General features: G+C 40.2%; 8 protein-coding genes and 1 long non-coding RNA gene across 19 annotated transcripts in view; 2 read left to right on the top strand and 7 right to left on the bottom strand.

The window, feature by feature from the left end:
- slmapb (sarcolemma associated protein b) overlaps positions 1-11,848 on the bottom strand; it is an 18,770-nt gene extending 6,922 nt beyond the window's left edge. For 2 of the 6 annotated variants that reach the window (XM_083894609.1, XM_083894610.1), the window contains exons 1-5: positions 11,743-11,848; positions 7,905-8,040; positions 3,956-4,007; positions 1,431-1,559; positions 698-1,126 (exon numbers count right to left, since the gene is read on the bottom strand). In XM_083894609.1, the coding sequence (XP_083750735.1) occupies positions 698-1,126; positions 1,431-1,559; positions 3,956-4,007; positions 7,905-8,027 (733 nt within the window). In that variant the 5' untranslated portion in view covers positions 8,028-8,040; positions 11,743-11,848. Of the gene's footprint in view, positions 1-697; positions 1,127-1,430; positions 1,560-3,955; positions 4,008-4,085; positions 4,154-4,302; positions 4,410-7,904; positions 8,041-11,742 lie in introns of those variants that run through there. The other 4 variants (XM_083894608.1, XM_083894607.1, XM_083894611.1 and 1 more) reach the window with 3 other exon arrangements.
- Positions 11,583-23,567, top strand: LOC310931455 (ceramide synthase 5-like). The gene is made up of 10 exons (XM_083894613.1): positions 11,583-11,979; positions 13,980-14,082; positions 14,284-14,414; positions 15,979-16,036; positions 17,342-17,392; positions 17,501-17,593; positions 17,966-18,094; positions 18,214-18,320; positions 19,789-19,945; positions 22,587-23,567. The coding sequence occupies exons 1-10, from the start codon at positions 11,804-11,806 to the stop codon at positions 22,716-22,718; spliced, it is 1,137 nt and encodes a 378-aa protein (XP_083750739.1). The 5' UTR covers positions 11,583-11,803; the 3' UTR covers positions 22,719-23,567.
- Positions 23,568-24,651: 1,084 nt separating this feature from the next.
- LOC310931448 (NACHT, LRR and PYD domains-containing protein 3-like) lies at positions 24,652-33,398 on the bottom strand. 3 transcript variants are annotated; one of them, XM_083894597.1, is made up of 10 exons: positions 33,202-33,398; positions 31,402-31,456; positions 29,656-31,262; positions 28,235-28,396; positions 27,982-28,155; positions 27,716-27,889; positions 26,410-26,583; positions 26,085-26,258; positions 24,969-25,136; positions 24,652-24,864 (listed from the first exon to the last, which is right to left on the bottom strand). In XM_083894597.1, the coding sequence occupies exons 3-10, from the start codon at positions 31,245-31,247 to the stop codon at positions 24,795-24,797; spliced, it is 2,688 nt and encodes an 895-aa protein (XP_083750723.1). In that variant the 5' UTR covers positions 31,248-31,262; positions 31,402-31,456; positions 33,202-33,398; the 3' UTR covers positions 24,652-24,794. The 3 variants fall into 3 exon arrangements, with proteins under 3 accessions (XP_083750723.1, XP_083750725.1, XP_083750724.1); XM_083894599.1 differs by lacking the exon at positions 31,402-31,456; XM_083894598.1 differs by lacking the exon at positions 33,202-33,398 and having other exon boundaries at positions 31,402-31,558.
- A 5,088-nt stretch (positions 33,399-38,486) lies between these two features.
- LOC310931450 (NACHT, LRR and PYD domains-containing protein 3-like) lies at positions 38,487-47,014 on the bottom strand. Of its 2 annotated transcripts, XM_083894601.1 has the most exons (10): positions 46,936-47,014; positions 45,146-45,200; positions 43,400-45,006; positions 41,979-42,140; positions 41,726-41,899; positions 41,460-41,633; positions 40,208-40,381; positions 39,893-40,066; positions 38,776-38,943; positions 38,487-38,671 (listed from the first exon to the last, which is right to left on the bottom strand). In XM_083894601.1, the coding sequence occupies exons 3-10, from the start codon at positions 44,989-44,991 to the stop codon at positions 38,602-38,604; spliced, it is 2,688 nt and encodes an 895-aa protein (XP_083750727.1). In that variant the 5' UTR covers positions 44,992-45,006; positions 45,146-45,200; positions 46,936-47,014; the 3' UTR covers positions 38,487-38,601. The 2 variants fall into 2 exon arrangements, with proteins under 2 accessions (XP_083750727.1, XP_083750728.1); XM_083894602.1 differs by lacking the exon at positions 45,146-45,200 and having other exon boundaries at positions 46,936-47,005.
- Positions 47,015-52,210: 5,196 nt separating this feature from the next.
- On the bottom strand, positions 52,211-61,399 carry LOC310931451 (NACHT, LRR and PYD domains-containing protein 3-like). Of its 2 annotated transcripts, none has more exons than XM_083894603.1 (10): positions 61,327-61,399; positions 59,536-59,594; positions 57,178-58,784; positions 55,766-55,927; positions 55,513-55,686; positions 55,247-55,420; positions 53,935-54,108; positions 53,616-53,789; positions 52,500-52,667; positions 52,211-52,395 (listed from the first exon to the last, which is right to left on the bottom strand). In XM_083894603.1, the coding sequence occupies exons 3-10, from the start codon at positions 58,767-58,769 to the stop codon at positions 52,326-52,328; spliced, it is 2,688 nt and encodes an 895-aa protein (XP_083750729.1). In that variant the 5' UTR covers positions 58,770-58,784; positions 59,536-59,594; positions 61,327-61,399; the 3' UTR covers positions 52,211-52,325. The 2 variants fall into 2 exon arrangements, with proteins under 2 accessions (XP_083750729.1, XP_083750730.1); XM_083894604.1 differs by lacking the exon at positions 61,327-61,399 and adding an exon at positions 58,920-58,934 and having other exon boundaries at positions 59,536-59,593.
- A 1,837-nt stretch (positions 61,400-63,236) lies between these two features.
- On the top strand, positions 63,237-64,950 carry LOC310931462. Its single transcript, XR_014592920.1, has 4 exons — positions 63,237-63,324; positions 64,484-64,588; positions 64,685-64,761; positions 64,868-64,950. It is a non-coding gene; the product is annotated as an uncharacterized lncRNA (long non-coding RNA).
- Positions 64,951-65,805: 855 nt separating this feature from the next.
- dennd2da (DENN/MADD domain containing 2Da) lies at positions 65,806-88,405 on the bottom strand. Its single transcript, XM_083894606.1, has 14 exons — positions 88,256-88,405; positions 81,164-81,211; positions 79,004-79,099; positions 77,129-77,304; positions 76,349-76,461; positions 75,591-75,660; positions 75,402-75,479; positions 74,628-74,768; positions 71,501-71,649; positions 71,197-71,368; positions 69,901-69,951; positions 69,704-69,785; positions 69,385-69,627; positions 65,806-66,144 (listed from the first exon to the last, which is right to left on the bottom strand). The coding sequence occupies exons 1-14, from the start codon at positions 88,308-88,310 to the stop codon at positions 66,077-66,079; spliced, it is 1,542 nt and encodes a 513-aa protein (XP_083750732.1). The 5' UTR covers positions 88,311-88,405; the 3' UTR covers positions 65,806-66,076.
- Positions 88,406-89,217: 812 nt separating this feature from the next.
- Positions 89,218-108,839, bottom strand: LOC310931770 (uncharacterized protein; the record flags this gene model as incomplete). Its single annotated transcript, XM_083894999.1, has 8 exons — positions 89,218-89,234; positions 90,309-90,371; positions 91,046-91,132; positions 91,211-91,277; positions 102,356-102,457; positions 103,463-103,821; positions 106,610-106,739; positions 108,810-108,839. 8 exons carry the CDS (start codon positions 108,837-108,839, stop codon positions 89,218-89,220), a joined length of 855 nt encoding a protein of 284 aa, XP_083751125.1.
- Positions 108,840-109,920: 1,081 nt separating this feature from the next.
- Positions 109,921-113,935, bottom strand: LOC310931459 (uncharacterized protein). 2 transcript variants are annotated; one of them, XM_083894617.1, is made up of 3 exons: positions 113,858-113,935; positions 111,313-111,861; positions 109,921-110,561 (listed from the first exon to the last, which is right to left on the bottom strand). In XM_083894617.1, the coding sequence occupies exons 2-3, from the start codon at positions 111,844-111,846 to the stop codon at positions 110,148-110,150; spliced, it is 948 nt and encodes a 315-aa protein (XP_083750743.1). In that variant the 5' UTR covers positions 111,847-111,861; positions 113,858-113,935; the 3' UTR covers positions 109,921-110,147. The 2 variants fall into 2 exon arrangements, with proteins under 2 accessions (XP_083750743.1, XP_083750744.1); XM_083894618.1 differs by having other exon boundaries at positions 109,921-110,558.
- Between the last annotated feature and the right edge of the window lie 6,600 nt (positions 113,936-120,535).

Here is a 120,535-nt window from a genome sequence, read left to right as displayed (position 1 = left end):
TATCTATCTTGCTAGTTAGCTTACTATCTATCCATCTATCTTGCTAGTTAGCTTACTATCTATCCATCTATCTATCTGGCAAGTTAGCTTACGATCTATCTTGCGAGTTAGCTTACTATCTATCCATCTATCTGGCTAGTTAGCTTACGATCTATCTGTCTATCTTGCTAGTTAGCTTACGATCCATCTTGCTAGTTAGCTTACTATCTATACATCTACCTAGCTAGTTAGCTTACTATCTATCTGTCCATCTTGCTAGTAAGCTTACTATCTATCTGTCTATCTGGCTAGTTAGCTTACAATCCATCTGTCTATCTTGCTAGTTTGCTTACGATCCATCTTGCTAGTTAGCTTACTATCTATACATCTATCTTGCTAGTTAGCTTACTATCTATCTGTCTATCTTGCTAGTTAGCTTACTATCTATCTGTCTATCTTGCTAGTTAGCTTACGATCTATCTATCCATCTATCTATCTATCTATCTATCTCGCGAGTTAGCTTACGATCTATCTATCGTCGTCAAGTAACTTTCAAAGAAAACGGAAAATTCAATACAAATATCACACAAATGCATCACTACGCACAGACCGTAAACATGAACAACATTTTAACTATAAAACATGTTAAAAATTAATTATATAATATGACATCATTATAATAATGATAAATATGGTGTTTTTTTTAACCCCGTCGTACCTTGTATCTGTGCAGTTTTCTGCCACTGCTCGCTCTGCTGCTGAAGGTCCTGCTGTAGCTTCTCAATCTCGTGCTCGTACTTGTGAGCAGCCTCGCGCCACTTGTCCAGCTCCTTTGAGACGGCGGCCAGGTTAGCCTGGGCCGCGCCAATGTCGCGGTCTCGCTGCGCGCCGCTCGCCTCCAGGTCATGTTTCAGCGACTTCACCTGGTCACGTGCACTCTGGAGCTCACCACGCACACTCTGCAGCTCGCCACGTGCACTCTGCAGCTCGCCACGTGCACTCTGCAGCTCGCCACGTGCACTCTGGAGCTCGCCATGCTTACTCTGCAGCTCGCCACGTGCACTCTGGAGCTCGTCGTGGACTCCGGCGGAGTCGTCGATCTGCTCCCTGAGATTGGTCACTTCGTCTTGGAGCTGCTGCAGCTGGCCTGTGTTATAAGCGTTTTTATACAGCGTATAAAAACATGTAAACTACCATTCAAAAGTTTGGGGTCACTTAGAAATGTCCTTATTTTTTGAAGGAAAAGCACTTTTTTTCCAATGAACATAACATTAAATGAATCAGAAATGATGTGGTGAATGACTATTCTAGCTGCAAACGTCTGGTTTTCAGCTATGTGTTGGTACCTCCCTCATACAACCACATACAGTATGAAAAAGCTGAACTGTCACTTGTGTGTAGTTACAGTCTAAAGCAGATATATGTATAGCTTTAAATATTTTTTTTTTTACCTTGTAGCTCCAAGCATTTGTCTTTCTCTGTGTTAGCAAGGTCTTGGGCGTCTCGAAGTTCATCGTTCAAGCGCTGGATGATTTTTTCCGAGTCGCCAGACGACCCTATGCTCGACCTGGTCACGTCATCTGAGGAAGAAAACACCAGACAATGACCCTGGACATAGTACCATGTACATTTCCCCCCTTTCTGAAGCTAACCTAGTTCCATGGTGTCCTAAAGAACACGTCTGTGCCCTGTTCAGAACGCTCTCTTTTGAGTGCCTGTCTCTTTAAACATGCAAATGAGACACAGGAAACTACGTCAGCGTCCCTGAGGCTAACGGCAGCTAACAGCAGTTAGCATTCGGAAAAGCCATCATTTGCCGACTTTAGCCGGCACATTGCCGTCGTATATAAAAATGTAAATCCTCTGAGGCTGGAAGTTTGTGTAGAACTCTGTGCAGCCAAGAATAGAACACCTGCCCTCACTTGCACTCTCATGTTTTTAGGGACAAAGTGGAGCCATGTGAGACAATTCCAGGAATTTAGCGCATTGTGACATAGCAATGAGTGCGGAAGTCGACATGGCGAGTTTTATCTCCTGTACTTAGACTGAGGAGGACCACAAAAACATGACCGAGTCATCTTTTTTCACACTTTGCCGACTCATAGGGAACTCCAGGGTCCCAAATATAAGTATTACAATGACTTTGCAGAATACGTCTCCTTTCACAAATAAAGTTTAAACTACTGTAACATATCAAGTAATAATGACGGCAATTCAACTTCATAAAAATAGAAGGACATCTCAGTCTCAAATATTCTAGCAGAACTGGCATACTGCATGATTTCCCATGATATTAAAAAAAGAAGCTATGACATGGACTAATTGCAAAACCCAGAAATAGACACCGTTACATGATCAGAATCTTTTTTTATCCCAGCTTTCACTCAAAAATCATTCACGTATACATCTACACTGCTGAGCAGTAAGTTGGCGCAACAATACACAAAGGGGAATAGAGAGGCCCGTGTTTAGCAGCGTTTACCAGCTGCGTTTCCAAGAGGAGGAAACAAACTCGCACAAATACCCTGTGGATTGATCCCCTAATCTACCGTGGCTAGGAAAAAAAAGGACATGATCTCATCCCATACCAAGCATTTGGCAGAGGCGAGGCAGAAGAGGTCAACCATAAAAGGGCACGCAGTCGGCTGCGAATTCCACTTTTTGAAAACCGTGATTTCATCAAAGTCTTATCACACTTTTATACAAACACACGCACACACTCTCATCTGACGCAAATACCACTCAAATGAATGGGTATGCAGGCAGGCAGGAAGGCAGCAGGGACTGCTGGAGGCTGGTGGCACCCTCAGACTCAGGCACATGACCACCACCATCACCCGGACAAAGGATGGGAGAGGGCAGTGCCGTGTCCTGCATGCGTGTATGAGGTTGTGTGTGTGTCCGTGCATGCATGCATATGCATGAGAGCGTCACATGAATGTGAGTGGGCTCCCCTGTGAGCTCACAAGGGATAAAGAGAATCTCGCACACACCCGGGAATTCAACTTGTTATCTTTAGCAACAGTTATCGTAGCCATTTTGTCGTCGTGTCACAGAACGACACCTGACGAAACGCAATAATGGGATTAGTCTCAGGGTAAAAATATCCCTTCTGTGACCGGCTGGCAACGGCCGACATCACGTCGCCTGAAGTGACGAGAGAGAGAAAAAAAAAAAAGAAGGGATTCTTTATTTAGCCCAACTGCTGCAGGCTAAAAGGCGTCCACTGCTGTCGGCCTCCTTTTCCCATGAATGCGATGGCATTCTTTCACCGAATCAGAGGGTTCAACGAGTTAGACATCTGCCGTATTCAATGAGAGTGTTCAGTGACTGTACACCCCAAAAACTGCCCAGAGGGGTGACCATTACTCAGAACTACGAAATGCATTCAACGTGACTGAAAAATGGTTAATAACACACACACACACACAGCTGCCCGTTGTTTTGCTCCGTACACCGAGCATTACAAATTCATCCATCATGCAAAATTGATTCATTCCCCCCTCTCTCGAACACGCCTGCAGATACGGTCCTACGCAATTTTAAAAAAAATAAGTCATTAGCGTGTTCTCTTTAGGTCACATTAGTCAGACGACGAGACTCCATCTTCTAAATGAGCTGTCGACACGGGAGAAATCAGCCTCTACAAAACAAGGACGTCTGCACCACTGCAGCCTCCAAAAAGGCCTCAAAACTGTCCTTGTGTGTTCAGCTACACACACATTACAACTGTGACACGTGCCTTTTTTATCTCCTAAAGCCTTCATAACCTTCACTGTGCAGACGAAATAACAAGGTACAGAAATAATATTCATCAAATATTCATCTGAAAAGAGCAATAAAGTAGAGAATGATAAAATATACATGAGGAAATTGACAGCCTTGTGAAGTAAGATTCAGGTGAGAGCAAAACATTTTGTCTGAACATATTTAAAAGAATAAATATTGAATATAATAAATGATAAAGCTGGGTTACCTTTAATCAGTGACACGTTATTCAGGGGATCACTCAACTCCATTTGCTTGAACTGTAAAAAACAAACAAACACATGTGAGAAACAAACATTTCAGGAGCTAAAGAACAGCCAGAGTCTGAGGTTTCATACGTAAACAAATCTTCAACAAAATGACAAATATGTAAAAGGAAGGATTTGAGAAGTTTTCTAAAAAAAAAAAAAAAAAAGGTAAACACAAAAGTGCACATTCATCTGCGAGGACATGACGAGTACTTCTGGAGGAGGCGTGAGTGCACGGCTGCATCTTCTGAACGGCCAAATATGAACGAAAACAGGTCGGGACGACACTCAGAGAGTCACTCATTACCTTCTGTGGTCCACGAGCTACAGGAGAAGCTTCAGCAGTCAGTGTCTGTCTGACATGAAACAACTCTCTCTCTCTCTCCACTAACTATCAGATTTTTTTCAGATGTGAAATGGAGCAGTCCAAACAGTGGGAGAGCGGGGGGTGGGCACAGAACACAGTGAACATGACCTCACTGCTGCTGCTGCTGAACCCAGACCAGTGAAAACAAAAGCACGGGAGGAAGTAAACACACAAATATTTAGAGTGTGGTTTGGGGGGAAGGAGGGGGGGTGGGGTAAATCAGAACATGTAACAGTGTAACTCCCCCCCCCCTCACACACACCCCTGCTCTGTGGCTGAAGTGCACTGGTCCTCCACCAGAGGTCATGCATCATCACAGTGTGAGTGTGAGTGCAGCATCACAGGAGCTGCAGCTGCACACGGACACAGAGGGGGTTTGTTCAGGGAGCTGAGCGTCGCTCAGTTGGTACTGATGTAAAAAAAAAAGAACACACAACAACACAACAACACAACAACTACAGTGCTGCTTCCCAGAGTTTGAGTCAAAGCCCACTAGTGGATCTAAGAGGTACTGCACTGTAAAAAAAAAAAAAAAAAAATAGTTGAGAAAACTCAAAATTTCAAGGCAACTTGATGCAAACAATTGTTGAGTTTACAGCCAACAAAAGATTTGAATTAAAACAAAAAAGTTCCATCAAGTATTATTATTTTGTTATACAAACTTGTCTCAAAATTCTCTTTTCAAACAGTTTGGCTAACTAATCGTGATCAGATCATGTAAAAAAAAAATATTAAAAAATACAATTTTGAATTTTGACAAAGTAATATTAGTTGATAGAACTTTAAAAAAAAAAACTGGCTGTAAACTCTAAAATTGATTGCTGTAAATTGCCTTGAAATGTTGAGTTTTCTTTTTTACAGTGTGCAGGTGGACCTATTGAAAAAAAATGTTGTAGTGGGAATTTTTTTTTGTTTTGTTGCAAATGTATAAAACAAAAATGTATAAATAATATATAATAAAGAACAGCGGCTACTCTTTAGTTATTGGCCTAAAAGACGATCACAATCACGCTCAGTTTCATTGTACTTGTGCTATGATGATGATGATGATGATGATTTACACTACCGTTCAAAAGTTTGGGCTCACTGAATGAAAAGCACTTTTTTCCCCCAATTAATCTATCATTAAATGAATCATAAATACACTCTATACATTGTCAATGTGGTAAACGACTATTCTAGCTGGTTTTTTAATGGAATATGTACATAGGTGTATAGAGGCCCATTTCAGTGTTCTAATAGTACATTGTGTTTGCTAATGGTGTTAGAAGACTATTGGATGATTAGAAAACCCTTGTGCAATGATGTTAGCACAGCTGAAAACAGTTTTGCTGGTTCTTTGACAAAAGGGCAAAATGATTATTTTTGAATAAAAGTCATTATTTCAAATCTTGTCAATGTCTTGACTATATTTTCTATTCATTTTGCAATTCTTTTGATGACTCAAAGTGTGACTTTGAATGGAAAACACAAAAAATGTGCATCCGTGAGCCCAAACTTTTGAACGGAAGATGAATGAATGAATGAATGAATGAATGAACGAATATTAAAAGGGCACCTGAACCTGTTCCCCTTGCATTTCTTATCCAAACAAAGTCTGGGTTTGACACTGCACACACACACACACACTGGTGTGCTCTTTTAACAAAAAATGTTCAAGTATGTCATTTATTACAATGGTTGCCGCGGTAACCCGCATACAGATCAAAGGAATGTAAGGGGTGGGGGGGTAGGGGTGCTCATCAGACTTCATTCATTTCTCCATGCAAGATGAGGTTAATGTGGCTCGCTTTGCAAATACAGTTAAATTCCATGATATCAGTTTGGAGGATGTAACGTGAACTTTACCATTTAGTTTTGTACTAACTTGTAACGTTAATATTGTGACGTGTCGGCTCACTGGGCTGCAATGCTCACATGATGTGAGGCAACATCAGGGCTGAGTGCCAACTCTCATAAAACCGACACACATCTCCCACTTACCCACACTCTTAAGTTTTTCATCAGGGTTACTCTGGTGCAACATTTATTATTTTATGATTTGATTAAAAAAAAAAAAAAAAAAACCCCGGCAGCCTACATTAAACATAGAGCATCACGGCTTTTGAGGCTGAGGAACTAAACCACTTATTGCGAAATAGCAAAACTTTTGAAGTTGCTTCCTTTGGATGAATCCATAGGAAATGAGTATATCTTAAGGAGTGTGGGTTTTTGCTGTGTGGCCACAACTGCCTGAGCGGCTGAATCCTGCCTGAGACTTTAACCTTGGTTAAGCAAGTTAGTGATGAGGTGCTGGTGTAAGATATTAAGCTGCAAATGATTGACATAGCGTCGGTCAATAAACAACCATTCTAACCTTCTACTTAATAAGTTCTTAACGAGCATTGTCTCTACTAAGTGTAACGGCCTGTAAACTGATTCAGACAGAATTTAAAGGTGCCATATGTAAGAATGTGGCCAAAAACGGTTACTACATTCAAATTCAAAATACAGAGGTCTTTTAGGTTTCGTTTTTTTTTAACGTAACTGGCAACCAGTGGTTGCTCGGCAGCCGAGACTCTACTGACTGCAATGATTGGTAGACGGCGGTAGGTGGCGCCACATGCCAAAACATGATTTCAAAACATAAACATGATTTGCAGTCTGCAAAATATTTCTTTTAATGCAAATATTTTGTCTGTACTGTTGTTGTTGGTGAGTTCAGTTTGTTATATGAACATTATTCCTGAGTCTGTGACATATTAGGAGGATTTTATGGCCAGTTGCTTTAGATTTATTACATAATGCACCTTTAAAAGTGGATAAAGTTGAATTATATAGATCACAATAAAAATTAATGCCATCTAATGTTGCAGTCCTGCATTACATTCTCATTTCATCAAGGTGATTACTTCCACCAAGCATTTGTCTGTGTGTGAACGTCGTAAATATAAAAGGATTCATTTGGATAACTTTGGATAAGGGTTCTCAAACTGTGGTACATGTACTACCAGTGTTACGCAAGCGCATATACCTCCTGTGAAAAGTCTGTCGTTATGCAGTTATTTTAACTACAATTCATACTAGTCACGGTTTATATTTCCTCAGGTGGTACTTGGTGTAATAAGGGTTTAGAACTATTGTTTTAAACTATTGTTAATCTTACAAGCTAGTTATATAGCGGGACGGGACGTCTACCAAAACAGAAATTCAGGCTTCAGACCCTAGCTCTGACAATCTAGAAGAACTTTTATCAACTCAAGTTAGCTAGTTAGCTTGTCCGAGTGGTCATTTTTATTCGGCTTGAATACTTATTGTGAACATATATTTGTTTAAAGTTCTTAAATAGTGTCTTAAAGTGTATTTCTATGTCAATAGAAGCGTAAGAAAAGCATCTCCTCTGCTGTAAGTTGTTATGCTAGCTATGCTAATGTTATGCTAGTCTCTTAAAGGGCACTTTTGTTTTTAGGAAGTTGTGTAAGTAAGTGGTTTGATAAGTTAAATTAGGTCTTATTCAGTTAACAAGAGGACGAGGACAAACACTCAGCGTTCGATAAGTGTACCTGTTTGTTTTTTCTTTGTCTTTTCCTATTTTTCTTCTGAGTTCCAGTGGTTTCTGCTACCTCAATGAAATCCTCTAATTGAGCCTGGTTTTGGAGCGAGAAGTTCTGGTCTCTTGAAAACATTTTATGGGCAAACCTGGAGTGGGGGAAATGGAGAGAGTTGTCATATTGAGAGTTTTACATCTTTGCCGGCATCATGTGAAAGCCGCCGTACGTACGTTCACTGACGTGCTTCGTAAAGGAAAGGGGTTTAAAGTCCTCGGTTTGTTGTAATATGCAGTGTTCATCAGTGTCACTGGTTTTTACACACTGGACCTTTAAACTGCTTTAGTTTCAGCTAAATGAAGCTCATTAAACTGGGCACAAAAATGAACATTGCGACCTGATTGTTTTACCTGTGTGCTCTGCTGAATCTTTGTATGTATTTTCCACTCGTGTTTGTTAGTTCTTGTTGTTTTCTGTTTTTCTTTTGGTCTTTTATTGTTTTTGCCGGGGGCAGGCCACTGTTGTTGTGGACTGGCTTTGTACAGTTTAAGATTACAGTGTTCAATACGTTAAACGCATGACACGTTTCGACCGACTGGAAAAAGACGCGAATAACGACATGTTCACGTGCCGCGACACCGGAGTCCAGGCACCGTTTACTCCATTAGCTCCGTTAGCTGCGTTAGCTCCTTTTAGCGCCAGGTTAGCGCGCCTACAGTGGAACTGGAGCAGTCTGTTTATTAAAGGAAAAGAGGGTTACAAATAACCAGCGTACCTGTGTACTGTGTATGTGTGCCTCTGTTTTTAAAGTTTAGCGCTACTTTAGAGACTCATTTTAACAATCGGGAGTCACGTAAACATGACGTCACGTGCAACTTTTTCCGGTCAGTCGTCACGGAAACGTGTCATACGTTAGCGCCGGTAAACGCGTCAATGGAGTTTATATATATATATATATATACATACCACCTGTGTCCATGTTGTACATGAAACCATAGTACAGGTAATTTGCCCACCCCATGCCCTCTTAGTACCCACTCAGTACCCACTTAGTACTCACATATTAGTACCCAGGTAGCCTGGAGAGGTCATGAAGTGGGATTGAAGTGGGTGAGGACACCATGGAAACCACAGACAAACCCACTTGGGAACAATATTGTCAGCCCTAATATAACACTGATGAGACTCAATTTCCCACAATGTCAATACGCTGACTAAAATCTTTTCCTTAGGCCAAAGTGCTCACAGACATGTCAGACAGATAGGATTTCCACGGTGTCAATACAGTCCCAGGGTATCTGGGTAAAGTCTTAAATCCAATAATTTGAATTTAAGGCCTTAAAATGTCTTAAATTCTCCTAAAATCTCATAAAAGGTCTTAAACACAGTTTTGAAAGGTCATAAAAATCTATTAACGTGACTTTTATTTTAAAAAAATGCATAAACTTCAGTCTCGTTTTGAAATGTTTCTATTTTTGAGGATGCGATAACATAACATGGAACTAAAGTAGTCCACCTGTGCTGCCCGGTGAGAATTTATCGCGCACCACTAGCTAGTGTGCCGTGTGCGCGCCGCGGTGTGTGACAGCTTAGCATAGCAGTGGAGAAAACTTAACGAAAGCCCACAGCTAAGCCCAATTGCAAGTTCAACATTTTGTGGCTCCAATTTCCCTTCATGTCTTTTGTACTTTTTTGCCAGTACGGATTTGAAATGGGTCTTAAAAAGGTCTTAGAAAGTCTTAAAATTTGACTTGTTGAAACCTGCAGACACCCTGACTCCTCTATCTCGAAAGGTTAGCGTGACTTTAAAGGTCCAATGTGTAGTAGTCGTAGTAGTTGTGGCATCAAAGAGTGAAACTGCAGAGTGTGGATGTTGTTGTTGTTGTTGTACATTTGCATAGGTTTGTTTCACTTCACATTATAAAGGTGCCAATTGGCAGTAAGGGCTAACTAGCCTTTGGTGTCAGTTAGCTCATGTTAGCTGCGCTTTCACCTTGCTATGTTGGCCTAAAACAACACAGATAATGTGTCAAACTGCTTTTAGGAAGCAGCAGTGTGTTAACACAGGAAACATAAAGTTGCCTAATCACTGTGGTCGGTGCAGAGAAGAGTCCGACTGTGGCCGTGTGGCACGGTTTTACCATTTAACCGGCGGACGGGATATTCACTACCATGTCATTCTTGCTAGTCAAAACGACAGTTCCAGATATTTACTAGTCAGGTTTGCCATTCATGTGTATTGGTTCATCCGTAACTGAACTGTAGATATCTGTAATTCCAGTTCCAGATATCTACAACGTCATTATGACAAATTCAAGATATCTTTAATTATCCTCATTTAAAGATATTTACATTGTCCTTTTTATGTGTCCTGAAGAAGGTATCTAAAACTTGAAATGTGAGGCGTCACAGTAATGTTGTAGATACACATAAATGGTAAAAGTGACGTCGTTCTGACTAGTAAAAAATGAATTGCCGATATCTGAAACTGTAGTTTTGGCGAGTAAGACTGACGTCACAGATATCTACAACTACAATCCTGTTGAATGCAGTTCAAAGTTCTTCATCACAGTTTGAAGGTACTCACCACAGTTTGAAGTTCTTGTTCCACAGTTCGAGGTTCTTGTTCTTGTTCTTCTTCCTACTCAGTTCACTTTGCCTTTTATAGTCGAATGTTATTGTCTTTGATCTGTCTGTCATCTAGCGTTCCCTCATTTGATGATGGCATTTTGTGTCATGTTGTTGTCTCTCAGGTGTCAGTATGTGTTCAATTTATGTATGAAATGTGCAACATACATAAAGTTGTATTAATTTGATAAAACTTAATTTTCTCGTACAGTATTTTTGTACTCATATTTTAATCTAAGAAATGTTTTGAACACCCCATTATATCAATATTTTTCTTTTGCAGATAAACACAAAAGTCCACAAAAATGTAATCGAAAAATATTAAATGAACGTCGGTCTTATGTATAATTATACACTGCACAGCATTTTTATACATTTGTGTAGCGATACAAATGTCTTAAATGAGTTTTATTTTGAGGGCTAAGAAAATAACTGGAAGTTGGGAGTGGCATTATGATATGGACCTTTATTTTGAAGGCTGAGAACTCGAGAAGGTTTGGCATGAAGTCCGAACATTGGTATAAGGGGATATATATATATATATATATAATTTTAATTTTTTACTTTTATGTGACAAATGAGTACGAAGAGAGTAATTCAACGCTGTGATCAAAGACACAAATGTCCTAAAAGTGAGTTGGGGCTGAAAAATAACGGGTAACGAGGAGCGGCGCGAGGGTGCAAACTTTTATTTTGAAGGCGAAATAAACGAGGAGGTGTGTTTTGTGCGGGTAGGCGTGTCGTGAGCGCGAGGGCACGAGAGGGGTGTAACCATTATATCAATGGGTGAAACGACAATTGGGCGAAACTTCCGTTTGTCCAGAATACACAAGAATCACATTAAGAAGCACAAATAAAACAAAAGCGGATAAGTAGTATCACGCGATACGAGTTATTTGGTCGCGGTTACGCAAACTGCTAACGCGAACTACAAGTGGGCGTGTCTCTGTTAAAGTTGTAGTCCTGCTCACGTACGGTTACGCCCTCCCCCACCGCTGCCTCGCGCTCTGTAAACACACACCGCTCTCGAATTGGCTCTTGTCAAGCTAGCGGTCTATCCTGTTAAGTTAGCTCAGAGAGAGGAGTTAACCAGAAGTGATGCTGTAATGTAGCGGAGCGGAGGAGGTGGGGACACACAGCTTTCACCGCTGTCAGGGCGAACACTTTAGTCAACTTAGTTAAACCCTCCTTCCTTTGTTTTTTTTTTGGTTTTTTTTGGATATACCTGTTGCTTTTTCGTCTTCTTCTGGGCCCCAGTTGTTGTCTTGTCCCGCTGCTCCCCTCAAATGACTTCCTCTATCTCGGCCTGGTTTTGGAGCGATAGGTTCTGGCTTCCCGAAAACGTTTCATGGGTGGACCTGGAGCATCCACCACCTGGTGTGGAGTACCCACGAATGGGACATGTTCTTTACGCGCTGCCCCTGTCTGTGGGAGTTTTTCTTCTGAGGCTGGTGTTTGAAAGGTAAAACTTCACTCTGTGTGTGTGTGTGTGTGTGTGTGTGTGTGTGTGTGTGTGTGTGTGTGTGTGTGTGTGTGTGTGTGTGTGTGTTTGTGTGAGCCATGGGAAAGAACCACGACCACAACACAAGCGTCAATATTTGCAGGAATCTTCTCATAATATGTGCATTTATGACGTCGCACTTGATAAACAAATAATCTGGTAATCTGGTTGGATTTGTTCAATCCTTGTTTTGCATCATGTTGTTCAAAGAAATATTCCCCCCCCCCCCCCATTTGCTATTTCTGGAGATGACAATTTAGTTAGTGAAATTAATTGTTGTAGTTCTTAACTCCTACTATCTATTTAGTGAGGGATGGGCCGATAAACGGTTTTATCATGATCAAAATAAACATCCTCATAATGACTTGATTGTGGGGAATTTCCACTCTTTGTCTGTCTAGCACACCAACATACAGTCCTGGTGATTAATTTTGAGAGCCACTAGGGGGAGCCTGTATTTTTTTATGGTCAGGACACTGGGATTTATAATAATCTTAACCCTTTAAGGTACGCACCAAGAAAAAATCTAAATAATTTTTTATTATTTTATTTTATTTACTTATGATAACAATAACGTGAAATTAGACCCTACACTATTTCAGATACAGGCCTCTACCAAACGGTTGAGACGTCTGTTCATAATAAACCTGTTTTGCATAATTCATAAAGTACAACATTCAGTCACATTAAGTGTTAGCGAGTTCAGCTCGACACATGTTTCAATGAGATATTGTGACTTAAAAGTGTGGTCGACCAAATGGTTGAGTAGTTCCTTAAAGGGTTAATTGTTTTTCACTTGTAAATGTTTGCGAAAAAAAGTATCTTTAGAAACAAGTTTTACGACGTTTCTTTAGCATTTTGAAAAGTTAGCCGTTTCCTCTGTATTGAGACCTTTTGACACTAAAATAATAAAGTACTGTGCAAAAAAAAAAAAGGCTCAGGCCACCACCTTTTTTAGATTTGTTGTTTTAACAATGCCATAATGAACACGCAGTATAATTATGTCTCAATCACATCATTGGAGCTCATCCAGGAAACACAGGAAACAGTAAAGAAAAAACAAAACAAGCTCATTTAAACAAAAACAGCTTCTACAGGTTTTAAGTGTCTAAAAGTATTTGGCGTGACCTAACCTGACACTTAGACAATAGCACAACCCTGGCTTTGTTAAACCTGAAGTGAAACCTGAATTAACACGACAGGTAAATCCTGTATTTGTCGACAGGATGCATCTTCGAGAGATTACATACACGTGATGTGGTTAAAGTCATTGACCGTTCACCGATGATCACAGAATTTGGACAGACATATTCAATATTTTCCCAATTATCTCGGTCGTGACGACCATAACAGGAAACTTTGATATAGTCCCGCGGCTACAACAACATTCCTATTAGGTGATGATATGGAAATGACCACTGGTTTAAGGCATGTGTTTACCCTCTTTGTCTGTGCTGGTTTTTTGTGGATATTTTAAGGGGGGGAAACATCATTATTGCACGTTGTCTTATTGCCATAATAAATCGACAAAGCACAGTTTCTAGTTTCCCATGTTGTATGTTTTTTGAGCTGTGAACACTGGTCAGCGCTCCCAGATGATCTTGTGACACACATCAGAGTTTTGGTTAGAGGCAGCAGTCTCTTCCCATACACTCACATGACAGTCCATCACGCTGTGTTTAGACTAGGTGCTACATTCCCCATGATTCCCTCGTTCTAACGCTGGCCTGTGTCTGTGCTGCAGCCTCTGCTCTCCCACACACACACACACACAAATCATGTCTGTTAAATGGCAAATCTTGGCTCATAGTCCATTTGTTGCTGTAGCCTGCACAAACTTTTTAACTTCTCTCTCTCTCTGTGTGTCTCTCCTTCTCTAAATATCTCTTCACCACACCATCTCGCTGTCCCCTCCCTCTTTTTTTTTCGCTGTTTTTTTGCCTCCGTCTGTGTGTTTACAGGCTGGTGGCCAAGCCCTGTGCCCACATACTTCAGATTCAGGCGGGAGTGCCTCGGCAAGCTCAGCCCAACGCTGTCCTGGAGAAGCTGTACCAGTCCAAAACGGTACATACACAAGGCCTCTGCTTGTTCTGTGTCGTCCATTAAATGTTCCCCCCTGCACAGTGGAATAATATGTCACCACAGGCATAATGACACGTTCAGTAAATCCCTCCTCGGAGTGTGCGACGACAGGATTACCTGCTTGGATTCTGGTTGAGCGAGTCACACCATGGTGTTTGTCATGTGTCGTCCTCCTCCTTTTAGAGTCCAGACACGAGGCAACTGGACGGACTCTCCAAACAGCTGGACTGGGATGTACGGAAAATACAGAGATGGTTTCGCGTCCGTCGGAACCAGGACAGGCCCAGTATGCAGACCAAGTTCTGTGAGAGCATGTAGGTCCTCGCTTCACTGCTGCCTGTTAAATACACTACCGTTCAAAAGTTTGGGCTCACCTTTACAATTCTTATTGTGTTTTCCATTAAAAATTCACACTTTTATTCATCAAAAGAGTCGCAAAATGAATAGAAAATATAGTCAAGACTAGTGCTGTCAAACGTTAACGCGCCATCGCGTTTCCATGACGACTGACCGGAAAAAGACGCGCATGATGTTTACGTGACTCCAGATTGTTAAAACGAGTCTGTAAAGTAAGGCTAAACTTTAAAAACAGAGGCACACATACGCAGTACACAGGTACGCTGGTTATTTGTAGTGCAGCTCTTTTCGTTTAATAAATAGACCGCTCCATTTCGACTGTAGGCACGCTAACGGCGCTAAAAGGAGCTAATGCAGCTAACGGAGTTAACTGGTAAACAGTGCCTGGACTCCGAGGTCGCGGCACGTAAACATGACGTCATACGGTCCACGATACGATGTGCAGTCTACGATACGATATAAGGTCCACAAATCGATGCAAGGTCCACAATGCGATGCGCGGTCTACGATACGATACAGGGTTCACAATGCGATACACGGTCCACGATCTTACAATTATTATTAGAGCTGAAACGATTAATCGATGACTAAATTAATCGTCAACTATTTTGATTAACGATTAATCTGTTTGAAGCTTTTTTTCATGATTAAAACAACATTTCTGATTGTTTTAGCTTATTAAATGTGAATATTGTCTTCGTTTCTTTGCTCCACATAACAAAGAAATCATTAAAACTAATTCAAGACATTGGAGAACATCGTCATTTCCAGGTTGTTGTTTTTTTGCATTTCCTGACATTTTATGGACCAAACGATTAATCGTGAAAATAATCGTCAGATTAATCGGTTGTGGAAAATAATCGTTAGTTGCAGCTCTAAACCAAACAGCTCCGAATCCATACTTACACATCTGGAAATGTACATCACGTGACCGTTCAACAAGCATACGCATGCCATCGTAAACAGGAAGTCGACTCCCTTTAGTTTTTTCACTTTGTTTCACAAAGTTAAGCGAGAAACAACAATGGTGAAAAGTATTTGTGATAATTTCTGTGATGAGACATGAGGAAGTGAAACTAAAACTGAGAGGAAGTGATGACTGAGTGATACAAGTCCGATTTTAGCCGGACTAAGACAACAATCTGGTTCTCTTAATGTCATGTAGACACGCTAGTCCGGCTAAAATCAAGCTAGTCTTAGTCAGACTAACATACCTGGATAATGCGATTCATAGTCCGATGACTCCTGTATGGGTACGCTCTGTCAGATTGGAGGCGAACACTAGCTTATAGAGGGATATAGATACAGCGCCACCTATGGAGGCGGAGTCAGACGTTTAAACTCGTCATGATTTATAGTGTATTGTACATTAAAAAAAAACGGAGACAGTTTGGGAAACGGTGCATGAGATGATGCTCGGTGGAGGGTGGTGAATGGTAACGGCAGCCACACACAGGAAGTGAAGTCAAATGAAGAATCTATTTCTGTTTGAACCAATTCTGTTTTCTTGTTTCGTTTCAGGTGGCGGTTTACGTTTTACTTGGGGATTTTTATCTATGCCATTCAACATCTGTGGGTGGTGAGTTTTCACACAAACACACACACACACACACACACACACACACACACACACACACACACGACGAACAGCATTACACTACCCTTCAGGAAAAGCAATTTTTTTTCAACAAATCTAACATTAAATGAATCATAAATACACTCTATACATTGTTTATGTGGTAAACGACTATTCTAGCTGCAAACGTCCGGTTTTTTAATGGAATATAATTTTGGAATGGAATACGGAAATGTATATACATATACAAAAAACATTTATGATGCAAAAATGAATCCATAACTATCAACAACAAACATTTAAGTGGTGGGCTGCATGACTGCGTCAATCCAAAGGTCTGTCCTCGAATCGTCACACGCAAAAAACTGGAATATTTAAGGCCTACAGTTCGCACACAAAGCTTAACTTAAGTCAACAGGTCGTGAGCGTGACATCGGTGCATTAAAATATGTAAACGACCTATTTTGCGGCATATTTTTACGAAACGGGTTCTAGCGTTTCCTGAAGTAGTTGGACGCAAATAATGGCAAATACTAAAATAAAAGCCTGATGGCGACACATGGAGAAGGAGTGTGACATCACGATATATAAACTGTATATATGTACATAGTGATGCAGGATGTCGCATGTTGCACCTTTTAAGCAAATATTGGGCTTCATCGAGACCCTGTGGTTCTCAAAGTGTGGTACGTGTACCACCAGTGGTACGCAAGCTTCCTCTAGTAGTACTTGGAGGTAAATCAGAACTACTGTTCTAGTTTAGGGTCCGTATTCTTGAATGAAAATAACTTTTTTTCAATTAATATAACATTAAATTAATCATAAATACACTCTATACATTGTTAATGTGGTAAACGACTATTCTAGGTGCAAACGTCTGGTTTTTAATGGAATGTGTACATAGGTGTATAGAGGCCCATTTCCACTGTTCTAATGGTACATTGTGTTTGCTAATGGTGTTAGAAGACTATTGGATGATTAGAAAACCCTTGTGCAATGATGTTAGCACAGCTGAAAACAGTTTTGCTGGTTCTTTGACGAATTTTTTTTGTTATTATTATATAATAATAATAATAATAAAAACATCATTTCTAATCTTGTCAATGTCTTGACTATATTTTCTAGTCATTTTGCAACTCTTTTGATGAATAAAAGTGTGACTTTTAATGGAAAACGCACACAAAAATTGTATAGGTGACCCCAAACTTTTGAACGCTAGTGTAGGCATATCTGTATATAACTAGAATGAATGAATGTTGTTACTTTTCACAGATTTACCCTCTAACGTACACATTTCTCCTCCCTCAGTCACCATGGACGTGGGACACCAGACAATGTTGGCACAAATATCCATTCCAGGTTTGTTTCTTTTTTCTTTTCTTTCTTTTTCAGTAAATAAATCCACGGTAAATCACCACTGGTTACACATTTGTCAAAGGTGTTTTTTCTTTCTCTTTCCTCACAAAGCCTCTGAGCCCTGGACAGTACAACCACTATGTGGCAGAGCTGGCTTTCTATTGGTCCCTGATGTTTTCCCAGTTCACAGACATTAAACGTAAGGTGAGTCAACATCACTTTTCAAATCCTCTTCCAGTCAGAGCTGTTGGGCCAGTTTTTTTATTGACTTTGTTTTAAATCCTCCCTTCTTTTCTTATCGTGTGTTTGTGTTCACGCGTTCTTACAGTGTGCTCTGGAAGTTCAGGTTAGACTGAAAACTGTCGCGGGGCGTTTTCCACTAAAAAATATACAGCACTCCTATAGCGTAACGCGTCTTTGTCGTGTCACTGTTGACACAGTGTCTTTGGCAGCAGGCGTCGCTGTGAGCGATCGTCTCGCTGAAATCACAAACGTTCATTTCCAGTGTCTGATCCTGAGTCACTTCAGTGTTCCTTTTCTTCTCCTGTCATTCCCTCCTCATTTCCCCGATGACAGGACTTCTTCATCATGCTCGTCCACCACCTGGCCACCATCATCCTCATCACATTCTCCTACGCCAACAACATGCTACGAGCCGGCACGTTGGTCATGTGTGTGCACGACGCCGCGGACATCTTCCTGGAGGTGAATCTACGATGTTTCAGTTCCAATCTGACAAGAGAACACTTTCACCCACTGACGTGACGCTGATACCGATCACTTTTATCACTGTCAATCATTAATATCTTATTTATTTCCCCCAGGCAGCCAAGCTGGCCAACTATGCCAAGTACCAGAGGCTGTGTGACACTCTGTTTGTGGTGTTCAGCATATGCTTCTTCATCACTCGACTCGTCATCTATCCTTTCTGGTGAGAAGATAATTTTTTTAAAATGCAAAATAAGTTTCTTCCCGTGTGTGTGTGTGTGTGTGTGTGTGGGTTTTCTCTGGTTTCCTCACACAGTCCAAAAACATGCAATATGGGTTAACGTGAAGCGCTTCCATGACGTCTGGCCAGAAAAAGACGTCGCTTGACGCCATGTTTATGTGCCGCGACGCCAGAGTCCAGGCACCGTTTACCAGTTAGCTTCTTTTTTTAAAAATCTGATTAATTCGAGGAATACTCGATTACAAAAACATTAGATCGCTGCAGCCCTAGCAAGCTACATTAAATCAGGTAACATCAATGTTTACGTTAGCGTGTGCCGCAAGTGCTAGCAACTGGATGCTTTGGGCTCAGATACTGAATCTCACCTCTAAGATGTGTGTAATTTCTAAGATTTTGAAAATGAAACCCTATGGTAGATAATGGATGGATGGATGGAAACCCTATTGTCCCACATTTCTTAAATTGAGTGTCGGCGCAGTCTTGGAGCAAAGTCAGGAGTACATTTCACTGCTTGTTGTACAGGTATAACAATAGTTTGGAAGCTAGCTCACTCCTTCAAATCGTCGGCCACAAGAATGAGTGGCGAACCCTTAACTACCAGGCAGGGGTCGACATGTGTCCACTGCACCTTGTTAGCTTCTTGTCTACGCATGAAACGGTCCCACACCTTTGGACATTTTCTGCCTTTTACGGACTGTTTCAGTTCCAGCTGAAATCCGTACGTGCGGGTGTGCGTCTGCTAAAACGATCCGTGTGCAACAACGATCCCTGCGCTGAACGGGCCGCGCGAGATAGGAATTACAGGAATACTCGAGGCAGAGTTTTTGCCTCGAGGAATTTTTGTCATCGAGTTACTTGTGTTTTTATCGTACAGGGACACGGGAGCTGCTGTTCAGGATTAGCAGGTTAATTGCAATTCTTTAAGGGCTAGCCCTCGTTGTTAATCACATTTGTCGGAGCTGCTCTGAGAGAGAGATTTTTAAGATTTGAAGACTGTCGTGTGACATGGTAAACTAAATGAACTGGAAGTACAAACAACACGTCACAGTGAACACGACTCACAGGCTATTGCACCGTGAATGCTCGGATCACGTAAACGGTCATCCGAGGTCGCAGAGGGGATTATCGCTGATACTGTGTGTGATTTGTGCACTCGCTTCCTACTCGATGTAACTAATAACTTTTTCTTGTTTTACCGAAACCGTAAATAAAGGCCACGTTATACCTTCAGCTAAGCTCTGACCGCGTTTAACGGGTTCAGTCGGTGTTATCTCAGCCTCCATCGCTTTTCAGACAGAAACATGAGGCTCTGACTCTAATCTTTGGACTGTGGGAGGAAGTAACTGCAGGAAACGCCATTTATGCCCTCCAGGTGGAACGGTGTGTTAGAATGACTTTGAAAGATTAATAATAAACATACACTGTCTGGTTTTTTTTTTCCCCTTCACAGGATTGTTTACAGTGTTTTGATCGAGAGCTGGGAGATCGTGGGGCCGTACCAGGCCTGGTGGCTGTTCAACGGGCTGCTGTTGGTCCTGCAGACTCTTCACATCATCTGGTTCTACCTCATCGCTCGTATCGCCATTAAAGCCATATTCAAGGGAAAGGTGAGTCTGCTCATTTCATCTGCACTACCGTTCAAAAGTTTGGGCTCACACAATGTACTGTATTAGAACACTAGACATGGGACCCTATACACCGATGTACATATTCCATTAAAGCTCCCATAGAACGGAAGTACCAATTAAGGCTGATTTTTTGGTGTTATCTCGTTTATGAAGCCCTGAAGGTTCTGCAGAGAACGCTGTGTTGTATTGTAATCTGGGGCTCTTCCGGTTACGTAAACAGCATTTCTCCTGAACAGCGGATCCTCCTGCGCCGGGCACTAGTCCGGGCACATCCGGTTGCGTACATTGAACCGCAGAAGAAGAATAATGTCCGTTGTGGAGGTGTTTCACTTGCGACAGTGTCTTCTGACTCCGGGTCAAAGGTCCTAAAAGTGACTGCGGCGGGGAGTCGTGACGAAGCTATTTTTAAACATCGTTAAAACAATGTTTTGATAATGAGTAGCAGTGCATCCACTGTTCCAGAGGGGGAGCTGTGCTTCTGAGAGCTGGCGTGCTGATTAAGTCACTTCCAGATATTGGCCAATCACAAGACAGTTGGGAAATCTCTCGTTGGTTGGCCAATCACAACACACTCTGTCTTCTGGGGGTGAGATTTCAGTCTGAAACAGCGCGGCTGACGAGAGCTTCAGTGAGGAGAGATTTCTATCGGCTCGTTTACAGCAACTAGGAGGTTTTTGACCATAAAAACAAGTTAATGTATGTAAGTAGACCTCCATAACACACGTGTGTGATAGGACCACTCTATGGGAGCTTTAAAAAACAGACATTTGCAGCTAGAATAGTCGTTTACCACATTAACAATGTATAGACTATAGAGTGTATTTCTGATTCACTTAATGTTAGATTTATTGAAAAACAAGTGCTTTTCCTGAGCCCAAACTTTTGAACGGTAGTGTAACTTCCTTGCTCACTTCCTGCTCTCCTTCTTCTTCATACATGACAAACCCCTGGCCTCTGTCTTTCTGATACAACATCAGGGCAGAAGAATCCAGACAATTCAAACTATGCCTTTTGTGTCTCTGAATTCTCGAGGATTCACGTCTCTCCTCTCTCGAGTCGACTCAGTGTGGACACAGCTTCAAGTTTCCTGACTCAGTGCTCTAACTTAGAGCTGACATTCAAATAACAGGGGACATATCTGCTCCTCCCTCCTCCTCCTCCTCCTCCCCTGAGTGCGTCAAGGAATGATGTTGGTCTTTGCATACCAGAGATGATGTAAACACTCATTCACAACGCTCTCTCGCTCCTCTTCTCTACTACTTCTATTTTCTCCCACGTTGGTTAAAGCCAAAGGTTTATATGGGCGGAGCCATTCTTCGTCATTCGAGGAGTAACCGGTTTGTCCTTTTGGGGCTGCCGTAGAAACACAGCGGCTACAAGATGGTCGCCCAGATAAAAGACTTTGTTTCCAGGCAATGAAAAAAAACAATTACCCAGGGGGAAAAGTCGAATAGATTCCTGCCAATAATTGAGCAAACTGAGCCTTTAATCCTCCTCTTCTCCTGAATCGACGGGCAAGAAAAAACGTACTAAACTGAACTGTGCACAGATGTTTTCAATTCCTGTCATGAAACAGACACCGTAGCTATTTTTAGACACGCTGGTTAACATTATCGCTGCACCCTGCTGGAGCTAAAACACCACACTGAGATGACTGTGATAAATATTACCTGCATGCACTAGTGACAACCTCCCGAGGACAGTCGTACAAGCTGAAACAGTTATTAATCAATGACTAAATGAATCAGCAACTATTTTGATAATCGGTTTGGAGCTTTTTCCATGATTAAAACAAGATTTCTGTTTTTTTTAGCTTCTTAAATGTGAATATTTTCTTCGTTTCTTTGCTCCACATAACAAAGAAATCATTAAAACAAAACAAAGACATTCAAGAACATCGTCATTTCCAGGTTTAACAAACACTGATCAACGTTCTTTTAACATTTTCTGACATTTTATGGACCAAATCGAGAAAATAATCGACAGATTTATCGATTGCGAAAAATAATCGCTAGCTGCATTATTATTATTAATCAATTACTAAATGATAGAGCTGCAACTAACGATTATTTTTGCAATCGATTAATCTGTTAATTAATTTCTCGATGAATCGTTTGGTCCATAAAATGTCAGAAAATGTTAAAAAACTTGATCAGTGTTTGTCAAAGCTGGAAATGACGATGTTCTCGAACGTCTTGTTTTGTCTGCAAACCAAAATGATTCAGTTTTAATGATTTCTTTGTTTATGTGGAGCAAAGAAACCAGGAAAATATACACATTTAAGAAGCTAAAAGCTTCAAACCGATTATCTAAATAGTTGGCGATTCACTTAGTAATCCATTAATAATCGATTCATCGATTAAATGTTTCAGCTCTACTAAATGAATTGTCAACTATTTTGATCGATTAACCTTTGTTTCTTTGCTCCACGTAACAAAGAAATCAATAAAACTAAATCATTTTAGACATTCGTGATTGTCATTTCCAACGTTTTTTAGCATTTTCTGACATTCTATGGACCGAACGATACAAAACAATCCTTTGTTGCAGCTCTATTGCCTTTGCATTGTTAGTTTGTCACTGTAGTCCATTTACGGGCGGTGTTCTTTGTGTTTTACAGGTGGCGAAAGACGACCGCAGCGACATCGAGAGCAGCTCGGACGAGGAGGTGAATAAAAGCCTCAGTCAGACCCCGACGCTAAAGAGCAGCAGTCACACGGGTAACATTAACGGAGAAACTCATGACCACTGAGCACCGACAAGAGGACATTGACTCCCACTGTGGCCGTCTGTTCGCCGTCAGCGTGCCCGCGGGGGCTGCTGCGTCGTCGCCTGACCGCCTGAAAAGATGATTATATTTTTGTTTTTCCCGGAGAAGAGAGAGGACTGGATGCAACTCCATGTGTGTGGGATACAGAGCAGAGGGGGCACTGTGTTACTGTGTCAGGTTTCCTCACGTTTCCTCACAGCTGCAGCAAAAGCGTGACCCAGTGCATGTCTACACCTCATTTTTTTTATATGCAGCATATTTGATTTAAAAGAAAGAAAGAAAAAGCCCCCGGGGCCCAAAAACAATGTCATTCTCTCACTCCGGCTGTTAGCTTTGATTACGAAGCTCGTGCTGTGACGCTAATGTTTGTTTAAGAATACAAAGTTCCGTTAATGTTTCGCCCAAAGATCTTAAGAGTTGGACGGCTGCTGTTCAGTCCTTCTCCTATTTTCCAGCACACTCTCAGCAGAGATAAGGTCTGAACTCAGGTGTGAAAACGATGACTCATGCCGCCTGAAAACCACTCTCTTTCACAATCGGAGAACCGCCGAGTCGTGGCATTGTCAACGTTGGAATTTGCTTGAAAAACCTGATCATTCAGTATAGTTAGGGTTAGTCAGGTGAACCAACCCAGGATCATAACACTGCCCCCACAGGCTTATCATTATCATTGTTATTATTATTATTATAAGTATTGTTATAACAGCGTAAGCCCAAATTATTAAGAGTATGTGACATTTTTTTGTCAGTGTATTTTCCAGCTGTTAAACGATTCACCCAGTCATGCATCTGCCTCACTCTTATTCCAAAGGCCTCTTATGTCTCTTTATAAATGCCAAAGATTTCTTAATAAAAAAAAAAATCTGCATCAAATCTACGTTGAATTATGTTCTCTGCTCTGGTCTGTTTGTCCCATTTCTGTCAACATTACATCTTAGTACTTATGCTGCGTTCCAGAGCCCATCCAAACAAATGAGATGTGGGACTTATCCTACCTGAATTGTACTAGCTCCTACTTCAAAGCGTTCCAGCAATTTAAGTCGAATGTTAGAAAACATGGACGATCGCGGCGCTTTCGCTTTATGTTTATGTCAGCAATTCAGTCTACTTGCATACACAAGCGAGCCGTATATGTAAAAGCGATACATATCGACATGTAACGTCATGAGTATATTTTTACCGTAGCCCTACATATCTTCACAATAAAGGATAACAACGACGACATTATTTCACGCCATAACATGAAAAACAAGTTGTGATAAAATCGCGGTGTCTAAAACAAGTCTATACACAGAAAAGTAAAGTTTATAGCCTATTCATGTGACTACATGGGAGCCGCCATTATTCTCCGACGTCATTTTGGTGAAGTCGGGGTAGGTCGATCAGCCCCCGACTTCGCGAGTAGGAGGTCCCACTTCGACAGGCATTCCAGTGCACTTTTTCTAATTGGAGGTAGAAGAAGTCCCCGACCTACTGGTTTGGATGGGCTCTGGAACGCAGCATTACTTATTTTATTATTACTTATCTTATTACTTTATTTTATATTTGGGACAAATATTCACTGGGACTAAAGTGATAAGATTTTTTTTTTTTTTAATAAACAATGAATTCCTTGAAAAACATATGGATTGTTTTTTTATTACCACAGAATGAGAGTCCTTTATATGTACAGCAGGAGTATATACATCTATATATGTATATATGTGTATATATATATACATATATATAGTTATGTGTATATACATATACATATATATATACACACACACACACACACATAACAGATTCAACAGTGCAAACTACTGCTGGGGGGGAACTTTACTTTTGTTTCCAGACCATGAACCTCAACTAATTATTAATTCTTGCATAATGTGTTGATTCTTTTCTGGTCTAATCATTTGTGTGATGAAACACCAGAACAGAAAGCACAATGTCATCATAACGTGATTTTATTACATGACATGTTTGATCTAAAACTTCAACAGGTTTCATTTTTTTCTTTGGAAGGAAGGTACCTCAGCTGTTCGGTGCAGATCCTGCTTCGCTGAAGCGGTTTCTTCAGTACCTGATTCTATCGCACTCGTCCATTATCTCGAAAACCTCCTCCGAGAAGTCGTTGTAGCGGAGGCTGAAAGAATTGTGATACAAGAGCGTCACTTGAGATCCTTCTGGTACTTCATATATAATGCTTAGCTTTGCGTTTATGACGAACTGTGAGTGAGTCAGACTCGCCTCATCTCCAGCATGCTGTCGCTGTCCTCCATGACTCGGACGAGGGCCGGGACCGAAGCGTCGGTCAGGGAGTTGTTCCTCAGTTCCAGGTTCTTCAGAGTCTTGCTGGCTCGTACGGCGGCGCACAAGTCCTCGACGCTGGCGTCGGTCAAGTTGGTCATTTCGAGGCTGGGACGGAGAAGGAGACGGACTGGGTTGAATGTTCTGCTAAAATCAGGAGGGAAATCACCAAAAAAACCACGCCTGGGACGTGGATGCTTAAGACTTTACAGCTGACCTGGTAAAACGTACACCTGCTCGATCATTTTAAGAATATATTTGCTATTTCACAGCCTTTTTGGCTCGGAAATTCAGTTTGTAAAGAGCTCACTCTCCTGCACCAAAGTCCATAGAAAAAATCTGCGTATTTAGCTCATGGAGCTAGAGGAGCTGCCGGACATGACATTCAATTTGTGTGACTAAGATACATTTGAATGAAGGATTTCAAACACAGAAGTCGCACTAAAACACATTTGAACTTACTGACGTTTGAGCAGTGACATAAAATCACTCAGTTTCTCTATGGACTTTGGTGTGGGACGAGTTAGCGGTTTACAGAGCGATGCAAAATGGAGTTTCGAGCTGAAAAAGGGGCTCAGATACTGTGACTAACACCTTCTTAAAGGGACACTGTGTAGTATTTATGGGTTTATATAACCCAAAATCCACTTTTTTATACATATTATGTGCTCCTGCGTTGTCTAGTCGCTGTATAATAGTTTTTGCTTCATTTTCGTAGTGTTTCAAAAAGTCACGTAAAATAACATGGTCGCGGGCCGCGGTTGCATTGCCACTGTTAGCAGCGAGACGCCATGTTTCTACGGGAGCCTGTAAGGACAAACGCGAGAGAACAACTCAAGCGTCGCTTTACTTGTAGCGGAAGTCCCGCCTCCACTCTCTCCACGACACGGAGAAAGACGGCGAGGACGACATTTGACCGTCTGAGGATACCGTAGCGCTCAGGGAAGGGAGGGGGTGAGCAGAGGAGCAGTTCGTGACTTCACCTTTAAGCTGTCACAGGATTAAACCTGGATTAGATTTTATGACACGGGTGGTGACAATTGCCCATCAACTCACTCCAGGTCCTCCAGCAGACACTTTGGATCTTTGACGGCGTCCAAAATGTGTTTGACCCCTCCATCTCCGACATCGTTCAATCCCACCGACAGCGACTTGATTCGAGACGCGCCGCTTCTCAGCAAAGTGCCCAGCTCCACAAAGACGGGGAGGGTCAACTGGCATCGTGTCAACCTGCAGGGTGGAACAAACAAACACACCCACACGCAATGCAATGGCTCCTATCTGAATTTCAGCAGATATTTGTGAAAGGTGGTTCTTTGCTCCAAATGGGAATCAATGGGAAGTTGTGTGTGTGTGTGTGTGTGTGTGTGTGTGCTTCTACCCGAGTTTTTCCACCGGGCATCCAGGATGACTGAGGGCTCGGCAGAGCAGCAGCGCCCCCTCCTGGCCCAAATCGTTCACGGAGAGGTCCAGCTCTGACAGAGAGCAGTGCTCCGACATCAAGGTCTCCATCAAACCAGGGCAGCACTCGCCCGTCAGCTCACTGTCGAAGAGACTGGACACGGGGAAATGAAGAGGAGTCAAGTAGCAGCGCTGCAGATTACAAAGATATCTTTCACACAGTCAGTGCACTGACACTCGCTGGACGTCATTAACTAAACAAGCCGGCACGTTTGTCAATAATTCACCCTCCAAGGTTTAACCCTTGAGCCTTTTAAGTCAGAGGTTTCACCTCCGTGAAAGTCTCCTCTCAAAGCTCTGCAGCTGTGCTTGAAAGAAATCATTTCAGAAACTCATTTGTGACGTTTTCCATCGACCTTTTCAAAGGATTTATCTGTGAGACATAAAGATCCATCCACGTAATCTACTGTTCACAATATTGTGCTAATAATACGTTTTATTATCAACATTTTGCTTTTTTTTTTTCATTATTCTATTCATTTAATCATTAGCTGCAATATGTGTAGTTATTATTTATGAACTGTAATGTATGCAGCAGCATTTCACCTAAAATGTATTTATATATAATATAAATTATATATATATATACACATATGTGTATACACATATACATACATGCACATAAATATAAACATATATACATATAAATATATATACATTCATACACACATATATGTATATATAAATATATACATATATATACATACACACATATACATATTAAGATATATACATACACACATATACATATATATATATGTATATGTATATATATATACACATATATACATACACACATATACATATATATATATATACATGCATATACATATATCAACATTTTTCATAGTCTTCCAGAAGCCACATCAAATGTGAAAATATAGTGTACAGCCACCAGGGGGCGTCTCAAGCAGTTGCAAATACAGTATAACTCCATTAGAATGGAAGTTTATGGGAAAATGAGTCAGTAAACACTTTCCTGGTCTTCTTATTACCACACAAAGAACATTTTGTAAATGACATTCCCATTTATTTATTTATTTAAAATCGTTAATAAAGTGTGGCACATACGAGCGTGACACCAGTGCAATTGACGGGAGCAAACCACACTGCACCGGTCGAATTCGCAAAAATCTGGAGGCTTCAAAACCAAACAGGAAGTGCAGCGTGATGAGCTGAGGGACAAAGAAAGGGCACGGACGGCGGTTGATGAGTCACAGACTTACTTGAGGCTCTGGAGTTTGCAGAGAGGGAGTTTGAGGGCGTCGCACAAAGCCTCCACTCCGCTGTCGCCGATCTTGTTCTGCGTCAGGTTGACTTTCCTCAGCTCTGATTTCCCAGAACTCAGAGCTGCAGATAACGTCCCCATGGACGCTGCGGTCAAATCACTGCCTTGTAGCCTAACAATATATATATATGAAAAAGGTGCTATTTTTGATCGAGAAAATCTAATATTATTATTGTAATACTCCACTTGTTGATCATCACTTACTGGAGCTCCTGTAGCTTGCATTGAGGGCTACACAGTGCTTTGCACAGAGTCATCAAACCCTGGTCCCCGATGTGATTGAAGGCGATTTCTAACACGCACAGTGGAGAGTTTCCCGAGGTCAGCGCAGACACCAGGTCCTCACAGCTCACTGCAGTCAGTCCGCACGTTTGAAGACTGGGCAAATTACAAAAAGGCAGGAAGTCAATAGACCATTTTCTTTCTCGTTTAATGTCAAATACGGAGCTAAACTCACTTGATACGGAGCAGTTTGCAGTCCCTGAGTCCGTCGCAGAGAACCTTCAGCTTCTCGTCACCGAGGCGGGAGTTAGAGAGATCCAGCTCTTCTGTGATTCCTCTGCTGAGAGCTGACGCCAGGTGAGAGACGGCTTCAGTGTCCAAGGAGCTGTCTGACAAGCTGTGAGACACAAAAGCAGTCAGGGATTCAATTAGAGCTGCAACTAACCATCATTTTCATCATCGATTAATCTGACGATTATTTTCACGATTAATCGTTCGGTCCATAAAATCTCAGAAAATGTTAAAAACGTTGATCAGTGTTTGTCAAACCTGGAAATGACGATGTTCTCGAATGTCTTTGTTTTTGTCCACAAACCAAAATGATTTAGTTTTAATGATTTCTTTGTTATGTGGAGCAAAGAAACCAAGAAAATATTCACATTTAAGAAGCTAAAACAATCAGAAATATTGTTTGAATCATGAAAAAAGCTTAAAACCGATTATCAAAATAGTTGATTCACCAATTAATGGTTTCAGCTGTAGATTCAATAAACATAATTATAGCAACATCATTTTCTTCAATAGCAATAAAAGAAAAGGTTAAAAGGCTGGACCACACATCTATGATATCTTAAGAATAAGTTTAATGCTTTTACGTCGACCTTTTCCACGTGAAAACTAGAGTTTAGTAAACCGTTCACTCGACACACACCAAAGTCCACAGAGAAATCAACTAAAAGGTTATGTAGACGTTTTTTAAGTGGCTAAAAAAATATTTTTTACATCCCTGCTGAGAGCGAGCGTCCACATCTGAGGAAGCAAACGCAAGCTTATCGGCGTCAGATCTGACCATTTCTGGACATAATGGTTCAGCCCCATAAGAGACACGGCACACATTTTTAAAATCTATACACTACCGTTCAAAAAGTTTGGGCTAACTTAGAAATGTGCTTATTCTTGAATGAAAATAACTTTTTTTCAATGAATATAACATCAAATGAATCATAAATACACTCTATACATTGTTAATGTGGTAAACGACTATTCTAGCTGCAAACGGCTGGTTTTTAATGGAATATGTACATAGGTGTATAGAGGCCTATTTCCACTGTTCTAATGGTACATTGTGTTTGCTAATGGGTTAGAAGACTATTGGATGATTAGAAAACCCTTGAAAACCCTTGTGCAATGATGCTAGCACAGTTGCTGGTTGCTGGTACGAAAGGGCACAATTATTATTTTTGAATAAAAATCATTATTTCGTGTCTTATCAATGTCTTGACTATATTTTCTATTCATTTTTCAACTCTTTTGATGAATAAAAGTCTGACTTTTAATGGAACACTAAAAAATTGTATAGGTGAGCCCAAACTTTTGATCGCTAGTGTACACAAATACATGACTTGAAGGATGTTGTGTAGTTGTACCATGACTTACAGTATCTTGTGTGATGCTCTCATAGTTGGAGCCAGGACTTGTGCTTTCTCCCCCGTCAGGTTCCTCGTCCTGTACAGATTCAACAACTTCATCTCGCCGAGGCTCGTGAACACAAAGTTCACAGCCACGCAGTCGTGAAGGCTCAGGTCGCCGTAGCTGATGCCGATGCGCGCCGACGATGTGACGACCTCCTTCACCAAACTCTCGCTCTGGGCTTGATGAAGGAGATGGAAGCAACGGTAGTGCTCTTCTTTGCGATATCCCTTCAGCGTTTCCTCCGTGCTGCTTTTAAGCCAACGTTTGAAATCCGCGATGTGATCCGAGTCTAGCGCCCCCAGCAGGGTCTCGAGTGGTTTGCGCTGAAGTGGCTCACAGAGTCCGGACAAAAAGAGATCCAGGAACTTTGCGTGCACTCTGTGCTTCTTCAGCAGCTCGGCCACACCCTCAGACGGCGACTTGTCCGAAAAGACAGACACAGCCAGGAGGAACTCCAGCATCAGCTGGGAAGTGAAGGAGAAAACGTCGCCGTCGACTCGCAAGAACGCACCGACTGAGCTGAGAAACGGTTGAAAACCAAAGTGGCCGAGTTCCTCTTTGGTGCAGCTTGAACGCTGGTCAAGACAACAACGGGAGGCCATCCTGCCCAGGGCCAGCACGAGTTCTCTGCTGCAGGCCTCGTTCAGTGAGACCACCTTCAGCAGATGAACCAGGATATCAACAAAGAGCTGGGATATTGTTTCTGGATATGTTGCTCCAGCATCCATCAGAGTTTTGTAAACAGAGCAAAGCGTCCAACAGAATCTCGGTGAGCTGCAAAAATCGTAAAAGCCCAGAGTCTTTTCCATGTGTGCATGCGCTTTATTAGCAGCAGACGGGTCCGAGAAGAAAGCATTGAAGTAAGCTTCTCTTTGGGGCTTCAGAAAACCCAGAACCTCTATCCTGGTGCCGCTCAGAAACCGCAGATGTTCTGACAGCCTGGTTGTCACCACGAAGGCAGCTCCTTTTAGCAGTGATCCATGGAGCAGACTGGACATCAAGCAGGACACTGACACTGCCTGGCTGGGCTCAGAGCAGAGGGCGTTGACCGAGGGGTCCAGGGAAAGACCGCATCGATCCAGGTCGTCCAAAACAAACAGCACGTCCTCTGGCTTCTGCAGAAACAGGCGCACGGACTCTGGAGGAACACGGCCGAGATGGCGCTGCGTGATCAAATCCTCCAAGGACAGCGGGTCTTTGAGAGACTTGATCTCCTCCAGGCGAAAGTAAAAAACAGAAGAGAAGCGTTGAAGGTGTTCTTCTTCTTCTTTGGCCCAGTCCACCACAAGCTTCTCCAGTGTCGTGGTCTTGCCGGACCCTTCTCGACCCACCAGGATCACAGTTCTGACGTCACCGGACAGAACGGCATGGATGGCACGATCCAGGGTGGATGACTCGCTGTCTTCATTTCCCTTTTCTGTCTCCTGAGCTGCAGGACTTGTCTGGTGAATGTACCTGCTGCTGTTTATCACACTGACGGGCAGCTCTCCTCCCAGAAGTGTCGGCGCCGTGGCCCTCGGCCTCTGGACGCGAGTCAACACAGCCTCTTTGTCCATGGTGCAAATAAATGACTGTGGAGAGAAGACAATTGTCAAGAGACATTTCTTTAAACAGCTTGTTTCATTAACAGCACATTTCTACTATTTCCTCACAACACGCACACACACACAATGCAAGTTTACACAACACTGGAATGGACGGTGCTGTTACCTTAGAGATGTATCGCTGCCGGGAACCAAGAACACCAAGAAAACCAAGAAAAAGCCTTTTTGAAAGAGTCAAAATGCAAGAATGAGTTCTGTTTTCAGTTACACCCACAGCGTGATATGGTTCAACAGTAGTGACTCATCACAGGACGTAGAGTGTGAATTTAAGCCCAGAGAGATGACTTGCAGGCAGTGCACAGACTGGCCGGAAAGCCACACATAATCAACATATCATCTAATTTAGTCTACGGCGACAAGTCATGCAAACTGGTTACAAAAAAATATAGCAGAAGCACTAGAAATCAGAATCTGCTTTCCCTCACTTTTCCCATTTGTCTATGAACAGGATCAGAGCAGTTTTTAAGGTGTGGTTGTGTGGTTGTGAGCCGAGCATGCCAACATTTTTATGAGCCCGTCCTAAAAGCCACAGACTCTCAGTGAAATCATGGCTGTTTTTGTCCCAATCTCTTTCTCAAACTTCATTACCGTTCAAAAGTTTGGGCTCTCTTAGAAACGTCATTATTTTTGAAGGAAAAGCACTTTTTTTCAATGAATATAACATTAAATGAATCATAAATACACTCTATACATTGTTAATGTGGTAAACGACTATTCTAGCTGCAAACGTCTGGTTTTTAACGGAATATGTACATAGGTGTATAGAGGCCCATTTCCACTGTTCTAATGGTACATTGTGTTTGCTAATGGTGTGAGAAGGCTATTGGATGATTAGAAAACCCTTGAAAACCCTTGAGCAATGATGTTAGCACAGCTGAAAACAGTTTTGCTGGTTCTTTGACGAAAGGGCAAAATGATAATTTGGAATAAAAATCATAATTTCTAATCTTGTCAATGTCTTGACTATATTTTCTATTCATTTTGCAACTCTTTTGATGAATAAAAGTCTGACTTTTAATGGAAAACACAACAAAAATTGTATAGGTGAGCCCAAACTTTTAAACGGTAGTGTATATGATGAACAAAATAAAGCATTCACAAAAAATAAAGTATGCCAGGGTGTAATATTAGCAGGAAGTACAATACAATACAAAACAAGGACAATACAAGATTTGAATAAAAGTCTTATGAAGTTTACAAAGGTTATGGAACTGAAGACACCTACAGTTCCAAAAAGTTTTGTGTTTTTTTTGTTGCCTTAAAACGTTGGAATAGATAAATGAATCAAACAGAATTGTGAATTAACCGTTCAACATCAGTGAAGCCAAACAATATATCTCTCCATAACATCGAGAATTAGGGTAAATAAAGCCAGACTTTTGTACTAGCATACTCTCCTGGCTAGCTCGATTGCATATTGTTGTATTACATTATATAATATAGTAAATACACCATATTTATTATTATATCATATCATATTATATTTTTGACATCTTTTAAAGTTAAAATGTTCGTGTTTAAAGTCTGTGCGTAGTGATGCATTTATGTGACATTTCGGTTTTACAAATTTGTATTGAATTTTCCGTTTTCTTTTAAAGCTAGTTAGCTACAACAGATAGATAGATAGTAAGCTAACTAGCAAGATAACTAATGTAACTTAATATAATATTTAATGTAATTAATATACCAAAAATACAGTTGTTTTTGTTTTGTTTGTAAAGGTACAGGTAGAATTCACTCTTATTTAACCTTCCTTTTACTCATGACATACTTTTTAACTGTTATAAGTTGTGCAACTGTTATATCGCTGTTCAAATTTCCTCGTTTTATTTTATTTTTTTTACATTCGTCAACACTCTGTGTTTACACAAACTGTTTTTACATCCACGGGCTCATACATACTTACTCAGTGCGTTCATACCATGGATGTATAAAATCTGGCTCCGTTCGTTCCTATGGAGCTGCTCACCCAGCGCATTATTCCAAAAGAAAACAACTTTCGGACTTCCGCGTTTATTTCCGGGTTGTGGGCACCCTAGGAAAAGGGACACAGCCCCATGGCGCCATCTTGTGTTCCTTTTTGGAATGGAAAATATCTCTAAAATCTGCTGTGGCGTGTGTGTGTGTGACTGTCAACGATTACTCGAGTAACTCGATTACAAAAACCCTAAAGGCAAAAACTATCCCTCGAGTATTCGTTTAATTCCTATCTCGCGCAATATGCGGGCCCGTTCAGCGCAAGGATCGTCGTTCCACACGGACCGTTTTAGCGGACGCGCATCCGGTTTTCAGCTGGCGCGATGACGGAGAGTGAAACAATCCGTAAAAGGAAGGCAGAGAATGTCCAAAGTGTGGCGCAAGTTCACGTTTAAACAAGAAGCCAACAGTGTAACCACTGTAAACGACAGCTGTCGTACCACAACTGAACCGGAAGCATCCAGTTGCTAATGCTAACGTAACCATTGAGTTCGCTGATTTAAAAAAGTTTACCGGTGCGTACTGTATTTCTAGCGATGTCGTGACTCGTGGTGTGATTTGACAAGATATGATGTTAAGCTTTGAATTGTTTAAATAATACATGTATTTATGGTGTGTATGCATATACATATATATATATATATATATATATGTGTGTGTGTGTGGGTATATGTGTATATATAGGTGTGTGTATATATATTTATAATAAATCTAATAAAATCTAAATTACACTTTTGACCCTAAATATTTAGCTAATATGCAAATTCACACTGCCGGTAACCGGATGTACCAAAATAAAAGCTCGAGGAGGTCAGGCTGTGTTTATTCAATCAAATAACGAATTAAAACCACCCTAGCTCTTCAGCATACACATTCAATAAACACATTTATTCAGATTAAACACTGAAATTATGTTTTCACAAGAGAAGTAAATATCACAAAGTTCACAAATATTGCTGTAAATGTGGTCAAATCTAACAAATTAACAAATTAATACTCTGTTTCAGACAGTGGTGTAGTGGAGGGAATACAACCTGTTTGTGTCCTCTGCAACAAGCCGGATATTTTAGATTACCACAAAGACCTGGGGTTGTAGAATTGTAAACAAATATGTAACACGCTCTAAATGAAACTTGATGAATCTATTCCACAATAACTAAATATGTACATGCTCTAGACATTGTAATAACAACCAAAAAAAATATAAAAGACATTTTACTTACTTGAATCTGATGAATCCAGTCCAATGTGCCATTCACATTTCTCATCAAGCGCCGTTCCAGAGACACAGCTGTGACGACACTCTGGGAAACAGTATTTTCAAGTATGAAACTCCATGAATTAAAACTATAGAATATAAAGATCTATAGAAGCCCATGTCCATGTCTCGAGGTGTCACACTTTTACAGGCGTCTCTTTTACTAGTATTTGTTGTTGCAGTACCCAGAGTGGCCACCATGACCAAAACAGGCTTCAAGGCAGAGGGGGGGAGAGCTCTGTCCTGTTGTGATAATACGAGATTACATCTATGGGTGGAGCAGTGAAAGTGAAAGTATTCTGTGACTTTGCTTCAGTCGCCATTTTAACTGCGCAGCACCAAGACATAAAGGTGAGTGTTGACGTGATTATAATGATAATATATGATTATATATGATGATTTAGTGCGTGTGGAGTACCTTAAAGTGATACGTGATCAAGTATGTGACCAGAAAATGACTTTGGTAGACGTTTTTAGTCTCTATTTTATCCCACGTTGGTTAAAGCCAAAGGTTTATATGGGCGGAGCCATTCTTCGTCATTCGAGGAGTAACCGGTTTGTCCTTTTGGGGCTGCCGTAGAAACACAGCGGCTACAAGATGGTCGCCCAGATAAAAGACTTTGTTTCCAGGCAATGAAAAAAAACAATTACCCAGGGGGAAAAGTCGAATAGATTCCTGCCAATAACTGAGCAAACTGAGCCTTTAATCCTCCTCTTCTCCTGAATCGACGGGCAAGAAAAAAACGTACTAAACTGAACTGTGCACAGATGTTTTCAATTCCTGTCATGAAACAGACACCGTAGCTATTTTTAGACACGCTGGTTAACATTATCGCCGCACCCTGCTGGAGCTAAAACACCACACTGAGATGACTGTGATAAATATTACCTGCATGCACTAGTGACAACCTCCCGAGGACAGTCGTACAAGCTGAAACAGTTATTAATCAATGACTAAATGAATCAGCAACTATTTTGATAATCGGTTTGGAGCTTTTTTCATGATTAAAACAAGATTTCTGTTTTTTTTAGCTTCTTAAATGTGAATATTTTCTTCGTTTCTTTGCTCCACATAACAAAGAAATCATTAAAACAAAACAAAGACATTCAAGAACATCGTCATTTCCAGGTTTAACAAACACTGATCAACGTTTTTTTTTTAACATTTTCTGACATTTTATGGACCAAATCGAGAAAATAATCGACAGATTTATCGATTAATCAATTACTAAATGATAGAGCTGCAACTAACGATTATTTTTGCAATCGATTAATCCGTCGATTATTTTCTCGATGAATCGTTTGGTACATAAAATGTCAGAAAATGTTAAAAAACGTTGATCAGTGTTTTTCAAAGCTGGAAATGACGATGTTCTCGAACGTCTTGTTTTGTCTGCAAACCAAAATGATTCAGTTTTAATGATTTCTTTGTTTATGTGGAGCAAAGAAACCAGGAAAATATACACATTTAAGAAGCTAAAATCTTGTTTTAATCATGAAAAAAGCTTCAAACCGATTATCTAAATAGTTGGCGATTCACTTAGTAATCCATTAATAATCAATTCATCGATTAAATGTTTCAGCTCTACTAAATGAATTGTCAACTATTTTGATCGATTAACCTTTGTTTCTTTGCTCCACGTAACAAAGAAATCATTAAAACTAAATCATTTTAGACATTCGTGATTGTCATTTCCAACGTTTTTTAGCATTTTCTGACATTCTATGGACCGAACGATACAAAACAATCCTTTGTTGCAGCTCTATTGCCTTTGCATTGTTAGTTTGTCACTGTAGTCCAATTATCGGCGGTGTGTGTTTTACAGGTGGCGAAAGACGACCGCAGCGACATCGAGAGCAGCTCGGACGAGGAGGTGAATAAAAGCCTCAGTCAGACCCCGACGCTAAAGAGCAGCAGTCACACGGGTAACATTAACGGAGAAACTCATGACCACTGAGCACCGACAAGAGGACATTGACTCCCACTGTGGCCGTCTGTTCGCCGTCAGCGTGCCCGCGGGGGCTGCTGCGTCGTCGCCTGACCGCCTGAAAAGATGATTATATTTTTGTTTTTCCCGGAGAAGAGAGAGGACTGGATGCAACTCCATGTGTGTGGGATACAGAGCAGAGTGGGCACTGTGTTACTGTGTCAGGTTTCCTCACGTTTCCTCACAGCTGCAGCAAAAGCGTGACCCAGTGCATGTCTACACCTCATTTTTTTTTATATGCAGCATATTTGATTTAAAAGAAAGAAAGAAAAAGCCCCCGGGGCCCAAAAACAGTGTCATTCTCTCACTCCGGCTGTTAGCTTTGATTACGGAGCTCGTGCTGTGACGCTAACGTTTGTTTAAGAATACAAAGTTCCGTTAATGTTTCGCCCAAAGATCTTAAGAGTTGGACGGCTGCTGTTCAGTCCTTCTCCTATTTTCCAGCACACTCTCAGCGGAGATAAGGTCTGAACTCAGGTGTGAAAACGATGACTGATGCTGCCTGAAAATCACTCTCTTTCACAATCGGAGAACCGCCGAGTCGTGGCATTGTCAACGTTGGAATTTGCTTGAAAAACCTGATCATTCAGTATAGTTAGGGTTAGTCAGGTGAACCAACCCAGGATCATAACACTGCCCCCACAGGCTTATCATTATCATTGTTATTATTATTATTATTAGTATTGTTATAACAGCGTAAGCCCAAATTATTAAGAGTATGTGACATTTTTTTGTCAGTGTATTTTCCAGCTGTTAAATGATTCACCCAGTCATGCATCTGCCTCACTCTTATTCCAAAGGCCTCTTATGTCTCTTTATAAATGCCAAAGATTTCTTAATAAAAAAAAAAATCTGCATCAAATCTACGTTGAATTATGTTCTCTGCTCTCTGTCTGTTTGTCCCATTTCTGTCAACATTACATCTTAGTACTTATGCTGCGTTCCAGAGCCCATCCAAACAAATGGGATGTGGGACTTATCCTACCTGAATTGTACTAGCTCCTACTTCAAAGCGTTCCAGCAATTTAAGTCGAATGTTAGAAAACATGGACGATCGCAGCGCTTTATGTTTGAAGAGGCATTTTGACTGTCAGCAATTCAGTCTACTTGCATACACAAGCGAGCCGTATATGTAAAAGCGATACATATCGACATGTAACGTCATGAGTATATTTTTACCGTAGCCCTACATATCTTCACAATAAAGGATAACAACGACTACATTATTTCACGCCATAACATGAAAAACAAGTTGTGATAAAATCGCGGTGTCTAAAACAAGTCTATACACAGAAAAGTAAAGTTTATAGCCTATTCATGTGACTACATGGGAGCCGCCATTATTCTCCGACATCATTTTGGTGAAGTCGGGGTAGGTCGATCAGCCCCCGACTTCGCGAGTCGGAGGTCCCACTTCGACAGGCATTCCAGTGCACTTTTTCTAATTGGAGGTAGAAGAAGTCCCCGACCTACTGGTTTGGATGAGCTCTGGAACGCAGCATTACTTATTTTATTATTACTTATCTTATTACTTTATTTTATATTTGGGACAAATATTCACTGGGACTAAAGTGATTAGATTTTATTTTTTTTTTTAATAAACAATGAATTCCTTGAAAAACATATGGATTGTTTTTTTATTACCACAGAATGAGAGTCCTTTATATGTACAGCAGGAGTATATACATCTATATATGTATATATGTGTATATATATACACATATATACATATATATAGTTATATGTATATACATATACATATATATATACACACACACACACACACACACACACACACACACATAACAGATTCAACAGAGCAAACTACTGCTGGGGGGGAACTTTACTTTTGTTTCCAGACCATGAACCTCAACTAATTATTAATTCTTGCATAATGTGTTGATTCTTTTCTGGTCTAATCATTTGTGTGATGAAACACCAGAACAGAAAGCACAATGTCATCATAACGTGATTTTATTACATGACATGTTTGATCTAAAACTTCAACAGGTTTCATTTTTTTCTTTGGAAGGAAGGTACCTCAGCTGTTCGGTGCAGATCCTGCTTCGCTGAAGCGGTTTCTTCAGTACCTGATTCTATCGCACTCGTCCATTATCTCGAAAACCTCCTCCGAGAAGTCGTTGTAGCGGAGGCTGAAAGAATTGTGATACAAGAGCGTCACTTGAGATCCTTCTGGTACTTCATATATAATGCTTAGCTTGGCGTTTATGACGAACTGTGAGTGAGTCAGACTCGCCTCATCTCCAGCATGCTGTCGCTGTCCTCCATGACTCGGACGAGGGCCGGGACCGAAGCGTCGGTCAGGGAGTTGTTCCTCAGTTCCAGGTTCTTCAGAGTCTTGCTGGCTCGTACGGCGGCGCACAAGTCGTCGACGCTGGCGTCGGTCAAGTTGGTCATTTCGAGGCTGGGACGGAGAAGGAGACGGAATGGGTTGAATGTTCTGCTAAAATCAGGAGGGAAATCACCAAAAAAACCACGCCTGGGACGTGGATGCTTAAGACTTTACAGCTGACCTGGTAAAACGTACACCTGCTCGATCATTTTAAGAATATATTTGCTATTTCACAGCCTTTTTGTCTCGGAAATTCAGTTTGTAAAGAGCTCACTCTCCTGCACCAAAGTCCATAGAAAATATCTGCGTATTTAGCTCATGGAGCTAGAGGAGCTGCCGGACATGTTTGTTCAATTTGTGTGACTAAGATACATTTGAATGAAGGATTTCAAACACAGAAGTCGCACTAAAACACATTTGAACTTACTGACGTTTGAGCAGTGACATAAAATCACTCAGTTTCTCTATGGACTTTGGTGTGGGACGAGTTAGCGGTTTACAGAGCGATGCAAAATGGAGTTTCCAACTGAAAAAGGGGCTCAGATACTGTGACAAACACCTTCTTAAAGGGACACTGTGTAGTATTTATGGGTTTATATAACCCAAAATCCACTTTTTTATACATATTATGTGCTCCTGCGTTGTCTAGTCGCTGTATAATAGTTTTTGCTTCATTTTCGTAGTGTTTCAAAAAGTCACGTAAAATAACATGGTCGCGGGCCGCGGTTGCATTGCCACTGTTAGCAGCGAGACGCCATGTTTCTACGGGAGCCTGTAAGGACAAACGCGAGAGAACAACTCAAGCGTCGCTTTACTTGTAGCGGAAGTCCCGCCTCCACTCTCTCAACGACACGGAGAAAGACGGCGAGGACGACATTTGACCGTCTGAGGATACCGTAGCACTCAGGGAAGGGAGGGGGTGAGCAGAGGAGCAGTTCGTGACTTCACCTTTAAGCTGTCACAGGATTAAACCTGGATTAGATTTTATGACACGGGTGGTGACAATTGCCCATCAACTCACTCCAGGTCCTCCAGCAGACACTTTGGATCTTTGACGGCGTCCAAAATGTGTTTGACCCCTCCATCTCCGACATCGTTCAATCCCACCGACAGCGACTTGATTCGAGACGCGCCGCTTCTCAGCAAAGTGCCCAGCTCCACAAAGACGGGGAGGGTCAACTGGCATCGTGTCAACCTGCAGGGCGGAACAAACAAACACACCCACACGCAATGCAATGGCTCCTATCTGAATTTCAGCAGATATTTGTGAAAGGTGGTTCTTTGCTCCAAATGGGAATCAATGGGAAGTTGTGTGTGTGTGTGTGTGTGCCTCTACCCGAGTTTTTCCACCGGGCATCCAGGATGACTGAGGGCTCGGCAGAGCAGCAGCGCCCCCTCCTGGCCCAAATCGTTCACGGAGAGGTCCAGCTCTGACAGAGAGCAGTGCTCCGACATCAAGGTCTCCATCAAACCAGGGCAGCACTCGCCCGTCAGCTCACTGTCGAAGAGACTGGACACGGGGAAATGAAGAGGAGTCAAGTAGCAGCGCTGCAGATTACAAAGATATCTTTCACACAGTCAGTGCACTGACACTCGCTGGACGTCATTAACTAAACAAGCCGGCACGTTTGTCAATAATTCACCCTCCAAGGTTTAACCCTTGAGCCTTTTAAGTCAGAGGTTTCACCTCCGTGAAAGTCTCCTCTCAAAGCTCTGCAGCTGTGCTTGAAAGAAATCATTTCAGAAACTCATTTGTGACGTTTTCCATCGACCTTTTCAAAGGATTTATCTGTGAGACATAAAGATCCATCCACGTAATCTACTGTTCACAATATTGTGCTAATAATACGTTTTATTATCAACATTTTGCTTTTTTTTTCATTATTCTATTCATTTAATCATTAGCTGCAATATATGTAGTTATTATTTATGAACTGTAATGTATGCAGCAGCATTTCACCTAAAATGTATTTATATATAATATAAATTATATATATATATACACATATATGTGTATACACATATACATACATGCACATAAATATAAACATATATACATATACATATATATACATTCATACACACATATGTGTATATATAAATATATACACACATATACATATAAATATATATACATACACATATACATATAAATATATATATACACATATATATATATATATATACATATATCAACATTTTTCATAGTCTTCCAGAAGCCACATCAAATGTGAAAATATAGTGTACAGCCACCAGGGGGCGTCTCAAGCAGTTGCAAATACAGTATAACTCCATTAGAATGGAAGTTTATGGGAAAATGAGTCAGTAAACACTTTCCTGGTCTTCTTATTACCACACAAAGTACATTTTGTAAATGACATTCCCATTTATTTATTTATTTGTTTAAAATCGTTAATAAAGTGTGGCACATACGAGCGTGACACCAGTGCAATTGACGGGAGCAAACCACACTGCACCGGTCGAATTCGCAAAAATCTGGAGGCTTCAAAACCAAACAGGAAGTGCAGCGTGATGAGCTGAGGGACAAAGAAAGGGCACAGACGGCGGTTGATGAGTCACAGACTTACTTGAGGCTCTGGAGTTTGCAGAGAGGGAGTTTGAGGGCGTCGCACAAAGCCTCCACTCCGCTGTCGCCGATCTTGTTCTGCGTCAGGTTGACTTTCCTCAGCTCTGATTTCCCAGAACTCAGAGCTGCAGATAACGTCCCCATGGACGCTGCGGTCAAATCACTGCCTTGTAGCCTAACAATATATATATATGAAAAAGGTGCTATTTTTGATCGAGAAAATCTAATATTATTATTGTAATACTCCACTTGTTGATCATCACTTACTGGAGCTCCTGTAGCTTGCATTGAGGGCTACACAGTGCTTTGCACAGAGTCATCAAACCCTGGTCCCCGATGTGATTGAAGGCGATTTCTAACACGCACAGTGGAGAGTTTCCCGAGGTCAGCGCAGACACCAGGTCCTCACAGCTCACTGCAGTCAGTCCGCACGTTTGAAGACTGGGCAAATTACAAAAAGGCAGGAAGTCAAAAGACCATTTTGTTTCTCGTTTAATGTCAAATACGGAGCTAAACTCACTTGATACGGAGCAGTTTGCAGTCCCTGAGTCCGTCGCAGAGAACCTTCAGCTTCTCGTCACCGAGGCGGGAGTTAGAGAGATCCAGCTCTTCTGTGATTCCTCTGCTGAGAGCTGACGCCAGGTGAGAGACGGCTTCAGTGTCCAAGGAGCTGTCTGACAAGCTGTGAGACACAAAAGCAGTCAGGGATTCAATTAGAGCTGCAACTAACCATCATTTTCATCATCGATTAATCTGACGATTATTTTCACGATTAATCGTTCGGTCCATAAAATCTCAGAAAATGTTAAAAACGTTGATCAGTGTTTGTCAAACCTGGAAATGACGATGTTCTCGAATGTCTTTGTTTTTGTCCACAAACCAAAATGATTCAGTTTTAATGATTTCTTTGTTATGTGGAGCAAAGAAACCAAGAAAATATTCACATTTAAGAAGCTAAAACAATCAGAAATATTGTTTGAATCATGAAAAAAGCTTAAAACCGATTATCAAAATAGTTGATTCACCAATTAACGGTTTCAGCTGTAGATTCAATAAACATAATTATAGCAACATCATTTTCTTCAATAGCAATAAAAGAAAAGGTTAAAAGGCTAGACCACACATCTATGATATCTTAAGTATAAGTTTAATGCTTTTACGTCGACCTTTTCCACGTGAAAACTAGAGTTTAGTAAACCGTTCACTCGACACACACCAAAGTCCACAGAGAAATCAACTAAAAGGTTATGTAGACGTTTTTTAAGTGGCTAAAAAAATATTTTTTACATCCCTGCTGAGAGCGAGTGTCCACATCTGAGGAAGGAAACGCAAGCTTATCGGCGTCAGATCTGACCATTTCTGGACATAAAGGTTCAGCCCCATAAGAGACACGGCACACATTTTTAAAATCTATACACTACCGTTCAAAAAGTTTGGGCTAACTTAGAAATGTGCTTATTCTTGAATGAAAATAACTGTTTTTCAATGAATATAACATCAAATGAATCATAAATACACTCTATACATTGTTAATGTGGTAAACGACTATTATAGCTGCAAACGTCTGGTTTTTAATGGAATATGTACATAGGTGTATAGAGGCCCATTTCCACTGTTCTAATGGTACATTGTGTTTGCTAATGGGTTAGAAGACTATTGGATGATTAGAAAACCCTTGAAAACCCTTGTGCAATGATGCTAGCACAGTTGCTGGTTGCTGGTACGAAAGGGCACAATTATTATTTTTGAATAAAAATCATTATTTCGTGTCTTATCAATGTCTTGACTATATTTTCTGTTCATTTTTCAACTCTTTTGATGAATAAAAGTCTGACTTTTAATGGAACACTAAAAAATTGTATAGGTGAGCCCAAACTTTTGATCGCTAGTGTATACAAATACATGACTTAAATGTTGTTGTGTAGTTGTACCATGACTTACAGTATCTTGTGTGATGCTCTCATAGTTGGAGCCAGGACTTGTGCTTTCTCCCCCGTCAGGTTCCTCGTCCTGTACAGATTCAACAACTTCATCTCGCCGAGGCTCGTGAACACAAAGTTCACAGCCACGCAGTCGTGAAGGCTCAGGTCGCCGTAGCTGATGCCGATGCGCGCCGACGATGTGACGACCTCCTTCACCAAACTCTCGCTCTGGGCTTGATGAAGGAGATGGAAGCAACGGTGGTGCTCTTCTTTGCGATATCCCTTCAGCGTTTCCTCCGTGCTGCTTTTAAGCCAACGTTTGAAATCCGCGATGTGATCCGAGTCTAGCGCCCCCAGCAGGGTCTCGAGTGGTTTGCGCTGAAGTGGCTCACAGAGTCCGGACAAAAAGAGATCCAGGAACTTTGCGTGCACTCTGTGCTTCTTCAGCAGCTCGGCCACACCCTCAGACGGCGACTTGCCCGAAAAGAGAGACACAGCCAGGAGGAACTCCAGCATCAGCTGGGAAGTGAAGGAGAAAACGTCGCCGTCGACTCGCAAGAACACACCGACTGAGCTGAGAAACGGTTGAAAACCAAAGTGGCCGAGTTCCTCTTTGGTGCAGCTTGAACGCTGGTCAAGACAACAACGGGAGGCCATCCTGCCCAGGGCCAGCACGAGTTCTCTGCTGCAGGCCTCGTTCAGTGAGACCACCTTCAGCAGATGAACCAGGATATCAACAAAGAGCTGGGATATTGTTTCTGGATATGTTGCTCCAGCATCCATCAGAGTTTTGTAAACAGAGCAAAGCGTCCAACAGAATCTCGGTGAGCTGCAAAAATCGTAAAAGCCCAGAGTCTTTTCCATGTGTGCATGCGCTTTATTAGCAGCAGACGGGTCCGAGAAGAAAGCATTGAAGTAAGCTTCTCTTTGGGGCTTCAGAAAACCCAGAACCTCTATCCTGGTGCCGCTCAGAAACCGCAGATGTTCTGACAGCCTGGTTGTCACCACGAAGGCAGCTCCTTTTAGCAGTGATCCATGGAGCAGACTGGACATCAAGCAGGACACTGACACTGCCTGGCTGGGCTCAGAGCAGAGGGCGTTGACCGAGGGGTCCAGGGAAAGACCGCATCGATCCAGGTCGTCCAAAACAAACAGCACGTCCTCTGGCTTCTGCAGAAACAGGCGCACGGACTCTGGAGGAACACGGCCGAGATGGCGCTGCGTGATCAAATCCTCCAAGGACAGCGGGTCTTTGAGAGACTTGATCTCCTCCAGGCGAAAGTAAAAAACAGAAGAGAAGCGTTGAAGGTGTTCTTCTTCTTCTTTGGCCCAGTCCACCACAAGCTTCTCCAGTGTCGTGGTCTTGCCGGACCCTTCTGGACCCACCAGGATCACAGTTCTGACGTCACCGGACAGAACGGCATGGATGGCACGATCCAGGGTGGACGACTCGCTGTCTTCATTTCCCTTTTCTGTCTCCTGAGCTGCAGGACTTGTCTGGTGAATGTACCTGCTGCTGTTTATCACACTGACGGGCAGCTCTCCTCCCAGAAGTGTCGGCGCCGTGGCCCTCGGCCTCTGGACGCGAGTCAACACAGCCTCTTTGTCCATGGTGCAAATAAATGACTGTGGAGAGAAGACAATTGTCAAGAGACATTTCTTTAAACAGCTTGTTTCATTAACAGCACATTTCTACTATTTCCTCACAACACGCACACACACACAATGCAAGTTTACACAACACTGGAATGGACGGTGCTGTTACCTTAGAGATGTATCGCTGCCGGGAACCAAGAACACCAAGAAAACCAAGAAAAAGCCTTTTTGAAAGAGTCAAAATGCAAGAATGAGTTCTGTTTTCAGTTACACCCACAGCGTGATATGGTTCAACAGTAGTGACTCATCACAGGACGTAGAGTGTGAATTTAAGCCCAGAGAGATGACTTGCAGGCAGTGCACAGACTGGCCGGAAAGCCACACATAATCAACATATCATCTAATTTAGTCTACGGCGACAAGTCATGCAAACTGGTTACAAAAAAATATAGCAGAAGCACTAGAAATCAGAATCTGCTTTCCCTCACTTTTCCCATTTGTCTATGAACAGGATCAGAGCAGTTTTTAAGGTGTGGTTGTGTGGTTGTGAGCCGAGCATGCCAACATTTTTATGAGCCCGTCCTAAAAGCCACAGACTCTCAGTGAAATCATGGCTGTTTTTGTCCCAATCTCTTTCTCAAACTTCATTACCGTTCAAAAGTTTGGGCTCTCTTAGAAACGTCATTATTTTTGAAGGAAAAGCACTTTTTTTCAATGAATATAACATTAAATGAATCACAAATACACTCTATACATTGTTAATGTGGTAAACGACTATTATAGCTGCAAACGTCTGGTTTTTAATGGAATATGTACATAGGTGTATAGAGGCCCATTTCCACTGTTCTAATGGTACATTGTGTTTGCTAATGGTGTGAGAAGGCTATTGGATGATTAGAAAACCCTTGAAAACCCTTGAGCAATGATGTTAGCACAGCTGAAAACAGTTTTGCTGGTTCTTTGACGAAAGGGCAAAATGATCATTTGGAATAAAAATCATAATTTCTAATCTTGTCAATGTCTTGACTATATTTTCTATTCATTTTGCAACTCTTTTGATGAATAAAAGTCTGACTTTTAATGGAAAACACAACAAAAATTGTATAGGTGAGCCCAAACTTTTAAACGGTAGTGTATATGATGAACAAAATAAAGCATTCACAAAAAATAAAGTATGCCAGGGTGTAATATTAGCAGGAAGTATTTTACAAGGACAATACAAGATTTGAATAAAAGTCTTATGAAGTTTACAAAGGTTATGGAACTGAAGACACCTACAGTTCCAAAAAGTTTTGTGTTTTTTTTGTTGCCTTAAAACGTTGGAATAGATAAATGAATCAAACAGAATTGTGAAGTAACCGTTCAACATCAGTGAAGCCAAACAATACATCTCTCCATAACATCGAGAATTAGGGTAAATAAAGCCAGACTTTTGTACTAGCATACTCTCCTGGCTAGCTCGATTGCATATTGTTGTATTACATTATATAATATAGTAAATACACCATATTTATTATTATATCATATCATATTATATTTTTTACATCTTTTAAAGTTAAAATGTTCGTGTTTACAGTCTGTGCGTAGTGATGCATTTATGTGACATTTCGGTTTCACAAATTTGTATTGAATTTTCCGTTTTCTTTTAAAGCTAGTTAGCTACAACAGATAGATAGATAGTAAGCTAACTAGCAAGATAACTAATGTAACTTAATATAATATTTAATGTAATTAATATACCAAAAATACAGTTGTTTTTGTTTTGTTTGTAAAGGTACAGGTAGAATTCACTCTTATTTAACCTTCCTTTTACCCATGACATACTTTTTAACTGTTATAAGTTGTGCAACTGTTATATCGCTGTTCAAATTTCCTCGTTTTATATTATTTTTTTTACATTCGTCAACACTCTGTGTTTACACAAACTGTTTTTACATCCACGAGCTCATACATACTTACTCAGTGCGTTCATACCATGGATGTATAAAATCTGGCTCCGTTCGTTCCTATGGAGCTGCTCACCCAGCGCATTATTCCAAAAGAAAACAACTTTCTGACTTCCGCGTTTATTTCCGGGTTGTGGGCACCCTAGGAGAAGGGACACAGCCCCATGGCGCCATCTTGTGTTCCTTTTTGGAATGGAAAATATCTCTAAAATCTGCTGTGGCGTGTGTGTGTGTGTGACTGTCAACGATTACTCGAGTAACTCGATTACAAAAACCCTAAAGGCAAAAACTATCCCTCGAGTATTCGTTTAATTCCTATCTCGCGCAATATGCGGGCCCGTTCAGCGCAAGGATCGTCGTTCCACACGGACCGTTTTAGCGGACGCGCATCCGGTTTTCAGCTGGCGCGATGACAGAGAGTGAAACAATCCGTAAAAGGAAGGCAGAGAGTGTCCAAAGTGTGGCGCAAGTTCACGTTTGAACAAGAAGCCAACAGTGTAACCACTGTAAACGACAGCTGTCGTACCACAACTGAACCGGAAGCATCCAGTTGCTAATGCTAACGTAACCATTGAGTTCGCTGATTTAAAAAAGTTTACCGGTGCGTACTGTATTTCTAGCGATGTCGTGACTCGTGGTGTGATTTGACAAGATATGATGTTAAGCTTTGAATTGTTTAAATAATACATGTATTTATGGTGTGTATGCATATACATACATATATATATATATATATATGTGTGTGTGTGTGTGGGTATATGTGTATATATAGGTGTGTGTATATATATTTATAATAAATCTAATAAAATCTCAATTACACTTTTGACACTAAATATTTAGCTAATATGCAAATTCACACTGCCGGTAACCGGATGTACCAAAATAAAAGCTCGAGGAGGTCAGGCTGTGTTTATTCAATCAAATAACGAATTAAAACCACCCTAGCTCTTCAGCATACACATTCAATAAACACATTTATTCAGATTAAACACTGAAATTATGTTTTCACAAGAGAAGTAAATATCACAAAGTTCACAAATATTGCTGTAAATGTGGTCAAATCTAACAAATTAACAAATTAATACTCTGTTTCAGACAGTGGTGTAGTGGAGGGAATACAACCTGTTTGTGTCCTCTGCAACAAGCCGGATATTTTAGATTACCACAAAGACCCGGGGTTGTAGAATTGTAAACAAATATGTAACACGCTCTAAATGAAACTTGATGAATCTATTCCACAATAACTAAATATGTACATGCTCTAGACATTGTAATAACAACCAAAAAAAATATAAAAGACATTTTACTTACTTGAATCTGATGAATCCAGTCCAATGTGCCATTCACATTTCTCATCAAGCGCCGTTCCAGAGACACAGCTGTGACGACACTCTGGGAAACAGTATTTTCAAGTATGAAACTCCATGAATTAAAACTATAGAATATAAAGATCTATAAAAGCCCATGTCCATGTCTCGAGGTGTCACACTTTTACAGGCGTCTCTTTTACTAGTATTTGTTGTTGCAGTACCCAGAGTGGCCACCATGACCAAAACAGGCTTCAAGGCAGAGGGGGGGAGAGCTCTGTCCTGTTGTGATAATACGAGATTACATCTATGGGTGGAGCAGTGAAAGTGAAAGTATTCTGTGACTTTGCTTCAGTCGCCATTTTAACTGCGCAGCACCAAGACATAAAGGTGAGTGTTGACGTGATTATAATGATAATATATGATTATATATGATGATTTAGTGCGTGTGAAGTACCTTAAAGTGATACGTGATCAAGTATGTGACCAGAAAATGACTTTGGTAGACGTTTTTAGTCTCTATTTTATCCCACGTTGGTTAAAGCCAAAGGTTTATATGGGCGGAGCCATTCTTCGTCATTCGAGGAGTAACCGGTTTGTCCTTTTGGGGCTGCCGTAGAAACACAGCGGCTACAAGATGGTCGCCCAGATAAAAGACTTTGTTTCCAGGCAATGAAAAAAAACAATTACCCAGGGGGAAAAGTCGAATAGATTCCTGCCAATAACTGAGCAAACTGAGCCTTTAATCCTCCTCTTCTCCTGAATCGACGGGCAAGAAAAAAACGTACTAAACTGAACTGTGCACAGATGTTTTCAATTCCTGTCATGAAACAGACACCGTAGCTATTTTTAGACACGCTGGTTAACATTATCGCTGCACCCTGCTGGAGCTAAAACACCACACTGAGATGACTGTGATAAATATTACCTGCATGCACTAGTGACAACCTCCCGAGGACAGTCGTACAAGCTGAAACAGTTATTAATCAATGACTAAATGAATCAGCAACTATTTTGATAATCGGTTTGGAGCTTTTTTCATGATTACAACAAGATTTCTGTTTTTTTTAGCTTCTTAAATGTGAATATTTTCTTCGTTTCTTTGCTCCACATAACAAAGAAATCATTAAAACAAAACAAAGACATTCAAGAACATCGTCATTTCCAGGTTTAACAAACACTGATCAACGTTTTTTTTAACATTTTCTGACATTTTATGGACCAAATCGAGAAAATAATCGACAGATTTATCGATTAATCAATTACTAAATGATAGAGCTGCAACTAACGATTATTTTTGCAATCGATTAATCCGTCGATTATTTTCTCGATGAATCGTTTGGTCCATAAAATGTCAGAAAATTTTAAAAAACGTTGATCAGTGTTTTTCAAAGCTGGAAATGACGATGTTCTCGAACGTCTTGTTTTGTCTGCAAACCAAAATGATTCAGTTTTAATGATTTCTTTGTTTATGTGGAGCAAAGAAACCAGGAAAATATACACATTTAAGAAGCTAAAATCTTGTTTTAATCATGAAAAAAGCTTCAAACCGATTATCTAAATAGTTGGCGATTCACTTAGTAATCCATTAATAATCAATTCATCGATTAAATGTTTCAGCTCTACTAAATGAATTGTCAACTATTTTGATCGATTAACCTTTGTTTCTTTGCTCCACGTAACAAAGAAATCATTAAAACTAAATCATTTTAGACATTCGTGATTGTCATTTCCAACGTTTTTTAGCATTTTCTGACATTCTATGGACCGAACGATACAAAACAATCCTTTGTTGCAGCTCTATTGCCTTTGCATTGTTAGTTTGTCGCTGTAGTCCAATTATCGGCGGTGTGTGTTTTACAGGTGGCGAAAGACGACCGCAGCGACATCGAGAGCAGCTCGGACGAGGAGGTGAATAAAAGCCTCAGTCAGACCCCGACGCTAAAGAGCAGCAGTCACACGGGTAACATTAACGGAGAAACTCATGACCACTGAGCACCGACAAGAGGACATTGACTCCCACTGTGGCCGTCTGTTCGCCGTCAGCATGCCCGCGGGGGCTGCCGCGTCGTCGCCTGACCGCCTGAAAAGATGATTATATTTTTGTTTTTCCCGGAGAAGAGAGAGGACTGGATGCAACTCCATGTGTGTGGGATACAGAGCAGAGGGGGCACTGTGTTACTGTGTCAGGTTTCCTCACGTTTCCTCACAGCTGCAGCAAAAGCGTGACCCAGTGCATGTCTACACCTCATTTTTTTTTATATGCAGCATATTTGATTTAAAAGAAAGAAAGAAAAAGCCCCCGGGGCCCAAAAACAATGTCATTCTCTCACTCCGGCTGTTAGCTTTGATTACGGAGCTCGTGCTGTGACGCTAACGTTTGTTTAAGAATACAAAGTTCCGTTTATGTTTCGCCCAAAGATCTTAAGAGTTGGACGCTGTTCAGTCCTTCTCCTATTTTCCAGCACACTCTCAGCGGAGATAAGGTCTGGACTCAGGTGTGAAAACGATGACTGATGCTGCCTGAGAACCACTCTCTTTCACAATCGGAGAACCGCCGAGTCGTGGCATTGTCAACGTTGGAATTTGCTTGAAAAACCTGATCATTCAGTATAGTTAGGGTTAGTCAGGTGAACCAACCCAGGATCATAACACTGCCCCCACAGGCTTATCATTATCATTGTTATTATTATTATTATTAGTATTGTTATAACAGCGTAAGCCCAAATTATTAAGAGTATGTGACATTTTTTTGTCAGTGTATTTTCCAGCTGTTAAACGATTCACCCAGTCATGCATCTGCCTCACTCTTATTCCAAAGGCCTCTTATGTCTCTTTATAAATGCCAAAGATTTCTTAATAAAAAAAAAAATCTGCATCAAATCTACGTTGAATTATGTTCTCTGCTCTCTGTCTGTTTGTCCCATTTCTGTCAACATTACATCTTAGTACTTATGCTGCGTTCCAGAGCCCATCCAAACAAATGGGATGTGGGACTTATCCTACCTGAATTGTACTAGCTCCTACTTCAAAGCGTTCCAGCAATTTAAGTCGAATGTTAGAAAACATGGACGATCGCGGCTCTTTATGTTTGAAGAGGCATTTTGACTGTCAGCAATTCAGTCTACTTGCATACACAAGCGAGCCGTATATGTAAAAGCGATACATATCGACATGTAACGTCATGAGTATATTTTTACCGTAGCCCTACATATCTTCACAATAAAGGATAACAACGACGACATTATTTCACGCCATAACATGAAAAACAAGTTGTGATAAAATCGCGGTGTCTAAAACAAGTCTATACACAGAAAAGTAAAGTTTATAGCCTATTCATGTGACTACATGGGAGCTGCCATTATTCTCCGACGTCATTTTGGTGAAGTCGGGGTAGGTCGATCAGCCCCCGACTTCGCGAGTAGGAGGTCCCACTTCGACAGGCATTCCAGTGCACTTTTTCTAATTGGAGGTAGGAGAAGTCCCCGACCTACTGGTTTGGATGGGCTCTGGAACGCAGCATTACTTATTTTATTATTACTTATCTTATTACTTTATTTTATATTTGGGACAAATATTCACTGGGACTAAAGTGATTAGATTTTTTTTTTTTTTTAATAAACAATGAATTCCTTGAAAAACATATGGATTGTTTTTTTATTACCACAGAATGAGAGTCCTTTATATGTACAGCAGGAGTATATACATCTATATATGTATATATGTGTATATATATATGTATATATATATATATATATACATATATATAGTTATGTGTATATACATATACATATATATATACACACACACACACACATAACAGATTCAACAGAGCAACTACTGCTGGGGGGGAACTTTACTTTTGTTTCCAGACCATGAACCTCAACTAATTATTAATTCTTGCATAATGTGTTGATTCTTTTCTGGTCTAATCATTTGTGTGATGAAACACCAGAACAGAAAGCACAATGTCATCATAACGTGATTTTATTACATGACATGTTTGATCTAAAACTTCAACAGGTTTCATTTTTTTCTTTGGAAGGAAGGTACCTCAGCTGTTCGGTGCAGATCCTGCTTCGCTGAAGCGGTTTCTTCAGTACCTGATTCTATCGCACTCGTCCATTATCTCGAAAACCTCCTCCGAGAAGTCGTTGTAGCGGAGGCTGAAAGAATTGTGATACAAGAGCGTCACTTGAGATCCTTCTGGTACTTCATATATAATGCTTAGCTTTGCGTTTATGACGAACTGTGAGTGAGTCAGACTCGCCTCATCTCCAGCATGCTGTCGCTGTCCTCCATGACTCGGACGAGGGCCGGGACCGAAGCGTCGGTCAGGGAGTTGTTCCTCAGTTCCAGGTTCTTCAGAGTCTTGCTGGCTCGTACGGCGGCGCACAAGTCGTCGACGCTGGCGTCGGTCAAGTTGGTCATTTCGAGGCTGGGACGGAGAAGGAGACGGAATGGGTTGAATGTTCTGCTAAAATCAGGAGGGAAATCACCAAAAAAACCACGCCTGGGACGTGGATGCTTAAGACTTTACAGCTGACCTGGTAAAACGTACACCTGCTCGATCATTTTAAGAATATATTTGCTATTTCACAGCCTTTTTGGCTCGGAAATTCAGTTTGTAAAGAGCTCACTCTCCTGCACCAAAGTCCATAGAAAATATCTGCGTATTTAGCTCATGGAGCTAGAGGAGCTGCCGGACATGACATTCAATTTGTGTGACTAAGATACATTTGAATGAAGGATTTCAAACACAGAAGTCGCACTAAAACACATTTGAACTTACTGACGTTTGAGCAGTGACATAAAATCACTCAGTTTCTCTATGGACTTTGGTGTGGGACGAGTTAGCGGTTTACAGAGCGATGCAAAATGGAGTTTCCAACTGAAAAAGGGGCTCAGATACTGTGACTAACACCTTCTTAAAGGGACACTGTGTAGTATTTATGGGTTTATATAACCCAAAATCCACTTTTTTATACATATTATGTGCTCCTGCGTTGTCTAGTCGCTGTATAATAGTTTTTGCTTCATTTTCGTAGTGTTTCAAAAAGTCACGTAAAATAACATGTTCGCGGGCCACGGTTGCATTGCCACTGTTAGCAGCGAGACGCCATGTTTCTACGGGAGCCTGTAAGGACAAACGCGAGAGAACAACTCAAGCGTCGCTTTACTTGTAGCGGAAGTCCCGCCTCCACTCTCTCCACGACACGGAGAAAGACGGCGAGGACGACATTTGACCGTCTGAGGATACCGTAGCGCTCAGGGAAGGGAGGGGGTGAGCAGAGGAGCAGTTCGTGACTTCACCTTTAAGCTGTCACAGGATTAAACCTGGATTAGATTTTATGACACGGGTGGTGACAATTGCCCATCAACTCACTCCAGGTCCTCCAGCAGACACTTTGGATCTTTGACGGCGTCCAAAATGTGTTTGACCCCTCCATCTCCGACATCGTTCAATCCCACCGACAGCGACTTGATTCGAGACGCGCCGCTTCTCAGCAAAGTGCCCAGCTCCACAAAGACGGGGAGGGTCAACTGGCATCGTGTCAACCTGCAGGGTGGAACAAACAAACACACCCACACGCAATGCAATGGCTCCTATCTGAATTTCAGCAGATATTTGTGAAAGGTGGTTCTTTGCTCCAAATGGGAATCAATGGGAAGTTGTGTGTGTGTGTGTGTGTGTGTGCCTCTACCCGAGTTTTTCCACCGGGCATCCAGGATGACTGAGGGCTCGGCAGAGCAGCAGCGCCCCCTCCTGGCCCAAATCATTCACGGAGAGGTCCAGCTCTGACAAAGAGCAGTGCTCCGACATCAAGGTCTCCATCAAACCAGGGCAGCACTCGCCCGTCAGCTCACTGTCGAAGAGACTGGACACGGGGGAATGAAGAGGAGTCAAGTAGCAGCGCTGCAGATTACAAAGATATCTTTCACACAGTCAGTGCACTGACACTCGCTGGACGTCATTAACTAAACAAGCCGGCACGTTTGTCAATAATTCACCCTCCAAGGTTTAACCCTTGAGCCTTTTAAGTCAGAGGTTTCACCTCCGTGAAAGTCTCCTCTCAAAGCTCTGCAGCTGTGCTTGAAAGAAATCATTTCAGAAACTCATTTGTGACGTTTTCCATCGACCTTTTCAAAGGATTTATCTGTGAGACATAAAGATCCATCCACGTAATCTACTGTTCACAATATTGTGCTAATAATACGTTTTATTATCAACATTTTGCTTTTTTTTTTTCATTATTCTATTCATTAAATCATTAGCTGCAATATATGTAGTTATTATTTATGAACTGTAATGTATGCAGCAGCATTTCACCTAAAATGTATTTATATATAATATAAATTATATATATATATACACATATATGTGTATACACATATACATACATGCACATAAATATAAACATATATACATGTAAATATATATACATTCATACACACATATATGTATATATAAATATATACATATATATACATACACACATATACATATTAAGATATATACATACACACATATACATATATATATGTATATGTATATATATATACACATATATACATACACACATATACATATATATATATATATACATGCATATACATATATCAACATTTTTCATAGTCTTCCAGAAGCCACATCAAATGTGAAAATATAGTGTACAGCCACCAGGGGGCGTCTCAAGCAGTTGCAAATACAGTATAACTCCATTAGAATGGAAGTTTATGGGAAAATGAGTCAGTAAACACTTTCCTGGTCTTCTTATTACCACACAAAGTACATTTTGTAAATGACATTCCCATTTATTTATTTATTTATTTAAAATCGTTAATAAAGTGTGGCACATACGAGCGTGACACCAGTTCAATTGACAGGAGCAAACCACACTGCACCGGTCGAATTCGCAAAAATCTGGAGGCTTCAAAACCAAACAGGAAGTGCAGCGTGATGAGCTGAGGGACAAAGAAAGGGCACGGACGGCGGTTGATGAGTCACAGACTTACTTGAGGCTCTGGAGTTTGCAGAGAGGGAGTTTGAGGGCGTCGCACAAAGCCTCCACTCCGCTGTCGCCGATCTTGTTCTGCGTCAGGTTGACTTTCCTCAGCTCTGATTTCCCAGAACTCAGAGCTGCAGATAACGTCCCCATGGACGCTGCGGTCAAATCACTGCCTTGTAGCCTAACAATATATATATATGAAAAAGGTGCTATTTTTGATCGAGAAAATCTAATATTATTATTGTAATACTCCACTTGTTGATCATCACTTACTGGAGCTCCTGTAGCTTGCATTGAGGGCTACACAGTGCTTTGCACAGAGTCATCAAACCCTGGTCCCCGATGTGATTGAAGGCGATTTCTAACACGCACAGTGGAGAGTTTCCCGAGGTCAGCGCAGACACCAGGTCCTCACAGCTCACTGCAGTCAGTCCGCACGTTTGAAGACTGGGCAAATTACAAAAAGGCAGGAAGTCAATAGACCATTTTCTTTCTCGTTTAATGTCAAATACGGAGCTAAACTCACTTGATACGGAGCAGTTTGCAGTCCCTGAGTCCGTCGCAGAGAACCTTCAGCTTCTCGTCACCGAGGCGGGAGTTAGAGAGATCCAGCTCTTCTGTGATTCCTCTGCTGAGAGCTGACGCCAGGTGAGCGACGGCTTCAGTGTCAGTGGAGCTGTCTGACAAGCTGTGAGACACAGAAGCAGTCAGGGATTCAATTAGAGCTGCAACTAACCATCATTTTCATCATCGATTAATCTGACGATTATTTTCACGATTAATCGTTCGGTCCATTAAATCTCAGAAAATGTTAAAAACGTTGATCAGTGTTTGTCAAACCTGGAAATGACGATGTTCTCGGATGTCTTTGTTTTTGTCCACAAACCAAAATGATTCAGTTTTAATGATTTCTTTGTTATGTGGAGCAAAGAAACCAAGAAAATATTCACATTTAAGAAGCTAAAACAATCAGAAATATTGTTTGAATCATGAAAAAAGCTTAAAACCGATTATCAAAATAGTTGATTTACCAATTAATGGTTTCAGCTGTAGATTCAATAAACATAATTATAGCAACATCATTTTCTTCAATAGCAATAAAAGAAAAGGTTAAAAGGCTAGACCACACATCTATGATATCTTAAGAATAAGTTTAATGCTTTTACGTCGACCTTTTCCACGTGAAAACTAGAGTTTAGTAAACCGTTCACTCGACACACACCAAAGTCCACAGAGAAAATCAACTAAAAGGTTATGTAGACGTTTTTTAAGTGGCTAAAAAAATATTTTTTACATCCCTGCTGAGAGCGAGCGTCCACATCTGAGGAAGCAAACGCAAGCTTATCGGCGTCAGATTTGACCATTTCTGGACATAATGGTTCAGCCCCATAAGAGACACGGCACACATTTTTAAAATCTATACACTACCGTTCAAAAAGTTTGGGCTAACTTAGAAATGTGCTTATTCTTGAATGAAAATAACTGTTTTTCAATGAATATAACATCAAATGAATCATAAATACACTCTATACATTGTTAATGTGGTAAACGACTATTCTAGCTGCAAACGGCTGGTTTTTAATGGAATATGTACATAGGTGTATAGAGGCCTATTTCCACTGTTCTAATGGTACATTGTGTTTGCTAATGGGTTAGAAGACTATTGGATGATTAGAAAACCCTTGTGCAATGATGCTAGCACAGTTGCTGGTTGCTGGTACGAAAGGGCACAATTATTATTTTTGAATAAAAATCATTATTTCATGTCTTATCAATGTCTTGACTATATTTTCTATTCATTTTTCAACTCTTTTGATGAATAAAAGTCTGACTTTTAATGGAACACTAAAAAATTGTATAGGTGAGCCCAAACTTTTGATCGCTAGTGTACACAAATACATGACTTGAAGGATGTTGTGTAGTTGTACCATGACTTACAGTATCTTGTGTGATGCTCTCATAGTTGGAGCCAGGACTTGTGCTTTCTCCCCCGTCAGGTTCCTCGTCCTGTACAGATTCAACAACTTCATCTCGCCGAGGCTCGTGAACACAAAGTTCACAGCCACGCAGTCGTGAAGGCTCAGGTCGCCGTAGCTGATGCCGATGCGCGCCGACGATGTGACGACCTCCTTCACCAAACTCTCGCTCTGGGCTTGATGAAGAAGATGGAAGTAACGGTAGTGCTCTTCTTTGCGATATCCCTTCAGCGTTTCCTCCGTGCTGCTTTTAAGCCAACGTTTGAAATCCGCGATGTGATCCGAGTCTAGCGCCCCCAGCAGGGTCTCGAGTGGTTTGCGCTGAAGTGGCTCACAGAGTCCGGACAAAAAGAGATCCAGGAACTTTGCGTGCACTCTGTGCTTCTTCAGCAGCTCGGCCACACCCTCAGACGGCGACTTGCCCGAAAAGAGAGACACAGCCAGGAGGAACTCCAGCATCAGCTGGGAAGTGAAGGAGAAAACGTCGCCGTCGACTCGCAAGAACGCACCGACTGAGCTGAGAAACGGTTGAAAACCAAAGTGGCCGAGTTCCTCTTTGGTGCAGCTTGAACGCTGGTCAAGACAACAACGGGAGGCCATCCTGCCCAGGGCCAGCACGAGTTCTCTGCTGCAGGCCTCGTTCAGTGAGACCACCTTCAGCAGATGAACCAGGATATCAACAAAGAGCTGGGATATTGTTTCTGGATATGTTGCTCCAGCATCCATCAGAGTTTTGTAAACAGAGCAAAGCGTCCAACAGAATCTCGGTGAGCTGCAAAAATCGTAAAAGCCCAGAGTCTTTTCCATGTGTGCATGCGCTTTATTAGCAGCAGACGGGTCCGAGAAGAAAGCATTGAAGTAAGCTTCTCTTTGGGGCTTCAGAAAACCCAGAACCTCCATCCTGGTGCCGCTCAGAAACTGCAGATGTTCTGACAGCCTGGTTGTCACCACGAAGGCAGCTCCTTTTAGCAGTGATCCATGGAGCAGACTGGACATCAAGCAGGACACTGACACTGCCTGGCTGGGATCAGAGCAGAGGGCGTGGACCGAGGGGTCCAGGGAAAGACCGCATCGATCCAGGTCGTCCAAAACAAACAGCACGTCCTCTGGCTTCTGCAGAAACAGGCGCGCGGACTCTGGAGGAACACGGCCGAGATGGCGCTGCGTGATCAAATCCTCCAAGGACAGCGGGTCTTTGAGAGACTTGATCTCCTCCAGGCGAAAGTAAAAAACAGAAGAGAAGCGTTGAAGGTGTTCTTCTTCTTCTTTGGCCCAGTCCACCACAAGCTTCTCCAGTGTCGTGGTCTTGCCGGACCCTTCTCGACCCACCAGGATCACAGTTCTGACGTCACCGGACAGAACGGCATGGATGGCACGATCCAGGGTGGCTGACTCGCTGTCTTCATTTCCCTTTTCTGTCTCCTGAGCTGCAGGACTTGTCTGGTGAATGTACCTGCTGCTGTTTATCACACTGACGGGCAGCTCTCCTCCCAGAAGTGTCGGCGCCGTGGCCCTCGGCCTCTGGACGCGAGTCAACACAGCCTCTTTGTCCATGGTGCAAATAAATGACTGTGGAGAGAAGACAATTGTCAAGAGACATTTCTTTAAACAGCTTGTTTCATTAACAGCACTTTTCTACTATTTCCTCACAACACGCACACACAATGCAAGTTTACACAACACTGGAATGGACGGTGCTGTTACCTTAAAAGTGTATCGCTGCAGGGAACCAAGAACACCAAGAAAACCAAGAAAAAAACTTTTTGAAAGAGTCAAAATGCAAGAATGAGTTCTGTTTTCAGTTACACCCACAGCGTGATAAGGTTCAACAGTAGTGACTCATCACAGGACGTAGAGTGTGTATTTAAGCCCAGAGAGATGACTTGCAGGCAGTGCACAGACTGGCCGGAAAGCCACACATAATCAACAAATCGTCTAATTTAGTCTACGGCGACAAGTCATGCAAACGTTACAAAAAAATATAGCAGAAGCACTAGAAATCAGATTCTGATTTCCCTCACTTTTCCCATTTGTCTATGAACAGGATCGGAGCAGTTTTTAAGGTGTGGTTGTGTGGTTGTGGCCCATGCCAACATTTTAATGAGCCCGTCCTTAAAGCCACAGACTCTCAGTGAAATCATGGCTGTTTTTGTCCCAATCTCTTTCTCAAACTTCATTACCGTTCAAAAGTTTGGGCTCTCTTAGAAACGTCATTATTTTTGAAGGAAAAGCACCAACAGCACTTTTCTACTATTTCCTCACAACACGCACACACACACAATGCAAGTTTACACAACACTGGCATGGACGGCGATGTTACCTTAAAAGTGTATCGCTGCCGGGAACCAAGAACACCAAGAAAACCAAGAAAAAACCTTTCTGAAAGAGTCAAAATGCAAGAATGAGTTCTGTTTTCAGTTACACCCACAGCGTGATATGGTTCAACAGTAGTGACTCATCACAGGACGTAGAGTGTGTATTTAAGCCCAGAGAGATGACTTGCAGGCAGTGCACAGACTGGCCTGAAAGCCACACATAATCAACAAATCGTCTAATTTAGTCTACGGCGACAAGTCATGCAAACTGGTTACAAAAAAATATAGCAGAAGCACTAGAAATCAGATTCTGATTTCCCTCACTTTTCCCATTTGTCTATGAACAGGATCGGAGCAGTTTTTAAGGTGTGGTTGTGTGGTTGTGAGCCGAGCATGCCAACATTTTTATGAGCCCGTCCTAAAAGCCACAGACTCTCAGTGAAATCATGGCTGTTTTTGTCCCAATCTCTTTCTCAAACTTCATTACCGTTCAAAAGTTTGGGCTCTCTTAGAAACGTCATTATTTTTGAAGGAAAAGCACTTTTTTTCAATGAATATAACATTAAATGAATCATAAATACACTCTATACATTGTTAATGTGGTAAACGACTATTCTAGCTGCAAACGTCTGGTTTTTAACGGAATATGTACATAGGTGTATAGAGGCCCATTTCCACTGTTCTAATGGTACATTGTGTTTGCTAATGGTGTTAGAAGGCTATTGGATGATTAGAAAACCCTTGAAAACCCTTGTGCAATGATGTTAGCACAGCTGAAAACAGTTTTGATGGTTCTTTGACGAAAGGGCAAAATGATAATTTGGAATAAAAATCATTATTTCTAATCTTGTTAATGTCTTGACTATATTTTCTATTCATTTTGCAACTCTTTGAATGAATGAAAGTCTGACTTTTAATGGAAAACACAACAACAATTGTATAGGTGAGCCCAAACTTTTAAACGGTAGTGTATATGATGAACAAAATAAAGCATTCACAAAAAATAAAGTATGCCAGGGTGTAATATTAGCAGGAAGTATTTTACAAGGACAATACAAGATTTGAATAAAAGTCTTATGAAGTTTACAAAGGTTATGGAACTGAAGACACCTACGGTTCCAAAAGGTTTTGTGTTTTTTTTGTTGCCTTAAAACGTTGGAATAGATAAATGAATCAAACAGAATTGTGAATTAACCGTTCAACATCAGTGAAGCCAAACAATACATCTCTCCATAACATCGAGAAGTAGGGTAAATAAAGCCAGACTTTTGTACTAGCATACTCTCCTGGCTAGCTCGATTGCATATTGTTGTATTACATTATATAATCTAGTAAATACACCATATTTATTATTATATCATATCATATTATATTTTTGACATCTTTTAAAGTTAAAATGTTCGTGTTTACAGTCTGTGCGTAGTGATGCATTTATGTGACATTTCGGTTTCACAAATTTGTATTGAATTTTCCGTTTTCTTTTAAAGCTAGTTAGCTACAACAGATAGATAGATAGTAAGCTAACTAGCAAGATAACTAATGTAATTTAATATAATATTTAATGTAATTAATATACCAAAAATACAGTTGTTTTTGTTTTGTTTGTAAAGGTACAGGTAGAATTCACTCTTATTTAACCTTCCTTTTACTCATGACATACTTTTTAACTGTTATAAGTTGTGCAACTGTTATATCGCTGTTCAAATGTCCTGGTTTTATTTTTATTTTTTTTACGTTCGTCAACACTCTGTGTTTACACAAACTGTGTTTTTATCCACGGGCTCATACATACTTACTCAGTGCGTTCACACCATGGATGTATAAAATCTAGCTCCGTTCGTTCCTATGGAGCTGCTCACCCAGCGCATTATTCTAAAAGAAAACAACTTTCTGACTTCCGCGTTTATTTCCGGGTTCTCGGGTTGTGGGCACCCTAGGAGAAGGGACACAGCCCCATGGCGCCATCTTGTGTTCCTTTTTGGAATGGAAAATATCTCTAAAATCTGCTGTGGCGTGTGTGTGTGTGACTGTCAACGATTACTCGAGTAACTCGATTATGTGTATGCATATACATATATATATATGTATATACATATATCTATATATATATATGTGTGTGTGTGTGTGTGTGTGTGGGTATATATATATATATATAGGTGTGTGTATATATATTTATAATAAATCTAATAAAATCTAAATGACACTTTTGACACTAAATATTTAGCTAATATGCAAATTCACACTGCCGGTAACCGGATGTACCAAAATAAAAGCTCGAGGAGGTCAGGCTGTGTTTATACAATCAAATAACGAATTAAAACCACCCTAGCTCTTCAGCATACACATTCAATATACACATTTATTCAGATTAAACACTGAAATTATGTTTTCACAAGAGAAGTAAATATCACAAAGTTCACAAATATTGCTGTAAATGTGGTCAAATCTAACAAATTAACAAATTAATACTCTGTTTCAGACAGTGGTGTAGTGGAGGGAATACAACCTGTTTGTGTCCTCTGCAACAAGCCGGATATTTTAGATTACCACAAAGACCCGGGGTTGTAGAATTGTAAACAAATATGTAACACGCTCTAAATGAAACTTGATGAATCTATTCCACAATAACTAAATATGTACATGCTCTGTCTAGACATTGTAATAACAACCAAAAAAATATAAAATACATTTTACTTACTTGAATCTGATGAATCCAGTCCAATGTGCCATTCACAAACTATAGAATATGAAGATCTATAAAAGCCCATGTCCATGTCTCGAGGTGTCCTGTTGACACTTTTACAGGCGTCTCTTTTACTAGTATTTGTTGTTGCAGTACCCAGAGTGACCATGGCCAAAACAGGCTTCAAGGCAGAGGGGGGGAGAGCTCTGTCCTGTTCTGATAATACGAGATTACATCTATGGGTGGAGCAGTGAAAGTGAAAGTATTCTGTGACTTTGCTTCAGTCGCCATTTTTACTCCTCTGTTGCTCTTGATGGCTGTGTGTGAATGGGTATGAAAGATGAGTGACAGAAAACTTGAATTCACTTGATTTGTTGGAGCCTTAGTGAAAACAAAGTAGCCACTTATTTTTAAACTGGAAATTTCATTTGGATAAAAAATTAAATATAGCGAGTGAACACAGGTAATACGATTTTTCTGGGCTTTTTGTGGTCTTTAGGCAGGCTTTTACACATATAAAACGCCATGAATTAAAAATATAGAATATAAAGATCTATAAAAGCTCGTGTCCATGTCTCGAGGTGTCCTGTGGACATTTTTACACGCGTCTCTTTTACTATTGAGCTCAATGAGAACATTGCTTTTTGGGGCCCATGAGTATTTTTTGTTGCAGTACCCAGAGTGACCAGAGGGGCGGTGCACTATCCAGTTCTACATACATCCATGATTCAAGAAGTAGGTCATGTAAGATGAACTCCCAGAATGCACCGCGAGCGAAGCAGAGGAAGCAGAGGAAGCAGAGAGAGCGCTCGTTGTGTAAACAAACACACGAATCTCCGTGAGGAATTCGTTGGCGAATACGTGACAGACGTACTCAGAAATGACTCAGGTTGTTCTTCTATGGTGCTGAACTGTACCGGAATCTGTGCAGTTAAAACAAGGAAAGGACGAGCAGGAACTTCCCAGAGATTCAAAGCGCTGCGAAACAGTGGGTACAGGCTAATGCTAATGCTATCAAGCGCCCGGAGTTTGGAGAAGGCGCTGAACGGAAAAGCTGGAAACTCAGAGGGTTTTACTGTGTCCATGTCCAGCAGGAAGACATCACTGAGAGGTGAGGCTGACGCTAATACTGCGGTCAACATTTCAAGTGCGCCCTTACTGCGAAACAATATGACACATACTTTGAGACAACTGGGAAAGTCAGTGTATGTGGCTAGCTTACTGCAGCGTGTAGAAACTTCCGGTTTTCAAAATAAAACGTGGGTATTGACTGGATGTAAAGGTTTATTTTATTTTTTTTAAAGAGAAATAAAGAGTTGTCTCTGATCTTGAGCCAGCAGGTGAAATGACCTGGAAGTTATTGAGCTATAATGCTAATTTTTACAGTATAAAATGTATTAAAATTCATATAAAATAAGAAAAGCATTTAAATGTGATAAATAGAGATGTGTCTGATACAACAAGTAGATCTACTGTCTAACACTGGTTTTGACCCTGTAGGTCACATGACCTGGAAGCTATTGAGATGTAATGCTCATATTTATAGTATGAAATGTATTAAAAAATATATTTTTTTAAATGTACCGTATGAGACACACTTTATTTCCACATTTTTACGCTTTTCTGATTTTTTTATGAATTGTTTGACACATTTCATACAGTAAATATGAGCATTATAGCTCAATAGCTTCCAGGTTATTTCACCTGCTGGCTCAAAATCAGTGCAGGATCACACTTGTTTAATGAGACATACCTCATTCTTTATTTATTTTTATTTTTTAGAAAACCCAACTTTTCTTTTCTCATATTTAAAAATGTTATTAAGTTTAATTATTTAATACCCACGGTTTATTTTGAAAACCGGAAGTTTCCACACGCTGCAGTAAGCTAGCCAAAGCATTTGCTGTAAAGTGGGCAATAAAGGTGCACTTGAAATGTTGGTGCGGCTGGCTTGATCACAGTCTCATACTCGACTTTATTTGTGCTCAGCAGTAAAGCAACAACGATGTCAAAGTAATATAATGTAATAATATCTAAGTAAGTTGCTTGTTTTTGCTTGAATAATTTCAGTGTGACTCATGTTTGTTCAAGAAGTCACAATGTTTTCAGCCTGTGTGCTAACATCTGACATTATTAGCTTATTAGCTTAGCTTATATAGACAGCAATTGAGCGTTCACGGCTAACTCAGTTGGCATAGTTTGCGGAAAGGTTTATGATGTAAATATTCTTTCATATTTTAGTGTGTAATTGTATTCCTTGTTCTTTACAGGAGAACCATGGTTTATTCAAGTCTTGGAGAAAATCTTCACACCATTCAGCGTCTGCTCCTCTTCACCGGCTCCTCCAGCTGTGCCACATCTGCTCTGCCTCTGCTGTACGTTTCATTATTTATGTTTTGTTTGTGTATTGTGTAAGACTTTCTTTTCGATTTACTTCATTTTGTAACTCTGCGTTCATGTGTTCACCACAGATCAACAGTGAAGAATCAGAAGAGGCTGAATCGTCACTGATTGTGCTGCTATATTATTTACTTACTATACTACACAGGTGAGATTTACACAATAAAAACGACACAGTTGTCATCAGTAAACGATGATGATAAATGATAAAGATAATAAAAGAGAAAAAGCATCAAAATTCTCTTCATGGACAGGATTAGAGGATCTTCTTCTTCTGATGTTCCGGAACAACCGTCTCTCCTCAGTCTCTCGCTGGATCCACTCCACAAAGTGACGGTAAGATGTTAGCATGATGGAAAGTATCTGTAACATTTATGTGTAAGTGAACTGTAAATATGTTAACATTAGCTCGGCTGGTGTCAACAGGGATGAACGTGGTGGTAAAAATATATATATATATATATATATATATATATATATATATATATAAAAAAAGGCTACATTTCGATATTATTTCCTAAGTATTTTTGCAATATCGTGTCATGGGTTAAATACCATGATGATATTGTATTGTGGCGTCTCCGATATATATAAGATTTTACGCCATTTTACTTTAGTCTTAAACTACGAAGCTGTTAGCGACACCTTTGTGCTGATGCAGTTACCAACTCCAGACATTTCAAGTGATTTCAAATCCATAAATAATTCTTCAATAAATAAACAAATCTCCCGTAAAGATTGTATCAGCTCATCTAATTATAATTATGAATATCCAGTTCATGTAAATACATTCATGTATATAAAATATGTTGCTATTGTTATGCTATTTATGTACATTGTTCTTGCTACTTAAATTAATAAATTCAAATTAAACACAATTTGTGTTCTTTCTCTGATTTGTGTTCTCTGCTTATATGTTTAAATAATGGTGTCTTATATAAGCCCATTTGGAGCTGGACATAGTCAATTAAATCACATTGTAGCTCAATCAACTCGTCGTGTCATTTGTCAACGCTAAAATCAAACAGAAACAATAAACAGATTGCGCTGCTTTTGGATGATGTATTATATATCAAAGTGTCATGCAGCATAGCTGGCCTCATATATTATCCCACAGGGGTCATTGCACAGAGAGGAATTCTGGGATAACAGAGTCTATAAATAAGACATCGTAGGAACGTTGGACTTTTTTTTTTCTTAAAAAACAAACTCAATCTTTATTTGAAATGATTTTCCTGCTCGTCGTCAACGACACACTTTCTCCACAGCCTGAGGACCAACATGTGACGCTCAAGTCTCCCAGTGTTTCACAGAGTAGCAGCAAGTTAACCATACAGTAACGCACACACACATTTAAAAAGCACGCCAACACACAGGACATTTAAAAAATACACAAAAAGTCCAACATTTACATCTTTTCCTATGTTCTCCTGTATATACACACGAGTGATCCCTGCAGAGCGTTAGTGTTTCTTTCCCTTGTCCCTTTTCTTCTTCTCCTGGTACTCGAGGATCTTTTTGTGAAATACTCCTGCAAGACAGAAGACAGTCAGAGTCAGCGCGCTGTACCGATGACTATTTCACTGGTACTGTGAAACCCATTCCTTTAAAAGGCCTTTCACTGTACAAGATTTTTTTTTTTACTCTGCCAAGCATAACACTGAACCTTGACCCCTGCACGCTGTGACGAATGCTCGCACGACCAATAGGAACCCAGCTTCCATCCAGGAAACAGACAGACATTGGAGGGAAAAGCTTGTGTTGTTTGTGTCTCAGTTCTGTCAACATGTTTATGAAACTCTCGGGAGGAAAAGCAGCATCATGGAAACGTTTCCAAGTCAATGTAATACACCAGATTGACACCTCAACCCCGCACCAAGGTCCACAGAGAAAATCAACTATTTTACAACAGGGCACACAGGAAGAGTTGATCCACTGCTTCCTCCACCAAGAAAGTAAGTTCAGATGTGTGCTTTGTAACTTTGGGCTTTGAAATACCTTTATTTGTCATGGGTTAGTATGTCATACTAGACACCTTGGTCGTCAAAATGTTAAAAAAAAATTAAAAAAGAAATGTTTTGGTCCAAAATGTGACCAAAACGTCATACTATACTATGCCGTCGACCTCAATGTCATACTACAACATTTCGTCCAAAATCTGACCTTTTTTTTTTTTAAAGATTTTTGGTCCAAAATTTGACAAAACTTCATACTATACTGTCGTCCAAAATCGAAATAAATTTAGATTTTTTTTTTTAGCTCAACATGTGACCAAAACGTCATACTATACTGTCGTCGGCCTCAATGTCATACTACACTATTTCATCCAAAATCTGACAATTTTTTTGAAAAAAAAATTGGCCCAAAATGTGACAAAAACATCATACTATACTATGTATTCCAAAATCTGACAAAACTTGATACAATACTTTATCGTCCAAAATCGACAAAAACGTCATACTATATAATATGTATTCCAAAATTTGACTTTTGAAAAAAAAGGTTTTGGTAAAACATTTGACAAAAACATCATACTATATAATATGTCGTCCAAAAAACTTGAGGGGGTTTTGAGAAAATTTTTTTTCCCAAAATACGGCAAACAAGACATACCATAATGTGACAAATACACTACAACTGTAAGCCACAGTGGCCTAATGGTTAAGACACTGGCCTTATTAGACAAAGACTGTGGGTTCAATTCCCCTTTGTTGTCAAAACTTAGAATTTCAACCTACATTAGAAAAAGAAAAAAAATTGTGACCAAAACGTCATACTATACTATGTCATCGACCTCCATTTCATACTACACTATTTCGTCCAAAAATCGGACAATTTTTTTGAAAAAAAAAGATTTTGGTCCAAAACTTGACAAAAACGTCATACTATATACTATGTCCTCCAAAATCGGAAAACATTTTATAATTTATTTTTTTTGCCCAAAATGTGACCACAACGTCATACTATACTCTGTTGTCGACCTCAATGTCATACTACACTATTTCGTCCAAAATCTGACAAGATTTTTGAAAAAAAAAATTTGCTCCAAAATTTTACAAAAACGCCATACTATATACTATGCCATCCAAAATCGGATAATTTTTTTGAAATTATTTTTTTTAGCCCAAAACTTGACAAAAACGTCATACTATACTATGTCCTCCAAAATCTGAAAAAATCATTGAAATTTTTTTTCGCCCAAAATGTGACCAAAATGTCATACTACACTATTTCGTCCAAAATCTGACAACTTTTTTGAAAAAAAAATTTGGTCCAATATTTGACAAAAACTACATGCTATACTATGTCATCCAAAATCGGATAATTTTTTAGAAATTATTTTTTTTAGCCCAATATTTGACAAAAACGTCATACTATACTATGTCGTCCAAAATCTTACAAAATATTAAAAAAAATTTTTTAGCTCGAAATGTGACAAAACGTCATACTATACTATGTCGTTGACCTCAATGTCATACTACACTATTTCGTCCAAAATCTGACCATTTAAAAAAAAAAAAGAATTTGGTCCAAAATCTGAAAAAATCTTTGACATTTTTTTTTAGCCCAAAATGTGACCAAAACGTCATACTATACTATGTCGTTGACCTCAATGTCATACTACACTATTTCGTCCCAAATCTGAGCATTTTTTGGAAAAACTAAATTTGACAAAAACATCATACTTTCCTATGTAGTCCAAAATTTGACAAAAACTTCATACTATACTTTATTGTCCAAAATCGACAAAAACGTCATACTATATAATATGTAATCCAAAATTTGACAATTCTTTTGAAAAAAAAGGTTTTGGTAAAAAATTTGACAAAAACGTCATACTATATAATATGTCGTCCAAAACTTGAGGGGGTTTTGAGAATTTTTTTTTTCCCAAAATACGGCAAAAAAGATATACCATACTGTGACAAATACACTACTACTGTAAGCCACAGTGGCCTAATGGTTAAGACACTGGCCTTATTAGTCAAAGACTGTGGGTTCAATTGCCCTTTGTTGTCAAAACGTAGAATTTCAACCTACATTAGAAAAAAAATTGCCCAAAATGTGACCAAAACGTCATACTATACTACGTCGTCGACCTCAATTTCATACTACACTACTTCGTCCAAAAATCTGACCATTTTTTTGAAACAAAAAGATTTTGGTCCAAAACTTGACAAATGCGTCATACTATACTATGTCGTCCAAAATTTGAGGGGCTTTTTTGGAGTATTTTTTGTTTCCCAAAATTCAACAAAAAAGAGTTACCATAGCATAGTGTAACAAATACACTACCACTGTAAGAGTCACAGTGACCTAATGGGTAAGACACTGGTCTCATTAGTCAAAGACTGTGGGTTCAATTCCACTCTGTTGTCAAAATGTAGTTTTTCAACCTACATTGAAAAAAAATTAATAGGTTTGTATGTCGTCCAAAATTTGACAAAAATGTCATACTAGACTATTCTTCCAAAATGTGACCATTTTTTTGAAAAGAAATTTAGGAAATCAACTTTTTTTTGACAAAAGGTTTGACTTTTTGGACGCCATAATACATTTTAAAATTTTACTGGCAGCGATGGTTTCACTGCCCGTCTTATGCCGGTTCTCGGGCAGAGGCTCAAGATTTGCATCGTTTCTTTCAAAGTGAGTGCTCCTTTCTTCGGAACTAAGGTGATAAATAAAAGTGGGTTCCTGTTTTCGTTCACTAAGACATGCATCAATTCAAACATGTTCACGTGTATTTTTAAAACACGGTGACAGTCCTCACCTTGCTGCGGTCCAGGCTGCTGCTGCTCCACGTCCTGGATAAACAGGTCGAACATCTGCGTCTGGATGAATTTCTTGACAAAGTGTCGAGTCGTCTTGGACTCGATGGCCTTGTAGAAGCTCCTCTTCTCAAACACTCCCTGCTCTCTTCCACTGTATTTCACATACGAGGCATAATGGCCGACCGTTCTCACAAAGAAATGCAGGAAGGCCTCAGACACCACCCGGTTCATCTCCTCCACCGCTGCGGGGAAAAACAAGAAGATGATGGAGCAGTTTTTGCTTCTTCACTTCACCGTCTCTGACTTTTTATTACTCACTTGATGTTTTTTTTCTTTTACTTAGAGACTCAAGTATTTCTGCTTCGAGCTTCGGGGGTAGAATAGAGTTTTCATCACCAGTCTGGGAAAGGAAGGTTTTTATTATTTTATACACATTTTTAAATTTGATAAATGGCTTCTTGTAAATTAAAAACAGACAAACTGATAACTCAAGAATTTAGAGTGAACACACTTACACAATAAAGGAATGTGTCCTCTTTATCCTCTGACAGATCGACCATCAGCATCTACGGGAAGAAGAAATAAACAGTTGAAGAGACGACGTGAATATCATTATGAACCATTAATAATGTAATTTTAAACGTTTCATTTACTTTTCATATACTATTATCTTCTTTAAGTGAACAAAATGTATGTCCTACATCTATAAAATAATTTTTTTGTCTCATGGATGTTGTCAACAAGTGAGATTAAAATCAAAGAATGGATGATGAAATCATATTTTAACCATGTTATTGTAAAATAAAATAGGCCTAAATGACAGAAGGCTTTAAAATATTTTAAACTTAGATGCAAGGCACACAATTGGTAAATTACATGTCCAATTTTAGAGATAAAACATGCAATTCTTCTTTATTTTCATGTATGTATCAGTTTCAACACACACACACAAAAAAAAACGTCATACTATACAATGTCGCCCAAAATAAGACCGAAACGTCACACTATACCATGTCCAAAATTTGACAATTAAAAAAAATTATAATAATTTGGTCCAAAATTTGACCAAAACGTCATACTATACCACGTCCAAAATTTGTCAATTTTTTGGAAAAAAGAAATTGGGTCCAAAATTCGACAAAAACATCATACTATACTATGTATAGTATACTATATACAAGTGAGTTACTTTTTTTCTAATGTATCTAATGTATGCGTCCGTTTCTCGAATGCCGTAAAGGACAGAAAAGCTGTGCAAGTTAAAATACAAACATTTGTGTTGTAGCAGTCATCAACAGTTTATTGGCGATACTGTACCAGACTATAAGTTGCGTTTTTTTTAGTAGTTTGGCCGGCCATGTGAACTATATTTAGAAGCGAGGAACAGTATATGAAAAATAAATGCTATGTCATCTATGACCACAAGAGGGCACCGTCCACATTCACGCATGGCGCATTTCCATGACGACTGACCGGAAAAAGACGCACTCGACGTCATGTTTACGTGACTCCTGATTGTTAAAATGAGTCTGCTGAAAAATGAGTCCGCTTAAAATGTGTAACGCTAAATTTTAAAAACAGAGGCGCACATACGCAGTACACAGGTATACTGGTTACGCAGCTAACTAGCTAGCTAATAGACATGACGCCACACGCAACTTTTTCTGGTCAGTCGTCATGGAAACACGTCATGCGTTAACATCGATGCCGTTTACATTGATGCCCAGCACGAGATGAAATAATAAAATATTTCAATTTAGAGCTTATAAACTGGGTAGAATGTTTAAATATAAGTTTAAACGATGACTCACATCACTCTGATCAATGACCAGGTCCAGCAGGCGTTTCTGGACGCCCAGCAGGTACGGGGTCGGCGCCATCACCACATCCATCAGGATCTCGGGGACAATGGAGATGTATGTGTGCTGCCAGGTGAACGGGTAAAGGAGGGCTGTGACTGCGTGAATGACCTGCGATAACGTGCTGCATGGAGACAAGACGAGAAGAGTTCACATTAGAACAGTCCAGGTTTGATAAAAACTGATCGTCGACCGAGTCTACAATTCTGTCAATGGCTTCTTTTCCCATGCGCGTGCACAGGCGTGTGTAAAATACCCCAGTTCATCTGCGATGAAGACGATGCGTCGTTCCAGGACGGCGGCGGCAAACACCACCAACACCTCCTCGTCTGTCAGGCAGCTGAACAACGTGGCAAAGTTGACGTGTTCCAGCCAGGAGTCCAGTGGGCGAGTCAGGCTGATGATCTAATATAACAAACACGGCGGATTATTTTCTACTTGTTTGTGTCAGAAAATGATGTTTTAAAATGGTTGAGTTGTAATGAGCTCTTTGTTATATGGAGCAAAGCTACCAGAAAATACTCGCATTCAAAAATGGATTAATAATGGAGTAATTGTTTCAACCCTAGCTGACTCTGAAGGCCTGGACACACCAGGTTAGGGTTAGCAGTGCTGTGATTAGCGCTGGTGGGTCTTGCTCGTGTTGGTGTCCTCACGTTGGACCTCATTGACAGATAAGATAATAAATCAACGTTGGACATAGGTGATAAAAGAAATCACCGTCACTGGTTGTCAGCCGAGCGAATCATCACAACATTTCGTTGTGGATCTGTGACTTCGACCACTAGGGTCGGCTACCAGTACCGGTTACCTTGAATTAGGCTGTTTGTAAAAGCAAAAAATGTAGTTTATGTGGTCAAAAATAACTCCAAACTTCTCAATTTGTGGCGTCATCTCCATCACAGACACAGGACCAGGCCTGCGTAGATGACTCCATTAATCGATTATTAACGAATTACTAAATTAATGTATGTTGATCGATGAAATTAAAAGAGTTTTCTAAATTTTTTAGCTTCTTAAATGTGAACATTTTCTGGTTTCCTTGCTCCATTTGACAAGGAATCCTTTTGGTTTGAGGACAAAACACAGATAATAGAGTAGATCTTCATTTCCAGGTTTGGGAAACACTGATTTTATGGCATTTTATGGAACACTCGATTAATCGACTATAAATAATAACCGACTATGAAAATAGTCGTTAGTTGCAGCTCTGCAAATGAGCTTTTGTTGAAGTTTGTGTTATCACTTACACTGCCGTTCAAAAGAAATGTCCTTATTTTTGAAGGAAAAGCACTTTTTTTTTCAATGAATCTAACATTAAATGAATCATAAATACACTCTATACATTGTTAACGTGGTAAACGACTATTCTAGCTGCAAACGTCTGGTTTTTAATGGAATATGTACATAGGTGTATAGAGGCCCATTTCCAGTGTTCTAATGGTACTTTGTGTTTGCTAATGGCGTTAGAAGACTATTGGATGATTAGAAAACCCTTGTGCAATGATGTTAGCACAGCTAAAAACAGTTTTGCTGGTTCTTTGACTAAAGGGCAAAATGATTATTTGGAATAAAAATCATTATTTCTAATCTTGTCAATGTCTTGACTATATTTTCTATTCATTTTACAACTCTTTTGATGAATAAAAGTCTGACTTTTAGTGGAAAACACAAACAAAAATGTGTATAGGTGAGCCCAAACCTTTGAACGGTAGTGTATATGAACCTACATGTGCTACAATTCACATGAGTGAATACTAGAGAGCTGCTGAAACATGACACATGTCCTCGGTGTGAGACGCTTCAGGTTAGCTAATGTAGGACAGGTTGAGACACAGCTCGACGCAGACACGCCTATCTGCAGCGAGCTCAGGTGTCACCGAGTTGCACTGTTTATTTAGGTTTGTTTGTGTCGAGTATTTCTTTATTGTCTCTATTCACGACGAGACAGACGGAAACTCCTCAGCGGTGAAGAGCCGAGGCCTCGTCCTGTCTAACCCTCAGTCAGGTGGTGGCTCAATATTGTTTCTATGGAGTCATAGATCTAAAGGATCAGCGTGCAGGGGCACACCTCTTACATTCATCACCTAAGGCTGCCTAAAAAAAAATCTTGTCTCATTGTCTGTTGACTTTTCTTTGGTTAATCATTGAGGGAGGAGTTTGTCAGAATCTTAGACCTGAATTAAAAAGTGGATGCTTACTGGAAGAAGCCAACCAGGAAATAAAAATATACTGAATAGCCACCAGGGGGGCGACAAATGTCAGTTTGAATGGAAGTCTATAAAAATGAACTTCTAACTCTCATTGAATTTTAGTGCTGGGCACGTTAACGGCGTCAACGTTCATGCACATTAGCGCATGACGCGTTTCCATGACGACTGCCCGGAAAAAGACACGCTTGCGTCGTGATTTTTACGCGACTCCCGATTGTTAAAATGAGTCTTTAAAGTAACGCTAAACTTTAAAAACAGAGGCACACATATACGCAGCACACAGGTACGCTGGTTATTTGTTAGCGCTGCTCCTTTCCTTTAATAAACAGACCGCTCCAGTTCGACTGTAGGCACGTTAACGGCGCTAAAGGAGCTAACGCAGCTAACTGGTCAACGGTGCCTACATTCCGGTGCCGTGGCACGTTAACGCACGTCACGCGCCTCTTTTTCCCATCAGCCGTTGACGCCGTTAACGCTGTTCAGCAACATTTAACTTTTAACACTAACTTACATCGTCATTAAACATTTTCCTGTGGACGTAATGGTCTCAGTTCCTCTTCAATAGCACAATGTCAATTTTAGAAATCATGTTTCCATTTAGAGGAAAATAGACTATAAAACAGCGTACAAATGAGTGTTATTGCAAAGTCCGAACATCCTGACCAAAGCAGTAAAACAATACACGCTATAAAAGAATATGGTAAACAAAAAAAGAGTGCAGTATTTTGTCAGGAATCCGATAAATAAATAAATAAACAAATTGCTAGCACGTAAAGCAGTAGACGATAAACGAGGTGCTCAGAAACTTAATCAAACTTTGACCCCGTTTAGACTTGGTATAAACATCTGTCCTAAAGTGTTCCAGGTCTAAATTCAGGTCTAAATGAGTGTCTTCAGGATCTGATTTGTAAAACCACATCTAGAGTTGGTCTGTGGTCACATTCTCGAACATGTGTGAACGAGCGTCCGTCCTCAGGACACGGAAAAGACCGTCTCCTCAGGACTGACGACCTCTGATCCTGCTGCAGTTTCACAGTCAACTGAAATCATTTTCTTTTAATCGCATTCTTTAACAACTTTCTTCTCTAATCGAGTCGCACTAGTGTCAGACGCTGACGCCAGGTCTGCACGGGCTCTTTAAGTGGACTGTCGGGGGGTTTTTGATCTGACCTCAGTGCCCGACTCTGGAATGAAGCTTTTAATCTCCACAGTGTTTCCCGGTGCTGGGAATGGGGCCTCGCGCAGCTTCTGCATGAATGGGTAGATCATCGCCCTGGAGATCTGCCGCCGCTTCTCCACCTCGTCAAATATCTGCACACAGGCGGGAGAACACGGGTCACGATGAAGAAGAATGGTCAAGAAGTGGCTGAAAACGACTTTAATACATAGTCTCAATAAGGTTGGACTGTTACGTAGTGTATGTGTGCATTATATATTGGTGTTTTTACTCTGAAAACCAACAAATATGCAATATTTTTTAAACATTTAATTGAAATTCTGGATAAAATTTCCAAAGATACTGGTTGGCTCTGCGTAAGTGTAATAGAGTAACTTTGGTCAGTGCTTAATCATATGACATTTATCAGAATAACTATCTATTTCATATCTTCTTTCACCACAATCGGTCTAGGCAGGTGGCCGCACACCTTTGAGTCTGGTTCTCTCCACTGATGCCTCTAGTGTTTGCTCATTGTGTGAATGGTTGGGTTTCTCAGCTCTGCATGATGTTGTGCAGTGCCTTGAGATAATGAATGTAATGATTTGGCGCATTACAAACAAAATTGAATTAAATTCATCAAAATTAAGAAGTACATGTACAGAGATACGGATAAAGAAGTTCAGGACAGAGTCTGCATTCCAAAACATTAGTATTTGCTTTTTTTAAGTGGGTGACGTAAAGTAATTAAGTGGTAAATTCCCCACAAAGCTCAGTGGTCGCCTCACCTTGGAGAAAAGGCCGAAACAAGCCAAGCTGCTGATGATGCAGTACGCCTCAGGGGCACGGGCTCCTTTCCCTCCAGGCTTCAGTGAAAAGAAGAAGAAGAAGAAGGTTTTTAATGATCATAGATCACAGATAAACATAAACAACAACAAATGAGGTGACGTTGGTGTTGTTGGTGAGTGAACACTGACCAGTAACCTCCTGCAGTATCCATTCCTTCTGCTGCCGTCGATCTCGGTCAGAACGAAGGAGAAAGTCTCGCTGCAGACACACAATTCAAGGTTAATGAATAATTTGGGTAAAATATAAAATTTTCATGTGATGCATTGTGATTTGATTTGTTATATTAAGTCATAAATACACATACATAAGTTTGGGCTCACTTAGAAATGTCCTTATTTTTGAAGGAAAAGCACTTTTTCCAATGAATATAACATTAAATGAATCAGGAATACACTCACATTTTTAATGTGGTAAATGCAAATGTCTGGTTTTTAATGGAATATGTACATAGTTGTATAGAGGCCCATTTCCAGTGTTCTAATGGTACATTATGTTTGCTAATGGCGTTAGAAGGCTATTGGATGATTAGAAAACCCTTGAAAACACTTGTGCAATGATGTTAGCACAGCTGAAAACAGTTTTATTTGGAATAAAAATCATTATTTCTAATCTTGTCAATGTCTCGACTATATTTTCTATTCATTTTGCAACTCTTTTGATGAATAAAAGTCTGACTTTTAATGGAAAACACAATAAAAATTGTATAGGTGAGCCCAAACTTTTGAACGTTAGTGAGGAGAATCTGTCAAACTAAAGATAATCTCAGCTCTGATCAACCTGCACAAAGAGAAAGACTTTACCAGTCGACAAAGATCTAAACATTTGAAGACAGGCTGTTGTATCGATGTCTTTTCAACAGCATTAGACACTTCTGCAGAAGACAAACCTGTGGTATTCTGTCAGAGGAGCCCAGTTGATTCCCTCTGGGAAACAAAACAGCGTGATCGCTTTCAGCGTCTTCTCCTCCTCCTCCTTCTGACGTCTGGCCATCCCATCCCTCTGAAAGAACACACACACACGCCTCGGTTCTTCACAACATTTCTGAAAAGCTCCTCATTTCTCTTCTCTCTCAGCAGCCGACCCAGCTCTCTGGGTGTCCGAATCAAACGCACTACATATTTCCACCAGTATTCTTGTGCTGGACTTATTTTTAGGCTGGATTTTGGCAGATGAAGCAGCAGCAGAATACTTGTGATGCTTACAACATATTTTATTTGTTATTCGAGGTCATGTTATGTGAGCCAAGGATTCAGAATGTCCACATAACAACCTCAACAATTGAATTTGAAAATGTATGTTTTTAACTGGTTTACTCTGCATTTATATCATTATATTCAGTTTCCTCAACAGAGAAAAACACCAGTAATTTTTTTTCTTATATGAATCAATAAGTTATAACAACAAAAATGTGGCTTTTTATGATCATTTGTGTGGTTTGTTGCATTTAAAACCACCACCAAGTCAATCATTTCATCTTATAATAACAATAAACACACCAGGCTGTAGCTGGTACATAGTTTCACTCCTTCACTTTCTAATCCATGTTCCGGTCACTCTGGGATCACATGCAGGTGTGTGCACCACAGCTACCAACATGGATGCAATTTATTCTGTGGAAAAGCCTAAAAAAACGCCATTGTATCACCGTCAAAGCTGTCAAACTGACCTTGGGAAACTGGTAGGTGATCTCGGGTTCATAGCTGCTGTCGTCCTTGGTCTTCTTGAGGCTGACCACCACCAGGTACTCAAAGAAGTACTGACCGCTGGCGTAGCGCTGCTGTCGGGATGAGTTTTCTGCCACCGCTGGGCCTTCTGGTTCTGGGGCCTCCAGTTCTTTCCCTTCTACACAGAGAGTTAGACATTTTAAATTGTCTTTAATTGCATGCAGGGTACCATATACTCTGTTATTGTCAGCTACCACAATACCCTGTAAGGACAGAGGTGATGATGTTCAAAGCTATAGAGCATAACTTCATGTCTGTAGCCCTCATAATTCTGTATAAAAAGAGGAACATTTTAGTGCGAGGTGAATGCGAGGAGGAAAGAAAGCAGTCGGGTGGAGAACTTTGTAGAGTGGGATGAGGGGAGTTCAAACTGTAATTGAGAAGAAACTGTGATTGGGAATTTCAACCTGTGGAGGGCAGCATGACACTACTGTAAAAATATAAGAAGAAAAAACAGACGACATGATGCTTGATTTGCTACAAAAATAACCAGCTTTGTTTCATTTTCGGCACCCTTCTCTTACCGTACCAGAGTAAAATGGTACAGTAAGGTCAGGGTGGAGGTCGAGTGGCTTCACCCACAACAGTCAGCTCCCATAAAAACATGATATCGCCCAGGTTAAAGGCACTATTCTCACTGACAACGCAAGCCTTTACCATTCCAAACCAAACCATACTGTACCAAAGAAAATCATACGGTACCAAACCAAACCATACTGTACCAAACCATACCATACGGTACCAAACCATACTGTACCAAAGCATACCATACTGTACCAAACCAAACCATACTGTATCAAACCATACCATACTGTACCAAATCAAACTGCACCAAAGCATACCATACTGTATCAAACCATAGTGCCCCAAACCAAACCATACTGTACCAAACTATACTGTACCAAACCAAACATACTGTATCAAACCATACCGTACCAAACCAAACTGTACCAAAGCATACCACACTGTATCAAACCATAGTGCACCAAACCAACCCATACTGTACCAAACTATACCGTACCAAAGCATACCATACTGTACCAAACCATATTAAACCATACTGTACCAAACCATACCATACTGTAACATAGCATACCATACCAAACCATACTGTACCAAACCATACTGTACCAAACTGTACAAAACCATACTGTTCCAAACCATACCATATCAAACTGTATCATACTGTACCAAACCTTACTGTAACAAACCACATCATGCTGTACCAAACCATACTGTACCAAACCATACCATACTGTACCAAACCAAACCATATTGTACCAAACCACACTATGCTGCACCAAACCAAACCATACTGTACCAAACAGCACCACACTATGATGAAAACACAGCATAATATAATATACTGTTTAGTGTTTTCTTCAAGGTGATTCAGACATGGTGTCGTCAGTATCAACACCGCTGTCTGCTGGCAGTTTGTGTTTTGTGGGTGGAGCTTTGACAAAATAGAACAGACAGGAAGGTGTGCGTCTTCATTGACGGTTTTGCATAACTTTTAAATCAATACGTAGACATTTTCCACCTCCCTCAAAGCGTAAAAAGAATGATTTAAAGATATTTCTGAAATGTCTCAGTCTCCATTTGTTGTTTGTAATCTGCATAAAAAGCTGTTGTGAGGACAAGCGCTCAGACGGGTCAGATTACAGAAGTGAACTCCACCTGTCCTGCACTCTGCGTCTCTCTGGAGTTTAAACCAGCGTGAACAAAGAGTCGAACCATTGTTTGCACCAGCATTCACTTCACTTATCTAGCACCTCATTTAAAAATAAAACAAATTCCTCCCTGCAAAGACTCACTCTCTTTTCTGCCTCTGCGGAAGGACGACCACATGGCACTGAACCTCTTGAGGGCCCCTGGTCGTCCACCTTCATCCTCCCCTGGTGGGATGGAACCTGTCGGAGACACAAAATCAACAGCTGCTCATCACTGCAACTTTCACAGGGTAACAAAACTAAATATCCACAGTAAATGGAGTATAAATGGGGCCTTTTGTGAGGACCAAAGCAGCGGAAAGTTGCTGTTCTTCAGCGTTTGTATAGAATATAAATGTAATCAAACTCGCTGTTCAACAAACAAGTAGAGAAGCTACATTTTTACTATTTTGGTCAATGTTTCATGACATACGGCTCTTTTCTGCTATACAGTTATAGCACGGTTTAGTACCTCCTCGATGTGGACGGGGTCATCAATCATTGCACGGTCAAAGAAGTGAAATAAGGCTGAACGGGTTGTGATTGGGCTTACGATCGGCGGCTTTAGGCAGTTGTCGCTAAAAGCACCACAATCATCTGTTAAATGTTGATATTTTTGACATTTCCGTGCTAAATGTTTGGAGATTAACGCTAAAGATTTCATGATTTTTAAGTCTTTTTAACTTTAATCTACAGTTCGGTATTGTTTGCTTTGATTCCCGTGTCGGACGTCGCGTTCATGACTCTTCCAGTGACGGCACTCTCTGACCAATCGGTGACTGGCAGCGTGTCGACATCACAAGCACTGACAAAACCCTATAATTTAACTGAAACATCGAAATATCCAGAATCTGATCATTTGAAAGGATTTGGAGGCTGATGAACAACATAAGGCTGGGATGCACTAAACAAACACAACTCTTATTATCTCTAAGTAGCACAGATCAGGGGAGAGAGTGGTTGTTATTACATGCTCATCCATCGCAGATGTCCGTCTGTGTGAGAGCCACGTTACTGTCTTAAGTCAAATATCTCGCCAATAATCCAGAACAGCTTATGTCAGTTTCTTTCCATTCCATGGGGGTAACAATAACCATGTGGAACACACTGCAGCAGAGCAGGTGTGTGTGTGTGTGTGTGTGTGTGTGTGTGTGTGTGTGTGTGTGTGTGTGTGTGTGTGTGTGTGTGTGTGTGTGTGAGTGTAAGATTCAAATCTAACTTAATACTAATATTTTAAATACACGGCTGGGACACAATGCAAAAACAGTGTTGCTATTTAAGATCTGTTTGGCCGTCTTTGAACATAAAGATTATTTCCTCTGTGTTAGCATGGCCTGTGTTAGGCCTGTTCTGTGTTAGCATGGCCTGTGTTAGCATGGCCTGTGTTAGCATGGCCTGTGTTAGCATGGCCTGTGTTAGGCCTGTTCTATGTTAGCATGGCCTGTGTTAGGCCTGTTCTATGTTAGCATGGCCTGTGTTAGGCCTGTTCTGTGTTAGCCTGTTCCGTGTTAGCATGGCCTGTGTAAGCATGGCCTGTGTTAGCATATTCTGTGTTAGCATGCTCTAGTATTCCAAGGGGGTCGTACCTATGTTCCCCGGGTCCTATGTTCCCCGGGTCCTATGTTCGGCAAAAAAAGGTCCTAGCATCGGACCTTTTTTTAAAAAAAGGGTCCCATGTTTCCCACTTTGTGGAAGCCTGGGTGTGGAGCTCCAGGGTAAAGGGTAAGGGTAAGGGTAAGGGTAAGGGTAAGGGTTAGGGTAAGGGTTAGGGTTAGGGTTAGGGTCCTATGTTCCCCAGGTCCTTTTGGGTGAACAGCGGGGAACATAGAACCCTTTTTTAGAGAAAGGGTCCTATGTTCCCCGGTCACATACAAAGCGGGGAACATAGGACCCGGGGAACATAGATACGGTCCCATTCCAAGTAGGACTCATTTGCCAGAAATTAGATAAAACTTTATGTTATTTTTCAAACATTCTACAGCATTCCCACAGACTGTGTCAGGACAGATATTTGTCACCAAATCAATTTGCTGAGCCTTGAATTTCAATTTATTAAATAACACATAGCATAAAACAAAGTTCTGACTGATTTTTGTAAATATTGGTTTAGAGTCATAGATGAAGACGAAAGCACACATTTGCTCACATATATTGTAAATTCGGTTGTAATTGATTGTTTCCAAGGGGAAAAAAATACTTGAAAGTAACAAAGAGGAAAAAGGGGGGGAAAGGGTTTAGAAAATAGTCTCCAGTAACTGAACTTACTGAGTTTCCCAGGGACATCAGAGATGAGGTTGCCTCTGGGCTGCTCACCTAAGCAACGCAAACAAAAGCTTTGGTGAATAAACAACTCGGCCACTGTTTACTTTTCTTCCATTCCAGGGTCACATTGAAAATATGAGCATGTGGTCAGAAAATGCCACTAATGAATATGAGTCACAGGACTTCCACGATAAGAACACTTTAGATTAGGGAACACATATTCACCATTAACTCGGTGCTTAATAACATGCATATAAGTAGCATACTAGCCCTTTTTTTAGCAATCATTAAGCACATATTAACATCTTATTTAGATAAATTCATGTCGTAATAGAGGTAGAATAAGGTTATGTAGAATAAGGTGCTTAATGATTACTAATAACATGCTCGTATGCTACTTACATATGTTAGTAAGCGCCTAGTTAATAGTGAATATGTGTTACCTAATCTAAAGCGTTAGCCACAAAGCCGTTGGGCTGATGTTTTGCTCCGTTGCACCACCTACAAAATAAGGCCAACAGAGCACGGTGGCCCAAACCTAATGGCACGTTTACACCAAGTGAAAAGGTTTCGGTTTGGTACGTACGTATTTCTTTGTTTCTCCATTAGAAGCAGTACCAAAATAACTGGCCCCAAATGGTACATGTCGTGGTACCCTCTCTTTGGGGTACCAGAGTAATGGTACAATATGGTACAGGTGGAGCAAGACCCACAGAAAAGCATCGTTCCCTTGCAGTCCATTGTAAATTTGTAAATTCCTCCACTGGACTAATAGACTAATAAAGACTAATCTTAACTTATTCTCATAAAAAGCGCCAGAAACGAGCTGTTGAATGTCCGGTGTGTTGTTGTCCATATGTTCAATGTTGTTCGTTGTCAGCACACCGGTACAACGCCAATGCTCGCCCACTCAAAAACATCTCGACGAGAGAAGAACACGGTATAACGCCAGATTCTGACACGACCTGTTTATCCACACCACCCTCGAGGAGAAGGGTGGTGAAGTCATCTCCTCTCTCAGATCCCATGATTGATGTTGTGCTGAAGGATATCTTGGGAAGTATTGATGAGGAACAAGATCTAAAATGTTTTGTTTACAACACAGGGTTCCCACACCTTGGTTGTTATCAAATTCAAGGACTTTTAAGGAACCTTTAAATTCAAGGAAAGAATGCGCCGAGACAGGTTAAGATGGGAAGGCAACTTGTAAAAGCCGCTTCGTCCATGACGTCCATGTTTATCGATTTGCAGGGCACGCTCTGCATCTGGACAAGCGATTGTCCTTGGGATCTTGGTCAAGAAAGTGATTTTCTTTGGTGAGTCAGAGATCTTGGAATTTTTCATTTCCCAGGCATCACGTCATGATCTGCTCTCTCTTGCGTAACGTTACTCATTCCTGGAGAGAGAGACAGTAAACAGTGTCCACAACACCGCTAGCAAGTACGACTCCGTGCTAGTTCTGCGTAGGCCTCGTCTACGTACATCAAGGAACGCAGGGCATGAAACATTAGGTGGCGTCGACATTTACCTAAATAATAACGTCACTTCTTTCCATGTCTGCTTACTTTCAAGGTCCTTGTCATTTGTTTTTTCTCAAACCTTCAATGATTTCAAGGACCCGTGAGAACCCCGACAACAGCTTTAAGTCTCAGGTGGAGCTAAGACTGAAAATAAGCCTGACCAGGCTGATCTGGACTGTCATTCTTACTTAAAGTGTTTTTACGAAACCTTTCACCAATCAGTCATTTTCTGAAAAGGGACAGTCGCGATGGCTTACGTCGGTAATCCCGCAAACAGAAACAGCTCTCAGATAGACAAACACCAGAACCTGCGCTGCTTCAACACAGACACCAAGACCACTCAACCGTCAACGCAAAAGCAGAAACAAAAGTCTGCTGCACATTCAGCGGCTGATCCCCACGTGGACTCTGCCGATACCACATACTCGCTGACACTCGGTATTTGCGTCACTGTACATTAAAAGTCCTGGTTTCAATCTTACTGTACGTATTTGGATTTGGTAACCACAATATAGCAGCGCGGCCGTCAATAACCTCTCCCTGCTGTTTATCAACGACATCGCTAACAGTCTGCTGATTCATTTGTTTACCTCAGGCTATGAGGAAAGAATTTTTATACTGGTGCTGCATTCAAGTCACGTGGGACAAACGTGATTTCTACACAGAGCGTCTAAATAAACAGCTCTCGGCAACAGAAGTAATATGCTCACTACTATTCGAAAGGTAATCAAAATGAGGTTTCCAACTGTAAGTGGGTGAGGAAATGTCCTTTATCCAACTTTAAAAGAGTTGACCTCAATTAAAGGATGAGTTCAAGTCGTAAATACCAAGTCAAGCGTATAAAATATATGTGACATACCTTACCCTGACTTGGCCACAGCAATAATTAGTCAATAAATCCTAAATTACTTGGAGAAATTTAACTATTTCATGTAAAATGCTGATTTTCAAGCATCGTATCAGTATTTGTTATTGTTCAATTTCAATTTCAGACTTAAATATCGAATGAAAGGCAGTCATTTTATTTAAATTGTGATTGAATTTTAACATTTAACCCTAAGAACACTTCAGCAGCATTTCAGCTGCTATTTCCATTACTATGTTAAAACATACAGTATATTCAGAGGTTATGCAATATAGAGCGTCTTATATCGTTTTGTTTTTTTTCAGCACAACCTCAGCAATCTGATGAAGAATTTTTGTAAATAATTATAGTTTTCACCAACTATATAAAACACACCTGAACAAACTGTACTAAAAAAAAATTAAAATCTGTGATAATTTGTGAAATTTGGAAAGACTTTAATGAACAAAAGAAGATAAAAATTGTCTATTTTTGTGACTTGTGCACAATTATTGCTACTTTATATCACGACTAAAAATATAACATAAAATAACTCATAGTTTTGACTCAACAACACATAAGACGACGGGAAAAAAAGCATTTCTTAAAGCCTGAATATATGACCTATAAACACACAGCCCAGGATGTCCATATAAGGAGTTGTGCATTATTCCCACGGAAATTTACCATGGGTGCACCTGCGGCACACACAAGGGGTTAAATACAGCGCGCTGAAATGTGGTTATTCGTCCAATCCCACCTGAAAACTCCCGAGTCATATTCCCAACATGCTAATTCTACGTTAGCTTTAAAAGCTTAAGAGTTCAAAATGTCCTATGCGTGACTTTTTTTTATTATGAGTTTACCAGATCCACGTGAAACGCCGCAATAGACAGAGCCAGAAACAAGCAACTTGACAGGAGGTAGTTAAAGTGTCCAGCTGAAGGACGCTGTTCGCTCTGCGTTCCAAAGACATCTCTTCTATTTATGGACTTGTGAGTAAGTGGGGCTATAATATTCATGATCTCACATGTGAATGGTGTGTGATTCAGTCGTCATGGTGACTGCTCAATACTGCTCAACAAAACAAAGCCATCAGAAGTAAAGATGGGTCAAGTGTTTTAAGATTTAAGATGTTTACTCGCCTTTTGTGCAAAAATCCTGAGTCTACAGCTGCAACTCATAAATTAATCTGTCGATTATTCTCCAGATTAATCGAGTACTTGTTTGGTCTGTAAAAATGTCAGAATATGTTGAACGGTATTTAGCAAAGCTGGAAATTGGTCTGTTTTAATGATTACAAATGATCATACACGTCGACTTCAACTTAAAACAGTGGCTTTAAACTAGTGCAACTTGGCACTTTAACGGCGTCAACGTTAGCGCACGTTAACGCATGGCGCGTTTCCATGACGACTGAGGCGGAAAAAGGCGCGCTTGACGTCATATTTACGTGCCGCGGCACTGTTTACGAGTTAGCTTCGTGAGCTGCGTTAGCTCCTTTAGCACCATTTCCACACGCTACAGTGGAACCGGAGTGATCTGTTTATTAAACAAAAAAGAGCAGAGCTAACAAATAACCAGCGTACCTGTGTTCTGTGTATGTGTGCCTCTGTTTTTAAAGTTTAGTGTTACTTTAGTGACGTCACACGCATCCTTTTCAGGTCAGTTGTCATGGAAACGCGCCATGCATTAACGTGCGTCAACATCATATTTACTTGCGGCGGCACCGGAGTCCAGGCACCGTTTACCAGTTAGCTCCGTTAGCTGCGTTAGCTCCTTTAGCGCCATTAGCATGCCTACAGTCGAGCTAGAGCAGTCTGTTTATTAAACGAAAAGAGCAGCGCTACAATTAACCAGTGTACATGTGTACTGTGTATGTGTGCGTCTGTTTTTAAAGTTTAGCGTTACTTTAGAGACTCATTTTAACAAATCGGGAGTCACGTAAACATGAGCTTGCACGTCTTTTTTCGTCATGGAGGCGCATCATGCGTTAATGTGCGTTAGCGTGCTCAGGACTACTTTAAACATTACCTTAAAATAACTATAAATTATTGTATATATATATATATATATATATGTTTACTTTTAACCCGAGGATTCCACTGAACGCCTGTGTTCTATTTTCAATGGATGGACGAGCCAGACAGGAAGTAAAACACCATTACAACTTTAAAAGCGTTATTTTTCAGAATAAAAGTTTTTCGATAATCGTTTTGTTTCGATTCACTTTTTATGTTTTTTTTTTAATCGTTTGGGGCCATAATCATAATTGAAACGCATGTTTTGATTAATTGCTCAGCCTGAGGCTAGCATTTGTTTTCTCATGGAAGTAACAATAGACGTTTTGTTTGCTGTAATCATCAAGCACCTGAGTGACAGACGGAGAGTAATTCATCTTACATTTGTCACGACTTGCTTACGCTAACGCGGCTCTAAATATCAAACCAAAACACTGAAATGACACTCAAACTAAAACGGAGTTTCATTAAAGGGGATAAAGCTGAATGAAAACCAGTTGCCAGATTTAACGCCGGTCACCACCACAGACAAACTGAAGCTTTCATCAATCCCTTAAAGACAAAAGTGGGGGCAAACTATGCCCACTTACTGCATACTTGCTGGTTTGTGTTCGTCACTCACTACAATGTTGTGGTTTGCTGTCAAACACGAAGTTCACATCTACCACTCTCCCACTCACTGAACATGGTCTCGCTGGGAAAAACAGCTGAGCGAGCACATGGCGCACACACCAGTGAGCCTATCCTCCATGACCTTCAGCTGGGCCACTTATTAGTTTCACTTTGGGTCCGGCTCACCTCTCTGCTGCCTCATGAGGACAACCAGTCCCTAAGTCCACACAAGGTTTTATTTCTTTAAACCTCTATTGACAGGACGAGGCGTTTGCGCTGTGGCATGATGTGGGTGCAAACAGCAGTCCTGTTGAGCAGCTTCACAGCCTGAGGCTGCTCGACATGTTACAACACTATGCCGTCAGCTTTGAGAGCAAAGGAATGGAACAGTGTGAAAAGAAGAGCTGGAGTCTTTTTTCCCCATTGAGGAAAAAAAACATGAAACCTGTTGATTTTAATTCAAATAGAACGATTCCAGAGATTGTTTGCACAGGTTTTCTTTAAAACGGAGCAGCTTTTAGTTCTATAAAAGTGAGATATGTTCCACTGCCAGGTTAGCTCCTGCAGGTTTTAAAGTACACACTCAAAGTCAATCAAATACGACGAATATTTGAGGATATGTCAGATAATCCTGAGAGGTTGACATCTGCTCTGAGAGAAAAGTTAATTGTGGGTTTTTTGAAGACAGAAAACAACAAATAACTTGTTGAACAGAAAATATTTCACACAACTGAGGCATTGCTACACTACCGTTCAAAGGTTTGGGGTCATCTATACAATTTTTGTTGTGCTTTCCACTAAAAGTCACACTTTATTCATCAAAAGAGTTGCAAAATGAATAGAAAATATAGTCAAAACATTGACAAGATTCCAAATAATAATTTTGCCCTTTTGTCAAAAACCAGCAAAACTGTTTTCAGCTGTGCTAACATCATTATCACAAGGGTTTTCAAGTGTTTTCTAATCATCCAATAGCCTTCTAACGCTACAAACAACACAATGTACCATTAGAACACTGGAAATGGGCCTCTACACCTATGTACATATTCCATTAAAAACCAGGCATTTGCAGCTAGAATAGTCGTTTACCACATTAACAATGTATAGAGTGTATTTATGATTCATTTAATGTTATATTCATTTTTTAAAAAGTGCTTTTCCTTCAAAAATAAGGACATTTCTAAGTGACCCCAAACTTTTAAACGGTATTGTATATACTGAACATTTGTAATATTGCTATAAGAGTAAGGTAGATTTTAATTATTATTGAATTATTGCTCAGCCTTCACTTGAACCCTTATAGTTCAAGTAAGGGAACGCGCTTGAGAAAATCAATGTGTCTCAGCAAAACCAGTTCTAGACGATCACAATATTGAATACGTGACCAACGTAAGACAACAAACCGTTTCATTAAGTGACTCCAACTGTGGAGGTATTTCAGTGTGGAGCAGGTTATCAAGGTGTATTCAGTTATTCATCAATGCAATGTTTTGTTTCAGTCATTGGATCCACAGGTGTCTGTGGCCTGATTTCTGATGACCAGATTCATCCATTTAACCACGTTATGCAAGATTATACATCAACTTTTATGTTGTAATCTCAATAATTCATAAACTCTATATATATATAGATATATATATGTGTATATATATATAAAAAAATGTTTTATTTTATTTGTAAATTTTAAATATATATATATATATATATATATATATATATATATATATATATATATTTAAAGTTAAGAGGGAAAAAAAGTTAAACAAGTTGTAAATCCACGTGTAAGTGGAACAAAAATGACGTGGTTGTTGTTGTTTATCGGACAATATAATCTAATGGCGACTAATGAAGACGCGGTGGGAAACCACAAACCCGGATATAAGAGACAAAAAAACACGGACAGGTGAGCGACTCTGACGTTGAAAAGTTACGTAACTTCTTTTTTTTTAACGCAGACATAAGTAACGTAACTTTTTTTCCGCAGACAAATTCACATTTTGCGCGGACTGTCGGTGAAAGTACGAGCGGGTTGAGTCAGGTGATAGTGGCCGTGAATAGTGAGGTGTCCTCCTCTTCCTCCTGCTCCTGCTCTACTCACTCCATCTGTTGTTCTTCGCTGCTCCTTTTCTCCTCCTCGTCACCGCCTCACTCATGGCTGCTCACGCCGCGCTCCTCTCACTCTGCTCCCGCGGACGTTCAGTGTCACAGCAGCGGCTCTCCATCGTCGCCTCTGCCGCGAGGACATGTCATCGTGGAAGTGGCTCGCGCTCTGCTACTGCTCTCCGCGTGCTGCTGCTGCTGCTGCGCGAGCCGAACAACCACCTCCCGTGGTGCGTTCAAGTCACGTGCGCAAACAACAGAAAAGCTAAACTCAAAGCCTGACTCACAAGTTAGGACTTAATAAACAATGAGACAACCAAGAGACAGAGGACGAAAAAACTCCAAAACAATAATCCACTACAGATTATCTAGAAGGAAAAAGTTTTTTAACGGAACAACGTAAAATACGTTAATGTTTATCCGTCATCCTCTCAGACCCTGAAGCGACACAGCAGCAGGCACAGAGCCAAACCTGCCGAGAATAGCTCTTACCTTCCGAGGAACCTGTTCGACGTCAGAGAGCTGACTCATACTTGTGTAAGTCTGTGAGGGATAGTCCAGGTTTTTGGTTGTTGTCACTTCACACCCACGTGAAGCAACAACCAGTATGACCAACAGAGGCCGCCAGAGGCTTGCCGGGAGCGTACCTATTTTCCCCAGGTCCAATAAGGATTTTTTTTTTCCACCATCATTTCCATGAAAGATTCGTACTGAAAGCTACGAAAAAGTAATGCACAGTGTTTTTGTATGCTTTCGCACATACTTTTCGCCATGGAGCTGCGGTCATGTGACGATGCCCTATATCCCCTAACCCTATCCGTTTCTGTTTGGGTTCTGGGTTTTAGAACCCAGGGAACGAAGCACCCTGGGAACATAGGACCCAGGGAACATAGGACCCAGGGAACATAGGACCCAGGGAACATAGAACCCAGGGAAAATAGAACCATGGGAACATAGGAATCAGGGGACATAGGACCCTGGGAACATAGGACCCAGGGAACATAGGACCCAGGGAACATATGACCCAGAGAACATTGCACCCTGGGAACATAGGATCCGGGGAACATAGGACCCGGGCAACATAGGACCCTAGGAACATAGGACCCGGGGAACATAGTACCCGGGGAACATAGGACCCTGGGAACGTAGGAACCTGGGAACATAGGACCCGGGGGACACAGGACCCGGGGAATATAGGACCCAGGGAACATAGCACCCTGGGAACAAAGGACCCAGGGAACATAGGGATGATCCCAAGTCGACCATCTCTGATTTCCTTGTTGTTTTTAAAAGTGCTCATGGACACCTCTAGTCCAGCTTTTTCCTCTCCATAGGCACTCAAAGCTGAACTTAGCTTAGTGTCTCCTGCGTCATCAACAACAACAACAACAACAGTGATGTAGATGGGGCGAGATGGAAGTTTAATTTGAGGTGCGTTAAACTATAGACACCGTGGAAGACAACAATCCTTCATTTGGATTTACCTACTTGACACAAAACTTCGTAAACGAAGTAGCAGTAAACCAGCAACTCCTGTGTTTGTCGTAAACCAAAAATGCAGATTTTCTCGAAGGAAAGAGCAGTTTACAAACTTCAGTTTTGCGCGTGGAAAAGGCTGCCTGACAACGTCTTACATTGAAGTAAGATATTAGCAGAGTGCTAGGCTACTACTAGCGCTACTTTTATTTTTTATTTAACCTAGCATTGCTAGTAGTAGCAGTGCTACTAGCTAGTAGCAACACCCCTGAAGACAGTCAAGCAAAAAACGTTGATGGCGGAATGAGCAATGGATCGACCTCATCGACACGTTCAGGTAATCTATATTTATTTATCTGTACTTATTTGTGTTTATTTACATTACTGTTCTCAAATCTTCTTCATAAAAACTGGAAGGTGACAAGTGTAGACTTTGTTTTACAACTGAAAAACATTTTAAAAGTACCGAAATAAGGTACAGTTACCAGTACTGTATCGGTTCAATTATGAACGGTATCCAACCCTAATGACAACATCCCATTAGAACAAGTGTTCACTTCACTATCACAACAAACCTGTCTTCATCTGCTCCCCAGTGCCTGGACGCTGAGAAGCTCCACCGTCATCTGATGAAGGCTCTGGTGATAAAAACGCAAAAAGCAAAACACAAATCTGAGGCTGGCTTTACACGACAACGCTCCCGGGTGAAACCCGACAAAATATTTCATCAGATGTGCCTTTCGTTTAGGCGGCGACCGCGTTTTTGAGGCTTAAAAACGCAAAAAAAATGAACCCACCCTCCAGAGTAGAAATCTTAAAAAACGCTCCACCATCGGGTTGAAAACGCAAAAGTGCGCTCTGAGCTGCTCACGCTGGCTATCCTCCTGTACGCGTTGACGTCAGATCCACGTGCAGTACAGCCAAACAACAACAAACATGTCGGATTATATCCATCAGTCGGACATTCAAGTTGCCTTAGCTGCTACTTCTTGCTAGAAGGAAGTTTCAACGCATGCGCGCGCTCCTGGTGTTGTTGTATGGCAGTGCTTCACAGTGCCACCTAGCCACCTGGCATGCATACTACATCAAATTTCACACACTTTTGCGTCACCGCGTGCATGCAGATTTCGCGCGAAATAAAAAATGGGAACGCGACGCCACTTTTGCGGTTTTGTGTTCAGATCGTTGTAAAGCTAGCCTGAACGTCAACGGGGTTTGCGTTAAATCTGTGATTAAGACAAACTGATGAATGGAAAGGTCTGTAATTGTTGTTGTTGTTGTCGTCTTAGTAGTAAAAGGACAATAGTGTTACCTTTCCTTGACGTCTCCCGGACTGAAGAAAACGACAGCAGTCCTCTCCGCCGCGTAAACTCGCCTTCGTCGTTGCTGTTCTGTCTTTCTGCAGAAAAGAACGCGACGGAGTTGTCAGTAACGTAGTCAAATTCAGGGTCATGACCCCTGAATGTGTGCGACTTACTTTTGATACGGAGAGACGAGAAGCCGAAACTTCTCCGTCTGTTTGGAGACAGCGGCTGCTCCGCGTCCTGAGAGAGAAAAAAGGAATAAGGACTTTAAAAGTTTCATGTTCCTGTTGTTTGGTTTCTGTCATAAAGACACAGACGCTCGTCAGAACACAGGTACGTCTCTGCAGAACCAGTGATAGAACAGTCATAACGAATGTTTACACACAAAAACGCGCAATAGACGACGTACTTTCTTCATCAGTTTGGACAACAAATAAGTAGTATTTCCTTCGTGTTTTAGAATTAACGTTTGTAATAATGTGTTTTGAAACTAAAATGTGTCTTCTTCAACTTTTAAGTTATAAAAACACAAGTATGATTTTAAATTGTATTTTTTTTTTTTTTTTTTTTTTCCTGCTTGATTTTAATTGATTTTGTTTTCATTTCCAATACATTTCCTTGCCTGTAAAGCATTATGAATTACAAATAAACTTGCCTTACCTATTGTGGTTCTTGACGCCAGGCCAAAAAAGTGAAGGAAACGTTTTATGGGAAAGTTTCACAGAGATCTGTGGTTCCCAAACACTGGGTCGGGACCCAGAGATGGGTCGCGGGAGATTTCCCTTGGGTCCCCTAGCGAATTTTGCAGAATTTGCCCAAACGTTTACTTAAAAATGAAGTTTACATGGAAAATATTTATTTCCCGGGATTACGAGAACCAAGAACATTCTGTGAGAAAACCTCAGAGCTGCATCTCCTCTTTTCCTGTTAGCTTAGCTTCTACCTTACAAACAAAAGAAGAGGCCTGCACTTCCTCTTTGCGACCAAACCAATGCACCTTGACTGACAAAGCGAGAGTTTGTGGTCGTCTGCCATGTGTCGTCATGACTACAAGGGAAGCGCCTTTCTTTATTTTATCAGCTGGATATATATAGAAATAATTTTCATGTCTTTATTTCCTTTGTCTAGAACAATTATTGTGGTTATCCGCCAAAAAGAATATAGTGAAATAAAAAGCTGGATTTGAATTTATTAAGTCAACACACTGAGTGTGTTTCAGTGACACTGAAACTGAAATAAACCGTTTTTTTCAGGAAGTGTGAAAAATCCTCTGAAATCCAGAGTTGTGGTCACCTGTGGGAGATTAAGCGCAGTTTCATTTTAGGTCAAATATACCGTGTACCACATGTTCCGGCTGTACACGGCATATATGTGACACCTTTCTACGTTACAGTCATCACCGATACACACACCGTGTGCTCGTAACTCTATAACCACAGGAAATAAAAGTGAAAAAATGGTCGCAATCAAAGTTCTCTCTTCCTGCCGTCATGTGATAACAGGAAGCGCCGGTTTCTCACACTTTAAACGCTTCACTGTGCAGCTGTTTGTTAAACTGCGATGGTGACACTGGACCTCCGTCTTCTGATCCTGTCCGTCTGTATCTCTGTTAGCATGAGTCTCTGCACAATCGCAGCAGAGAGGAAACCACAAAGACGAGCATGACGCACACTCACCTGTGATGCTTTGTCCATCGCTCTCTCCACCGAAGACTTGGAAGTCAATGATTTGTCCACAGTTACTGATCCAACGTGGGCTTAACTCTGTGTTCTATGTCATCACTGAACAGAAAGTAAAACAGAGGAGAAGAAAAAACAGCCTCTCTTTTCCAGCCTCTCGTTGAGCGACTGATGCAACAGCAAGTGCACGGGCATAAGGAAGCTCTTGTTGAAGAAAGCAGTTGATGAAGTTCACTCACAGATTTCCCCTTTCACTGTGAAACCACTGACGCAGAGAGTGTGTGTGTGTGTGAGTGTCTGTGTGTGTGTTGTACACTAAAAACCTGTTCATCCACCTTTGAAACCAGTTAATCTATATCTTACTTGGACTTGGGTAATTATTAATGACGGCAGCAACCCAGTGCATACTCTCACTCACTCACCAGCTGGTGGTGGATGTGTGAGACGAGGCACGGGCGATAAAACGAACAATAAAGTTGATTCAAACGCTGACCTTTGAACTGAACAAGAGTCATCTTTATTGATATCAGCAACACGCGTGCGCTTTTACCGTATAAGACAATGTCGAAAAGGTCTCGATGTCCACTCAAAGCTCACACTTTCATGCCCATTCACATGCAATTTGGGATTAAGTGTCTTAACACGGGCCCCATTAGCATGTAGGCTAGCAGAGCCGGGAATCAAACCCAAAACCGTCGAGCTGAAAGACCACTCGCGCGACCACAATCTCTTCATCTCCATTCATACTCTACGCAAAAGAGATAAACGGAACCATTCCAAACATTCTGTCTATCATTGTGCGACGAAAAGGAGCAATACCACCAGACACCATGGGGGGGGGGGGGGCAGTATAGCGTTACTCGCCCAATCAGGAAAGCAACGAAGACAATGTTGTATGGGTGTTTAAAAAATTAACGAAAGTTTTAAAGAGTGTCTCTGCGTGATGTTGTGGAATTACCCATCCATAGACTGATCGGGTTAGGGTTCGGGTTGGAGGTTCGGGGTTAGGGTTAGCTCGGGAGCCGGGAATCAAACCCCAAAACCTTCGAGTTGAAAAACGACTCGCTCGACCACAATCTCTACATCTCCATTTATACTCTACACAAAAGAGATGAAAGGAACCCATTAGTCCAAACTTTGAGTTCATTTCGTCCGTCGTTGTGCGATGAAAAGGAGCAACACCACCAGACACCATGGGGGGGCAGTATAGTGTTACTCGCCCAATCAGGAAAATGACAAAGCCGATGTTGTATGGGCGTTTACAAAAGACTATCTAGAATATCGGAGCCGGGAATCAAACCCAAAACCTTCGAGGTGAAAGACGACTCGCTCTACCGCTGATATACCGTGTGAAGGTGAGGGAGGGACAGTGACGAGCCTCTTAATTTCTTAATCTGCATTTACACTCTACGCAAAAGACGGCGACAAACGGAACGCATTCTACCAAACTTTGTATTCATTTCATCCGTCATTGTGCGACGAAATAGAGCAATACCACCAGACACCATGGGGGGGCAGTATAGCGTTACTCGCCCAATCAGGAAAATGACCAAGACGATGTTGTATGAGCGTTTAAAAATAACCAAGAGTTTTAAAGAGCGTCTCGCCTCTGCGAGATGTTGTGGAATTACCCATCCATAGAATGATCGGGCTAGGGTTAGGTTTCCATCGGATTAGGGTAAGAGTTAGCGTTAGATCAGGAGCCGGGAATCAAACCCCAAAAATTTGAGTTGAACGACAACTCACTCTACCGTTCATTTGCAACCAGAAATCATTCAATCTTTTTAATTTACCGGGTTATTTTACAAGGACACACATAAAGCATGGAAAACAAGGACTTAAATGAGCACAAACATGAAAAACAGGAGGTCTTGAGAAGGAGGAAGTCAGAATGAGATAAATATACGTCTTTTAAAACTTCTTTTGCGATCATTTGGAGCTGCAAAATGAGGAACAGAACAGCCAATGTTACTGGAGCGTGGATTATGGTTCCTGTTATGGATCAGTGAAGAGTCTGAATGTAAAAATAAGGGAACGGTTCAGAGAATTCTGCAGAATTACTGAACATTATCACAGAACCCGCCTTGTGTTTCTCTGTATTTCACAATAAAACGACTTCTCCAGCGGTCGCCGTATTCGTTGATGCCTCTCGATGTAAAACAGAGGATAATGTCGGGGGTTTAGAGTTTTAGTTCCACGTTTTAAAAGTGCTCTGAACATGCTGCTGCTGCTGCTGCTGCTGTTATTATTCTGGGATGTCTGTCGTGATGTTGTATAAATATGTCACTCACTGTTTACACATGCACAGTTTTTTATTATCCTGCCAAAGTGAATCCCAGTGAAAATCCACCTTACATAAGATGAAGGCGAAGCATGTTTGGGGCTTTGGCAGTGTGGAACACTGGCGCCCTCTGGTGGATGAATGTACGGACTGCATGACATGGTGAGGACTGCCTATTATATTATTATTGTGTATGAAAATTGCCTTTACTGAACCAGTACAAGAAGAAACTTCATAAGATAATTCATATGCAAATATATATATGTATATGTATATATATATATACATATATATATATATGCAAATACTGAATTTCCATGAATGAAATATAATGCAAGGTAAAACCTTACATATGAACATATACTGTATTTCTAGTATATGTATATTTAATTATGTTTTAAAGGTACAGTTTATCTTAATGTATCCAGATATGTGATAATAGTAATAACAATAATAAATTATTATACAAATGATAAATGTACTGTATATATCATATGTTTGTGTATTTGCCGTACTGTGTAGTCCAGAAAATGAATTATCATCATCTCTTATCAAAGTGTCGTACAAAATATACAAATGTAAACATAAACAAACATGTTGAGTAGTGTGTGTAATTACTGTCTATTATATTATTATTATTGTATCTAAAAATTGGCTTTACTGATTCAGAAGAAGCATATTGACAAAATTGTCATAAAAATTACAATTTAATTGTGTATTTTAGTGTTTTCTGCTTCATTATTTTAGGATAGTTCATATGCAAATGTATTTAAATTTATGCAAATATTGAATTTCCATGAATGAAATACAATGTGAGGTTAACCCTTATACTGTATATGAACACATACTGTATTTCTAGTGTATGTACCTATTTTTTATATGGATATTTAATTATGTTTTAAAGTTACAGTATATCTTTATGATTAACATATGTGATAATAATAATAATAATAATCATGATATAAAGATAAATGTACTGTATATATCATATATTTGCGTATGAGTCGTTTGTATCGTCCATTATTATCATCTCTTATCAAAGTGTCGTACAAAATATACAAAAGTAAACATAAACAAACACTAAGATAAACAGTGCAACCCAGTGACATGAATGTTTCATTCTATCCCTGTCATCATATCTCTTCAGGTGGGCGTGTCCCCGCCTGTCAATCATCTCGTCCTGTCCCCGTGTGATAATAAAGACACCGCGGCGGTGGTTCAGTGGACGTCACTCAGAGCCACGCAGTCTGGACCAGAGAAAAATGGGTCAGAGACAAGAACCTAATCATGGTCTCATAGTCCTTGTCTGACAAAGGCTCCATCAGTCTGTATCACACCAGTGAGGAACATCGCAGATTAATCTGTTATATAATCCAACGCTGGAGCTCAAACGTCACATCCTAATCTGACAGAAGATGCAAGAACTGAGTCAAGAACAGAAGTTTTTAATCAGCCTGTAGTCTGAGAATCTGTTGTCATCTGAATGCTGTAGCTCTACATGACGGGCATGCTGTGTCGAAGCACTCGGCAAATAGCCGCTAGCTAGCTAGCTAGTTAGCTAAATGTATAGCTGAAATGGTCAGTTATTAGTGTTCAAAGCTAACATATTCCAACACATTTCGACATTGTAACGTGGTTATTCTCGAAAATATATTACACCGTAATTGTTCCTCGGCAGATGTGGCCGCCATCTTTGTTGAAAAAAAAATCAGACGGGTCGCAAAGCATCATGGGTAATTTCATCTTCCACTTCGTTTTAAGCCCCGCATCAGAGCTCACTACATTTCGAGGGTTGATTATGAGGCAGGGGCCAATGCACATCTATTGTGGTCAAGAGGGGGTCTTGACCACAATAGATGTATTAAGTGGGGGGCCAAATGTAAAACAATTGGGGGGCCGCATGTGGCCCCCGGGCCGCCAGTTTGAGACCCATGTTATAAGGGGAAAATCGCACTTCCCCTTGCTCCCAGCTACACGTGAACGGGCAAAATTTAGGGTTAGGGCAAAAATGTAGGGTTAGGGGAGGTGCTGGGACAGGGCCTTGGGGTGAATTCCAATTCCTTGCTTAACCCTCAATCTCAAAAATGCGTGCTCCTTTAAGGGCTGTATCGCCCTCAATATTGAGATTTTCCGAGACCACCCTTGAGAGCAAGGGCTACCCAGAATGCATTGCATGTTTTGACATGGCGCCGAAAGCAGCAAAACGTGTATGCTACAAATTAAGTATTTTCTTTGTTAACAGAGATATAAACATGATGAAAACCATTGTATTATCTTAGTTTAGGCCCATATTATGGATTACTGACGTCATTGTTGCGTAACATTTATTTTTATTTTACGATCTTTTGTCAATAGTCGGCCGGTGCAGACAAGCGATGGTTTGCTATGGTTTACTTTTCAATAAGCCGTGGTGTGTGGTAACTGTCAGCTGAATATGTCCGTGGTTGTGGTATTTGTATGAGTATCATCTTATAAATGACTGACAACCTAATAACTTGACTGACAAACGGATCGTAATAAATAATCCTGACGTAAATGTGTTCTTCTTCTGCTTCTTTTTTGGAGTTGACAGACTGGACGCAGCTTTCGCGTTATTCTGCCCCCTACAGTCTGAAGACGTATCTGCATTTAAGGGGTGTCCCATTTCTAAGTGACAAAATAACCCTCAACACTTGGTTTTGAGGGCCAGTTAAGATTAAGGGTTGAGCTTCAGGGTTAAGATAGGAATTGGAATTGGTCCTTAGTATCCCTAAGTAAAGGGACTTTATGCTGAAAGCAGACATTTTGGGAAGTGTGAATTCAGTTGCATTGTGGTCAACACATCCTGTCACATGTCACACAATCCAAAACTCTGGGCTTTCTCTATACGAGAGAGTGAAGAGCCGACGTCAGCGCGCTTCATTTAAATCAGCTGCTGAGTTATTTGTGTTCATCACAAATGCAAACATCCATGACGTGTGAGGCAAAAATACAAATAAAGGCTTATTTTACTTTCAACTAAAATAGCCACTAAACCCCTCCCTGAATGTTGCTGACACTGGACCTTTAAAGTGTGTGCGTGTGTGTGTGTGTGTGCAGCCTCAATCGTGGCCCTGAGAATCCAAAAATGTGAGTGGTGGCTTTGTTTCGAACACAGCTCCTCATGGGAAGAAGAGGGTGGGAGTGAATCTGGCTATCGTGGCGGTGACGCAGGCGTCTTATCACGGCTACTGTGTAAACAGCTGCGACTGTGTTGTGGGTCAAAAGGCCACAAAGCACCTTCCTGCTCCATTACAGAGACTCCGACTCACCTCAGAGAGGGGGGAAAACGTCATGAAATCACATTTTTTATAGCAACTCTTATGTATGTGACACTTTATAACAAAATAATCAGTGAAACAGTCATTGTGATCACATATTCAGTGCAAAAAATGCAAGAAAAACACCCTTACATGATCCAGAGACACAGTTTGTGTTGGTTGTGAGTGCACAAAAACACGTGTCAGATAGATTTTGATTGAAAATGCAGACCCACATGCAGGTCTACTGTGTTTTTCATGTTTTTATTCTTCAAATAAGAACAAAAAAAGGACTTTAAGGGATAGTTTGGAATTTTGGACACAATACCCATTTTCCAACTCAGCCGGTGTGATGGAGACGTTTTCAAGAAATTTCATTCAGTTCTTCTAGTTGCAGAGTTCGCTGGTGCTATGGCTAGCGCAAGTCAATGGTACCAGCTAGCATGGCATTAGAAACACTCATACCGACTCCACAGTGCACCCGAGACAAATCAATTGTAACGGCAGACTATCAATGTACATATCTGTGTTGATAGAATGTTTGAAATAAAACCAACCTTGCAATTTGAAGGATTTATGTCTCAGCAGCAGCAGCGCGTCATACTTCCTGTTAGGCTATGGCAGCGGTGGACTGATTCCGCTGCTGCTGAGAAAGTAGTCCCTCAAAAATTCATGCGATGCGAGGTTAGTTTTGTTTCAAATATTATTCTATCAACACAGATATGTACGTCGATAGTCTGCCGTTACAATTGATTTGCCTCTGGTGCACTGTGGAGTCGGTATGAGTGTTTCTAATGCCATGCTAGCAGGTACCATTGACTTGCACTAGCCATAGCATCAGCGAACTCGGCAACTAGAAGAACTGAATGAAATTTCTTGAAAACGCCTCCATCACAGCGGCTGAGTTGGAAAATAGGTCTTATGTCCAAAATTCCGAACTATCCCTTTAAAATCCAGGTCAGAGAGTCAAAAAATACAAAAACAAGAGCAATAATGGAAGTAAATCAACAAAATATAAAAATAAACAAGAAATCGTTGTGCCTCTTAGATTTGTTTACATGCGTTATCTTGTTTTTCCTCTCCTTTAATCACTGAGCTGCACAGGTGAAGACATCCACACATTCAGACAGTGCAGCTGCTCCGTCCTCTAACAATAACCCACTCATCCAGAACTTCACTCCCCGATCTCACGTTAATGAAAACTAAAAGTAAAAAAGGAGCCATTTTGATTTATCAGGGCTGTTTTTACAGAGAAAGCCTCGATAGCCTTCAGAACTCCAGGAAAGCGATAACAAACCTTCTTCAGTCATGTCAAAGTAGAATGATGACTCAGCTGTTTACGATCGTCAAAACAACACTCACAACAAGCTAACAGAGGAAGGCTAGGCTACGTCCTCACCACGTGTGTGTGCGTCTGTTAAAAGTCCGTGAAAAGAGGCTTTTTTTCCCCTGTTGTGTGCGTTTGTGTTTATTTTGTGTTTGTTTTTAGCGTGACATAAAAAAGGAGAAACCTTCAGTGGTTGGAGGAGCAGATCTCGCCGCCGACGTCACTTCTCTCTCTCTCTCTCTCTCTCTACGTCTTCTTCCGCCTTCCACGCGCCGCTGCCAATCACCTGTCACCTGTGTGACTGCCGACCACGCCCACCTGCAGTCAAAACTTTATTTACAAACTTCATAAAAAACAAAGTGCTGTAGATAAATAAAGTAAATACAATTTAGAAACATAACGTCAACAAGACTGAAAAGACAATGAAATATATAAATATTAAAATACAAAAAATATTGTATTTATATATATGTATATATACATACACATACATACATATGTATATACATACATACATACACATACATACATACATACACATACATATACACATACATACATACATACACATACATATACACATACATACATACATATGTATATACACATACATATGTATATACACATACATATGTATGTACACATACATATGTATGTACATATGTATATACACATACATATGTATGTACATATGTATATACACATACATATGTATGTACATATGTATATACACATACATATGTATGTACATATGTATATACACATACATATGTATGTACATATGTATATACACATACATATGTATGTACATATGTTTATACACATACATATGTATGTACATATGTTTTATACACATACATATGTATATACACATACATATGTATATACATACATACATACATACATAAATATATACATACATATATACATACATACATACATACATATATATACATACATACATACATACATACATATATATACATACATACATACATATATATACATACATACATACATATATAAACTATACAAATAAACAAGGTGTACAATAGAAACAATCAAAACTGGTCAAATCAACATACAGGGTTGAAAGCCAAAGAGTAAAAAGGTTAAAAAAAAAGAGGAAAAGAAGTCATGTTATTAACCCACAGAACCTTTGTTGACATCAAATTCAAGGACTTTTCCAGGACCCTAACCCTCAAATTCAAGGACTGAATGTGCCGACACAGCTCAACGTGCTTCGTCCATGACGTCGTCCTCTCTTGTTGATTCGCAGCGTCGCTCTGCATCTGGACAAGCGATTGTCCTCGGTATCAAAGTCATTTGTCTTTGTCTTTGGTCATTGTCGCTCTCTTGCTTTAACTTTACTCGCTCGTTGGTCTGCGTGGAATCTCACGTCAACGCTAGAAACGGTAGGTGGCGTCATAAAAACAAGTGCCTTAACTTTTTTCCTTCAAAATTCAGATTTTCAAAAACTTTCAAGGGCCTTGAATGTTTGTTTTTCTTCAAATTCACAAACTTTCAAGGATTTCAAGGACCCGTGGGAACCCCCACAAAGATTTCGGATAAAAATCATTAAAAGAAAACTTCAGACGTATAAAGTTTCAGTATTTATTATATTCACAGTTAAATAAATAAGGCATTTTTCCAGTCTTTTTCTTTCTTTTTTTTAACAAAACATCATCATAGACACAATTTAAAAAAAAACAATAAACAACAACGTCCAGCAAAGAAAAAAAAGTAGAAATCAGTTCTCAATAAGTACAAAAAAAACATCAGTATATTACGTCCTGCTAATAACTGTTTTCACTACACAGCAACAATAAAACAGTGGCTAACAGTCAAAGTGCTAAAGAAAGTATCACTGCATATGAACAGATACAAATACTTTAAATACATTTTACATATTATTGTCGGTTAGTCTGTGAATATGTGTAAAAAAAAAACGCATCAGATCAACTGATACTAAATAAACTGTGTTCTCATTAAAAAAACAACAAATCATCTGAAACTTCACCTACAGTGTTTGCTCTTTCTCTGGTGGCGACCAAAGCTGAGCTATAAGGAAAATCTAGTGGGCTTAAAAAAATTAAATAAAAATAAAAATCCTCAAATTTGAACATGATTTTTTTTGGGACTTGTTTGGAAGACTTGGCTCCAGAAATCCTTGTATAGCATCTTTCAAATGTCCAGGTTCATGGAGGAGTGAAGGTTCTAGATACCATTCATTCATCATTCTGGGAGCTGACCAGCATGTTCGGGCATTTTCAACCCATAACGAACGAGACGGAGCTGTTTCAAAGTGTTCAAAACCTTTGGTTCACGATTATAAAGTAGCTCCTGTTACTCTCCCTGTAAAAAACTAAGACTGTGCAACAGAAAAAAAGGCTGAAGAAGTGAAACCAGAGCAACTGGGAACATTAATACTCAAGGAAGTTCGTCATAAAAATAAATAGCACATTTCTATTTCTGTAGATAGAGGAATATTTACAGTGTTGTCAGTTGAACGCGTCACATAGATAAATAGATAAAGTATAACACAGTTGTTGCACGTCTTTGTTGTGAGAAGCTGGGCCTGGAGAACGTGGATAAATGTCCTTCGTGTCACATCACCTTTGTGTTCCCTCCACGTCTGCTGACGCTGCAGTGATTCTTAACCTTTAAACAAACAGCAAACACGTGTCCCGTCATCTCGTCGCTCTCCCTGAGGAGGCCGCGCTCTCCTTCCTCCTCCTGTTTGACGATGAAACCTTGCCTCGCCTCCTCTTCCTGTACGCCTCCCTCTTGGGACTGTCGGGAGCTCCCAGGTGCTGCAGGAGTCTCTTGTGAAACACGGCTTCAAACTGCTGCACCTGCACAAACACACAGATACGGAGAGAGAATGAGCCGAGTTTGGAGGACGCGGAGTTTTGGAAGGAACCTTGGCCTCTGTGTGTGTGTGACCTGCACTGATCCACCAAGACTTTGTTTTAGGTTCCATTTGTTTCCTCTTTACTAATGAATTAAATGATATTATGTCCGTTCAAGCTCAGTTGTAACAGAAATAAACCTTAGATTGTTATCACATGAACACATCACAGAGAACTAATCAGGGAGTGAGTGCATGTAAATACTGTCGTTGTCTCTGAATGCAGCCTCAGAGTTTTCAAACAAGAACACAAATCAGGAGAAATGTAGTCGACAGACGCATCCGCAGCAAAATAAATACAATTTAAAAATGAAACATAGCACCTGAAAACACCGGAATACAAACACCTGAATACACTGGAATACACCTGAAACTTCAAAACACCTGAATACACCTGTATACAAACACCTGAAAACACCTGAATACACCTGAATACAAAACACCTGAATACACCTGAAACTTCAAAACACCTGAATACACCTATATATGAACACCTGAAAACACCTGAATACACCTGAAACTTCAAAACACCTGAATACACCTGAATACAAACACCTGAAAACACCTGAATACACCTGAATACAAAACACCTGAATACACCTGAAACTTCAAAACACCTGAATACACCTATATACGAACACCTGAAAACACCTGAAACTTCAAAACACCTGAATACACCTGAATACAAACACCTGAAAACACCTGAATACACCTGAATACAAACACCTGAAACTTCAAAACACCCGAATACACCTGTATACGAACACCTGAAAACACCTGAAGCTTCAAAACACCTAAATACACCTGTATACGAACACCTGAAAACACCTGAATACACCTAAATACAAACACCTGAAACCACCCCAAAACACCTGAATACAGACTGAAATTTGCTCCACACAAATAAACCCACAGAAAAATGACATGTATTTGCTGTGTTTCCTCTTACCATTTCTGGCTGTGTCGTGGTCCGTGCTGATGTGGGTGTGGTCAAAGATGCGGTGGGTGTGGTCAGAGACACAGTGGGTGTGGTCAGAGACGCGGTGGGTGTGGTCAGAGAAGCGGTGGGTGTGGTCAGAGAAGCCGTGGTCGGTGGAGTTGTGGTCGTGGTCGGTGGTGAGGCTGTGGTCGTGGTCGGTGGTGAAGCTGTGGTCGTGGTCAGTGGTGAGGCTGTGGTCGTGGGCAGACCCTTTGCTTTAGCACAGTACTTCTCCAGGTGGTGAAGCTCACAGCCGCCCCCCCGGCAGCACTGGTCCACGATGCCCTTCCCTCTGGGCCGAGCGCCGTAACTGGACCACGAGCCTTGACCTGCAGAGAGAGAGGAAAACGAGACGCTCCCGTCAGACACGGAGCTTTCTTTCATCCTTGTAAGCTGCAGAACTGCGAGGCCATGACACGCTCTGAACTACATGACTTTGACCTTGGTTTGTTGAAATTGTTATTCGACCGATGCTGACATTTCCCTCTCATTAGCATCGATACGCCCGTTTCACGAGGCCCGTTTCACGAGGCCCGCAGAGACTACGAAATGTAAAGTCGTGTACTTTTGTCGCTCTGAGGCTGAAAACCTGAAAACCCACAGCTCAGATAACTAAGTGTTACATAAAAAAAGGAAAAGAAAATACAGCTATCGTTCACAGAGAGGCACGTGTTCTGGTTACAGCAGCTCTGCTGCTGCACTGTTAGCTGTAGCCTGATAGCAGACGGTGAACGTGGCCTTGGTCAGAACAAGGGCAGAGGTAAGCAGGTGAAAGGGCTGCTGGGTAAATACTCAGTCTGAAGGTGTGAAAATGATCATCTAATATTGACAAAACCTATTTTTTTTTTTTAAATAAATTGAGGAAGTTTTAGCAGCATTGGTGCATTTGCCGCTGAATATCCCTCACTTTAACCTTTAGCCTTCAGTTTGCATTAAAACATTAAAAAGATGCTAGAGTTGGTCCATTGTCGGCTACTGCAGAAACATGGAGATCCAAAATGGCGGCATACATTTACATACAGTGTGCTCCCGACATAAATATAAACACTTCACTCTGGGTTAAAACTAATAATGAATAATATATTTTTTTTCTTAAAAATGCTAAAATAAAAACATATTTTCACTTTAATTTTACACACTGGACCTTTAATTATTATTATTATTATTATTTAATGAAAAAATAATATATCTATTTTTTTTAAATGCACAGGACCTATTATTATAATAATAATTCATTCATTCATTCATTCATTCATTCATTCATTCATTCATTCATTAAAATGATAATTGTATAAAAACACACTGGACCTTTTACTACTATTATTATTATTATTATAATAATTAATTAATGATAATTGTATAAAAAACACACACTGGACCTTTTTTTTTTTTAATTATTTAAAATATATTAATTTTAATTTTATTTAAAAAGAAAAAAAAACACTGGACCTTTAAGGCATCATATGCTGAATCTAAGGCTATTATTTTTTAAAGGTTTGGGAAACAACAATCACCATTTTTCCCTGTTTTTCTTACATTTCATGAACCAAAAAAAACTCTGCTGATTCATCAGTAATAAAAGCAAACATCAGTTTGCATCTCCTGAGCGATTAGGATTAAACCATTATTGCATAACGATGTTGTGTTGCTGCAGAAAACCTTGCACATGTGCACAGGGTTGTGTTGTGGCTAATTCCCCCGTAACGAACAGGACACTGCTTTGTTGTTGTTGTGGTGCAGCTGATAAGAATAACTCCACTCAGAATAACCAACTACAGCGTTTTGCCTTCGGACACGACGACCATGACTGTATCTGTGATGTACTGATGTACACCTCAACACACAGGGTGGAATAACCCTGATAATATTATGTCCTATCAGTGTCATTCCTGTTTATTATTTAGTTTTAGATTAATATCCACAATCAGAAATGTCAGAAATCTGCATCCAAGTAATGTTTGCGACTCAAATAATTCAACACGCAAACTTACACTACTGAAATATTACAGGAAACACTGTTATGTTTTCTTTTATATATAATCAAAATTTCTTACTTTATTCTAAGAATATCGACTTTAAACTGAGAATTTCAACTTTAAAATGAGAATTTCAACTTTAAACTGAGAATTTCAACTTTAAACTGAGAATTTCAACTTAAAACTGAGAATTTCAACTTAAAACTCAGTATTTCGACTTTAAGACTCAGAATTTCGACTTTAAGACTCAGAATTTCGACTTTAAGACTCAGAATTTCGACTTAAAGACTCAGAATTTCGACTTTAAGACTCAGAATTTCGACTTTTTTCTAAGAATATCGACTTTTTTCTAAGAATATCGACTTTGAACTCAGAATTTCGACTTTAAAACCCAAAATTTCTTACTTTATCCTAAGAATATCGACTTTAAACTGAGAATTCTGACTTTTAAACTCAGAATTTCGACTTTGAACTGAGAATTTCGACTTTAAACTGAGAATTTCAACTTTAAAGTCAGAATTTCAACTTTAAAGTCAGAATTTCAACTTTAAGACTCAGAATTTCGACTTTAAGACTCAGAATTTCGACTTTAAACTGAGAATTCTGACTTTTAAACTCAGAATGTCGACTTTAAACTCTCAAGCACGTATTAACAAAAAAAGTTCAAATGAAAAAGTAGAGCTTTGATAATATTATTACAGTTCATTACCATGTGCAATATTTTTTATTGTATTTCAATGTTATTGGCTTCATAATGTTCACCATTATGTGAAATATATATATATATATATCTCTAGGTGACATCATATCATTTGCACCACTCGCTCGACACTTTATTTTGACACTTATTTTATATTTCACCTCTGATATCTTATCCCTCTTAAGATTTGATGCAGACTGAATCCACAGGGACAAACTGTGATAATCACAAACAGGACAGTGATACATGTCATGTTTCCATGAACAGGAAGTGACATTAACCACTTCGAGCTAAAATCACGTCAAATAAATGGAGGTTTGATCTTAGAAATTCTTTTAAATAATATTAACCTGACGATGAAAGCAGCAAATGCATCAGTGTCATACGCACAGTTTTCACACCACAGGTTTAGATGATTTAATTCAGTGACGGCAGACTCACGTAAGTGGATTCCACGATCCCCGCACACGAACAGCAGATCACTGAGGAGGTCGGTGCCACAGCGCAGTTTGGCTGCGTCTGAGAGGAGAGGCCAGCAGACGAGGAAGCACATGATCTGAATACACAACACCTGAAGAAGAAGAAGAAGAAGTTAACATCAACACGGACACTCAGGAGGTTCATCCATATTTTCTTATTCATGATATCCAGAGAGGTTTTCTGTAAATATGTCGTGTTTATAAACGTAATATAAGTAAATATTGTGAAAGGTTGGTGGCCGTGGCTCAGGAGGTGAAGCAGGTCGTCTTTAAAAATCAGAAAGTCTACATTTTTAATCCCAGCTTGGTGAGTAAATGTGTGAGTGACAGTGTAAAGAAGGATAAACGACATGTAATAATACTGTGCATGTGCTATTAAAAAGGTATCAATAAACTTCACAGTTACTGTTAAAAAGTACATTTTTTCACTATTATTTTTATTATTTACTAAAAAAATATATATATAAAATATATAAAATATATGAATATGCCATGCTTTGGATTTTGCCCAATAAACATATATTTTTAAAATAAACATAATTTGAAAAATAAAACATATCCATAAGCGATTGTCAACTCACTTTTTTGTTATTATTCAAATCTTCTATATGTACATATACATATATACACACATACATATATACACATACATACACATATGTATGTATGTATGTATGTATGTATGTATGTATGTATATACATATACATATACATACATACATATACATATACATACATACATATACATATATATACACACACATAGACGCACATATATACACATACATACATATACAAATATATATATACACACACATATACAAAGATATATATATATATATACACACACACACACATATATATATATATATATATATATACATACACACACGCAAATATATATATACACACATGCAAATATATATATATATATAAACAAATATATACACACATACATATACACATAAAATATTCAAATTATATTATACAAATCAAAATTATTAATTTAACTGCATCATTTTTTGTTTTTGGACGAAAACAAAACATTTAAAATCATCAATATTTCCAGGTTAGAGAAACGTTAAGAAAATAATCAACAGATTATTCGATTATTAATGGATTAAAAACAAGTGTTAGTTGCAGCTCTGATTTAACAAAATTTAACAAACGAAGAACGGAACTTTTGAGAGTTTCAGCACAGACAGAAACAGTAGTGAAAAGTGAATAAACAGTGTTTACATCGTTTACGGAGGTGAAAGCAGTGCGTCTTACCGTGTGTGTGTGAGCTCTGGAGGAGTGCATCATCATCATCATCATCGTGGTGGTCCTGTCTGTGTGGACTGAGACTCCTGCACAGCTGCAGTCTTATAGCAGCAGCAGGAGAGAGGGAATGAAGGAAGGAGCAACAACACTCCTTCACTCCTTCACTCTTATCTAATCCACAACTCACACTGGATCATTTTAACAAACTGTCACTGCAGCTGTACGCATTCTGCTGCGATTGTAGCAGAATACTCACTCACACACACACAGTCACTCCATGGAGATTAAGATTAGGGAGAAAATGATGCCGATTCAGCTAAGGAGAGAATGTAGTTTGTGTTGCTGTTACACAACGAGGTGTTTTTTTTGTGTGTGTGTGTTTTGTTTGGAGCACAGAATCCAAACACTAAAACCGCTCTGAAGTTCACTCCTGTTCACTGTTGGACACGAGAGGATTGAATAACGCGACCCTGAGAGCGTTCAGACACAATAAAACTGTCATTAATCTGATAACACAAATTAATTTTTGAATATTCCGATTGCGTGATTCAGTGTTTGTCGTCAGCAAAAGCTAAAAATATATCAATAAATCAAATCAATCAACAGCAACACAAACTTTAAAGCTTTTAAGGACAGTGTGAACAAAGCCTGATCCCTAGTCCCACGTCCTAAAGTTAAAGCAGTTCCTCAGAAATGAGGTTCTGCCTCATTAGGATCAGGTTTTAGGTCTGCATGAGGACTACAGGTCAGGACACTGCATCGACTTTGATCCAAACCTCATCTTAAAACCATGGTTCTCAGACCGCGGTACATGTGCTAGCAGTGGTACGTGAGCTTCCTCTGGTGGTAAAATCTGAAATACAGGGTATAATAAATTGAATAATAATAACTAGAGTCACCTCATCTCTTGCTCCATCTTTAACTAACATCACTATACTGTGAGGAGGAGGACGAGCGATAAGAGCTCAGTATTTTCTCAGGTGTTTCTTGGAATAAAAAGTTTGAGAAACCACCGTCTTAAACCTTAAAATAGGAAAGAACGAGACACAGAAACATTAAATTACATAATCTACAGCAGTTGGCCGTGTTTGGCGTTTGCTGCTCGACCTCATTGTTGTTCCACCTGGAACAATTAACTAATGGGAGGAAGCAGTGGATAAATGATCAACACCTAAAAGACAGGATTTTCTCTATGAACTTTGGTTTGGAGAATGAGCGGTATGTCGTTAGAAAACTCCAAGAGGAAGCAGTTATTTAGATATTATACAACATAGGACTCGTATTATAGCCTATTTCTCCAACCTAGCTCCCTGGTGTCCTAATGAACATGTCTGTGACATGCTTTGGTCAAAAGCACCACAGCAGTTCAGTCACTGCCAAAACAGCCCTGTTCAGAACGCTCTGTTTTTGAGTGCCTGTCTCTTTAAATATGCAAATGAGACACAGGAAACTACGTCAGCATCGCCGAGGCTAACGGCAGCTAGCAGCAGTTAGCATTTGGAAAAGGACATCATTTGCCGACTTTCGCCGGCACATTGCCGTCATTTATAAAATGTAAATCCTCTGAGGCTGGAAGTTTGTGTAGAACTCTGTGCTGCACTGTGCAGCCAAGAATAGAACACTTCACAGACTCCACAAAAACATGACTGAGTCATCTTTTTTCACATTTTGCCAACTCACATAGGGAACTCCAGAGTCCCAAATATAAATATTAAAATGATTAAAAAGTAGATTTGCAAAATATGTCCCCTTTAAAATAATTGGTCCAGTTTAAATCAGCAGGAGGCGAACAACAGGAAATAAACAATGAAATCTAGTATTTTAACGTTTTTTTCCCCCGGCCTTTAATGCAGAAATTAACCAGAGAAAATCATAATAATCTGCCACTACTGTCATAGAAAAACTACAGTCCAAAAAGGGTTAACTAACTAAAGAGAATAAATTATAAATCTAACCCAAACTATTATTTGCTTCAGTAACTCAGTCTACAGAGATCAACCAAAACCGACGTAGACTTTAAGCAGTGAAAGACCTTGTTCTTGGGAGTGAGTGAGTCGCACACACTTGTGTATATTCTCCATTACAGTAGAAATATATAAGTTATATTTCATCCCTCTAAATGCTCTGAAGTGTTGACTGTATGAGGCACTTGTGTTGCACACAGGTGACTGTAGGCTGCAGCCGAGCGGCACGGCCTCACATGACCTCACTGACTGAGTTCCAGCCGCTCAGTCTGCTCAGAGTGCAGAGTGCAGGTTGTTGAGCATGGCTTCGTTCTGTCGTAGTCTGGCTTTCATCCGAGCGATCCTCTCCTCATGCGCCAAATCGTCGTACTCCTTCGCCAGCGACGGCGAGCCACAAGCTGCAGACGGCGGCGGCTCTGTCCTCGCGCCGCTCTGACTGCTGCTGCTGCTGCTCTCAGCGTCTCCACCACCGTCCACGTCCTGCGTCTGACATTCACCTCCGTCACTGCTGCCCCCTGCAGGCTCAAGCCAGTCGGGATCCTTCAGGGCTGCTGGCATCTCCTGCTGCTGCTGCTGAAGGACAGGACGAGCAGACGCGGCGGAGGACGCCTCGCACGCAACGTCTTTCTTGCTTTCTGCACACGGCGTGCGTTTCTTCTTCTCGAGTCCGTTTTCGTTCTGCAGCTGCTGAAAAACAGAGAGGATAAACGTGTGAGGCTCACAGCACTTGGAACGTGATATAAGACACAGTTTTCACAGATACATACATCAGCTTAACTTTTTGGTTTTTTTGTACGTCCCTATGTTACAAAAGGCCTGGAGCTCCGGAGCGGGTATACCGAGCACCACCAGCCCGCCGCCCTGGAGCCCCAGAGCGGATACAACAAGCATCACACGTACCCCCCCCGGAGCTCCACTTTAATACTTTTTTACACATTTTTCACACCATTAACATTCATATTATTTTCATTATTATATTTTCTTCATTTTCACAAAACTCCACAGTGTGGACACTGACCACCACCTCCCTACCCGCTGCCCTGGAGCGCCATTATATCACCATTATATATTCATGTTGCATGTACTTGGAATTAGCCTTGGGGAATGTATTTGCAATAAATGTAATACTTGTACCTGCGTCAGAACATTTTACATAGGAACATAGGGCTAACGATTATTTTCCACAATCGATGAATCTGTCGATTATTTTCACATCCTGGAATTGACGATGTTCTCGAACGTCTTGTTTTTGTCCACAAACCAAAATGATTCAGTTTTAATGATTTCTTTGTTTATGTGGAGCAAAGAAACAAAGAATATATTCACATTTAAGAAGCTGAAACAATCAGAAATCTTGTTTTAATCATGAAAAAAGCTTCAAACCGATTAATCGTTTAGTGGGGAAAATGTAGGAGTATGGCTCCTCATTCCACATTACCTTTCTCGGTCTTTTCGATGACGATGATGATGATGATGATGATGATGATGATGATGTGAAAGGAGGAGAGGAGCTGTCAGAGAGGCTTAGCGCTTGCTTCCTGATGGACAGGTAAATGCGTCCACAGTAGACGAATACGGCGGTTCCGTAGGTCTGTGGCGCCGAACCTTGAGGCAGCGCGGCGACGTTAGCCCCGGGGATCTGCCTCAGCACTCTGTACGCGGCCTTGTTCGAGGAAACGAAAGACATCCGCAGAGGACCCGGCGTGGTTCGGACCTGCGAGCCCAGCAGCGAGGACTCCCTCGCCACCAAACCCTGTCCCGAGGGCGAGGCCTGTTTCTGACCTTTCCTGCGTACGACTGCCGGACAGATCCACACGCCCTCTGGGGAGCTGCTGAGCTTCTTGGAGCCCTGGAAGTCGGCTGGAGGCAGGCCCATCTTTCTGAGCACTTTGGTGGGTAGACTCCACAGAGGGACATTTTTCACCTCCGCCTCCACTGGGATGTAGACTTCCAGTCTGTTGACGGAGTCCATGTTCTGTGTATTTCCCTGTTTAAAAACACACAGAACACATTCTTTTTTTTTAGAAAAGTAAAATAATGGAACATTAATAACACTACCGTTCAAAAGTTTGGGCTCACCTATGAAATTGTTGTTGTGTTTTCCATTAAAAGTCAGACTTTTATTCATCAAATGAGTTGCAAAATGAATAGAAAATATAGTCAAGACATTGACAAGATTAGAAATATTAATCTAAAAGAAGCAGCAAAACTGTTTTCATGTTTTCAGCTGTGCTAACATCATTGCACAAGGGTTTTCTCATCCTCCAATAGTCTTCTAACGCCATTAGCAAACACAATGTACCATTAGAACACTGGAAATGGGCCTCTATACACCTATGTACATATTCCATTAAAAAGCAGACGTTTGCAGCTAGAATAGTCGTTTATAACATTAAATGAATCATAAACACACCCTATACATTGTTAATGTGGTATGTTAATGAATTGATTTCTCACTAATGCCATCGGGGCAGACGTGACCTGCAACCTCTGAGACAAAGACAAAGCATTGTCTGACAATTACTGACAATATTCACTTATTTATCTTATTGTTCTTAATCTCAGATACTTATTGTGCTCGATCACCGTCACACACACGTCGGCACAATTTTCTGTTTGTTTTCATTTCCTGTGTGAATATATGTAAATGTGTATGTAGACGATCAAGCAGAGCATCTGTGTGAACCACAGTTATGGTTCAAAGAGCCGCCGCAGACTTCCTCGTCTATACAAGTTACAACTTGAGAGGAAAATGTGTTTGTTTGCATGACAGCCTACACACACACACACACACACACACACACACACAAATCAGGTTAGAACTCCAGCTTTCCAACTCTTTGTTTTACAATGATTTTGCAATACTACGTGGAAATGAACACAGGCTGCTTTCGATCAGAGAACCTCACCGTTAAATTTAAATATCTCACATTAACCACTGGTTTCAGTTTTGTTTTCTGAATAATGAGCAGCACACACTCAAGTTCCCTTGAGCTTCCTCTGGGTTTAATGAGGAAATACGGGTTCACCCCGTCCACGACGCTGAAGTTAGCCTCCGATTCAGCACTGTTTAAGGAGAAAGTTAAGGGGAAATTAACTTGATGTGACACTTCTTATATTATATTATTATTATTATTATAGACATGTTGTGTAAGACATTTTGTGTAAGACATTAACCTTGCATGATATCCACTGTTGTATTTGTGAAACTTTTATTTTATTTGTGAAAATGCTAAAAGGGGGAGAGTTCAAAGTTTTTGTTTTATACCCAGACCTCATTAGAACAGGTCTGGATCCAAAACTACTGTACCTAGACTTCTGAAATGTGGACTAGATTAACCCTGAAGATCCCGAAAAACACAGTCTCTGATTTGTGAAACCTGTATTCTATTTGTGAACATGCAATAAAAGGCACATTTCAACGTTTTCTCAGCATATAGACTACTTTTTGACCAGGTCCTGGTCCAAAAACTACTGTACCTAGACGTCTCAAACCTGGATTAGATTATCCCTGCCCTGACTTTAAAAAGGGACTGTTATGTCAGTTCCTTATACAAAGAAAAAACAAATACATAAATGAATGAATAAATACATGAAAAATGTACATTTCATTTGATTGAACGCAGCATTTCTACATAACATTGCAGCAGATTTAAAAGGACGAAGCAGGTGTACCTAATAAAGTGGCCTCCTAAACCTTTAGCGTTGTCCATCACACGCCACACACCGTGTTTTCTCTGTCGTTCTGGTGTCAGAATTATTGACTTTATAGGTTTTAAATGTCGAGTTCGTTTCCTGTGTTTCCTCAGAGTCCGTCACACACCTGTGTCGTATATCGCAATTAAAGAATCGACACGTCTTTAAACGAAACTACGGCGACGGTTTTTCCACAGAAACACACTGCATTTGTGGCGTGAAACTACGCGAAATACTCATAAATAATGTCATTAAACACATGTATGTCGAATTATAGGTCTTCTTACCTCGACAGAACTATCACAGTTCGCTGTTGTCTGTAAAAACCACCACTACTACTTCTAATAAACGTCTTCTTCTTCCAGGGTGTTGCTCAGGTTTCCGGCACACACGGAGACACAGTTATGTACACTGCTGCCCCCTAACGTTTGGAATTGGCATTACATCTCTATATAATTGTTCCACAAAGGGTTGTATGATATGGAGGATGAGACCTGACATATAAATAAATAAATAAATAAATAAATAAATAAATAAATAAATAAATAAATAAATAAATAAATAAATAAATAAATAAATAAAAAAAAACATACATTAATAAATTCATTAATAAACAAGTAAGTAAATAATAAATAAATACAGGAATAAATAAATAAATACATGTAAAGCATGTATTTATTTATTTATTGATATGTCAGGTGCCGCCCTCCATAGTATGAAGTTTGTGACTCAAGTTAACCAAAAACTAACGTTAAGAGAACGTTAAGAGAACTTTCCATACCAACCACAGGAGAACCTTCAGGAAACGTTCCAACCATAAAAAAACATTCCCATTACGTTCTGTGAATCAGAAATTGGCAGTGTATAGCTGCCATGGGGAGGATTAATTAATTAATTAATTATTATTATTTTTAAAAAGCCCTTTTGAATCTGCAAGACCTTATAGATAACTTTTCATATTTGACGTGTCCAGTACAAACGTTAGACGTGATTTTTTATTTACAAAAACATGCAAATCGCAAAAAGATGGACGTCGATTTCAAAATGGCTGACTTCCTGTTGCGTTGAGGCCATAGTTACGATGGACTTTTTTTTTATTCATGTTGGGCTGTGACACGTTCCCACCAAGTTACGTGAAATTTGATGCAACCATACTTTATACTAATTTTTAAAAAAAATCCAGTTACGCAGTTTTAAAAAATAGGACATTTTAATTTGTTAGAATATGTATTAGTGAGCATTAATAGAGTGTAAACTGTGACAAAGGAAAAAGGAAGAGGTAGTAACGCAACATCTCAAGATGCTAAAATGTAGTGAAACACTAAATAAAACCATCATATAATTTTTTAAAAATCTATTTGACTCTTTTGACGTGTTTATGTCTTTTCAGTTCAGAGTGCATTGACGGAACCTGACGGCCCGTTACGAAGCCGTTTTTGTCCGTCTTTGTTTGCTTCTTTTTTCTCCTCGTCTGCTCCGTCCCGCACGTCCACATCTTATCCAGATCGCCCGCCTTAACGTATTTCATCTCCGGCCCCAGAGAACCAGGGACGCAGCACGGACACATGGTGCGTTTGCGCGTCCTCACGATTCTCCCAGTCTTTGTATTCTGCGTCTGTCTCTGCTCGGCCGCGTCCTCGTTTGAACTGAGGAAGTCCTCGTCGATGGGCTCCACGTAGTCGAGCACAGGTGCATTTCCGGCTTCTGTGACTGCACTTGGAGCTGAAGGACAATGCTGTAGAGGTGCGATATCTGCCGACTGATCCTCACGAGTCCGGTTCTGGTGATCCGACCCTGACCCGGCGTACTCGCTCTCTGCAGGCTCTGTGAGGAGGACCGGTCCAGCCGGAGCCGGAGCTTCGTCGATCCTCAGGAGGTGGATCTTCACGCCGGATCTAATCCCAAACGTCTTCCTCAGCCGATGGTCTGCCATTTCACGCTCTTCAGGGCTTAAAGAGCTCTGTGAATGTACAAACACAGCAAATTTAAAAAGTGTGTAGTTCACTGGTTAAATAGTAATGTTTGAAGATGGGCGTGGGCCAAACACATCATCTGTTTGGCAACAAAGAGCTTAAAAAGTAAAGGTGCATTATGTAATAAATCTAAAGCAACTGGTCATAAAATCCTCCTAATATGTCACAGAGACTCAGGAATAATGTTCATATAACAAACTGAACTCACCAACAAAAACAGTACAGACAAAATATTTACACTAAAAAAAATCTTTTGCAGACTGCAAATCATGTTTATGTTTTGAAATCATGTTTTGGCATGTGGCGCCACCTACTGACGTCTCCCAATCATTGCAGTCAATAGAGTCTCAGATGCCGAGCAACCACTGGTTGCCAGTTACGTCAGAAAGCGAAACCTAAAAGACCTCTGTATTTTGAATTTGAATGTAGTAACCGTTTTTGGCCACATTCTTACATATGGCACCTTTAAGTACTATTATTAATTATTAATTAAGTACTTAATTATGATTTAAGTACTATTATTAATTAATTCATTAATTAAATAATTACTTATTTAATTAATTATATTAATAATTATTTATTATTAATAACAATAAACTCTATAGGAAATAAAACATATAGATAAATATTTTCCTTATCAGGTTAATACCATAATCAAATGGTCGATCAAGCCTTTTAAAAACACACCATTTTATCATATTTTTTTGTTTGCAATGATACAGTTATACAGTGGTGGAATACACAGTTCCTGACCCACACAGTATCTGGAGTTAATATTAAAGCATTTACCAACACATAGGTCCTGAGAAACTAATGATGATCTGATTGATGGTGAAGAGATTGTCAAGAAATATCAATTAGGCGATGGATTTAGTCGTCGATTACCAATCGTATTCCTATTTCAGCACTAATGAGAAGCTCTTATGTCCAATAAATAAACGCTAGCAACATTATTGTTGCTATAATCACCTGTTCCATGTGCCTATTTTTTGGTGAATTTATGTGTTATTTTTTTGTAGGACGGGGTGGATGTAGCCTTTAATTTTTAAAGCCATATACACTACCATTCAAAAGTTTGGGCTCACTTAAAAATTTCCTTATTTTTTAAGGAAAAGCACTTTTTTTCAATGAATATAACATTAAATGAATCATAAACACACTCTATACATTGTTAATGTGGTAAACGACTATTCTAGCTGCAAACGTCTGGTTTTTAATGGAATATGTACATAGGTGTATAGAGGCCCATTTCCAGTGTTCTAATGGTACATTGTGTTTGCTAATGGCGTTAGAAGACTATTGGATGATTAGAAAACCCTTGTGCAATGATGTTAGCACAGCTGAAAACAGTTTTGCTGGTTCTTTTAGATCATAATTTCTAATCTTGTCAATGTCTCGACTATATTTTCTATTCATTTTGCAACTCTTTTGGTGAATAAAAGTGTGACTTTTAACGGAAAACACAACAAAAATGGTATAAGTGAGCCCAAACATTTGAACGGTAGCGTGTGTGTCGCCCTTTCTACCGATCTAAACAAAGTCAAAATCGGAACTGCATTGGACAGTCGGAGACAGATAAAGCTCTGTTGCATTAGTACGTGGCCTCACCTCGTCCTGTGTGTGTGAACATGTTGCTCTGCTGCCGTCACAGCTGCTGGGATCTGCTGGAATTCCTGCTTGGACCTCGTATCTCATTGTCCCCGGCTGTAAGGAGGAGGCGCTGTGCTGATTCATCACGTTTCTGGTTCCTTCTCCTGTTAGAGCAGAGCCTTCACCACCACCACCACCACGACGACGCTCCAGACCCTTAACGCCGTCCGAGCGGCTCGCGTTCGTCTTGCCCGATCGACGTGCCGACTTTGCCTCAGCCTTGGGCGGAATATACGACACAAATATGACATTGTCGTCCTCCTGATGAAGAAAAACCGATGTGGAGTCATCCTGAGCATCGTTGCCACACAGATCGATCACTTCATCTGGACCGGCGACGCTCATCTTCTGAGCCGTTTGTTGGACGGCAGAAGACCCCACGGTTCTCTCCAACTCGCTTTGCCCCTTTGCTTCTGGCAGGCTGCGTTTTTCAGCCACGAAAACCACCTCTCCGTTGCACGTGACCAACGCGTCGCAGCGACTTTGGCCCGCGCTCGACTCAGACGCCGCTCGGTGCGCGACCTCGCCGTGCTGCTGGCGGCCAGCCTTTTCTGTCTTTTTCACAGTGTTCACGACGTGCGGAACGAGAGGGGAAGTGGCAGGATGGAGACTCTGAGCCCCGGTGCCGCCCTCTTCTTCAATCACCCACCGTATCGGGCCGTTGGGCCTGTTTGAGGCTTTGGGAATCAACTTCAGAGGTGGCTTGAGCGTGTGAATTGCTGAGTCTCGAATCACGGTGGTGACCGGCGACGCGTAGATCGCAGAGGGTTCATCTGAGCCTTTGACTGACGGTTTCAAAATCCGTTTTTCCACTGGTGCATTTGGGGGAACCTGAAGCATCTGTCCTCTGGGGAGGCCTGGAGACTTCACTGTCACTGGCAGCTGATGTGGTAATCTACCTGGACTATAGACGGCCTGTTGCTGTGGTGGAGGTTTGCTCGCTAAATTACCAGGAACTAATCCTACTTGACTTGGAAAACCCTTCACAATGGTCAACTTCCTGGGGACAGTTTTCTCTGTGGCAGAGGGAGTTACTGCCATCTTGATCTGCTGAGGTGTGGAGGAAACTCTCTGAGTTGTAGGTTCCACTCTGGGTTTGATCATTTGCTCGTGAAAAAAGTTTCCATTGATCATCTTGACAGGAATTAATTTCAAGACGTTCTTTCCGTCAGGTCCAACAGCAGGTACTGCTTGGTAGAAGACACCGGCCTCACTGAGAGAAAAACCAAAACAAAAAAACACAGTTTAGAAGAAGAATGTGCATTTAGTTTGTACATGTGACTCATCCTGGGGATTTTTTATTTCTCAGTTAAGCATTGAAATCCCAACAACAAAGGTAGTGTAATCTCATGATATCACGACTTAATCTCATAATATTCTAACTTTATTCTCAAAAGATTACAATTTAATCTCATAATATCACGACTTAATCTCGTAATATTACAAGTTAATCTCATAAAATTACAAGTTAATCTCATATTATGACTACATTCTTAAAATATTACAACATAATCTCAAAATATTACAACATTATTCTCATAATATCCCGATTTAATCTCATAATATTCTAACTTTATTCTCAAAAGATTACGACTGAATCTCACATTACGAGTTAATTTCATAATATTATGAGTTAATCTCAAAATATTATGACTTTATACTTATAATGTCACAACTTTACTCTCATAATCCTACAACTTTATTCTCAAGATTACAACTTAATCTCATAATATCACGACTTAATCTCATAATATTACAAATTAATCTCATAAAATTACAAATGAATCTCATATTATGACTACATTCTTATAATATTACAACATAATCTCAAAATATTACTACATTATTTTCATACTACCACGACTTAATATCATAATATTCTAACTTCATTCTCGAAACATTACGACTTAATCTAAAAATATTACTACTTTATTCTCATATCACAACTTAATCTCATAATATTCTAACTTCATTCTCAAAACATGACGACTTAATCTCATAATAATCTCATAATATTATAACTTTATTCTCAAAAGATTACGACTGAATCTTACATTACGAGTTAATTTCATAATATTATGAGTTAATCTCAAAATATTACGACTTTATACTTATAATGTCACAACTTTATTCTCAAAAGATTACGACTTAATCTCAAAATATTATGACTTCATTCTTATAATATCACAACTTTATAATCATAATTTTACGACTTTATTCTCATAATATAATGGTAGGTATAGCTAGTTAAAAAATATTTAAAAAGTTTCAAATCTATATCAATATTGTTAAATACTGTGATATTATTGTTTGTTCTTTATGGATAGAAATCAACAAACACTCACTAAACAAAGAAACAGTTCACAATTCGGAAGCAAAACATTTAAAAGCAATTCTGCACTGAATGACAGTTGTAAAGATGTAAAGTGATAGTTCAGATTTTATTGTATATTTTATTATTTTGACACCACAAGGTGATCAGTTTAACCCTAACTGCAGTTATTATCAATTAATTCACCGCATTCAGACATTAAATGGTTATTATTTTTGTTATTATTATTTGTTTAACTGAAAGAAATTCGTTTTTTATTTGATATTTTATTATACTTCACTGCCTATATGAACAAATAACTAAACATATTATAAACTAAAATTCAAACACAAACAGTCCAATGCTGCCTGCTGCTATAGTTTGATATTAGCAACACATGTAATGAACTTAAGGTTGAGAAACAGTTGTTTATGAGTACATGTTATGCTAATGCTGTTACACACAAGCAGTTGAGTGGCGTTAAATTAAGTTTGAACTAAAATGAACCCACATTGAATTGAAATGTTAGAAACACGGTCATATCCGTACCTGTGAGCAGCTTCCATCGCTGTGTTTGTGGAACACTTGGACTTGTGAAAATGGAAGAAAGCCAGTGGCTAATGCAAGCTAATGCTAACATCAGTGTTTACACATGAACACCGGAGACAGTAACGTCAAAGCACGCAGGATGACGTTACTTCCGCCCTCAGAGTACACGACGAAGCAATGTGAAGTGTCCATTTTCTTCATTTAAATGTTGTAATCGGTAAAAATATATGTATATATAAATATATAATAAAACAATTTACAGTGGCTCTTTCGCTTCACTACACAGCACCTCTCGGCTTCCGTAGTCTGCCATACAAGTGACTGCAATAAGGCGGCGAGTTCACATACAAAACTTGAACCTATTTGTGTATTAAAAAGAATATAATAATTTAGAAATGGGAGCTACTTTTGTTCCCGTTCTTAAAAACACCCATAACAAAACAAAAACAAATCCCAACCCGGCTTCCGTTTGTCTTCTTTCT

This window comes from Microchirus variegatus, assembly GCF_963457635.1.
Source record: "Microchirus variegatus genome assembly, chromosome: 9".
NCBI lineage: Eukaryota > Metazoa > Chordata > Actinopteri > Pleuronectiformes > Soleidae > Microchirus > Microchirus variegatus.
This window is presented reverse-complemented; position numbering and strand designations above follow the sequence as displayed.

Coding starts and splice junctions, on each gene's coding strand:
- LOC310931459 (XM_083894617.1), bottom strand. CDS start 111,846: ATGGACTCCGTCAACAGACTGGAAGTCTACATCCCAGTGGAGGCGGAG. Junction 110,562..111,312: donor CATCGAAAAGACCGAGAAAG/GTAATGTGGAAT, acceptor TCTGTTTTTCAG/CAGCTGCAGAACGAAAACGG.
- dennd2da (XM_083894606.1), bottom strand. CDS start 88,310: ATGAGTGAGGCGGTGACGAGGAGGAGAAAAGGAGCAGCGAAGAACAAC. Junction 81,212..88,255: donor AGCGAAGAACAACAGATGGA/GTGAGTAGAGCA, acceptor TGCGTTGCTTAG/GTGAGCAGCCCAGAGGCAAC. Junction 69,786..69,900: donor AGGACACATTCCTTTATTGT/GTAAGTGTGTTC, acceptor TTCCTTTCCCAG/ACTGGTGATGAAAACTCTAT.
- LOC310931451 (XM_083894603.1), bottom strand. CDS start 58,769: ATGGACAAAGAGGCTGTGTTGACTCGCGTCCAGAGGCCGAGGGCCACG. Junction 54,109..55,246: donor TGCAAACTCCAGAGCCTCAA/GTAAGTCTGTGA, acceptor CCCCGTGTCCAG/TCTCTTCGACAGTGAGCTGA. Junction 52,668..53,615: donor TGTCTGCTGGAGGACCTGGA/GTGAGTTGATGG, acceptor TCTCCGTCCCAG/CCTCGAAATGACCAACTTGA.
- LOC310931448 (XM_083894597.1), bottom strand. CDS start 31,247: ATGGACAAAGAGGCTGTGTTGACTCGCGTCCAGAGGCCGAGGGCCACG. Junction 27,890..27,981: donor TGCAAGCTACAGGAGCTCCA/GTAAGTGATGAT, acceptor ATATATTGTTAG/GCTACAAGGCAGTGATTTGA. Junction 26,259..26,409: donor TGCCCGGTGGAAAAACTCGG/GTAGAAGCACAC, acceptor TCCACCCTGCAG/GTTGACACGATGCCAGTTGA.
- LOC310931455 (XM_083894613.1), top strand. CDS start 11,804: ATGACTTCCTCTATCTCGGCCTGGTTTTGGAGCGATAGGTTCTGGCTT. Junction 16,037..17,341: donor CCATTCAACATCTGTGGGTG/GTGAGTTTTCAC, acceptor CTCCTCCCTCAG/TCACCATGGACGTGGGACAC. Junction 17,594..17,965: donor TCACAGACATTAAACGTAAG/GTGAGTCAACAT, acceptor CCCCGATGACAG/GACTTCTTCATCATGCTCGT.
- LOC310931450 (XM_083894601.1), bottom strand. CDS start 44,991: ATGGACAAAGAGGCTGTGTTGACTCGCGTCCAGAGGCCGAGGGCCACG. Junction 41,900..41,978: donor TGCAAACTGCTCCGTATCAA/GTGAGTTTAGCT, acceptor TAATTTGCCCAG/TCTTCAAACGTGCGGACTGA. Junction 40,067..40,207: donor TGCCCGGTGGAAAAACTCGG/GTAGAGGCACAC, acceptor TCCGCCCTGCAG/GTTGACACGATGCCAGTTGA.